The following is a 142,571-nucleotide window of genomic DNA, read 5'->3' on the forward strand; positions in this document are numbered from 1 at the left end:
ACTTCACGTATAGTATAGTTAACCAACATTATCCATGTATTGTTGTACATCATGAAAGATCATCTCAACTTTTTAAATAAAAAGAGAGTAATGCGAGACATTTTTCAAAAAGTGACTTGCTAGAAATATTTTGACAGCGTGAAAAAAAATTATTTTATTTGTGAGAAACACTTTCATTATGGAAAAAAAAAAATACATCATTAAACATATTTTTTATTTTTGTTTTATCCTTTTAAAAATTAAAACAGAACGCAGTAGAAGTACACATAAAGGTACTACGAAAGTATCACCATCTCTTACTAGTTTCTACAGAGTACGTAAACGACGTCGTTTGGTTCGAATATGTTGCTGCCAAAGTGCCAAGTTCCAACCCAAGTCACAATCTAAACTAGCGAAAACTACCGGTCAAAAGAGCAATACAAACCTACCATTCGCATTCTTCTCTCAGTAGACTACTTCATATTAGCTCTATCCCGTGTTTAATTCCCACGACAATGTACACAAGTTTCCTTTTTCTGAAATAAAATTGCGTACTTTCTCTCTCTAAAAGTCTCTCTCTCTCAACAGTTCACAGCCAATCGTCCTTGGATGGCAAAGCCAGGCAACAAGATTATACAAGCCAAGCTGGTGGGTATGTCTTACCCTTTTTCTTCAATCTCCTCACCAATATTTTTGCTCTCTCTCTCTCTATATATAAATGGTTGATTTCTTTATATTAATCTGAGAGTTTAGTGTTTCCTTTTCTTTTTGTATCAATCCTTATGCTGTTGTTGATGGGTTACCAAAATTAGATGATAGATGAGTATATTGATTGGGAAAAGAATGATTTTTTATAGATTTTTTTAAATCAGTCGGGGGATTTAAAGACAGAAGTATATGTTTTCTCATGAGATTATTTTTAAGGGCATACACATTTGATCGACAAATGTAATTGCTAGTTTTTCACGGGCAATTAGTAGTATATAGAAATAAGAAGAATATACTACATCAATGCTCTCTTCAATTGCTCTACTTAAAGTTGACTTTGTTGCTATGATCAATTTAGGGTGCATTATGGGAACCGTGAAAGTTGAATGTCTCCATGTTTTACATAATGTTTGAATCTACAAACACTTGTATAGAGTCAGACCAGTATTGAAATTCCGGGTTTTAATCCAAAGTTCATATACTACCAGTCCTAGGATGTCATGAAATGTTGCTGCTTCAAACGTTTTACTATCATGAAATGTGATCAATTGGTGATATTTGCTATTATAGTAGCCCTATTCACAATGAATTACATAAAAAAAAGTTCATATGAAGATGGGCACTCCATCTGCTATTGGGCATCCAAATGTGCCCTTAGTATGTAAGGTTCTTCATTACTATTTTTTAAATATATATTTTTTCATGGGCATTCGTATAATATTGGAATCTAAACCATCTGAGATGCTCCATCCAACCCCTGTTGAATGTTGATTTCCTCCAGAGAAAAACACTAATTAATTCTAATTGTGTAGCAGCACGATGATTCATGACTCAGCCATACATTCCTCCTGGGGATGTAATGATCTAAATTCTGAAGTTCAGTGTGTTTTGTTCAGATTTTAGATATTCGGGGATTGTGTTTTAGAAGAGCCTACTCTTTTGTGTTGAGATCCAATGAACTGACTGGCACTTATGCTTTAAGTATGCACTAAAGGTCTGTTGGCTAATCTCGGAGTTCCGAAGTTCATTTGGCTTTTTATGGCATTTAGAAAATGGGGATTGTGTCTTATAATAGCCTTCATTTTCGTTTTTGAGATCCCTTGAATTGGATGTGACATCTGCATTGAGTAAGCACCAAAGGTCTAGGAGCTAATTTTTTGTAGACCTTGCTTTTGCAATATGTGCATGCTTATTATTTTTGTATCTAAATACATGCTTTAAAGATGTTCTTGAATCTTTTTCTTTTTTCTTCATTTTTTTATTTTCTATGGTTAAGTCATAAGTTTGATGTTTGGAACTCCACACCAGAACATGGGTACTTGTTTCACACACTAAAGAAAAAGAAAGAAAAAACAACAGAAAATTTATTCTTCTGATCATTTAATTTTTGTTGTGTTCCTCTGTGGGAAGTTAATGACCATACAGCTTCTGTATTGTGACCTAACCTCTGCATTTGTACCCTGTTTCTTTTGGCTTTGAGGATGGTCTTAATTATTATGTAAGAATATAATGTTCCATAACTTTCAGTGTGGATGAACAATTTAGCATCAACTCTTTAGCGAATAATGTTCAAGAACTTTGATTCTTCTTAGCTCTTTTGTATTTTTCTGCAGGTGCTTCTGGGAGACATGGGAACAGGAAAAACCAGTTTGGTATTAAGATTTGTCAAAGGCCAATTTTTTGAGCACCAGGTTTGTTTTCATGTCTTGTTAATACTGGTTAAACTTAATTTCTTTAATTTATTATATAAATATGTCTACTGCCAAAGCCTTGATATATGTTTTGATGCAGGAACCAACTATAGGAGCAGCCTTTTTCACTCAGATATTATCGTTATCAGAAGCCACTGTGAAATTTGATATATGGGACACGGCAGGACAAGAACGGTACCATAGCTTGGCTCCCATGTACTATCGTGGTGCAGCAGCAGCTGTTGTTGTTTATGACATCTCAAGCATGGTAACTACTTATATTATTTGTGTGGTTATTTGTAGTTAATGCAGGTCTTGATAAATTCAGTTATATTAAAATTCATTTTGAGACCAATATAACTATGGATCATGCTCTATCTAATATGTTCTTTCATCTGATAACTCTATGAATCTATAATCCACTGAGTTATTTGAACTATTTAATAACAGCCTATGAAGCACACATTCTTCTACAAGTGGGATGTACTGCTATCGTGTTTGTATCGGACACCAACACTCCTTGGGTACTCGCAGATACATGTCTGATACTTCCTAAAAGTATCCAAATTTTGAAATTAACTTTTTCTTTTTTAATTTCTAACGCGTATCTATACTTCTCAGATAGTTCGGCCATGTATCCAATTTTTCTCATATACTTCAGAACACACATTTAACGAGTCTTCAACATTAAAATATAACTTTTTCAAGTATATATCAGAGTATAATTGTTAAGAAAAGTTTACAATTCCTTAAAACAAGAAGAGTATTAATATATATATATATATATATATATATATATATATATATATATATATATCATGACTAATATAGTTTAAAATTTAGTTCATGAAATATAATTCTCAACTCTCAATTGTTTGTCATGGTTCTTTTATAAGGAAATGTTAATAACAATATATATAACATAGCAAACAGTTGTTACTTTATACATAGAAATACATATTCTTTTAATTTTTTTATATATCCACATTAACACAATATACATGTATTGACCTGTCCTTACCGTATCCATGTCCTATTTTTTAAGATTATGCCGTATCGTGTCATGTCCATATACCGTATCCGTGTCCGTGCTTCATAGATCGCAACTTTTATGACAATTTGATTGGAATCTTCGCAAAATATGAATGAGTGATTTGTATTGACTCTGCACTCCTTATCCTTTTAAGAAGAATACAGTTGATAAATGAAATGCTTATTGACCATTTATGTCAATAAAAATTTTCGAATAATAGTGATACTTAAATGGTACCCCCATGATTTTCATAGAGGACTAACTAAGGTAATGGCCTTAAAGCGGAATGGTGAGACTCAATTCAGTTAGCCATCCCAAAATAGTTGCAAAAGAACATATCCAAGAATGGACATTTATGATTTTAAACAATATAGAATAGAGTCCCCTCTCTTTCAAAAGTATTTTCTTTCTCCGTTTGTCTCGTAATATTAAATGGACAAGTGGAATGTATATTGAAGATACAAAAGCAATACAGTTGGTGTCTGTCTGAAATATTTTCTGTAAAGTAATCACCAATATATGATATATTTTGGATCCAATCCTAGCTTAGTCTCCATGAATTACATTATTACGCTACACTAGTTCTGTAATGGAAGCTTTGTATTTTGAGCGGTGATGACATTTTAAGCATATTTAGGTGAATGTGATTGCAAAGTCATTTTTTTGTTCATCTCCAATTTTCGAGCAGTGATTTTAAAATGTTCGATTTGCTTATGGCTTTAAATCTTTCACAACAATTATTTTGAAGGGAGGCCATGTCTTAAATATTTCAATATAACACATCATGTCTTTTTTCTATTGTTCTGTCTTAAGTGTAATCTAGGTGAATAATAATATTGTGTTTTGGCTTCAGGATACATTCATTCGAGCAAAAAAATGGGTTCAAGAACTGAAGAAACAAGGTAACAACATGAATTAGAAAACTATTGCTCTTATTGGTTCTTCTTCCTTGACCTGAAATTCTTAATATCCAAAATAATTCACCTAATTTTATCATCATATCAAGACTTATGGTTTTCAATTGATCTATCCAAAAAAAAAAAATTATGGTTTTCAATTGCGCAATCTTACATTTCAAAGAATTTTATAAATTATCACCCCAAAGCTCTCAATGCTATTTTTTATTTTTTTTGGTTCACAATTCCTTTCTCCTTCTCATGCCTTTGTCCTTTCCCAACAATTAAATACTGGGTTCCTGCATGAATTGAAAATTTCAAACGTGTGATTTGTTTGTATTACCACTAGTCATATTTTCCACTTATTAGTAGTGACAGACTGGTTAGTGAAATTGTCATATGATGATGTCATATACATAAGAATAAAAGAGAGTTTGCATCTTCACTAGATCATCTTATTACGATCAAAAGACTTATCCTTAGCTTTCCCGGTAATTACCTCCCCTACAGATGTTAGCTCTCATCTTGTATCATTGTGAAGTAACACTTATGTGGCCCTTGTCCTGGTTTCTTGTAGAAACATGTGCAAGCCTCTTTTCTGTTCTTACAATACGAATTTCTTTAGTATGCTTAGATATATCATTTTAAGTTATTTCTCCTATTATTATTTCTAGGAAATCTACATTTGGTAATGGCATTGGTGGCAAACAAATCTGACTTGGAACCAAATAGAGAGGTGGAGACTGAGGTATGTGTGAGATTATTTATTTTTTATTTGAAGGTTGATGGAAAAAGATGATCATAACCACATTAAAACTATGCGGCATCCATATTAAGCTTAAGACGTAGATACGGGTTGATAAGAATTCACGATGCCTAATTTTAGACATGTATCTAACAGGTGAGCGTAGCAAAGGAGAAGAGAATACATTTGTTAATTATAAGTTTCTTTGGATACTTATTATTATTATTTTGTCTTGTTTTGGTAAGTAAGCAACACAGGCACACACGCGCACGCACACCAACACAACCCCATGTGGGGCTCGAAACACCGCTCACCTCTCCTTTGGGAAGGAGAGCTCATATTACCCAGACCAACGGCCTGAGGCAGTCTTGGACATTGCACTTAGTGAAATACACATGTTGGACATTTGAAGCTTGCGTGTAGTCCAAGGTTTTCACCAATCCTAAGATATTGAGATTAAGCAGTTTGGTCCACAGGCACACACCCATGGCGGACATTCCTGGAGTTAGAGTGTAATGTAGTTTACCTACATTATTGTCCACAAGTATCTGTGTGACTGTGTCATATATATGGTGTCAAAATGTTATCAACTGATCGTATGATTCTTGAATTTAACTTACTGCACTTGATTTTCTGCTCCATGAAGGGATTTCAGTTCACTGTCATATTATTAAATCTAGCGGTGGCAAAAAAATATTGTTCCTGTACAGGGGATTTGTTGTCCTAAGGCGCATCTGTAATTCTATGAATTTGTTCTGTGATGTAACCTCTCAGATCCTCTTTAACTCTTTCAGGAAGGGGAGCAATTCTCTCAAGAAAATGGCATGTTTTTCATAGAAACATCTGCAAGATCCTCCCAAAACATTAATGAGCTTTTCTATGAAATAGGTAAGTTGTATATATTTATTTTTTTAAATTAACAGATAGCTACTTTAGTTTGAGCTAGACAATGGAACAGCCTATCATTTGTGTATATGATGCAAGTTAGTCATGCCATAGTAGACTATATAGATCTATGCAAAATAGCAAGCCAATCAAGTAAATAAGTAACACACAAGTTTTTAGTAGTATCGTAAAATTGTTAGAAAAGTTCTGGTTTTCTTTTTCTTTTTTCTTTTTAAAATATTAAGCATAATGCCTAAATGATTCCTTTCCGACTTCTGCAGCAAAACGATTGGCAAAAGCCAACCCTTCAAAGCCTACTGGACTGAAACTGCGCCGTGAAACACAGAATAGAAGACGACTATTTTGTTGCTTGGGATAACATGCTTTTCTTTGTAAAGATTCTGAAGGTGAATAATTATCTCAAGCCTTTGTGACTTTCATGTGTAGATACTTGTTTCCAGAACAATACTGTATCAATTTAGTCCAAATTTCTCACTCATCCTATTTCTGAAATCAGACAATTGATTTGCATTCAACTATTTCCAGGCAAAAATTGGTGCTTCTAATATTTGTAAAGGTGGTCACACGAAATCCAAATGAAATATAAATACTTGTTGTTTATGAGTATAATGGTACTAAACAGATTTTTTGACTGAATGACTGCACATTCCAAGTCCCTGTTTTGGTTGATAACAAGTCACTGGGTCTTAATATTCAGCTCTAGATGTTTTGTAGAATTGATTCCGTTACTATACTAGAATTTGTACAGCAGAAACCATTCAGAAGAAGATGTATCCCTTTTTGGTCGATACAGGAAATACAGAAGAATATGAAAAGAAATTGTCAACAAACTTGATATATGGAAATCAATTTCATAATTGTAAATACATCAATCATATGCCAACAAAATCAAGTTCATAATTAACTGATACATATCATGTATTTTTGGATGTTATTTGGACCCAAAATAATATGAAACCAAAGGTTGTGCTCTCCATTATTCTCAGAAAAATAATAACTGGATTCAAGATATACCTGGACTGACTTTTGGCCTCTGTTACTCCATGGACTGACATTTTGAGTGAAAACAAACCTTTTCCTCGTGACACTTCCTAAATGTTATTTTGGAAATTAGGGATTTATCACAATCACATGACACAAACAACTGCAGTTCTTCCGAACCCGACAATGGCATTTTACAGAAGGGACATATCCTAGAAAAGGTGCCGTCACCTTCTCAAGCTGTTATGCTAACATATGAACTAGTAATATAACACACAGCAGCAGTGGCTCAATACAACAACTTTTAGTTAAACTCTAGGTTTTTATATGCCTATCAACATGTAGAGTATCAGAATGTGTATGATTTGGAGTGCTAGTACGCTTGAAATTTTTACTATCAAATGATCTTGAATGAAATATCTGAAGCTTGATAGAGAGAACTATCAGAAACTAGTAATGCTTTTCTACAGATAATGTTTGCAAGGTATCGAAGAATCCTGCGAGGGATTACAGATTTTAGCATCTGGTGGCAATATCAGTTTTACTTCTCTTTAAGAGCAGCAAACCGAGCTAGAAAGTCATCGTAGTCTAGTAGCTTAGGTTGTTCATGCCCCATATCCGGTTGAAAGGAAGAGGCTCGAGCATGTCCTTCTGTTTTCTCATGAGTTGGACTTGTTGGTTGTAGAGGGAGAGATGCTACTCTGCTGTGAGGACCATCTTTGCTCTTATTCCTTGTTGCAGCAGCAGCATAATGTGAAGGTGTCCGCTTAAGAGCTGCTTCCACCGCTCCATGTTCATAAGGAGACTGTTTTGCGCTGTATTGTTTCAAAAGATCATCCATCCTTCTTTCCTCTTCATCCTCATCCTCACTGAAGGTCTTTAACCCACCTTTTGCATCTTGTTTTGCTCCATTTGAATGTGTTTTCCCATCACCATCAACTTTGTCAGCATTCTCATGACCTGGTTGTGGTTTCAGGCCTGTACGTTGCCTCCTAACGGATCTTGGTTTTCGATTGGCTTTAACCAAATCATCCTTGTCAGGATTTTCTTTCCCATCAACATGTTGATTCAGTTTTTTGGGTTCCATCGCTTCCCTGCTAGGACTTGCAGCAGGAGGAGCCTCGGAAACAGTTTCATTTTTGTCATCTTTTTGTCTGCTGCGATAAGGAGGGGGTATTAATCTGTAATAGAAGGGCTGCTTCTCTTCAACTTTGTCCTCAGGAGCACCATTCACCAAATTTGAAGTAGTTTGTTGCTCACTTCGTTCCACGCTTGCCAATTGAATATCTTTACTGGGAGCGTTTTCCGGTCTTTCACGAGACGGATGACCATGATCCTCTCTTTTAGGCACAGCATTTTCCCTATGTTTATGCAATTCATATCCATCATGGTCCTCCATGTTCCTTCTTGGAGCAGTATGCTCCCTCCTACTCCTGTGTCTATTCCCAGCATCATGGTTGTCTATTTTCCAGTCAGATTCATCCCTGCTTTTGTGCAATTTGTGTTTGTCATCATCGGCATTCTTAGACAAGTCCTGCAAAAGTGTGACATGTGAAAGGGAAAAAATGACAAGTGATTAGACAAATCCGACTGTTTTATGTGAGTAGGGAGACGTCATCATTCACTAACATAAATGTAATCGGATGAATCCGACTCTTGGACAGGTATCATGACCGATATGAATATAGGGAAGCTTACTTGTTCAGAGGAAGGTGGTTTATACAGCTTCTGGTCCAAAGCCTTGGAATCCCATACTATGCCAGCCTCAAGTGCTACATCTTGCAACAGTTGAAGCTTCATCTCCTTTGTAGGAGGCACTGCCTTTAACTTCCCAACAAACTAGGCAATCGTAAACGATCACCCGGTCAGTAAGTACATACATGTTATATACACACACAATTGCACACTGTAAGAAACCTAAAGAATGGATAAGCAAGCACCTCTTGATTGGCATAACATTCAAGAGAATTCCCATATCTGTCAGTGAATATGCTTCTGAGGTCCCGTAATTCTGGCAAATCCGCGAATCTTGCTGCTGCAATTGTCAAAGAGGATACAGCTTCCCTACATTCCTCAGGGCATTCCCTGTATAGAGAAATCAGTCACTGTATGTTTTGTTACTATAATACAACACCCTAAATCACACACACACACACATGCTGCAACAATGAACAAAATGAACTTTAAATTTCATATACCTTTGGCTATCGATCATTGAAAGATGATTTGATATACACTCACGGAATTGCTCCACCAAGTCGTAAGAGCTAGACACATTCATCTCAACTAGCAAACCTTCAGCCTAAATCACCATAAAATGAGTTTGTTAAATATTTTCTTTCTTCATTAATTTGTTTCAAATCTTAACATATAGGAAAACAAAGAGGGGAATTTAGAAATTAAAATCATTTCACTTCCTTCTATTGGGTTATAAATTCATCCATTCCAAGAATCTAATCAGACTCAAACGAATCGCAAATAATAAATTAAAACCCAGAAAATCAATCTCTTTGCTTAATCATAGAAACCTCAGAAAGATTGTTGATTGTGACTTCATATAATTTCATTACAAATACAGATTAAAAGGCTAGCAATTAAATAAATAACTAACTAAACACGGGATCAACAGCTAGATATGCTAACATTTTGAACTGCCAATTAATATAAACAATTAAACTGAACCACATGATTCAAGTTCTTGAAAACCCAATTGGGAAAATGAATTGAAGATCAATATATCACTCCATTAACGTACAAAAAGTAAATATATATATATATATATATATATATATATATATATATATATAAACCCAAAATTACCCTGCCATATGCATTGATATCAAGACCATTTTTGAGAAGATCAGCAATGTCTTTTTTCAAATATTTCACCATTGAACTCCTTTTCTTCCTTATCATCTCCATTCGTGTCTTCGTCAATTTGATTGCTGTTTTGCTATATCACATAAAAAAAGAAAAAAGAAAAAGAAAAGAAGAACAAAATTAACAATCAAAATTAGATTACAATAACATAATTTATTCATCAAACAGAGACGATATAGGTGTTGGAATGCTAACCATTTTATGTAAAATTTGCTTTTTGTTAACGAGTCAAACATGTTGATCTTCGAGAGTCTTTGAATTGAATGGTGTGAAAAAGATTTAGATATTGATCAAGTTTGAAGAACTATTGTTGTTTGAATGTGAACCGTGTTACGCCAAGATTTGGCATTAGAGAAGTTGAAAAGAAAAGAAACGAAGCTGTAAGGTTTGAGCAAGAAATGAAACAAGAATGAAGAAGAATTCCAATGGTCATATAGAGTTAAAGAAGTCTTAATGATATTCAGAAATCTTAGAGAGAGAAAAATGCGTTTAGAGAGAGAAGGAAATGAATATACAGAGTATGATGTATCTACCCTCCAAAAAAGAAAAACAGAGAAAATACCGATTATCTAAATTGGAATTAAGGAAGCTCGATATAGAAAGAAATGGAGCAGCTTTAGAGAGAGAGAGAGAGCGATATATATATGCGTGTGTGTATCTATAGATATATAGAGAGAGAATTGAATGAACAATATGGATTGTGTAAACAGGTGGTGCAAGTTTACGTTGGATTCTCTCCCCCCTCTCTTTCTCTCTCTAAAATAAGGATGTGCATATATATATATATACAGTATAAAACTGTAATGACAGTATTTTTACGGTAATAGCCAGTGGATTAAGAATGACTTGAGGGATGATTTGGCGCGAAATATGGCATTTTAGGCACTGAAAAAGGATACTTATTGATTAGGAAGCCGGCGGTTGGATGACGAGAGACACAGAGTGTAAATCGCGGGAGAGACAAACAGTCAATGTACTGTTTTGAAGTGTTTAATTTGGTGAATTTTTATTTTCATATCGAGATTTTTAGTATGGATTTAATATATGGGCAATACTTTGCCTATTCACCTTGTGAGTAGTAATTTATACTTACCAGGTATAAGTTAAACTGACAAGTGATTTTATATTTAAAATAATTAAAAATAAACAATTTGATAGCTATTGGGTTGAATCCAAATAGATTCCAATCAAATTCTAATTCTCTCTCCTTTCCCTCTTTCTCTCGTTTCTATCACGTGGAAGTCCTAATCTCATTCATTTTGTTCCTCTCCGCTTCTCTCTCGCTCATATTTTTACAAAGTTGGAAGATATGCAAAATATGGAAATTGAAGTCCGGTAAATAGCAGTGGAATAACAAGAGATTGAATGATACCATCATCAGAAAATCGGACATGATACGCAATCAAGAGAAGATTATATTTATTTATAGAAGTATATACCCAACCATCAACATTCAGCCTTTCCATCCAAGTGCTAATATACATCATCCTCGTTGTCCTTTTTGACGAGCTGCCACTCCTCCATTGAATTCGTACTCCCGACTCTATAACAATAGAATTGAGTTTTGCGATCAGGCGGACTTTGATTTGTATCTTCAACTGAAATGAGAATACAGTCCTTGATGATCGCATAATCGAGGACAGTCATGGGTAATTTTTCCTCCCAACCTTGAAATTGATGAGGTAGTAAAGAAGATTCCCACTATTGAACATTATCATGATTAATAGTAGGGGAGAGGAGCATAACGGATGAGATTAGGGTTTCCACAAAATAGAAGCGTGAGAAACAGGAAGCGGAGAGAGATTTAGAATTTGATTCGGATCCATTTGAGTTTAACCTATATAACTATCAAATTATTTATTTTTAATTATTTTAAATATAAGAACACTTATCAGTTTAGCATTGCGCCACATACGTGGTGATTATAAATTTTTTACTCACCAGTAAATAGGCAAGTATTGTCCTTAAAATATTGCATATGCACATTGACACATGTATTTTACAAATCACAATAAGTAAATTATTATGGATAAGACTTAAGGTCATCCCATTTACTGTTAACGTGGTCCAATAACAAATGTAATCCGTAATTACAAAATCAAGAAAATAATAAATAATTATAATATTTTTTTAAAAAAAATAAATTCAGTCACTTCTCTAATTTCTTTATTTATCACTTTTTTTAATTTTATAATTTCGAACTATTTGTATATTTGTGATTGGACCCGGTTAGTAAGAATAACCTACTCACCTCTGAATATGCTTGAAAGAGTAACCTAGTCACAAAGACTTTTAGCTCACGTTGTTGAGAATTTAAATTCCTTTTAAATCATTTTATGAGAAATTTTTCAACAATTACTTGGTGGATTATAATTTTTTTTAAAAGGTCTGATACCGCCATTGAAAAAAAAAAAAAAAAAAAAAATCTTAATACTAATATAATATTTATTTCATTGTGGAGAGGGTCAATTGGTCAAACATATATATATATATACACACACACACACACAATACACACATATATAATCTAATAGTCAGACGACTTTGTATGCAATACAACAAATAAGTATGTGAAGGTGATTTGATTTCATAAATATACTTACATTATCCTTTGCCTCTTGTGTACATTAGGGAATTCGTTACAGTGTCATCTTAGTACATAAATGTTTATTTGCCTGATTTGTTTGTTTGTTTGTTTTGCAGCGAAACAAAAGATAAAAGAACAAATGTATCTTTAAAAACCTAACATAATTATCCACGTGTCATTATGGGGCTCTGCCGCCAAAGAGAGACCAAGTCATGAGGACCCGGTAAACAGTGTGTGTATATATATATATCTTATGCACACATACATACTCCATTACTCCTAGTTGTTTAGACTTTCTTTTATGTTTAAAAGAAGTGGTGCTAGTTGTGAATTTATTAGATCAGTGAGACAAAAATCATATACAGTATATTGTACTAATAATATACTGTGAATTATTCTATTTCCAGATTTTTTTTCTTTCTTGTTTTTGACATATTTAGATTTAACTAGTGCAAGCTCAATATATATAGTTTTCTTAAGCTATATTTGGTAGGAATGAAGGAAGTAGAAGTCCGGAGAGAAAATAGAAAGAAATGAACAAATTTTTTTTATTCGGTGGAGATGATACAAAAAAAAAAAAAGAAAAAAGGAGGAGAATAAAAAAGATCACTCATCTTTTACTCCGTTATAATTCTCATCGGCCCAAAAATAGGTAGAAGAAAGGAGAAAAAACAAGTGAATTATAATTATATAAGTTTTAAATTAAAGTAATATCATATTTATTTATTTATTATTATTATTTTTTGTCATTGGCAAAAAACTCAAACATCTACTTTGTTCTTTTGCAGACTCGAACTCTCACCATCCATTAAAAAGTAGAGGAGATATTACTGGACCACAAAGTTTATAATATAATACTATTATCTATAAATTACAATATTATAAATATTATTAAATATAATGATAAAAACAATTAATTTTTTCTCTTTCTTTTTCTCTTAACTAACATGGTAAATTATGAACTTATTCTCTTTTCTTCTCTTCTCTTCTATTCTATTTGTTTTATCAAATTGACCCATCAAATATAAATCTAATGTTTAATTAAATTATTGAATTGGCTTAAACTTGGTCCACTTAAATTATTTAATTAACCCAGCCTAGATGATTAAATAAAAAGATAATTATTCCGGTCTTGTCCGGTTATAATTATGTCCTTATCAGGAGATGATTCATGTTATCATCCTATTAATGAATCCTATAAATAGAGGCAAGAAGGAGGCATGATCTAGTTATAATTATGTCCTTATCATGAGAGGACATATGTCATCAACCTATTAATCTAAGAAGTCTATAAATAGAGGCATGAAGGAAAGTATACACAAATTGAGAATTCTAGAAATCCAGTATTTCTCTCTCATCTAATTCCCCTTCTTATTGGACAGAGAAATTTGAAAGCCTTGTGTTTTCAACAAATTAGAAAAGTGACGTAAAATTGGGTTATTTTTTTAAGGGTCCTACTATTTGAGCTGAATTTTGGTACAAAAATAACTATCCTTTGTTAAATATGTTTTCTTGTAAAAAATGTTAAAATCTTTCGATCAAACAAATCTATGATTTTTTTTCTATATTCTATGAGATGGAAAACAATTACTCCGTATAGTTGTTGACGAAGTCAAAGGAACTTCCAAGGTTTACATTGAAGAATATATTGTGGGTAAAAGCCACATTATGTGCTCTCAATGATCGATTAGATGCCTAAATTACGGGATTAGAAACCATGATTATGCATCATTGGGGGATGTATATATATATATATATATGAACAAGGTTACATTGCTTGAACTCCTTTTTACCATGAATTACTTCTTGAATAGAATAATGTGAATGAAAAGGTGAAGAAAAAGCAGGTAAAAAAGTTGAAACCAACAAATAATGCCAGTGAAAAAGTAAAGAAAAAGCAGGGAAAAAAGTTGAAACCAACCTACATTAATCATTATAATTTAGTGTTAAAATATAAAATTCTCAACTACTTTCAAAATCATGGATAAAACTCGATCTAAAAAAAATCTGAATTAACAAAACATATCGAAGTTATTCCTAAATCCATAATTGATTCGTTAAATATATTGTGAAATGTCAAATTTGATCTTTATATTTAATATTAAATTAAAAGTTACAATTATTACTCTTCTCAATTGATCGAATAAGGTAAAAAGGCTAGTAGACCACTTTTGAAAGTTTAGGCCTTTTAAAATTTAAAAAATGTTCCTTTATAATAATATTATTTAATGTTAGATGGGTTGTTATGTTATTGATGAATCATTTTTTTGTCCCCGAAATTATTTTTGTAATTTTTAAATAATAGTTAGAATTTTTAATTTAATATTTAACAGTAAAGTTAAATTTGACATTTCATAATCTGTTTAATATGTTGATTACGAATTTTAGAGTGACTTCATAAATTTTATTAGTTCAAGAATTTTTCAATTTTATTGAAAATTTTATATACAATTTTAAAAGTCAGAAGGAGTTTTATGATTTTAACCTATAATTTATTGAATTGTCTATCAGGTAAACATAATTCCAAACATATGATATCCTGCGTGCACACGCATTCCAACACCCATGGAATCTGGTGGTTGTTCCTTTTGCACCGTTGAAGCCGTGATTCATGACCCATGGGTCATGTGAACTTTGATGGTGTCAGTTGGTGTGGGGCCCATCAATCACGTGGTCCACCTTAAAGTTTATACCCTTTAATGGATGGTTAGGATCATGTATATTCCATTAGTAGTAAATCTAATGCAACTTTTTGCTGCTCTCTGTCTTCACGCAATTGTGCATTATTAACAATCAAATGACAAACGTTTTTTTGAAAAAGAAAAAAAAAGCCTCTTTTTGGATGGGCGAAAATAGCCCCAACAAATTATATTAATCATATTTTGATAGTAAAAAATGCAGATTGTCGATATGAATTATAATAGCCCCAACAAATTATATTAATCATATTTTGATAGTAAAAAATGCATATAATTCATATCGACAATCTGCATTTTTTACTATCAAAATATGATTAATATAATTTGTTGGGGCTATTTTCGCCCATCCATATATATACATGTGTGTATTATTATAATTTTTTTTCTAAAAAGTTCAAGCAAACTTGCATACCCATAATATTTTGCCCCATCAAAGTTTTGAATATTGCTCAACCCCTCTTTAGAAATGAAGGAGAGACTTTATATCATGAGAAGTGTAACGGGTGGATGCCAAATCATTTTTCTATTTAGATTCGATGTGAGACAAATGACTCTTATTACATTCTCGCAACGCTCTCGTTGTGGCTTGGGCTATCCTGCCTACTCGGGGTACTCGCCCGGACACAGTGACGAACCCATAAAATTTTGTGAGCGGGACAGATTTTTAATTTGTGGGGGCAAACTTATATAGTGGGTTTATTTTTATAATTTTAATCGAGTTTTTTCATAATTTTTCAAAAATGTAAAGTATAAAATGCAAAAAAGAAAATCAGTAGGGCTGAATTGTAATTTTTGTGGGGGAATTTTCATAATTTCTTAAAAATTTAAAGTACAGAATGCAAAAAAAAGGATTCAGTGGGGGTAAATTGTAATTTTAGTGGGGGCATCTTCATAAATTTTAAAAAATTAAGGTATAAAATAAAAACCTAAAAAATTTAGGGGGGCATCCTCCCCCACTGGTCCCACATTGGGTCTGTGCTTGCCCGGACGCCTTTCGAGTTGGGCGCTTGGCATGACACCGGATCCCGCTTGGCGTGACACCGGATTAAGGACTGAATCTGACTCTGATACCAACTGTAACGGGTGAACGCTTACCCATTTACCCAAAAGCTCAAATTGTTGGGTAGTACTACATACCCATCCATTTATACCCAATCACTTTCTCATTCGGATTCGATATGAGACAAATGACCCTTATTACAGCAAGTTAGATATGGTTTTGGAGAAAACAGCCAAGCCCAAACAAACTGGTCACATACATAATCAAGTGGGCTGGCTGAGTGATCCAATTTTCTGTTTGTATAGAATGATAGGCCCATCAACGCATATTACAGGCCCTTGGTTTCTCATTTGCATTGTTAAAGTGACCCATCAATTTACCCATTGCTGCTCACATTGGATGCAATCTACAAATATATCCTCAGCTTTTGAGGATTCCCAAAAATGTTGGGGTTTAGCAAGAAACCCAAAAATTACAATATAAAATTAGATTGTTTAGGGCAACTATTTTTATAGTATGTGGCTTGAATTTTTTAAAATAGGAAGAAATTTAGGCTCCTTAAGATATTTTCCTCAGATGTATTTGTCGTGACCTTCAAATAAACGGAGCCTAGTAAAGATAAATTACATTCCTGGACATTAACCTACTAGAGAAAGGATTATATTGTGTTTATTTAAAAAAAAAAAAAAAAAAAAAAAAAATTATTTATGGCCTTTTGCCCTTATACAAAACAAGTCAATCCCAAGTAATTAGAGGTGCTCGAGACTTATTGAATTGAGTTCAATATACAAATAATTATTAATATTTAACACCAGACCCTTCAAAATTTGGGTTGAAGTGTACAAGATCTGAATTATATTAAACTCCAGACTTTTTCCACATCATACGATGGCTACATCCGGGAGATTGGTCTAGAGAAAAAGAACTTCTAATAGAAAATAGAAAATAATGTCACGGTAAATGATGTATTGATTTGATTCATGGGAATAAAGTCTAAGGACATTTACGTTATTTTATTAAGAAAAACAAAAAAATTAAGAGTACAATTATCATTTATTTCTTCTTTAAAACCCCTATTCATCTCCTTTAACGAAAAAAAAAAAAAAACCCTATTCATCTTGTGGGATTACATTTAATACTATTTTATGTGGGATTATATTTAATAGTATTTTATATAGAAAGGGTATAGCGGTGAATATTTAAAGTAACAACTTTCCTTTCCTTTCCTTAACTTTCCCTAATTTTTTTTTTTTTTTTGGGTAATTTTAAATTTTTTGGATAATTCCTTTTTTTTTTTTTTTTTTTCTTTCCTTTCTAATAATGGAAGGTTTTCATTACTATTTTCAAAACCCCCAAAACCCTAAACCCGCTTTGATCAAACAAAGATGACATATAACCTTGTGTGCATGCAGTTTGTACCAGATCATAAGAAGAAATTGAGTACAAACCATCGATCAATGACTATAATTGCGTGAAATTGAGTATCAACCATATGATGGCAACAAAACTCTAGCACTAGCTAGCATCTCAAACTCGCAATCACAAAAACCCAAAAAAAAAAAAAAAGAAAGAATAAATTGAGTTTTTCTACCAAAAACATCTCAACATGTTGACGAGAAAATGAAACAAATAGTTGTGCGGATCAACCAATTCCTGTCTAAGTAGCAATCGCTCCGAGTTGAAGCTTCGAGGGAGGAGATCACTGTAGTACAACAATGTCGTGACGGTCGCCGCTGGACGCATCACCAGTGCCGTCATTACCCTCACTACTGACCGGAACATCATTGACATCAGAGACTGCAACAACAACAACAACAACAAAAACAATGCCCCATCGATCAAAACCTATACAAATATCTATAATTAACAAGACTACGTACATTAAACCTTCCCATACCTAGCCTTTTATATACAAACAACCCATTATATATAACATAGAATTAAACAACTTATCATTGTGCACTATATATGTCTACATAAGCATATATAATAATAAAAAAAAAAAACCCATTATATATGTTCATATATGTATTTATATAGATATACACTCCTAACATATATATATATATATATATATAAACACCTAAAATAGAGAGAGAGAGAGAGGGGTACTTACCATGACTTTAGTTGAGAAGATATGGCGAATGAAGAAGAATCATGTTTGATTGAGAAGATTGGTATTTTAGAGAGAGAGAGAGAGAGAGGTGGATTCAGTGGTTTTGCTTTGCTGGTTTTAATTTCTTCTTTTTGCTGTCAATCTTCCAGGATGATGTTCAGATTCACACATCCATATATCAATTTCTTGCCGTGTTAAAAAAAAAAAAAAGTGGTGACTGAGAAACCCAAGACACGACTGAAACTAGACTTCTCAACTCAGAGCAAACAATTGGGCCTCCTTGCTGCCAACTTTGGGCCTATCGCTAAACCATCTGTAATAATTCACTACAGACACACACACACACATATATATATATACACTTTGCTCATCTTTCTATAAAGCATACACACTATATTTAGTTTGTCATGATTCACTAGACATAGCTTTTTATACAAGCTATATTACTACTATAAATATTAGATATAAAGACGATGCATTAAAGGAAATTTCTTGCCTTGATGGTCAAGACACAATGAATAGACACCATCTAATAAATTTAAAATGTGAAATTCTGGTCAGTTTTCATGGCCGGGATTTTGGTTTGCGTGGATGATCTCAAATATATTATGGAAACTATTAGCTACAAAACTATTGGCTACAAAACATGGTATTGCCATTTGCCAAAGTTCTGAAAGTTTTTCCATTTATTTATTTATATAAACTATTTCCTTTTTATTTATTATTTTTACCTAAAAAATAAAAAAAAAGGAAAGAAAGAAAGAGATAATAGGAAGAAGCAAGTCCTCTACCTGTTTGGTTTTTTTTTTTTTTTTTTTTTTTTTTTTAACAATGATTTTTAATAACTCTATAAAAAGAAATAGTGGGTAGAACTTGGGGGCAAATATTTTGGTCCTCACTAGTAAAATTTTGAACTCTTTACTATTATACTTTTATCCAAAAATAATGTACAATATTGAAAAAACCAATGAATATATTTACAAACGGTATTCGTGATTTAATTCAAAAATTTAAATTGATCCTAATAGCAAGATGACCCGATAACGACCCATACGAATCTGAACCTGTTTGATGTGACATAACTTAAGAATTTGGTAACTGACTACCGCTTAAGCTTTATGAAACCATGTTGGAGCCCAAGATGATTTATCCATATTTCAAAGTAAATAATCGAAGATTCATGTTCCTATAGTGACAACATTAGTGTGCCAGTTTCTTGCTACAATTAAAAATAAATAAATAAACAGAAAGAGATAAAGAATTGGGGATTAGGCTCCACAAAGATATGCTAAGGTTTGAAACCTTTGTTCCAACTAATGAATCCATTTAAAAAGTCAACAAAAGCAAATCCATTTCTGTCAGATACATTCGGGTTGCCAATGGGCCGACCCATGAATAACAAGCGCCAATGGATCTGTATAACAACTTCACTTCTTGGCAACATTAAATACAGGGACGTGAGATTATAGAAACATTAAAATGTAAATCATACACAGTAAGGTGTTTAGGTCCCTATCCATCAATTCCTTGGAGTCATCTTCCGAGGTTGCCTCTTGACGTTGATCTTGGTATCACATTTTGGAATTATCGCAACAATTTGCCAAATTCTTTAAGGTGTCCATTTCATACTTTGTGATGTTTTAGTGTTTTACCATATATATATATAATTTGTCGTAAAAAATCACCTATGTACTTTCTCAGTGATCTTCCTTGAATGGTTCCAATGGTACTTAATTGTCTTTAAACAACAGAGTCGTTTCTTCATATTAAGTTATCTTTAATGGATAAAAATGACATCTTATTTCTTGTACTGCAAATAGGACAATAATGGGGATTAATTAAACTTTGTCCTCGACCAAGTAAAATTGAATTTTGTCCTCATTTCTGCATGTAATGCAAAGTTTAACACACAATCATCCCAAATATTACAATCATCCTGAAAAATATGTATGGTGTTCAATATGAGAACTTGTTAGTCAACAGTCTCAGATTGCAGTTTATGGCCTCCAACTCCAAGAAAGTCCATGATAGTTTGCTCTTTTTTCGTCACTTTGAACAGCATATGCATAAACCTAGTTCAAGCAACAGCACACATCAAGACAATTGCTACATCTCAGCAGGTGGCAAACTCTACTCTCCGCGGCCAGCAACGTCTTCAAATTTGGTTTTTTCAAACTCAACCAATCATCAGAAGCACGTTACTTTGGATTGCAGTCCATCAAAAATCGCCATAGGAAAGTAGTGAAGAACCCGGTTAATGGCTTATTGGGAGTTCTAATATTATCCCTTAGCAGTAAATTCAAAATAACAAGCAGTGCAGGAGAGCTACCTCTTTTAGGCTCCCATCATAGAACAAATGCTAGTAATCCAGGGGAAGTGAATCCTAATGGAACTGCAGCCTGGAATTTGAGGCAAATCGCTGAATATTGTTCAGGGCAAACAGTTTCTATGCCTCAAGAAGTGGACAATAATAGTAATACGAAGGCTGATGATCTTGCTGACAGTGAACCCCCTTCTTGCTGGAAAGACGGCTCGTATTTTGAGCAAAAAAGAGGTTTACTTAACTTCAGAAACTTGAGAAATATTTACACTGTATTCTATCATTGAGCCACACGGATTGTGAAGGCATGTGCATGGCTAATTGTGGTTGCGCTGTTTATACAACTGTATTCGCGGATGATACTGGGTGTGCATATTGGGTGGGAAAATTAGACTTCACTGAACGTGCTTCCGATGGCAAATACTACATATTAAATTCAGGTAACAACAGCACCAGTCCCAACAACACTGGAGGCAAGCAAATCTGTGTTCTGGGTTAGGGTTGTTTAGTCTCCAACAAATAGGAGAGCATAAAAAGATGACTTGAATATGGAAATATGCATGTATATAATATATAGTTACTTATGGAAAAAAGAAAAAATATATATGCATGTATGTAGACATAAGTACAAAACCTTATTTTTAACCTTGTTCATCTTTTCCTTCTATTTTATATCACAGGAAGCGATATAGGGCAATCTCCTGCTGCTCCGATTCCTACTCAGCCAAACAAAACTGAACCTGATGGAAATAAAACCAAACATGGTAAAGAAAGTAATATAAAAAGGTGGTGGTGGCCCTGGTGGGTATGGTTCCTCATTGCAATTGGACCTCCTCTAGCAGTGCTCCTCCTTGGCTCAATTCATTATTTAAGAGCAAAACGTCTTGAAGCACCTAAAGGGCAAGATGATTTTCAAAGTAAGTTCCATTACAAATTATAAAGATGCTAGTATATGAGTAATTACTTTGACTTCATGTGCATATGTGCCGCAGAGGAAAATGCAAGCAAAGAAATGTCATCACTTGAAATGGGAACTTGGATTAAATCTTCCCACAGACATATTAGTGCAGATAAGCTTGAAAAAGGTGAGAAATTAGGTGACTTTTATTCGTTCAGCTATGCAAGCATATTGGCTGCTACCGACAACTTTTCTCCCACAAACAAGCTTGGAGAAGGTGGGTTTGGATCTGTTTATAAGGTAAACTTACGCAGACTTGAACTAAGTGAATGCATTGAAATCCTTTTGTCTATTAGAGAAACAGAGCCTGAGAAATCTAATACAATCTATAGGGTATAGTGCACAATGGACAAGAAATAGCTGTGAAAAAACTTTCAACTCGTTCCAGTCAAGGACTAGTGGAGTTCAAGAACGAGATTATGCTTATTGCCAAACTCCAACATACAAACCTTGTTAAGCTTTTGGGTTTTTGCATGCAAGGCAAAGAGAAGTTGTTAGTCTATGAGTTTATGTCGAACAATAGCTTGGAGTCTTTTCTCTTTGGTATGTATGGCATCTAAATTATCTCCTTATTTGTGATTCTTTTACCTAGACTTACAAAATTTGAGTCTCTAACGACATTTATAAACAAATTTCGACAGATCCTACTAAAAGGAAAATCTTAGATTGGATGAAGCGTCGAGTTATCATTGAAGGGATTGCTCAAGGACTCGTCTATCTCACAAATATTCAAGATTAAAAGTGATCCATAGAGATTTAAAAGCCAGTAACATATTACTTGACAATCAGATGAACCCCAAAATATCGGACTTTGGAATTGCCAGAATGTTTGATCGAAATGAATCAGAAGCAAGTACAAAGAGAATTGTTGGGACATAGTAAGACTAACACCTTTTCTATGTGTTTCATTTCATTACCAAGCATCATTCATACTCACATTGTAATTACATTTAATGTTGTATCAAGAGGTTACATGCCTCCTGAGTATGCCATTGAGGGAATTTTCTCAGAAAAGTCTGATGTCTTCAGCTTTGGGGTCATACTTGCTGAGATCAGTAGTGGGAAGAGAAATATTAGTCGCTTCGAAGTTAGATCCTTGTTCTTATGTTTGTCTAATTTTGTTAATCGAGACTTCCCATGGAAAACTATTTGGTGGTCTTTGGCTCCAACTAGGGTGGCTTTCTTTGTTTGGACCGCTGTGTGGGGAAAGATTCTGACAATTGATAACTTGAGGAAAAGGGGCAATTGTATCGTTAATCGATGTTGTCTTTGCAAGGATGATGAGGAGTCCGTTGATCACCTCCTTTTGCATTATCCTGTGGCGAACGACTGCTGGAATCTTATTGTTGGGTTGTTTGGCATGTGTTGGGTTATGCCACGATCTACTAAGGAATTAATTCACGTTTGGAGAGGTTGTCGAGTGAGAAGATACATTCACGATTTCTGGAGAATTGTACCACATTGTGTATGGTGGTGCATTTGGAAGGAGAGAAATAGCAGAATGTTCGAAGGGAAAGGGTCGCCCACGGCAATGGTCAAACTTTACATTCTTCGTTCTCTTTTCAATTATGTGAAGGGGAGCTCTTGTTTTTCTTCTGATGATTTAATTACTTTCTTGGATTCTTTGGGGCCTTAGTCCCGGTTCCTCTTTTGTAATTGGGACGCGTTACCCTTTTGAACGCCTTTTTTAATGTTATTTTTACTTATCAAAAAAAAAAAAAAAGATGGATTGCCCACTCAACCTCATTGGATATGTAAGTTAAATAGTATAAATTGAATCCCTATCTTAATTTATCGATTACAAACAATTTAGAATTAGATTATGAGTAAAGGTTGAATTTTAACTAACCTTGTTGATGAAATTGTTGTAGGCATGGGGCTTGTGGAAAGAAGGTAAGAGTTCAGAGCTAATTGATCAAACAATGAGTGATTCATGCTCCAGAAATGAATTCCAGAGATGCATCCAAGTGGCCCTCCTGTGCGTACAAGATAGTCTAACAGATAGGCCTACCATGTCTGATGTTGTTTCTATGCTAACAAACGAGAACATTCCCCTCCCAACTCCGAACCAACCTGCATTTTGTTTTGGAAAAAGTGAGAGGCTTCAACAAACACAAGTCAGAAAAGTTTTCTCTGAATTTTGTAACAATTTCTACTTTAGAAGCTAGATAGAGTTACAGGTTCTATAATCTTTCATTTGATACATCTAATGTTTCTAACAGTGTAATATAGAAGGTCTTCTATGAGTAAAATCAGCCTGACAATATTGGGCATTATAAAGTGTGGGTTATCGCAAACTTGTTATCACAGACAGCTAAAAAGTACAGAGGAATAGAGGAAACTTTGTTAGAATTTTCACTATAGATATATTACCATGAAGCTATGACCACCCAAATATGCTGCCATTTCGAACACCATTACGGAATTAATGTTTGTTTTTTTACTATTGTTCTCTGTGTAAAACTTCACTGCCCTTCCCGTTTTAAGTAATCATATTGGAACAGTAATGAGCTTTCATTTAACAAATACTTTTTGGTGGACAATATGGATCATGAAGCTTCACCACCATCTGATGGGATGCACCCTAAGAAACACGGAAACGGATATGGGACACAGATGCGACACAACACAGACACGGCGACCCGACCAATCCTAAGAAGTTAGGACATAGATACGGCGGGAACACGTCAAATAATATATATATCGTGCAAGAGTTTGAAACTTTGAACTAAAATATAAGCATATATCTTATTATTTTAATATAAAATTGTTTTATATAGAACAATTTTTTTTAAGTAATTATGTAATGACCATCATATTATTGCGGGTAAATTACACTCAGACCTCCCGAGATTAGGTCATTTTTCACCTAGATGAAGATTTTGGTTTTAATTTTTACTCATATTTGAAAGAGTGATTTCGTATTTCACTGACACCCCAAATGTCAATTTGTAGTGATGTTAGAGTACTTTTTAGGTATAAAATGACTATGCTACTCTTTGACCTCCTATTGACTATTTTTGTAACCAAACTACCCCCAAGCACAATCACCACCGCCCCCGCCTCTCTGTTTTTCCACATGGCAATGATGGCATGGCCTTCTCTCTCCTCTCCTTTTCTTCAACTCCACCCATGAATCCTGCTCATCCATCACCCAAATCCCATCTCACCAATCTCCGAGGCCCTTCCGCCGGAGTACTCTGACTTACTTTGCTACATTGACGGCCACCACATATTGTTTCAGAACCATCAACGACCCTCCGACGATCTGCCTACGAATCCGCCAGTGATATCACGAACCCATCGTCGAACCACCACAGACGTCGTCGACGGCGGCATAATCGTAGCGGAGAGCTCATGAATGTAGGGGCTCATCGATGGTGGTTATGGAGATGGTCATGGATGTTCCAGTGGTCGGCGAAGCTATATTCGAAGTTGAAATGTTTCGAGTGGTTCGAGACGACCCGGGTTTAGGTCACCATCGCCGATGGCGGAGGAGATCGGGACGACAAGATTGGAACGGAACGACGAGCATACGGGAGGCGGAGGAGATTGGAACGACGAGCACACGGGACGAGGAGGAGATTGGAACGACGAGCACACGGGACGACAGCGGGCACTTTTGTGAGTAGTGATCAGTGTTCTCCGGCATGGAAAGCACATTTCGACTTCATCTTCCTCTGTTCAATTGGTGGACCACTTTGAACCAACCACACAAAGAAAGGCTAAGCATATTATGTCACCCCCATTTACATAAGGTTGACCAACCCAGTAAGAATAATGGTAGAAATGGAACTGCCCAAATCAATCGCTTATAGCTGCTGAATAAACCTCAATCCATCGAACCTGGGTGCGAAGTTGTTCTTGCAGAGGGTATAGATAATTTAGGGGTTGAGACTTCCATGGAAGAAGTGGAAACCAAACCCTAATTTCACAGATGAGCCATCGTGGTCTGTGTTTTATAATTTTAAGGGAATGAATTGCATCACCCCTCGACGACGGCTTGCAGATTCTGGTGATGATATTGGTGAGGGGTTAGGAAAGTTGTGGTGGCGGCGGCGATTGGTGATGTGTTGGGATTGACGGTGATGTACGACAGTCCAACCAGTAATTTAAGCGGCGACGGCGACAAATAGTACAACGGAATGAAACTTGGAATTAACTTCAAAATTGGGCATTTATGGTCACTCACTTCATGGATCAATTTCGAGGTACCTGCTTCAGGGTCTTTTACCTTTGGAGGAGACCCCAACGGTACAACTGTAGGGCTGCAAACGAGCCGAACCGAGCCGTTCACGAGCGGCTCGGGCTCGGCTCGTTAATTACTCGACTCGAGCTCGTTTATGAAATAAGTGAACCGAGCTCGAGCCGAATTATGAGGCTCGATTTATAAACGAGCCGAGTCTGAACATCAGTATACTCTACTCGTTTGTTCATGAACCGTTCACGAACTGGGCTCAATAATGCGTTCACGAATATACTCGATTATAATATATATATATATATATATATATATATATATATACACACACACACATACATACCCAATTATAATATATACAAAAGTTGGGGTCAAATTGTAATTGTATGTAGCACATTTATATGTAGATATATATTTATGTTGGGGTCATATTGTAATTGTATATAGAGTTTGTGGTTATTATGCAAATACACCTTTCTTGTCTTTGTATATAAACCCGTTTATGTTTAGGGTTGATAGAATTTGCGCCTCCATCTCAATTTGTTCTCTCTCTTTCATCATTAACCACCATCCCCAACCATCAACGAAAAACGGTCGCCGGGATCTCACTTCCTCATCTACCCTCTCTTCTACCTCTGGCATCCCTTCCATCTACCACCAGTGGCTTCACTGCCTTCGTCCATCACCACTCAACCCTCCTCTCCCCTCTTCTCTCTCTCCTTATATGTATATATATATATATATCTATATACCAACATCCACCAGTGCTACCATCAGCCCTCTCTTTTCCGGCTGTTCTATCTCCCGCTGTCTGCTCCCTCTCTTACCGTCTCTGTCTTTTTCGGTGACCAAGGCGATTCCTTGCCGATCATCATCGTTGTGTCGATTTCTGGCACTGAGAGTTATCGCCCACGAGCTATCGAGCTCCGGCTCGAAACTCGTCAAACATAGCCCGAGCCGAGCTCGAACTCAATTTTCTAGGCTCGACTCGAGCTCGAGCTAAGCTTGAGTAGCCTATTATCTGACCAAGCCGAGCTCAAGCAGAACATTACTCAGCTCGACTCGGCTCGTTTACAGCCCTGGGTACAAGTCAATTGATCATCTGGTGGTGAGGAAACATCTACTGGACTAGCAGGCTAGGGCACAATGGGCATTTCAACTTTGCATCTGAATTATCCTACCGTGACTATTATAATTTCAGCTACGTCTCAAATGAAGATGGGAAGTACTCATATATGCAGTGACTGAAAATAATAAATTATCAAGGTACACTATGGATCCAAAAAGGATAGTTGAAGAAAGAGGAGAGGTGGCACCTTTTGGTCTATGTTCCATTTCAAAGGCCCCTCTCGCCGGTTGTATTGAAGAGAAATTACCAAGTGCAGAAATAAGAACAACTAGTTTGATCAAAGACAAGGTTATATTTTTGGACGGATTCAGGTTTGATGAAAGTTGCAACTTGAATTTCTTTGATTGTCAGGGCAAATGTGTCAACAATTGCTCATGTGTGGCTTTTGCCTCAGCAAATGACAATAGAACAGGTGGTGAAATTTGGGGCAGACCTATGACGTTTCACCAAATGGAAATAAATGGAAGAGTGGTTTGTCTTCTTGTTTCACCAAAAGGTTAGTTCATATCAACTGTAGGTAGTTATATACTAAAATATGACATGTAAATTTGTGCACATATCCATCTCAAATGTGTAAGGCGGAGTAGTGCACATAATATAACAACTTTTAAATTCATATATATTAAAATTTACAAAGTAAGCATTGCAAGCATCCAGTGAAGAATTAATAATTATGAGAAACATAAAGGAACTATCCCAAATATTGCTGAATGCATTTTTCCCAAGTTCGATTTTGATGTTTGAAAAATTCAGACACAAGCCCTACATGCATTTTGAATCTTGGTAAATGCATGTGTAATATTTACAAAGGCTATTATGAGATATTAAATTTCGTCAGTGAATAAAGCAAAGATATGGTGGATATGGCTAATCATTGCAGTGGGAGCATTGGTTGTACTCTTCTCATGTTATTTAATACAAAGAAAGCTGACAATAAAAGGTAAGCTCTCACTATTTATTAGAAGCACAAAGTAAAATTTCTAATTATATTAAGATGACTAATCCATTTGAAGTTTTGCTTATCAAGTTTATCAATCTCGAAAGGTCAGAATAACCAAAAGGATGCTACTAGATGAGCTAGAAGGTAATACATAACCTTCCACCAAATACAGCAAATCCAACAATCATAAGGAGGACAGGAAGATGAGCCATGAGTTACAATTATTCAGCTTTGAGAGCATAGCTGTGGCTACAAACAAATTTTCAGTCACAAATAAGCTCGTAGAGTGTGGCTTTGGATCAGTTTATAAGGTAAGCTATGGAGACTCTTAATTAGAATGTTTAATAAGATCATTAATCGGACAAATTTTCAGGGTAAATTACTTGATGAGCAAGAAATAGCAATAAAGAGACTCTCGAGAAGTTCAGGGAAAGGACTGGTGCAGTTTAAAAAATGAAATTGTACTGATTTCCAAACTCCAACACAATAACCTTGTTAGGCTTCTACGGTGATGCATCCAAGGGGAAGAGAATATTTTAGTGTATGAGTACGTGCTCAACAAAAGCTTGGACTTCTTCCTCTTTGGTATGAATTCCTTAGTCTTCCAACCTTTAGTTTTATTAGTACATGATACTTTCTTTTGCTCATTCAATTAGCAATTTCTCCTACTTGTTGTATTCCAAAAATTGTAATATGAAGCAGATCCTAATAAAAAGGAAATGTTAAAATGGACAAATCCTCTCAACATCATTGAAGGGATTGATCAAGGACTTCTATATCTTCATAAATGTTCAAGATTGAGTGTGATTCATGGAGACTTGAAAGCCAGTAATATCTTACTTGATGGCAACATGAATACTAAAATATCAAATTTTGAGATGGCTAGAATTTTTGGGCTCAATAAATCATAGGCAAACACAAACAGAGTTGTTGGAACATAGTAAGTAAATTATTATCTAGAACAAACAATACTAAATCACTTGTTCTTTACCGGAAAAAAGTGTATTAAATCATTTCTGTCTGCCCACGAAATATAAATCACTAAAAACTTCGGTCAATTATTACTTCAGTGGCTCCATGTCTCTGGAGTATGCCATGAATGGCACTGTTTCAATGAAGATGAATGAATTCAGCTTCGGAGTTTCACTGCTATTGATTGGAAGCAGTAAGAAGAATAATAGTTACTGTCATTCAGAACAACCACTCAACCTTATTGGATATGTAAGTTTTTGAATCAAATCCCAAGTTGATTGCCAAGAAAATCTGACGTCATGTGATCAAATTTTATCTGTAAGTCCTCGAGTGCTAATAATTTCATCAACTATTAATGCAGTGGTTACATGTCTCCAGAGTATTTAATGCTAGGCATTTTTTCATTTAAATCTGATATGTTTAGCTTTGGAGTGTTGCTACTTGAGATTGTAAGTAGCAAGAAGAGCCATAGTTGCTATCATTATGAGCGCCCACTCAACCTTATAGAATATGTAAGTTGCTTATCTGAATCTTTATTCTCTCTCTAATTTTCTGGTAATCAAAACTATTTGATTCATACGACTCAAAGTTTTGTCATCCCCTGATTTCTTGTACAAATTGGATTTGTTTCAAGCATGGGAATTATGGAGAGAAAATAGAGGTTTAGAGCTTATAGACCCCACACTGGACAATTCATATCAAAGTGAGCTTATGTCAACAACACCAACGATCTCTCCATTGAAGAATTTGTAGTATAATTTTTTAATAGTAACAAAATCCCACATTCACGTGGGTCTCCTATGTGTACAAGATAATCCAATAAATAGACCTACCATGTCTAATGTTGTTTCTATGCTCACCAAGGAAACTACAACACTTTCTACACCGCAACAGCTGGCCTTTTTCATTGGTGGGAATGTCCCAGAGGCAGATACCTCCCAAGGCATGGCAAAAAAAAAAATTCTTTTAATAATGTATCAATTTCAGAGATGGAAGCTAGGTAAAAAGGTACCAATTATTTCCTGACCATGCATGTTTGTATTGTGAATTCATAATACTTTGTATTCAGTATTTCAATTTAACAACAAAGTTGGATGAATAAATTGAATTAATTATGTGTGACTTTGTTTATAAGATAGTTTAGATTAGTCTATCTTCTTTTATAGTATTCTTTCGTGATATGTTATTTGTCGATCACTACTAGTTTTTGTACATTTCAATGCTTCTGTCCAAGTTTTATACCTCTTTGCTAATATTAAATCATCAATTACAATTGGTAGCAAATCAGATTCATTTTACTCTACTTGAAGCTTTAATCCTCAATCTTTCTTTTGAAAAGGCAGGAGACCATAGTACATAGGCCCTGTGGTACAAGCGAATTATTGCTCACAAGGATTATTTATTTATTATTTTATTCATAAGGATATTGTATATAAGTTTTTTTTTTTATTTCAATAAAGTGTAAGCTTGATATTGTAAATGTTTAGAGTTTACAGACCCCATATTCGGTAATGCATATCAAAATAATTAAGGGTTGAGGTGCATTCATGAGGAAGATATTTTCGAAGTCATGTCAAAAACTTATTCCTTGAATAATGGTATCAATTACAGAGATGGAAGCTAGATCAGCATGGTTGTATAATGAATTCCTAACTCTTAATTCGGTACACGGTTGTATTATATATTCCTGATATGTTATTCAGAGTTGCATGAATGTAATAAATAATTATGTGGGTATTTTTTTTTTTTTTTCCTTCCACATGTTTACAAGATGGTTAATTTAGATCAGCACTAGCATTCATAGCTCTGCACATGCTATTATCCCAGCATTGCACTTTTATTTTCTAAAATTTATTCCATGAATCTCAGCCAGTCTCAAACATGGATGAGACCAGTGAACTTGTTGTGAATCATAGCTTAACATTCAAAAAAGATTAAGATGGATCAGTTCATATTAATTAGTCTCAGGACTTTTCAGAATCTCTATCTGCATAGCTAAAGTGAAGATTTGACAGGTACACTAGTTGTAGATTGATCTTGCATATATGCATATCAGTCCATGGCTTGACCTGCTAAGTGTAGTATTCATTAGATACTCTGCAATTTATGGGGACTAACCAGCACTAAATTCATATTGTATCTTTTGTTCATCTTATATCACCTTAACAAAAGCAAATAATGTTACATCTTATATCACCTTAGCAAAAGCAAATAATGTTACCTCTTGGTTAAGAATAGCAAGGATAGACTCATTTCCTAATAAACAAAATGACTGAAATCTTTACAAACTGGGCTGTGAAATAAAATAATCATAATACAAGAATGGGTCAGTTGAATAATATACCTAAGCCGGCTGATCAACAATTTAATTATGCATAAATCATCTCTGAGCTCTGCACTGACACTAATGGCAAGCAAAGGAAAAATCCTACTCATCCTCCATTTGTCATGTAACCTCTTTCTTATCAGCCTTCCTTCTCAGAGACAGAACAATCCTGCAGGGTCAACAGCTCAGGGATTGGGAGCACCTGATTCAGCAAACAAGATCTTTAGATTGCAATTCATCATCCCTGGCTCTACAAAAAACCATTATCTAGGAATATTTTACAACAACCAGTTAATGTCACACATTTTTAATCTGATCTACAGGCAGTGTGGGTTGCCAACTGAGACAACCCAATTCCTGATACATCAGGAGATCTTATGATCATCAACAATGGCACGTTGAAGATTTCATATGGTGGTGGCAATCATATTGAACTAAGTTCCGTTCCAGCGACAAGTAATACAAGTGTTAACTATTGGATTCTGGTAACCTTGTACTGAGGGAACTAAATTCAGATAGGTCTACAGGTCAAGTTTTGTGGCAAAGTTTTGATTATCCTACTGACACACTTCTACCCGGAATGAAACTTGGAATTAACTTCAAAACTAGGCATTTATGGTCACTCACTTCATGGATCAGTTTCGAGGTACCTGCCTCAGGCTATGGCACAATGGCATTTCGACTTTGCATCTGAATTATCCTACCGTGACTATTCAGCTATGTTTCAAATGAAGATGAGAAGTACATATATATGCAGTACTGAAAATAATAAATTATCCTGGTACACTATGGATCCAAAAGGGATAGTTGAAGAAAGAGGAGAGGTGGCACCTTTTGGTCTATGTTCCATTTCAAAGGCCCCTCTTGCTGGTTGTATTGAAGAGAAATTACCAGAGTGCAGAAATAAGAACAACTAGTTTGATCATCTTGTTAATTGGGATCAAGTCTGCCAACCGTTGAGGTTAGGCGGGTTAGGCATTCGAAAAATCATTCCTTTTAATCGTGCTCTCTTGGGAAAGTGGTTATGGAGATTTGGAAGGGAACGCCATCGTCAGTGGAGAAGAGTTGTCTCATGTCGTTTTGGTGAGGAGAGTGGGGGCTGGTCATCTCTTCCAATCACTATTACGGGAGGCATTGGTGTGTGCAAATTCATTCGGAAGGGCTGGGATGTTTTCTCCACACACATTAGATTCAAAGTTCGTGATGGCAGACATGTCCGTTTTTGGGAGGACCTTTGGTGCGGAGATCAGTTGCTGTTTCACTCATTTCCTAGACTTTACAGTATTGCAGCCAATAAGCATGTTTATGTGATTGATTGTTATCAACTTGATAACAATGGAGTTATGTGGGATGTGCGGTTTAGGCGCCCCTTTCAGGATTGGGAAATGGAGGAAGCTTGTATTTTTTTGGATACGTTGTAGAGGCAGAAGGATATTAGCAGAGGGTGTGATGGTATTTTGTGGGTTCCTTTAGCTCATGGTAGGTTTGGTGTCCGATCCATGTTCTTGTGTTTGTCCAATTTCGTTGGTCACGAGTTCCCTTGGAAGTCTGTTTGGCGTTCTAAAGCTCCTCTTCGAATCGCATTCTTCATTTGGACTGCCACATTGTGAAAGATTTTGACATTGGACAATTTGAGTAAGAGAGGCAACATCATTGTTAATTGGTGCTGTTTATGTAAAGCTGATAGTGAATCCGTGGATCACATTCTTTTGCATTGTCTAGTGGCGTATGATTGTTGGAGTTTTATTTTTTGCATGTTTGGCGTTTTTGGAGTAATGCCTAAGTACTCCTCACAATTGATTAACGCTTGGAGAAGTGTCCTGTTAAAGAACAAGCTCGTGATTATTGGAGGATTGTTCCACATTGTGTTTGGTGGTGTTTGTGGCGTGAGAGAAATAACAGATCCTTTGAAGGAAAAGAATCGTCTTTAGCTAATTTAAAAATTCATATTCTTCGTTCTTTGTTCTGTTATGTAAGAGGAAATGCATGCTCCTCGATTGATGATTTCTTTGATCTCTTGGATTCTATTGGTCCTTAGATCTTTTTTCTCCTTGTATTAGGGACGTGTTCCCCTTTTGAACGTTTTTCTAATATATTTTTACTTATCAAAAGAAAAAAAAAAAAAAAAAAAAAGAACAACTAGTTTGATCAAAGACAATGTTATATTTTTGGACATGGATTCAGGTTTGATGAAAGTTACAACTCGAATTTCTTTGATCGTCAGGGCAAGTGCGTCAACAATTGTTCATGTGTGGCTTTTGCCTCAGCAAATGACAATAAAACAGGTGGTGAAATTTGGGGCAGACCTATGAGATTTCACCAAATGGAAATAAATGGAAGAGTGGGTTTCTTCTTGTTTCACCAAACGGTTAGTTTATATCAACTGTAGGTAGTTATATACTAAAATATGACATGTAAATTTGTGCACATATCCATCTCAAATGTGTAAGGCGAAGTAGTGCACATAATATAACAACTTTTAAATTCATATATATTAAAATTTACAAAGTAAGCATCCAGTGAAGAATTAATAATTATGAGAAACATAAGAGAACTATACCAAATATTGCTGAATGCATTTTTCCCAAGTTAGATTTTGATACTTGAAAAATTCAGACACAAGCCCTACATGCATTTTGAGGGTCAAGGATCTTTGTCAGATTCCTTGAAGCTTAGGAGGGTGGAGTGTCAGGCGGAGTTTGCTGAGATTGCGGTCATGGAGGAAATTTCTTGGAGGCAAAAGTCTAGAGCTTTGTGGCTCAAGGAAGGTGACAACAACACGAAATTTTTTCATAGACTTGCTAATGCTCACAAACGAGGCAATCATATCGGGAGGATTCGGGTGGAAGGGGAGATGTTTTGCAAGGAAGATGAGATTTGTAAGAGTTTTACTGATTACTTTTCAGTTTTATTCTCTGAACCGGTTGAGTGGAGACCTTTACTAGCTGGGCTTCATTTTGACTCTATTTCGGATGAGGATTGTTCTCTTTTGGAGGTCCCTTTCTCTGGAGAGGAAGTTTTGTCTGCTTTGACGAACTGTAATGGGGATAAAGCCCCAGGTCCAGATGGCTTTTCTTTGCGTTTTCTTTTGGAGTGTTGGGAAGTGATCCGAGATGATGTGATGGGCTCTTTTCATGCTTTCCATGCTCATGGCTCTTTTGAAAAGAGCTTGAATGCCACTTTCATTGCCCTTGTTCCGAAAAAGGGAGGAGCGCTGGATGTTAGGGATTTTCGTCCTATTTGTTTGGTTGGTTGTTTTTACAAGATACTTGCCAAAGTCTTAGCCACTAGGCTAAGGAAGGTTCTGGATGGCGTCATTTCTGATTCTCAAAATGCTTTTGTGGGAGGTCGTCAGATTTTGGATTCGGTTCTTATTGCTAGTGAATGTGTGGACTCCAGGCTGAGTAGTGGGGTTCCGGGTGTTTTGTGTAAGTTGGACATTGAGAAGGCTTACGACCATGTGTGTTGGAGTTTCCTCACCTACTTGATGGATAGGATGGGTTTCGGGGAGCGTTGGAGGAGATGGATTCTGTTTTGTATCTCTAGTGCGCGTTTTTCTGTCCTTGTGAATGGAGCTCCGATGGGTTTTTTCTCTAGTTCGAGGGGCTTAAGATAGGGGGATCCGTTTTCTCCTTTCCTTTTTCTTTTTGTGATGGAGGCTCTTAGTAGGTTGTTGAAAAAGGCTGTTGATCTGGGATTGTTGAGAGGCTTTCGGGTGGGTAGAGATGTCGCTAGTCAGTTAGAGATCTCTCACTTGATGTTTGCTGATGATACCTTGGTTCTTTGTGATGCCGATGCGTCCCAGCTGAGACATTTGAGATGTGTTTTGATTTGGTTCCAAGTCGTCTCTGGGCTTAAAGTGAATGTTGGAAAGAGTGTTTTAGTGCCGGTCGGGGATGTTCCTGATATTGAGATGATTGCTCAGATCCTCGGATGTGGCACTGGCTCATTTCCTATTTCTTTTTTAGGTTTGCCTCTGGGTGCTCCTTCGAGATGTGTGGGGAGTTGGGATCCGGTGGTGGATAGATTTGAGAAGAGACTAGCAGGTTGGAAGAAGCAGTACCTTTCCAAAGGGGGGCGGGTCACTCTAATCAAGAGCACTCTCTCTTGCCTTCCCACCTATTTTATCTCTCTTTTTTAGATTCCTTCTTCGGTGGCGGAGAGAATTGAGAGTTTGCAGCGGAATTTTCTTTGGGGAGGGAGAGGAGAGGAGTTCAAATATCATCTAGTTCGTTGGGAGCAAGTGTGTCGTCCCCTTCGGAGTGGAGGATTAGGGATTCGAAGGTTGTTGCCTTTCAATAGGGCTCTTCTTGGGAAATGGCTTTGGAGATTTGGGGTTGAGAGACTTTGGCTTTAGAGGAAAGTTATTGCCAGCAAGTTTGGGGAAATCAGTGGTGGGTGGTGTTCTCTTGAGGGCCGTGGTCCTAGGGGTGTGGGGGTTTGGACTTGCATTCAAAAGGGATGGGACATTTTTCGTAATCATGTTCGCTTTGGGATCAGGGATGGTAGGAGGATCAGATTTTGGGAGGACCTTTGGTGTGGGGATCTTCCCCTTGCTCTTTCTTTCCCTTGGCTTTACAGGATTGCTTCTGACAGGCAGGCCTTGGTGGTTGACTGTTATCACCTTGATAACGGAAGACTAACTTGGGACGTTCAGTTTAGGAGGCATTTTCAGGATTGGGAAGTTGAGGAGGTCACTCGTTTTTTGGAGTTACTGTATCGTCAGGTGATCTCTCATGAGGAGGCTGATTGTTGGCTTTGGAGTCCACACTCTCAGGGTCGTTTTGAGGTGAGATCCTTTTTCAGGTGCCTTTCTGATGGGGAGGGTGGCACTTTCCCTTGGAAGGCTATTTGGCGTTCCAAGGCTCCCCTTAAGGTGGCCTTTTTTGCTTGGACATCTGTCTTGGGTAGGATTTTAACCCAGGATAATTTGAGGAGGAGAATGCAGGTGGTTATCAATTGCTGTTACTTGTGTCGTTGTGATGAGGAGACAATGGATCACCTTCTGTTGCATTGCAGTATGGCCAGAGATTGTTGGGATTTGATGATTGGGTTGTTTGGGGTTCCCTGGGTTATGCCTTGTTCCTCTAGAGGGTTGATTGAGGCTTGGAGAGGTGTCTCTGTTGGGGCGCTCATCCGGGATGCTTGGAGGGCTACCCCTCTCTGTGTTTGGTGGTGCATTTGGCTCGAGAGGAATCGAAGATACTTCGATGGCAAGGAGAAACCCATTTCTATGCTTAAGTTTTCTATTATTTCTACTCTCTTTTGTTGGGTCTCAGGGAGAGATTATCGTTCTGTTGAGGAAATTGTTATGTTTTTGGCCTCTTTGAAGGCTTGAGGCCTTTTTGGTTTTTTCTTCTTGTATCCTTGGGTTTCGCTTCCCTTTGAGCGCTTTTTTATAAAATTCTTACTTATCAAAAAAAATATATATTTACAAAGGCTACTATGAGATATTAAATTTTGTCAGTGAATAAAGAAAGATATGGTGGATATGGCTAATCATTGCAGTGGGAGCATTGGTTGTACTCTCCTCATGCTATTTAATACAAATAAAGCTGACAATAAAAGGTGAGCTCTCACTATTTATTAGAAGCATAAAGTAACATTTCTAATTATATTAAGATGACTAATCCATTTGAAGTTTTGCTTATTGTGTTTATCAATCTCGAAAGATCAGAATAACCAAAAGGATGCTACTAGATGAGCTAGAAGGTAATACAAAACTCTCCACCAAATACAGCAAATCCAACAATCATAAGGAGGACAGGAAGATGAGCCATGTGTTACAATTATTCAGCTTTGAAAGCATAGCTGCAGCTACAAACAATTTTTCAATCACAAATAAGCTCGGAAAGTGTGGCTTTGGAAAAGGTAAACTATGGAAACTCTTAATTAGAATGTTTAATAAGATCATTAATCGGACAAATTTTCAGGGTAAATTACTTGATGAGCAAGAAATAGCAATAAAGAGACTCTCGAGAAGTTCAGGGCAAGGACTGGTGGAGTTTAAAAAATGAAATTGTACTGATTTCCAAACTCCAACACAATAACCTTGTTTGGCTTCTACGGTGCTGCATCCAAGGGGAAGAGAATATTTTAGTGTATGAGTACATGCCCAACAAAAGCTTGGACTTCTTCCTCTTTGGTATGAATTCCTTAGTCTTCCAACCTTTAGTTTTATTAGTACATGATACTTTCTTTTGCTCATTCAATTAGCAATTTCTCCTACTTGTTGTATTCCAAAAATTGTCATATGAAGCAGATCCTAATAAAAAGGAAATGTTAAAATGGACAAATCCTCTCAACATCATTGAAGGGATTGATCAAGGACTTCTATATCTTCATAAATGTTCAAGATTGAGTGTGATTCATAGAGACTTGAAAGCCAGTAATATCTTGACGGCAACATGAATCCTAAAATATCAAATTTTGGGATGGCTAGAATTTTTGGGCTCAATAAATCAGAGGCAACCACAAACAGAGTTGTTGGAAAATAGTAAGTAAATTATTATCTAGAACAAACAATACTAAATCACTTGTTCTTTACCGGAAAAAAGTGTATTAAATCATTTATGTGGGCCCACGAAATATAAATCACTAAGAACTTCTGTCAATTATTACTTCAGTGGCTCCATGTCCATGAATGGCACTGTTTCAATGAACATGGATGAATTCAGCTTCGGAGTTTCACTGCTATTGATTGTAAGCAGTAAGAAGAATAATAGTTACTATCATTCAGAACACCCACTCAACCTTATTGGATATGTAAGTTTTTGAATCAAATCCCAAGTTGATTGCCAAGAAACTCTGATGCATATGAGGAATCAAAACTGACTACTACGTAGTATTGTGCGTGAAATCGGACTGGTCCCAGGCATGGGAACTGTGGAAAGAAGGTAAAGCATGGGAAATAATGGACCGAACACTGGATGGTTTATGCCCTCCTAGTGAATTGATTAGATGCATTCATGTGGGTCTCTTGTGCATACAAGACCATGCAATGGACAGACCTTCAATGTCAGATGTTGTCTCTATGTGCATAAATGAAATTATGCAATTGGTTGCACCAAAGCAACCGGTATTCTTCATTGAGAGGGGTGCACAAAAGGTGGAGAAAGATGATAAGTTAGAAAACTGTTCTGTAAATAAGCTATCAATTTCAGTGATGGAGGCCAGATAAAGGTATGACCAATCCTGTATACTGTGATCGAATCAAATACACAAACATTAACTAGAAAAGGTTGTTGATTTTTGTGAATGCAGATTCAAAATATTTTGTGTGAGATTGGCAGCTTATTTTATATATATGTTCAGTTCAACCTTTATTGATTTGGTTGTTTATCATATATTTATGTTCAACTTTTAATGATTGGCATATACGCGTGTTAAACTTTTTATGAATGTCATTTCATAGTTCAATCATGTATGCTAATATGCTAGTGCATGTTACATAATGCCTTGTCCTATGATGTTCAGTACTGAATATTGCAAATTCAAGGAACTTGAAATATGAGACGAGAACTATGAAATAAGAACAATGATAAAGCTTTAAAGATCAGAATTAGGCTAACTACCAAAAAGAAATCAGATTACAGTGAAGCTATGAAAGCAGATATTTAGACTGAATTTAAGAAAGAGTGAACTAGATATCAGAGCTTTAATTAGTCATCCTACCATTCAATGCCCGAAATACTTACCAATTAGAGTGAAACCCTGAAGCCCCTGTTTGGTTGCTGAGAAAAACCGAGAAAAAATTGATGAAAAAAAAAAAAAAAAAACGGAGTGGCATTTTGTGCCCTTCGAAAACTAGCAATGTGGGTAATTGGGATTGAGATGTTGCTTCACTTTAATTCGAATAAATATGGGAGTGGATGATGAGCATAGGAAGAAAGAGGTCAAAGTTGGAAAAAGTATCGTTTCAGCCACGATGTTAGGGAACGAGAAATGACCACTCTCATTCAGCTTTTTAGATTGGAAAATGATATTCAGGCCCAACCGAAGGAGCGTTGGGGCCACGTTTGCCCGATATAATCGGGTTGGGTGATTTGAATTGAGGTGTCAACCATTTTAAAATTAAATTTTCATTTATTTATAATTTTAGTTATATTAAATTTACTTATAATCATGGTCAACAGTTTTTTTTTTTTTTTCTTTAATTCTTGATTTAGGCTCCGTTTTGTTTTGACGTAAAATATTTTTCAAAAAACATTTTTTTATTTTCTGGTATTTGGTTGTTGTAAAATATTTATGAAGAAAAAAAATATTAAAATTTAACAAAAATAATTTATCCATTAATTTTCAATAAGTTATTTTACATGCCCCGTCCGATGGATTCGACCTCAACCTTGACATAAACTTTTGCTAAATACCGACAAAGTAAAAATAAAAGAATATTTTACCTAAAAAAGAAAAATATTTTTCAAAAATAATATTTTACGTTGAAACAAACGGAGCCTTATTGTATATTAATCTTTTGAAAATGAATTTCTTGATAATTTGTTTACGATTTTTAACTATTTACTTCCAGTTTTTTTGAATTTTTTATGCACACAAATTTCCGTATGATTTTTCTAACCAAACCTATATTTGAGATTAAAATTTTGACTTTGCCCAGCTTGAATGCCTACACAACTTTGAATTATAACGTGGCTATTAAAGCAAGGACCATCTCTAATGCTAAAAGCTATTTTTGCATGTTAAATTTATATTTTGGCAGGTGCTACAGTGTTCAAATATTACATTTTAGCAATTCCGCTCCAATGATGCATTTCATGCAAAATGCTATTTTTTTAATACATACATCATTTTTTTTCAACTACCATTCCCACCATTCATATTTGCATAGTAATATTAATATTAGGCATATTCCAAGTTAAGTTGTAGACATTAGAAGGAAACTAAAATTAAAAAGAAGCAAAAATCTAAAATATTTCGGCAAAAAAGGAAAAAAAAAAAAAAATGATATATATATTTTTAAATTTTTTTTTTTTGGGAATTTATATATAGAGTTGAGAACGAGAATATAGATGGAGGTGATTGGGGAGGCTGAAATAATTTGCCCTAAAAATATTTTGTTTTTTTAATAATAATATAATTAAATATAATATATATATTTAATTATATTATTATTAAAAAACAAAATATTTTATTTTTTATGATCATTTTGAGGTAATCACCGTAATATACATTTTATTTCATCAAAACAAAGATTTTTAATTTTTTTTTTAATTTCTGTGACTTCTATTTATTTATTTATTTATTTTTTCAATTATATCTACAAGAAAATTTGAATTTGGGCATGAAAAACAAAGAAAAATCTGATTTGGATTAGAAATCTGCATAAGGGAAATACAGAAAAATAATCCCCCCCCCCCCAACCCAAATTTGAAATAGTAGTAGCTATTTCTTGTGCTACAATTGACATCAGTTTTGGCAAAGTTAAAAATTGGCAGACAATATAACATTGTATAGGAGAGCCCATTTTTAAGCCCACTTGCTATATTTTAGAAATGGCATGCAATATAACACTGCATTGGATATGCTTTAAGCTTCGATTTGAGTAAGTTGAAGGTCAAGTCAAAATGAGCTTAGATTAAATAAACATTCTCGGCCTGTTTGAGTTGCACGAAATAATATAAAGTACCCAGTGATTGCTTGGTAGATAGGTTCCTCGGGGAAATTGGACCTCTTTTTATTAACGTATTTCCAAGATTTATTTATTTATTTATATTTATTTATTATTATTATTATTTTTACGAAACGCCTTAAAGCACCTAAAAGACAAAGAGTGATGCTATCATGAGAGCTCTCTTTTGATAAGCTCTTCTTATTTAACCAATGAATTAAAAGAATCATTAAAAAGCTCCTTTGACTTTTCATAAATCTCAATAAACTATTTTGATCTAGTGGCTAAATAAGAATAGCTTATACATCTTATCATGACTCATCCTAGCATTACTCAAAGAAAAAAAAGTAAAATGATTTTTGAAAGAATAATGATATGAACTCTGAATTTAAAATGTGAGATAGAGGTGGTTGGCTTTATTGTTGTTTATGATAGTGGCCCTAGTAACTCCTCCTCACATTCCAACTTCAAAGAACATTTCTCTTTTTAAAGATTTGTCTGATATCTTGTCTCACATGGAATCTAGATGGGAATGTCTTGGGTTAATAAGGATTGATATATAACACTACTGTGATGTTTTCAATTTTCGGCATTTTTCATTTTTTCTGGCCAGACGGTCTCGTGTGGGACCCGCTACCGGAGTTGTTGCATCCGGAGATTTTAGTTGGGTCCATTTGCATCATATTCATTTTATTTTATATGTTTTAAGTGATTGTGAATTAAATATGTATATGTATGTGGGTGGTCTAAAAAGAAATAAAGATAAAATAAAAAAAATTAAATTAAATTTTTAGTGGTGGGTCCCACTACCACCTTAAAGGGGCAAAGAGACCACAAATGGTCTCAAATCTCTCTTTCTCACGCAGCTCTCTCTCTCCTCTCATTTTCTTTTCATTTTTCTTTTTCTTGAGACTTCGATTTTCTCTTCCATTTTTCGGCTAATCGGTTGGAATTCCGGTCTTGGTTCCTTGATGAAAAATGTTCATCTCATCGTTCTTTATCACATAGTCAAAGGGTTTATTTTTCAGAGGAGCGATAATTATTTTATGAATTTTTGAAATTTGTGGATCTAAGGCTTTGGATGGGGTTTTGGGCCACTTAGAGTCGGATTCCGGAGCTTACCCTTTGGAACAGTAGAATCACCTCGTCGACGGCTACGTTTCCATTGAATAGTTTTCCGTTCCGTGGCCGTTGACCGGCGTTGACTTTTGTTGACCGACATTGACCGCGTTGACCCGCGTTGACTTTTCCAGCCGGAGATATATTTTGGCTACTTTTGAGGTAGGGATCTCTAATCCATACAATCTTGCACCTTAGTGAGTTAATTTTACTTGAATTATGTTCTAACATGCTAAATAGTGTTGATTGTATTTTGAAGTAACTTGATTTGTATAGATGAAATATATGAACATGTGAAATAATCAAAACTGTATGAAAAGCATGCTCTATTTAAATTGATTGCCTTGAGAATGACATGATTGTTGTGTTAGAAAATCTATGCCTATGTGTGTTGATGATATTATGAGAAGCATGTCTATGTGTAATGGAATTTGTATTTTGTATGCCTAATTAACTTGAATTTTTGCAAGTTGCTTATGTGTTGTATGTATGTTAAAGGGAAGCATGATTACCTATTTTAGAGATTTGAATTGCAAAGTACGTGTGAAAGTTGTATGGTTGAATTAACGAATTGAAGCATGACACATTTATGCATCCATTGGGAAAGGAAAATGGGAAAAATGTTTTGAAAGCAAATGAAATGATTTTGGGTAAAGGTTTTGAAAAGTGTTTGTGAAAACCGGATGCCTAGGAGGCGCCTAGTGGTCTGTGGTGTTAGTGTAGTCTAGAGGGGAGTATAGTTGAGCTAACTAGGCCGGATGCGACGCCTTGGAGGTGCCTTGTGGTCGTGGATAGTTAGCCAACCCACTCCTTGTGACGCCATAGAGGTGCTATGGGTCGGATAACACTAACGGTTTGGATGTTGAAACGGAAATGTTTCGAAAAATGGGGAGTGACATGAGCATGACATTGCACTTCATTGGCATACATGGCGTGATTGTGACTTGGATAGTATATGTGTTTATATTAGATGATGTGGTTATGGTATACATTCCCGGTATAGCATGATCCCGTTTTCTTATATTCTATTCTATATGTGGATTCATGGGGTCATAAGAAGTGTGTCATAGACACTTCCTACTGAGCTTATGCTCACCTCTTTATTATTAACATTTTTCAGGACACGGAAGGGAAGTGGCAGACAACGCTCCTCCACAGGGTTCGATGGGTCAGTGGACTGTTTTGACGTATTTCGTAACTATGATCTCTTATTATTATTATTGCTATTGCTATTTTTTTTAAAACCCTGTGACGACATGTATATTATATATATTGACGTAGGAAAGGACGGTAGTGTCCTTAATTGACCTCGGGTTCGGATAAGGACCCGGTTAGCGATTCAGACCCTCGGGTTTGGGTCGTTACAACTACATAATACTTATTACAAATAGTATTGGAGCTTACTCAATTTTTGATCTGAAGTCACCTAGATGGAAAAGTCTTGGACTAATAAGGATTGATATGTAACACTACATAATACTTATTACAAGTAATATTAGAGCTTATCCAATTCTTGATCTAATATTACCCCACACAATGGGCCAAATCTGCCTCCGCAAACAAAATCATGCTCAGGACTAAGATTGGAGTCATATGTACTGGTTCAGGATTTGATAGGTCAAATGTTTCGGAATTTGTTTTAGGTCAACATTTCCTGAAGTTATCTTCCTAGGCTGCCTCCTAACGTTTATTTTGGTATCACATTTATCGGAACAAGTTGCCAAATTATATATAAGGTGTGTTAATTCATACTTTGTGATTTTAAGCTATGTGCCTATGTGTGTGTGTTGTGTGTGTATGTGTGTGTGTATATATATATATATATAATTTGTCTTGGCATCATCTAAGTCACATAAGGAACATCATCTACGAACTTTTAAGTGATCTATGTTGAATGCTTCCAATAGTCTTTGGAATTGTCTTTAACAACTAATAAGACTCTGGTTTCTTCATATTAAAGAAGACGGCATCTGATTTCTTGTACTGCAAATAGGACAATATTGGGGATTAAATCAACTCTATCCTCGACTAAGTTGATACATAATCATCCAAATATCACAATCATCCTGAAAAATATGTGATGTTCACAACGAGAAGTTGTTTGTCAAGAGTCTCAAATTGCTCTTTATGGCCTCCAACTCCAGAGTCTGTGCTTGTTTCTTAGCATGATTACACTCTTGGGAGTGTTCCTTTACCACGTTTAATATGTTCTTCAATGGCCTCCAACTCCAAGAAAGTCCATGCTGGTTTGCTCTTTATTGTCACTTTGTACAGCTTGTGTAAAAGCCTGGTTTAAGCAACACACATCATGACAAGAAGCCGACATCTTAACAGCAACCAACGTCTTGTCTCCACGGCCAACAACATCTTTAAATTAGGTTTCTTCAAACTCAACCCCTCATCGAAAGCACTGTCTATCAAAAATCGCCCTAGGAAAGTAGTGAAGAACCCAGTTAATGGCTTATTGGGAGTTCTAATTTTAGCCCTTAGCAGTAAATTCAAAATAACAAACAGTGCAGGAGAGCTGCCTCTTTTAAGTTCCCATCACAGAAGAAATGCTAGTAATCCAAGTGTTACTCTATTAGATTCTGCGAATTTGGTTCCAGGGGAAGTGAATCTCAATGAAACTGCATTCCACAAATTACTGCAAAGCATGGGATATTGTAAATCATTCTTGGTTTATTTGCCTGAGGAAAAAGTGGACAGAAATAGTTACACAAATGCTGATGATCTTGGTAGCAAAACACTCTGTCCTTGCAAGACAGAGGACATGTCTTTCGTGCAAAAACGAGGTTTTCTCAACCTCATGCACTTGAAAGATCACACATTCTGTGATCCCTCAGTGAGCCACACAGATTGTGAAGGCATGTGCTGGGCAAATTGTGGTTGTGTTGCTTATGTAACTCTATTCAAAAATGATACTGGGTGTGTATATTGGGTGGGAAAAGTGGAGTTCACTGAAACCCCTTGTTCTTCTTCTCCTTCTGTTTTATCTCATAAGATGCAACATTTGGCAACCTCCTGTTGCTATTTTCCTCCTATATTGCCTAACACAGATGATCTGCGAGGAACTAAAACTGAATATGGTAAAGAAAGTAATTTAGATAGGTGGTGGTGGTTATGGTTCCTCATGACAATTGCAACTCTTCTAACAATGTTCATCCTTGGCTTATTTCATTATTTAAGAGCAAAAGGTCTTGAAGCACCTAAAGGACAAGACAGTTTTCAAAGTATGTTCCATTACGAATTATAATGATGTTAGTATATGAGTAATTACTTTGATTTCATGTACAAATATGCTGTAGAGAAAAATGTAAGCAAAGAAATGTCATCACTTGAAATGGGATCATAAATCTTATCTTCCCACAGAAATATTAGTGCAGATAAGCTTGAAAAAGGTGAGAAATTAAGTGAATTTTATTCGTTCAGCTATGCAAGCATATTGGCTGTTACCAACAACTTTTCTCCCTCAAACAAGCTTGGAGAAGGTGGGTTTGGACCTGTTTATAAGGTAAACTTACGCAGACTTGAACTAAGCGCATGACTTCAAATCCTTTTTTGTTAGAGAAGAAAAAGAACCTGAGAAACCCACAGTTAATATAGAGATATCGCAATCTATAGGGTGTAGTGCACAATGGACAAGAAATAGCTGTGAAAAAACTCTCACCCCGTTCCAGTCAAGGACTAGTGGAGTTCAAGAATGAGATTATGCTTATTGCCAAACTCCAACATACAAATCTTGATAAGCTTTTGGGTTTTTGTATTTAAGGCAAAGAGAAGCTGTTAGTCTATGAGTACATGTCGAACAATAGCTTGGATTCTTTTCTCTTTGGTATGTATGGCATCTAAAATTATCTCCTTATTTGTGATACTTCTATCTAGACTTCAAAAACTTATCTCTAATAACATTCATAAAGTACACTTAAACAGATCCTACCAAAAGGGAAATCTTAAATTGGAAGAAGCGTAGTGTTATCATTGAAGGGATTGCTCAAGGACTTCTCTATCTTCACAAATATTCGAGATTAAAAGTGATCCACAGAGATTTAAAAACCAGTAACATATTACTTGACAATGATACGATCCCCAAAATATCAGATTTTGGTATTGCCAGAACGTTTGATCGAAATGAATCTGAAGCAAGTACAAACAGAATTGTTGGGACATAGTAAGAAAACACCTTTTTTATGTGGTTCATTTCCTTACAAAGCATCATTCATACTCACATTGAAATTACATTTAATGTTGGATCCAGTGGTTACATGTCTCCCGAGTATGCCACGGAGGGAATTTTCTCAGAAAAGTCTGATGTCTTCAGCTTTGGAGTCATACTTGCTGAGATCATTAGTGGCAAGAGAAATACTAGTTTCTCTAACATGGATTGCCCACTCAACCTGGTCGGATATGTAAGTTAAATTCCTCTCAGAATATATCAATTACAAATCAGAATTAAATTATGAGTAAAGATTGAATGGTAACTAATTAACCTTGTTGATGAAATTGTTGTAGGCATGGGGCTTGTGGAAAGAAGGTAAGAGTTCAAAGCTAATTGATCAAACAATGATCGACTCATACTCCAGAAATGAATTGTAGAGATGCATCCAAGTGGCTCTGCTGTGCGTACAAGAATGTGCATCAGCTAGGCCTACCATGTCTGATGTTGTTTGGATGCTCACAAACAAGAACATGCCCCTCCCAACTCCGAACCAACTTGCATTTTGTTTTGGAAGAAGTGAGAGAGACTTCAACAAACACAAGTCAGAAAATTGTTCTCTGAATTTATTAACGATTTCTACATTAGAAGCTAGATAGTCGTAATCTTTCATTTCATACATCTAAAATGTTTCTGACAATGTAATATAGAAGGTATTCTATAATCAAACTCAGCCGGCTAAAATGTACAGAGGAATATAGGAAACTTCGCTAGAATTTCAATTGGCCAACATAAACTGTTCCCAATCCTCCTTTTCCAAGTAATTTCCGGAAGTTTTTGGTGATGCCAGAATAATTTAAACTGTTGGACTCTTTAGTTCCAATGCTCCATGTTCTTCTTTTGGCTTTAAAGCAAGCTCCTTACATAACTTGCACACTCAATTTGAGACTTGAACTCTCAGCCTCTACTTTGAGAGGTATCTATATCGTTGATCGAATTACGGTTCTTTGATGCAAAACCATCAGACTTAAAAGATCAGATGAAAATATTGTTTTATCACTTATAGACTATAGTACAGTATTTTTGTTTTAAATGGCCTCTTGCTAACTTGATCAAGGCAGGCATATATGCTCTAATGAGTATTATTTGGGACAAGAAATAGTGGAAAATATAAAGCCACGTTTCGCATCATGAAATTGATGTTTTCGAATTGAAATGAATTCGTGCGCCATAATGTCTTTGTGTTTTACGTCATATATATATATATATATATATATATATATATATATATATATATATATATTTTGTGAGGATAAGAAGCTATTGAACCTTCCAAAGTTCAAGACCTAACAAAACAAAAGAATTCAAGAAGTGAGCATTTGGGGGCCAGAAATAGTCACCATTTTAATTAAATCTTACCATTAGGTTTCGTAGTAAAATATTTTTTATTTTTTCATTTTTTGGTGTTTGATTGTCGTAAAATATTTATGAAAAAAAATATTAATTTTTGATAAGATATTTTTCACGTTCCTTCTAATAATAATAATAAATATTTACTGAATAAAAAGAAGAAATTTTATGGGACTTGTGAGACAATATGGCAATAATGATTTCTATTTTGCAAAGCTTGCAAAAAAAAATTATAATTTGATACTCGTATTCCAATGTGACCTTTGAGAGCAACTTTATAGAAAAAGTAAAAACAAAAAATGAAAATTTTATAATTTGATACGCGTATTCCGAGTATTGTAATCCCTGATGTGACTTTTGAGAGCAACTTTATAGAAAAAAAAGAAAAAAAAAAAAAAAAAAAAAAAAAAAAAATTGAAAAAAAAAAGGGGACTTACATTTTTCTAAATAGGCATGGCCCAGCTGATAGAAAAATCCCTTAAAGCAATTCTACATCGTCAAGACTTTGATTTTTCTACAATTAACGACCACATAACTTGTTTTTGTGGACTGGCTTTGAAAAAAAGTAGATGAAACAAACATCTCCGGAAGGGAAAAAAGGCTAAGGAAACAATATCATCATCCCATATATCCCAGAGCTTTTACATGCCCATTCATGGCTACCAGAGAAGGAAAGATACTCTTTCTTCTCGGTTTCTCATTTTGCATATTGATTTCCTTTTCTTACCAGCAAACAGACACTCTTCTACAAGGCCATTCGATCAGGGATTATGAGTGCTTGGCTTCAGCGAACGGGACCTTCAGTTTACAGTTCTTCACGATCAACACCCGCGTTTCAAAGGACCGTTACTTTGGAATATTGTTTCGCTACCGCTATGGACGTGTACAGAATTGCATTGAGGATTCCAGTGACAGGCGATATGTAGTGTGGGTTGCCAACCGAGACAACCCCATCCGTGACACATCTGGAAATCTCATGATGCACAGCAATGGCACGTTGAAGCTTTCATATAGTAACAACGGTCTTATTGAACTAAGTTCTGTTGTAACAATAAGCAACACAAGCGCTACACTATTAGATACCGGAAATTTTGTACTCAGGGAAGTGAATTTGGATGGGTCTACTGGAAAACTTTTGTGGCAAAGCTTTGATTATCCTACCCACATGCTTATAGCCGACATGAAGATTGGAGTCAACTTCAGAACCGGGCATAACTGGTCATTAACATCATGGTTGAGCGACGAGCTTCCTGCCTCGGGACCTTTTACCTTGGGAGTAGATCCCCATGGAGTAGATCAATTGATTATGTGGTTGCGAGGGAATGTTTATTGGACTAGCGGGCCTTGGAATGGCCAAGCATTTGAGTACATGGATCATTCATCATACCCTGAACAGAAGCTCCCCGATTTTAGATTTGTCTCAAACGAAAATGAAAAGTACTTCACATTTTCAACTACAGGTGCTCTTTATTATGACTTGTACTATATGGATTTACATGGTGAAGTTTCGGGTTTTTTGCCATCTTTAGGTGGATGTTACAGTATCAATACCTTCAGGGGTCCAAGCGAGAAGTTGCAATCCTGTAGGTGGAAGAAGTTGCCAGATTGCAGGAATGATAATTATTATTTTCACGGACATGCTTCTATGGATCCGTATGGTTCTAATGATGGATTGATGGTAGATGAAAGCCCCAATACAACTCTCTTTGATTGCGAGGACCAGTGTCTGAGGAATTGTTCTTGTGTTGCCTATGCTCCTATAAATGATAACGGAACCGGATGTCAGATTTGGCTCAAAGGAATGAAATTCGACTCATTTGATATTTCCGTTTATCCAATACCGATATATGCTCTCCATTCAAAAAAACGGTTAGGTAATCTTATTTCCTTTTTAATTAACACATGCATACTGTCGTATACTTCATTTTTAAAGAAGCATGTCGTGTGCTGAATACCAATTTCAGTAATCAAGTGGCGGAAATGGCTTGCCATCGCGATAGGAGGAGCTCTAGTTGTCATTTTATTCTGCTACTTGTGCTATGTAAGATTGAGAAGGGTAATTAAAGGTAATTTCTCGTGGACTAACTAATGAGATTTTTTCACTCTAAAATGATTTTTAATGAAATCAATGTGTATTTCTTTTTGGTAAATCATACAGAAAAGAAAGACGCACAGATTTTATTAGAGCTCGGAGTTCCTACGAAATATAAGGACAAGAAGAAGGGCCATGAGTTGCAAGTATTCAACTTCGAAAGCATAGTGGTTGCTACAAACAATTTCTCAGACACAAATAAGCTTGGAGAGGGTGGTTATGGACCTGTTTATAAGGTAAATTTAGAGACCCTTTTTATCAAAACGATTTTTCGATATCAAATTTTTTTTTTTTACCATGTCTCAGGGCAACTTTCCAGAGGGGCAAGTTATAGCAGTAAAAAGGCTTTCAAGGAGTTCAGGACAAGGATTAGTGGAGTTCAAGAATGAGATTTTACTCATTGCCAAGCTCCAACACAATAATCTTGTTAGGCTTCTGGGATGCTGCATTGAAGGAGAAGAAAAGATGCTAATCTATGAGTACATGCCCAACCACAGCCTCGATTTCTTCTTATTCGGTTAGCACTGATCAGTACTTTTAAGTTTTCCCATCACGTTGATTATCTATCAAAATTAAGCTCATTTATAAGTTAATCTACAAATTGCATGTACAGAACCTAGTAAAAAGTCATCCTTAAATTGGAATGAACGTATCACCATTATCGAAGGGATTGCTCAAGGACTTCTTTACCTTCACAAGTATTCAAGATTCAGAATAATTCATAGAGATTTAAAAGCCAGTAATATATTACTTGATGAAAAGATGAATCCAAAAATATCAGATTTCGGCATGGCTAAAATATTTGGGGAGAATGAATCTGAAGCAAACACAAAGAGGATTGTTGGGACACGGTGAGTAAATATATATTACATCTACACTGATGTCATGTGAACAAATTTTATCTGTACGTCCTCAAGTGCTAATAATTTCATCAACTATTAATGCAGTGGTTACATGTCTCCAGAGTATTTAATGCAAGGCATTTTTTCAATTAAATCTGATGTGTTTAGCTTTGGAGTGTTGCTGCTTGAGATTATAAGCGGCAAGAAGAGCCATAGTTGCTATCATTATGAGCGCCCACTCAACCTTATAGGATATGTAAGTTGCTTATCTGAATCTTTATTCTCTCTCTAATTTCCTGGTAATCAAAACTATTTTATTCATACGACTCAAAGTTTTGTCATCCCCTGTTTCTTGTACAAAATTGGATTTGTTTCAGGCATGGGAATTATGGAGAGAAAATAGAGGTTTAGAGCTTATAGACCCCACACTGGAAAATTCATATCAAACTGATGAAGTGTTGAGATGCATTCACGTGGGTCTCCTATGTGTACAAGATAATCCAATAAATAGACCTACCATGTCCGATGTTGTTTCTATGCTCACCAAGGAAACTACAACACTTTCTACACCGCAACAGCCGGCCTTTTTCATTGGTGGGAATGTCCTAGAGGCAGATACCTCCCAAGGCATGGCAAAAAAAATTTCTTTTAATAATGTATCAATTTCAGAGATGGAAGCTAGGTAAAGGTACCAATTATTTCCTGACCATACATGTTTGTATTGTGAATTCATAATACTTTGTATTCAGTATTTCAATTAACAACAAAGTTGGATGAATAAATTGAATTAATTATGTGTGACTTTGTTTATAAGACAGTTTAGATTAGTCTATCTTTTTTTATAGTATTCTTTCGTGATATGTTATTTGTCAATCACTACTAGTTTTTGTAGATTTCAATGCTTCTGTCCAAGTTTTATACGTCTTTGCTAATATTAAATCATCAATTACAATTGGTAGCAAATCAGATTCATTTTACTCTACTTGAAGCTTTCATCCTCAATCTTTCTTTTGAAAAGGCAGGAGACCATAGTACGTAGGCCCTGTGGTACAAACTTAATTATTGCTCACAAGGATTATTTATTTATTTATTATTTTATTGATAAGAATATTATATATAAGGTTTTTTTTTTTTTTTTTTCTTTTCAATAAAGTGTAAGCTTGATATTGTAAATGTTTAGAGTTTACAGACCCCATATTAGGTAATGCATATCAAAATAATAGTGTTGAGGTGCATTCACGAGGAAGATATTTTCGAAGTTATGTCAAAAACTCATTCCTTGGATAATGGATCAATTACAGATATGGAAGCTAGACCAGCATGGTTGTATAATGAATTCCTAACTCTTAATTCGGTACACGGTTGTATTATGTATTCCTGATATGTTATTCAGAGTTGAATGAATGTAATAAATAATAATGTGGGTTTTTTTATTTTTATTATTATTTTTTTTTCACATGTTTACAGATGGTTAATTTAGGTCAGCACTGGCATTCGTAGCTTTGCACATGCTACTATCCCAGCATTGCACTTTTATATCTTCTAAAATATATTCCATGAATCTCAGCCAGTCTCAAACATAGATGAGACCAGTGAACTTGTTGTGAATCATAGCTTAACACTCAAAAAAGACTAGGATGGATCAGTTCATATTAATTGGTCTCAGAATTTTTCAGAATCTCTATCTGCATAGCTAAAGTGAAGATTTGACAGGTACACTAGTTGTAGATTGATCTTGCAGATATGCATATCAGACCATGCATGGCTTGACCTGGTAAGTGTAGCATTCATTAGATACTCTGCAATTTATGAGCTCGATTTATTAGATCAGAACTGATAAAAATGACAGTAAAATCTGTGAATATGGGTTCAGGTTTTAGCGAATTCAACCATCCCTTTGCTGTAGTCAATTTGTACGATAAGATCCTTGAAAGGATCCCATAAAAGAAATTTGTGTTTAATAAGTTCATGTTTCAGACGAGGTGAACAGAAAATTAAATCCATTTATCCTGCATTTTTTAAAAATTCCACTTAAATTTTTAGAAAATAAAGTGGCATAATTACTCAACCCATAAGGAGATAATGCTATTGTTATATTTTATTGATTAAAAAATTAGAGTGCAAATATTATGTCCCTATTTATTAAGCATTATTTTCGTTACAAAATTCAAAAGAACAATGCTAGCCTCCTCACCACCAATGTGACATAATGATAGAGTGACATGTGCCTATTTTGAATTTAAAATATGAGAAAAAAACTAACAATTTTTAAAAAAAATTTCCTTTATCTATTTTAAATTCAAAATGGACAAGGTGACATTCTATCATTATGTCATATCAAATACTGAAGAGTAGGTTCCTCTTCACCCATACCAGTAAAAAGAGACAAGTACTGTGCAAATTAAAATTGGGTCAGTGGTGGGGCATGTGGCCACCCTCCTCTTTTGAAAATCCTAACAAGATCGAGGCAGTGGCCTCACATGACTGCTACCAAGTCATACAACATTTGCCATCCCTAAATTTTTGGGTTGCACTATATTCTAAAGAAGTTACATCAACCGGCCATACAGATAAATGGAGATTTGATTCTCTTATATATGTATTATTCTCAATCAAGTCACGACAAACATCATCAAGTGGTATTAGCATAGCTCATATATTGTCTACAAACTGAATAGACTAGTGATAGAAAAATCCCTTTTATTAAACAATTCTACATCGTCCAAGAGTAGTTTGATTTTTCTACAAACAACTTCAATTCAGGACCCCATCTTGTTTTTGAAGGAAAGTTGATGGAAAAAGGGCAAGGAAACATCCAAGACCCTTTCACATAATAATAATAATGCATATATTTTACACACAACCAAAGTCATTGATAATTAAAATAGCAGGCTAACTAGCAACTTTTAGCAACCCATCACTGACCTTTCACATGCCCATTCATGGCTACCAGAGAAAGGATGACACTCTTTCTACTCGGTTTCTCATTTTGTTTCTTGATTCCCCTTTCTTTTCAGGAAACAGACACTCTTCTACAAGGCCAGTCAATCAGGGATTGGGAGCGCTTGGTTTCAGCTGACGGCTACTTCATATTACAGTTCTTCAGCAGCAGCACTTCAAAGGACCGTTACTTTGGAATATCGCACAGCAGCCAACCTGATATGTATGATACAGTGTGGGTAGCCAACCGAGACAACCCAATCCCAGACGCATCTGGAAATTTTACAATCCAAAGCAATGGTCTTATTGACTAAGTTCTGTTCTAACAGCAAGCAACACACTTATCAAAAAATAAAAAATAAAAAAAACAGCAAGCAACACAAGTGCTACACTATTGGATACTGGAAATTTTGTACTAAGGGAAGTGAATTTGGATGGGTCTACTGGGAAACGATTGTGGCAAAGCTTTGATTATCCTACCCATATGCTTCTACCAGGCATGAGGATTGGAGTCAACTTGAGAACGGGGCATAAATGGTCATTAACTTCATGGCTAACAGAAAAGCTTCCAGCCTCGGGGTCTTTTACCTTGGGAGTAGACCCCAATGGTACAGATGATCAACTGACTATCTGGTGGCGAGGGAAAGTTTATTGGACTAGCGGGCCTTGGGATGGACGAGGTTTTGAGTCCATGGATTCATCATACCATCCAGACACCTTGGAGTTTAGATTTGTCTCAAATGAAAATGAAAACTGTTTCACATTTTCAACTACTAATCTTACTTTCTTACATTACTACATGGATTTAGATTGTGATGTTAGGTGGACATGTGACCCTGACGACAAGCATTTTGTATCCCGATTCACGTTTGCCAGGTTTAGGTAGCTGTTACATTACTAATATCAGTGACACCTTCCCATCAAAAAAAGGCAGCCAACAAATTAAAAGACCCCAGGTGTATGAAGGAGAAGTTGCCGGATTGCAGGAACGATAATTATGATCTTTACATCCCAGCTAGTCAGTATCAGTTCAAATTGTTTCGTAAGAATATTGGATTCGAGTTGGATGAAAGTCACAACACCAGTTTCTTTGATTGTCAGGACACGTGCTTGAGGAATTGTTCTTGTGTTGCCTATGCTTCTTTAAATGATAACGGAACTGGATGTAAGATTTGGCCCAAAGGAATGAAATTGGAATCATTTGATGCTTTTGATTTTTCAAGACAGATATATATACTTGAGTCAAAAAAAGGTTAGTTAATCTTATTTCCATTTAATTAACACCATGCATATTGTTGTATTCTTCATTTCTAAAGAAGCATGTAAATTAAGCACAACTGCCAATATTAGTATCAGTAATGAAGCGGTGGACATGGCTTGCTGTCGCGGTAGGAGGAACTCTGTTTACAATTTTGTTCTGCTACTTGTGCTCTGTAGGATTGAGATGGCAAATAAAAGGTAATTTCTCTTGAACTAATTAATGAGATTTTCTCACTCTAATGATTGTCAATGACATCAACGTGTATTCTTTTTTGAAAATCTGACAGAAAAGAAAAAAATAAAAAATTAATTTGAGCTCGTAGTTCCTACGAAATATAAGGGCAATAAGAAGGGCCATGAGTTGCAAGTATTCAACTTTGAAAGCATAGTGGTTGCTACAAACAATTTCTCAGATAAAAATAAGCTTGGAGAGGGTGGTTTTGGACCTGTTTATAAGGTAAACCTTGAGGACCCTTTTATCAAAATGATTTGGATCTCACAATTTTTTTACTGTCCCAGGGTAACTTTCCTGACGGGCAAGTTATAGCAGTAAAAAGGCTTTCAAGGAGGTCAGGACAAGGATTAGTGGAGTTCAAGAATGAGATTTTACACATTGCCAAGCTTCAACACAATAATCTTGTTAGGCTTTTGGGATGTTGTATTGAAAGAGAAGAAAAGATGCTTATCTATGAGTACATGCCCAACCAAAGCCTCGATATCTTCTTATTCGGTTAGTTTTCCCATCACATTAATTATCTATCAAAAGCTCATTTATATATATTCTACAAATTCCATGTACAGATCCCAGTAAGAAGTCATCCTTAGACTGGAAGAAGCGTATCACAATCATCGAAGGGATTGCTCAAGGAATACTTTACCTTCACAAGTATTCAAGATTCAGAATAATTCATAGAGATTTAAAAGTTAGTAATATATTACTTGATGGAAAGATGAATCCAAAAATATCAGATTTTGGTATGGCTAGAATATTTGGGGGGAACGAATCTGAAGCAAACACAAAAAGGGTTGTTGGGACATAGTGAGTAAATATATATCACATCTACAAGTGATGTCATGTGAACATATTTTATTTGTGTGACCTCAAATGCTAATAATTTCTTCAACTATTAATGCAGTGGTTACATGTCTCCCGAGTATGCAATGGAGGGAATTTTTTCAATTAAATCTGATGAGTTTAGTTTTGGAATGTTGTTGCTTGAGATTGTAAGTGGCAAGAAGAACCATAGTTGCTATCATTATGAACGTCCACTCAACCTTATAGGATATGTAAATTGCTTTATTGAATCTTAATTTTATCTCTAATTTTCTAGTGATCAAAACTATTTGATTCATACTCAAAGTTTGACATATCCTAATATCTTATGAGAAATTGGATTTTTTTCAGGCATGGGAATTATGGAGAGAAAATAGAGGTTTGGAGCTTATAGACCCAACGTTGGACAATTCATATCAAAGTAATGAAGTGCTGAGATGCATTCATGTGTGTCTCCTGTGTGTACAAGATAATCCAATACATAGCCCTAACATGTCCGTTGTTTATATGCTCACCAAGGAAATTACACCACTTTCTACACCGCAACAGCCGGCATTTTTCATTGGTGGGAATGTCGTAGAGGCAGATACCTCCCAAGGCATCGCAAAAAAATCATCTTTTAATAATGTATCAATTTCAGAGATGGAAGCTAGGTAGAGGTACCAATGATTTCCGGACCACACATGTTTTGTATTGTGGATTCATAATACTTTATATTCAGTATTCCAATTTAAAAACAGAGTCGCATGAATAAATTGAATTAATTATGTGTGACTCTGTTTATAAGATAGTTTAGATTAGTCATCTTTTTTTATAGTATTCTTTCATGGTTTGTTATTTCTCGATCACTATTAGCTTTTGTAGATTTCAGATGCTTCTGTCCAAGCCTTGTACCTCTTTGCTAATATTAAATCATCATTCGGTACCAAATCAATATGAAGTAATGTCATACTATTCGGGATGGTACCTTAATTTGAAGAAGTTAACACAAGCTTTAATCCTCAAATCTTTCTTTTAAAGAGGCATGAGACCATAGTACGGAGGCCCAGTGGTACACATTGTTCATAAGGATTTTTTATTTTATTTTTTATATGGATATGGTGTATAAGGTTTTTTTTTTCTTTTTTTTTTTTTTTTTTTTCAATTGAAGTGTAAGTTTGATATTGTAAATGTTAATAGATTTTACAGACCCCATATAAGGTAATGCATATCAAAATAATGCATGTCAAAACTTGTTCCTTGAATAATGGATCAATTACAGAGATGGAAGCTAAATCAGCATGGTTGTATAATGAATTCCTAACTTTTAATTCGGTACATGGTTGTATTATGGAATTTTTGTTCCACATGTTTACAAGATGGTAAATTTAGATCAGTATTAGCATTCATAGCTTTGCACATGCCAGTAAGGTTGCATTACATCTCAGACTGCTGTAAACTTGTTGCAAATTATAGCTTAAAATTTAAAAAAGTTAGGATGGATCAGTTCATATTAATTGGTCTCAAGATTTTTCAGAATCTCTATCTGCGTAGCTAAATTGAAGATTTGACAGGCACACTAGTTGTAGATTGATCTGCATTTATGCATATCAGACAATGGCTTGACCTACTAAGTGTAGTACTCATTAGATACTCTGCAATTTATAAGCTTGATTTATTAGATCAGAACTGATAAAATAATAGTAAAGCTGTGAATATGAGTTCAGATTATTGGATTTGATAAAATTATGAATTAGGAATCTGAGAGCTCTGTCCTACAAGATTAATGCATGGAGTGTTGGCACTTACTGTTTGATTGCTGAGAAGACGAAGAAAAACTGAGGGAATGGAAGTAAGCGGGTCTGATCTGCCATGTATATGTCAGTATGGTCCCAGGTTTTAGCCAATTCAATCACCCCTTCGCTCTAAAACCAAGTGTAGGCCAAAATGATCCACTGCAACGGGGAAGGATGAGGAAATTATTACTTACCTAACAAAATAATAATAATAATAATTAAGGGTTAGGTAATTAATGGCATCTGGATATCAATACAATGTCTGAAAATTGAATTTACTTTTGAGCAAGCAAAGAAAGATCAAGAAGTAGGAACTCTCTGATTTGGAAGATACAGCTTGAAATACCATGCAAGTTCTGGGTAAATGCTTGAAAAAATTTCCTCCTTTTTTTATTTTTTATTTTTTGATAAGTAAAATTGTATAAAAGCGCTCAAAAGGGGAGCGAAACCCAAGAGAAGGAATTGAGGAGGCAAAATATTTCAAATAAAAACAAATCTCATTATCCAGTTACCTCTTCTGTGTTAAATTAGAATATAGCAGGTCAAAGGGGAAATTCCGTTCTATAGTGCTTTACAAATGTTAAAAGTTAAGTACTAGGATGCCAGTCAAAATCATTTATTCATCAGTTCATCCTTTTCTGAAGTCCTCAGCACCATCTTTAATATCTAATCCATCCATAACGATCATTTTCAGTGGCCCTAAAGAAGAGGGCCGGATATTTTCTCCTTCACTCTGAAAAAAATTGTTCATAATTATAAAACAGCAAAAATCCTGAGAATTCTCTCTTTGAACCCAAGTATTTTCATCAAAAATAAAAATAATGTTGAATACTAACTAGTTCTCTGCCTCAATAAAACCCATATAAAAAAAAAAATTTGGATAAAAAAAGAAAATAAAATAAATGAACATGCCATATAAATCTCCTCTGAAAATTTTAGAGTTCTGTAGTGTACTACAATGGTAAGTCACGAACCATATGTAAATCTCCTCTGAAAATTTAATATGAACATGTCATATAACATCAATACATGAAAAACAGGCTTTGGAATAACTAGCAAAAGAGCACAATTTGCTCTATGCTGTTAAACGTAATTAGGAGTAACAAGCACAATGGAATAGACATCGTTATCACAATCAATAATCTCAGCTAATCCAGCTTACTTTCTACCAATCAAGCACAATTATCATTTCAGATTTCCGCAGATACCACTACAATGTTCTCTATTTCACAAACTTATGAAAAAGTTATAATTTGATTTAATAGTGCAAGTATTCCGAGATGAGACTTTTCTGAGCAACTTATAGAGAAAAAAATATATATAGTGACTGCTTACAACATTTAATATTTGACATTGTTACTAAAAAATGACTGTTGTTAAGATTTGAACGCATGTTCTTCCAATTGACAATTCGAGTATTGTAATACTGCCCCAAGCAATGACCACTAAACATGGTCGATAATAGCATATACTTTTCCGTGGACGATATGGATCATGATGTTTCACCACCATCTGACGGGATGCATCCTATAGTAGATTTTCTTTTTACACATTGATTTGAAATTACAATGTATTTCTCTGTTCTCCATCCCTTCGTTGGCTTCTGAAAGAAATGAAACAATACACACAGAATAATTTCTATTCCCAGCATACGATATGACAAAAATGGTGGAAAACTAGGACCATTGTTTTCTGCTTATTATGAAAGTCGTGGAAAACTGACTCACTGTTATCTTGAAAGGCCAAATATTATTCATTATAATAATTCTTCTACCACACAACTTAATGGACCGGAAAATATAGACCAATGGTAGCACAAAGTGGTACTATACTTCTTGGTCAATAATCATCTCATTTAATTTCCAAAAAAATAATAATGATAATAATTATCTCATGTAATTTTGGGGGGACTAACCTGCAGTATGTTCATATTAACGGACCTCTTGGTCAAGAATGGCATGGAAAGACTCATTTTCTAATAAAGATACGACTGAAATATTTAAAAAGCTGGGCTGTAAAACTAGAATAGTCATATACAAGAATGGGTCAGTTGAATTAATACGCCTTAAGTCACTATTCTACAAGGCCAGCCGATCAGGGATTGAGAGCGCTTGGTTTCAGCTAACGGGATCTTCAGATTACAATTCTTCAACGTCGGCACTCCGAAGGACCATTACATTGGAATATTGTTCGGCTATCAGGATTACATAAGGAATTGTTATTAGTCCTTTTCTACAGGAAGTAAGTAGACTATCATCATTATTGCAGTGAATTTCGTTGCAATAAGACCAACCCAGTGACGAGTCACGTGGGAGAGGATTGGAATACCCTACATGAAAAACAGTACTTTGACTAACTAGCACAATAGCTTCAAAATTTCTATGTTATTAAATGTAATTAGGAGTAACAAGCACAATGGAGTAGACATCATTATCACAATCAATAATCTGAACTAATCCACTTTACTCTACCAATCAAGCACAATAATCATTTCAGATTTTCGCAGATATGACTATAATGTTTTCTATTTCTCTGACTTATAATTTGATAGTGTGTTCTGAGATAGAGACTTTTTGGAGCAACTTATAGAAAGAAAATATATATATATATATATATATATATATATATATATATATATATATATATATATATATATATATGAAAATAGAAGGAAAGTTTGAATTTTCTAAAAAGGCATGGCCCAGTTGGTCAAAGGAAATCACAAGTAGAAGATTATTATGTAGATGTAGTAATCAAAGGTTTATATAATCTCAATACACTTGCAGTGATAAAAAAAATCCCTGAAAGAAATTCCACATCTTCAAGAGTTTGATTTTTCTACTTCCCAACTTCAAATTAGCACCGTACATCTTGTTTTTGTGGACTGACTTTAAAGGAAATTTGATGGAAAAAATATCTGCAGAAGCAAAAAGTCTAAGGAAACATCCAAGAACCTTGCACTTAATAATGCATTATACACCCAATCAAAGTAAAAAAAGCTAAGGACACATTCAAGACCCATCCACTTAATGAAAACAGCAAGCTAACTAGCAACTTTTTGCAACCCATCCCTGAGCTTTTACAGGCCCCATTCATGGCTACCAGAAGGAGTATCATACTCTTTTTTCTCGGTTTCTCATTTTGCTTCTTGATTACCCTTTCTTATCAAGAAACAGATACTATTCTACAAGGCCAGCCGATCAGAGATTGGGAGTGCTTGGTTTCAGCTAACGGGGTCTTCAGATTACAATTCTTCAACGTCGGCACTTCAAAGGACCGTTACTTTGGAATATTGTTTGGCTATGTGCAGGATGACATTAGCATGCGAGATGCAGCGTGGGTTGCCAACCGAAACAACCCAATCCCTGACACAACTGGATATCTGATGATGCACAACAATGGCACATTGAGCTTTCATATAGTAACAATGGTCTTATTGAACTATGTTCTCTTTCAACAAGAAGCAACACAAGTGCCACACTGTTGGATCCGGGAAATTTTGTACTAAGAGAAGTGAATTTGGATGGGTCTACTGGGAAAATTTTGTGGCAAAGCTTTGATTATCCTACCCACATGAATATCTAGCATGAGGATTGGAGTCAACTTCAGAACAGGGCATAAATGGTCACTAACATCATGATTGAGTGACAAGCTTCGTGCCTTGGGATCTTTTGCCTTGCGAATAGATCCCAATGGTACAGATCAATTGATTATGTGGTGGCGAGGGAATGTTTACTGGACTAGCGGGCCTTGGAATGGACGAGCTTTTGAGTCCATGTGTTCATCATACCCTGGAGAGAAGTTCGATATTAGATTTGTCTCAAATGAATATGAAAAGTACTCCACATTTTCAACTATACGTCTTAATACTGGATTGTTCTATATAGATTTATGTGGTAAAGTTTCGGAATTGATGCCATCTTTAGGTGGATGTTACAGCATCAATCATGATGACAGGTGTATGAAGGAGAAGTTGCCAGATTGTAGGAACGATAATTATCTTTTCAATCAAGCTTTTACATATTATTCCTCATATTCATGTTATGATTCGAATGAATTCAAGTTGGTTGAAAGCCACAACATAAGTCTCTTGGATGTAAGCCACAACACAAGTCTCTTTGATTGTGAGGACAAGTGCCTGAGGATTTGTTCTTGTGTTGCCTATGCTTATATAAACGATGAGGGAACCGGATGTCAGATTTGGCTCAAAGGAATTAAATTCTACTCATCTGATATTTCTAGTGAATATTCAAGACCGATATATATTCTCAATTCAAAAAAAGGTTAGTTAATCTTATTTCCTTTCTATTAACACATGAAAATTGTTCTATACTTCATTTTTAAAGAAGCATGTAAATTAAACACAACTGCCAGTATTGAATAACGATAATTGTTTGTCAATATTACTTGCAGTAACTGAGTGGTGGTAATGGCTTGCCATTGCAGTAGGAGGAGCTCTAGTTATAATTTTATTACGCTAGTTGTGCTGTTTACGATTGAGAAGGGCAATTAAAGGTAATTTCTCATGGACAAATTATTGAGATTTTCTCACTCTAAAATGATTCTAAATGAAATCAATGTGTATTTCTTTTTGTTAAATCTAAAAGAAAAGAAAGAAACAAAAATTTTATTTGAGCTTGGAGTTCCTACGAAATAGAAGGACAAGAAAAAGGGCCATGAGTTGCAAGTATTCAACTTTGAAAGCATAGTGGTTCCTACAAACAATTTCTCATACACAAATAAACTTGGAGAGGGTGGTTTTGGACCTGTTTATAAGGTAAATTCTAGAGACCTTTTTATCAAAATGATTTGAATATCACAATTCTTTTACCGTGTCTCAGGGCAACTTTCATGATGGGCAAGTTATAGCAATAAAAAGGCTCTCAAAGAGTTCAGGACAAGGATTAGTGGAGTTCAAGAATGAGATTTTACTAATTGCCAAACTCCAACACAATAATCTTGTTAGGCTTTTGGGATGTTGCATTGAAGGAGAAGAAAAGATGCTATTCTATGAGTACATTCCCAACGAAAGCCTCGATTTCTTCTTATTTGGTTAGCAATTTTCAATACTTTCAGTTTTCCCATAACGTTGATTGATTATCCATCAAAAGCTCATATATATGTGTATTCTACATATTCAATGTACAGATCCTAGTAAAAAGTCATCCTTACATTGGAAGAAACGTATCAACATCATCAAAGGGATTGCTCAAGGACTTCTTTACCTTCACAAGTATTCAAGATTCAGAATAATTCAAAGAGATTTAAAAGCTAGTAACATATTACTTGATGAAAAGATGAATCCAAAAATATCAGATTTTGGTATGGCTAGAATACTTGGGGAAAATGAATCTGAAGCAAACACAAAGAGGGTTGTCGGAACATTGTGAGAAAATATATATTGCATCTACAAGTGATGTCACGTGAACATATTTTATTAGTATATCCTCAAATGTTAACAATTTTCCTCAATCATTAATTCAGAAGTTACATTGTCTCCCGAGTACATAAAGGAGGGTAAATTTTCAATTAAGTCTTATGTGTTTAGCTTTGGAATGTTGTTGCTTGAGATCGTAAGCGGCAAGAAGAATCACAGTTGCTATCATCATGAATGCCCACTCAACCTTATAGGATATGTAAGTTCTTTAACTGAATTTTAATTTTGTCTCTAATTTACTGGAGGTCAAAACTATTTGATTCACACTCAAAATTTGACATACCCTGATTTCTTATGCGAAATTAAATTTGTTTCAGGCATGGGAATTGTGGAGAGAAAATAGAGGTTTGGAGCTTACAGACCCAACATTGGACAATTCATATCAAAGTAATGAAGTGTTGAGATGCATTCATGTGGGCCTCCTATGTGTACAAGATAATCCAATAGATAGACCTACCATGTCTGATGATGTTTTTATGCACACTAATGAATCTATGCAACTTTCCACACTGAGAACAGCCAGCGTTTTTCATTGGTGGGAATGAGCTAGAGGTAGAGACCTCCCAAGGCAGGGACCAAAAAAATTTCCTTTAATAATGTAACAATTTCAGAAATGGAAGCTCAGTAAAGGTACCAATGATTACCAGACCAAACATGTTTGCATTATGAATTCATAATTATTTATATTCAGTATTCCAATTTAACAGCATAGTTGCATGAATAAAGTGAATTAATTATGTACCTCTGACCTCAAACAATGCATAAAATCTACCAACAAAGTCCCCCAGTGCATAAAATCTAGAATCCTTAATTTTTATTTGATTTTTGGATTTATTTTAAAATTTCAACAACAAATTACAGATAAAAATTTCCATAGTATCACATAAAGGTTCATTCCTCTGCAAAGTAGGTTTTGTGAACTCAGCAGCACTGGTTGCAATTAAAAAGTAAAAATAAAATAATAATGAAATAAATTTTCAGTTAAGGCCTGCAATGTTGAAATATCATATCACAAGAAACAAAAAAACTAGCCGGTTCTTCAATTAGTTAGAAACAAATGCAAATCAGTTGGCATCGCAATCAAAGGGAGAGAGTATCAGAAAGTATATGAATAAATAGAAACGTACTTTTTGCAGCAACGCCCGGAACTTCTTGATTATGTTGTTGAGCTTGCCATTCTAATTGTTTAGGGCCGTCTTCTTGCTCGACCATAATCCTTGGGAAGTGACCCACTTCTCCATCTCCATTGGGAAACTCTTCCTAAACCAGCGGTTGAGTTGTTCCGTGTTCTTGTAAGTTCAGTTTTGAGTCTTTTTACTTACTAGCCCTGTTCAGCCTCATTTTCAACCATTATAACTTTTAATTTAACATTTAAAAAAAAAAAAATCAACTGTTTAAAATATTATATGATCGGAAATAATTGGAGCCTATCTCCATTTGACAAAAAAAATAATAATAATAAATAAAATAAACTTTATTATATAACACTGACCATTGATTCGACCAATCACATTTGACATTTATACTTATAAGGCTGTAAATCATTTGACCAAACAATTTTATTGTTCATAAGTACAAAATATAAGAAAGTAATTTGTCGGGAGTTTTAACTGTCTTGAAATTTTGTATTCATTATGTTTGGTTTCTTAGACAAGAAAAATAGAAAAGAACAAACAAACAAACAAAAAGTACTTTATAAAATTTTATTTCTTCAAAAATGAACAAGAAAGGCAAAACCGAAAAAATAATATAAAATTTTTAAATTATAATTTTATTCTTCATCATTATTAAATCAATTTAATATTAACATTCTTGGCTCTTATCTCTCTTAATAATGTTATTTTATTTCTTTACCTTTCATTTAATATTTAATCAAATAAAAAAAAACATCACTTCTTCTCCCAGTTGTATTTAATTTCTCCTATAAGCAAAAGTGATGATATCGTGTTTTTTTAGCCGTAAGATACTCCGTATAAGTATGGAGACGAAATAAAAGATGAGGGAGGACTAATGTTGGATTCATTATAGACTTCAACTTTGGAATTTTGAAGTTCCCAAATTAGTCCTACACCTGCAAGTAAACAAAGTTTGTAGGCAGGGTATAACAGTAAATTCAAGCTCCTGACTTTCTTGAACCTCCTCCCCTATATACTTAGATATATAGCCTCTATTTCGGTGGTTCTCGGGGCAATTAATAATTGTGTTAGGGTTGGGGCTCTCTGCGCTTTTTGACTCTTCGCGTTCAGACCAAACCCTAACCTTAGAAAATCAATCATGTCTTCCAAGCAAGGTATTGAATTTGTAATAATTTCTTTTCCTTTTCTTTTTCCTTCGTATTTGAACCTTAGATCTATTAAATTCTTAGTTGATTTCGTTGTAAATTAATGTATAGTCTAATAAATTTTGTGTTCTTGTAGGTGGGAAAGCAAAGCCTTTGAAGCAGCCTAAGGCTGACAAGAAGGAGTACGACGAGGTATAACTGTTCATTTTTTTCATCGTATAATTTTTATGGTTTTTAGTTTTACCGATTGATATATATATAATTGATTTATTTGTGGTAAGATCTCGTGATAATTTAAAGATAGGGATTTTGAACTTTTTTTTTTTCTTTTTTTATCTATTGGTTTGTTCATCTAGAAATATAAACAACAGGGTTAATTAATTTTTTTTTTTTTTTTTTTTCCTTTTGTTCTAATGCCCTCCATTTTTTATTTATTTATTTATTTTTTTTTTTTTGAAGAAAAAGAACGGCAATTTTGGGTTAACGTTTACTTTTATCTTTTTTACCAGAAACTTAAACTATAGCAATTGGGGTATTCTAACAAGTAGCCCATTATTCTCTTATAACCTAGTCGGTAACTTTTAAATTTAAGATTTCTTTGTATAAAGGAAGGGTTCAGGCTCTTCATGGTATTAGCTAATGTAGTATTGAAGTTGATTCGACATGGATGAATTTGGTTCTTCCTAATGAAGGAGAACTGCTGGGACCAGCCCATGGTCCCTAGATATGATTGTAACAATAAGAATGTTGGAATGGAAAGAAGAAGGATGTCTTCACAACATTCTTCTTCTTGTGATCAGGATCAGACCATGAGGGGATGGTTCCATCATGATAGGATGATGTATTTATGGGTTAATCTTGTCAAAAAAAATTCTGAAGAAAGTTTGAAACCAGTCTCCCTTTTTCACCCGTGGATCTACGGGTATATGTTTAATTTGTTAATGCTACCTAAGTCTACTCTTATGATTCGCTAATAGGTGTCACTCCTATTTCCTCCATTACATGTTGATTATTAGCCTTATATCTTCTACTATTTATTAATTTATTTTTGGTTGATAAGTTAGCCTTACATCTCCATAAACTACAGGCCCCCTGTCCCCAAACAGAGAGTGCATGCAAACAAAATTTCTGGATCATATTGGACTGTTAACTGGAAGAGACTTTACATTGTAGTTTGATTTGAAACCTAAATATTATTGCTGCTACTAGCATTTCTGAGATATTGCTTATTTATGATTCCAATTACACTTATTTTTTTATTATTATTATATATATATATATATATATATATATATATATATATATTGTGGAATATATGCTTCTTTGTTTTTTTGAGCTTTTGCATACTTCTTTGTAAAATTAAAATGAGATAAAAAATTTCATGCATGACTACAATTTTCAAATATGTTGAATTTGGAGCGGGTCAGAAGGCTGCTTTTGTTTTTTGACATTACTGATTAATTAAATTCATAAGCTCATCCAATGTAGGGTGACCTGCACTTAGGAAGTTTCATTAAAGGCTTTAATCTGTTTCTTACTATTTGACACATTCGCACTTACCTGCAGGATGATTTGGCTAAGATTCAGAAGAAGAAGGAAGAGGAAAAGGTGAGATTTTAGTATGGTAAATTCATATTGTGCTCGTTGTTCGTTCGGGAATACCTTACAAATTACTTATTTGATAATGATTCACCCTGTGGACAGGCACTCAAAGAACTGAGGGCCAAGGCTCAACAGAAGGGAGCGTTTGGAGGTTCTGGGCTCAAGAAAAGTGGGAAGAAATGAGGGTTTCCCGTGCCTGCAACTTATAATTCTTGTGCTATATTAATGAGAGGCTCCCTCTTAACTTCTATATTAGATGCAACTACTCCAATTCATGCTAAATTAGTTGCTAAACCTTTGTGGGTGTTTCTATGTAAAACTAAATAAAAGTGCTGGAACTTCTTGTGGTTTTGCATATATATGCTTTTTATTTTGAGGTTGATTTGTGAAACATAATCTCAATTATGTTGGTTTAATGTTTGTTTGCTCTTGCTAATTACATCGGAGTTCATATGGCCTTTTATTAGATTCAGTTCTCGAATTAATACTTATACTAGGCAGAGTTGGAGGTAGAGATGTCATACAATTGTTGAATGTTAATGATGATGAGTAACAAAAAGTATTTTGATCTTTAGTTTAGAGCAATAGATTGTTAATTCTGCAACTACATTGTTGGCAAACCTGTGACCTTTATAATGTTTCATATTCTCTTCAAGGTGGTTTGGCTTTTTGAAAAGGATCAAATACTTTCTTACTCATCATCATGAGCAACAGAAATATGATACAATTAAGGTGTGTTTGCAACTTGCTGCAATACCTTTGATAAGTTAGACGTTGGGATGCTATACAACTGTTATTATTTTGTAGCATTGCATCAAAGAGCAAACACGCCTTAATGGCATGAGTAACTAGATATTGTTGCAACAAATGGTGTTTGATCTCGTTTTGGGGTTTGGAAAAGCATCGAAGTGGTTCTCTTCATTTCAATAGCCAATTGATAAGAGTCCATCCTGGAGTGCTCTTACCTGAGTGGGGAGGAACCTTCAATTTTATCATGATAGTTTTTTTAATTACATTTAACTACAGTAAAATAGTTTTTTTTTTTTTTTTAATTGCTATTTGTTTTTTTTTGGTGTTCCATGATTATTATTTCCTTAGTCCCTAAATGAAATATGTGTGTGACATATCAAGTCTTAATGGAGGGTTTTTGGAAAATAGACATATCTTGATTTTACGTTTACAATATTATGGTAAAATGAAAGTATGTTTGCAGTCTCGGTAACGGACTTTTAAAAGAGAATAACGTAGACGATAAGACAAATTTCCAAGAGAGTCATGAAAAATATATAATTTCTAAAAAATATTAGATGAGTAATGGCTTATAGAGCCTATACTAAACAATGTGGGACAAAGAGACTAATATATTTTATTCACCATGGTTGCGATGTTATCTCAGGAATCTTGTGATGCCTCTAGTGTCACCTTCCATTGCATTGGTTTGTGTGCTTAGTTATTTGCTTAAAAAACATTTTCTATATTGCCCTAGATTGTGCAATGCTATTTTAGTCTCCATGTTCAACAACAAAGTGATTATCTTTGTCTAGTAGATCATTAAAAATTATACACGATTTACTCATTGTCGCAATGTGGTTTACCAATTTTATACAGCATGAGGTCAAAACGGACTAATTATTTTTAATATATATATGTATTTCTAATAAAACAGTATTTATGTTTGTAGGAGATAGTGATTTAATTGTGCATACAATTGATGTGTAAGAAAGTATATATTACAAAGTTGAAAAGAAATATTTTGTTGTACAATTATGAATTGTGGAGAGAAGAAAATTATAATAAGTTGAAAAGGTGTGACATTGTTTGGCAGGGATAAAATAAAAAAATAAAAATAAAAAACATTTTGGTTAAAAGAAATTTGTATTGATCAATAGAATAAAAGTTTTATTAATTTGATAATTAATACAATAAACAAAATATAATTAATATGTTAAAATATAAGTATATATAAGTAATATAATAAGACCATCTTTATTGGGCTTCTTCTCTCATTGGTCGCCCTAGACTATTAATTTAATTGTCCTAAGTAGAGGTGTGATATAGGACCACTACTTAATGCCATAAGGATCCTCTCTAGAAAAGGAGAGGTCCTACACACTCACCAACATTGTCCGAGTGTGATATACAACCACTACATAATGGGATCAGGATCCTCTCCGGAAAAAAAAAGGTCATGCACACCCACCAACCATTGAAATAAGACCATATTTATAGGGCTCTTCTCTCATTGGTAGCCTTAAGTGAAGTTAATTTTGGGTGTATTAAAAAAAGAACACAAAAAAAAAATTGTAGCGATTTACATTAAATCTTCCTTTAAAAAAATTCGCACAAAACCACTTCAATTAATCAAGGATTACTCTTAAAGAAACAATTACCAAAATATCCACCAAGGCACCAAGTTAAGGAAGGTTACATATTTTATTTTTTGCATTTTTCTTCTCCTATATATATATATATATCATTATTATATTATATATTTAATTTAGAGATGGATATTTAAGTTATTAGATTACTATGTTTGGTTGGAGGGAAGGATTAAGGAGGGATGGATGAGGCTTTTCGTGTTTGGTTGGAGGGTAGGGAAGAGATGGAGGAAGAGGGATGAAACAATCCAATTTTATCCGCCCAATTTTAGGGGGAAGGGAGGAGAGAGAAAATGAATAATTACCTACAATATAAAATTTTCAATTTTAACCTTAGAGAAAATGAATAACTACCTACAATATGAATAACTATCTACTTGTTATTATTTTATACAGTTAGGATATATTGGTAAAAAAAATATAAAAAATCTCTTTCTCTTCCTTCCAACCAAACAAAAAAAAGTATTACCGTATCCATCCTTTCTATTATCCATTCCATTCAACTAAACAAAAATTGGAGTATACACCTTCTGTTCCCTAGGGATTTCCCATCTATCCATCCCTCTATTTCTTCCATCCATTTTTCATCCCTTCAACCAAACGAAGCAAAGTTAGTCCTTTCTTGGTAAACTTCAATTTATTTAAATTATTTAATTCATTCACTGAAATTCTTTGAATCTAAACATAAATTTATCATTTCTTTATCATCATTACCATATTCCCCCATACGAGTTGTCCGTCTTTAGTACTATCCTCTCTCTCTCTCTCTCTCTCATATTAACCATTTTTCTTTTTTGGATGTCTAAAATTAATTATCCCATTTAAAAAGTTAAAAGCAAAATAAATGATATATTTTTATAATTACCTTTTTAAGTTTTTAAAAATTTCTCAACTTTGTAATATACTGAATTTAAACTTAAAAAGAATATACAATAAATTAATTGCATGTTTCGTTAAAATGTAATTACTGGGTTAACCCTTTAAATTTAAATATACATATTATCAAATTGAAAAGTTTTTTAAAACTTACAATCAAAATGGGTGATCAATAGTGGGTACCACAAATATGACAATGACACTGCCTAAGACAAACAGACAATAATTTAGAGTAAGAAATCCAACCCACTAATTATTAATAACTTAAGTGAAAACAATACGCAGGCAGCCCGTCTCTATGGAACCAACTCCTTTGGATCCTGATAGCTCTAAATCCATGATTGATCCAGCAGCCTACGGCTGGCGTCACCACCCACCACCACCACCACCACCACCACTGAAAACAATTCAGGTTGGGGGACTCAAAAAAGCTGGTTTGCCCACTAGACCCACCAGGACATGGGTCCGCGACGTGTGAACCGCTAATTGGTCCACGTGGCATCCTCCCTGTTCACCTTTGGAAAGAGCAGGTTGGCCGTTTCCTCTCGGTCCACAATCCCTACAAAATAGCATCGGTGGCTTTTGTCTTGGTGCCTTTTTGGAGAGAGACAAGATTGTGGGGGGTGTGGTCTCTAATCCAATTCAAGTCCTTGCATTTCTCCCCTCTCTCTCTCTATCTCTCTTGCTTGTAAGAACAAATAACATTTTGTTTGGAGGGTGAGAAAGATAATAATTGAAAATCCGTGAGAGCTCCTACCAGAAAGTGGAAACACTCTGTTTCTGAATTGGGCAAATCTTGGATACTTGATATATTCACACACACACACACACACACGTATATTCAAGAAAGGTAAGACAGTTAATAAGGACGTCGTGTAGATTACCTGCGTCTGAAATCCCCCTTTTTTTTCTCTTTTTCATAGAGAGATTTCTGATGGGTTGATTCATGTTGGTATAAGTAATAGAGAGAACAACTTTTGATAAGGTAGTTAGGTGCTGTCTATTATTACTATAAAAAAATAAAGAATTGTTGTTGTCTTTCTATATATAAAGGGTTTGAGTTGTTTGGGAATGCTAGTGAGAGCAAAATGGATTTCTGGCCAGAGTTTCTTGCTAGCAGTTGGGGAAAAGAATTTGTGGCTGGTGGGTTCGGCGGCATGGCCGGAGTCATGGCCGGCTATCCGCTTGATACACTCAGAATCCGGCAGCAATCGTCGAGCAGCGGTTCCGCCTGCAGCATCCTTCGCAACGTGGTTGCTAGTGAGGGACCCCTTGCCCTCTTCAGGGGCATGGGTGCACCCCTAGCCTCTGTTACCTTTCAGGTTCATTTGTTAGTCCATTCCATCTTTTAGTTTCTAAGTTCTTGTTTGTTTATAATCTTTGATGACCTAAACTTTTCTTTAAAGTTGCATATAAATTCCCATTTTGATACAAGTTATGACTATAAAGATCAAACAAAGGGTTCTCAACATTACTGCAGCTTCTGGACATTGATTGTTCATGAGAATATTATAGAATCATTATGTGGTTTGTCCTCCACTCCTTGTGGATGATCCTAGATTTGTTTTATGGTAGGGTCTCTTTCAATAATTTGTCCCGACTCTTATGGTCCAAGTCAAGTGCATGAACAAACTTTGGATCAATAATCAATTGATAAGCACAAGCTACCTATCTTTTCTAGAACTCCAGTAAGATCACCTACCGTAGAAAAGAGAGCCTACAAATAAAGTTTTTCCCAACATGGACACGACTTCACGCACTAGAGAACCAAGTGTCCTTGCCTCTATTAGCTAAAGAAGTCCCAAAAAGGCCACAACTTTACTTGGCCTATGGGTCATTAGAGTGGGGTATTAAGAAATACTACCTTCAGATTGTTGCAATGTCTTTTCTTGAGCAGAATCTGTTCTATAGGCTTGTTCCTGAGGAGACAGGAACCTCTCACACAGGCGTTATATATATATGTGTGTCTGTTAATTTTGTTCTTATTAGAAAGTATTTCCATGATAAACAACTATGTTTGCACTGCAGAATGCCATGGTTTTCCAGATTTATGCTGTCCTCTCACGGGCGTTTGACTCGACCGTTCCTGCTACGGACCCTCCATCCTACAAAGGGGTTGCTCTAGGAGGATTTGGAGCAGGGGCTATACAGAGCCTAATACTCAGCCCTATTGAACTGGTGAAAATCCGCCTCCAACTACAGAGCAAAAACCATAGGAGGCCCCAAGAAGCAGACTGTCATAGAGGTCCGGTAAGTGTTGCCAGAAGCATAGTTAGGACAGAAGGTTTGAGGGGAATTTTCCGAGGTTTAACTATCACCATGCTCAGAGATGCACCCGCCCATGGCTTGTATTTCTGGTCATACGAGCGTATGAGAGAGAAATTTCACCCAGGCTGCCGAAAAACTGGCCAAGAGAGCGTTGATACAATGCTTATTGCAGGTGGTCTTGCAGGAGTCGCCAGTTGGGTTTGCTGCTATCCTCTGGATGTAGTTAAAACCAGACTTCAAGCTCAGTCAGAATCTTCCCCATCAAAATACACAGGAATTGTTGATTGCTTTCACAGGAGTGTAAAAACGGAGGGATACAGTGTGCTATGGCGTGGATTAGGAACTGCAGTTGCCAGGGCTTTCGTAGTGAATGGAGCCATCTTTACTGCTTATGAAACAGCTTTGAGGTTCTTGTATAACAATAAGAATCATGAAAGCATTCAAGCAGACAATAGAATTTAGAAGAGATTGATCCCCTACCCATAGAAGATTCTATTTTACACAGCAAATGAAAAAGCTCCACAGTGGTAGTTCCAGAGCAAAAATCACAGGAACATTCAGAAAGAACGGCCTATGATCCCAGTATTTTGTAATTTATGCATCCAAGAGACATTTACGCAGTTGAGAACAGAATCAAGAAGGAAGCAATGGAAGGCAAGGTGTCGTGGGACTGATTAAAGCAGAATTGGTGTACCTATTAAGTTTTTAGGACACAATTGATTGAATCGACAAACTGGCAACATAAAAAAAATTAGCTTTGTCATGCCTAGTCTTTAATTATATCAAAGAAAATCAATTGAGTGAATGACTAATGAATGCTTTGGAATTGTTGCAGGCTCGTAGTTGGATTGACAAACTTAATTTATCTATTCGTTCTCATTTCTATATCTCAACATAAATTGATGCTAGGCAGATAACATTATATCACACTCATAAATGAGTCAAAAGAAAAGATCTAACATATCAACTCTACTCTATAAGAGACTGGAAAGAGTCCTGTAGGTTTAAGGACAGATGAGATGAAAAATACCAGCACGTTCAAATAGTTGCAACATCCTGTAAAACTGTCCCAACAATTGAAAATATTTGGACCCACCATCAGGACCCAGCTCAATCATGATCTTTGTAACGGTAGACTTAACAATGTCCATCCAAAGAGTGCAACACCAGAAGATCTGAACCACAATGTTCTTAATTGTTTTCCCAAAACTTCTTCAAATTGTTTTCTGGACACCACTTCTACATTTTTCAATCAGAACTTCTCAAAGATTGCTATTTCAGCCCTGATCCTAACTTGGCATAACTTCATAGAAAGTTAGAAACCTGACTAAATGCATCTACTGATACTTTTGAAAGTATTTTTGTTGCCCATGCACTAGGACCTGTTAAGATAGTAGCCAGCAGGGTTTGCTGCTGCCTGCTACCCTCTGGTTGTAGTAGGAACCAGGCTTCAAGGTCAGTCATAAATCACGATCTTTCCCGGGCAAGATACAGTGTGTTTGCTAATTGCTTCCACATACTTAAATGCACTTTGGCAAGGGTTAGGAATTGCAGTTGCAAAGGCTTCCTTAGTGAATAGGGCAATTTTTACACCTAATCAAACTGCTCTGAAAGCTTATTTAACAACAAAATCAAGCATTATCACTGTAGAAGGCCAAGAAAACATGGACATGGAAGTGTTTTGTGCTTTACTATATAAAGGTGACAAGTAGGGGGCGAGGTCATCATATCCATGGGCAGATCAAGGCATATTAGCTTGCAAAAGAATGCATGTTTACTAGATGGTTTGTAGTTGGTTAACAGGTGATTGGTTTGCAAAAACCACGAGCTTGATTTGAGGCAAGCTCGATTTGACTCTTTTTGTGGCCCTCCTGTGGAGGAGGATACAATTGATTTTCTCGAATAAATTGATCACAGCCCATCGAAGAACGTCTTCTAGACATCTAATTCAGATTTATATAGAAATATATCTGTATATGCATCAGAAATTAAGAGTATTAAGACATATTAATCCACATTACTTGTGAAAATAATGTATCTCAAGACGAACAATTTCTAATATATGCAGGCAAACTATGTATAAGAACGATAATTTATTCTCATTTCAGTACTCAAAGTCTCAACACAAACTGTGAGCGCCGGAAACATATTATTAGATCATATAAGATAATATTCACGGAAAACAAACACAAAATTGGGACATATATCATCTCTAAACTCTCTATACATTACTGTAAGACACACTCTATATGCTTAACAACACAGAAAACAAACACCTTCGATGATTTTTGGATCAATAGGTACCTCCAGTAACAAACTGTTCGACCCTGTCCTCGCTGAGATTGAATCCCGCCATAGCCTCATCCAACCCACTGCTCATCTCCACCAGCAACTGCGGATCATTGTAGTTCCTGACAGCCTGAACAATCGCCCGAACTCGCCTGTAAGGGTCCGAATAGCTAAAAATTTCGGGTCCCACGAACACGCCGTCACAGCCCAATTGCATCATCAGCGCCGCGTCCGCCGGCGTGACTATCCCACCGGCAGCAAAATGCACCACCGGAAGCCTACCCATTTGCTTGGTTTGTGCCACAATGTCATATGGCGCAGTTATCTTCTTCGAAAACGCAAACAGTTCGTCTTCATCCATGTTCGTCAAAACCCTAATATCACCCATCAATTTCCTCACATTGCGAACAGTATCAACAATGTCTCCAGACCCAGATAGATCCCCTTGAGTCCTTATCATCGCCGAGCCTTCTCTCACTCTCCTCAAGGCCTCGCCGAGATCTCGACACCCACAAACGAACGGTACACGGAAATTGTGTTTGTTGATGAAATTGTCTTCGTCAGCCACTGCAAGAAGCTCGCTCTCGTCGACGTAATCAACGCCGACGGATTCGAGGATTTGGGCTTCGACGAAATGACCGATGCGGACTTTGGCCATGACCGGAATTGAGACTGCTCGCTTGATTTCTTTGATGAGAGATGGGTCAGGCATGCGAGAAATGCCTCCTTGAAAGGGCTGCGTGACGATGACACAGCAAGCTCCGGCGGATTCGGCGATCTTGGCCTGGTCGGAGTTGGTGACTTCGAGAATTGCTCCGCCGCGAAGCATTTGGGCGAGTCCGACCTTGAGCGAGAACGTGTTCGTCTTGGTGTCGGTGATGGCGCTGCTGCTATAGAGTGTAACGGCACCGTCGTCAGCCATTGTCAAGTGTTTGTGAAAATGCCCAAATGAGAGACTAAGCCAAAACAAATCAAAACCAAGACTGTATCGATTGAGCTTCGTCTTCTAGGTAATATGTATATATAATTATATATGTATATAATGTAAGAAAGAGAATATTAAAGAGAATGAAGAGGAGACGGTGGTGTTGGGTTAGCTCGAGAAGCTTCGGTCAGGTCAGGTCAGTCAGTTGACTGTTTGGGTCATGCGGGGAAGATGTTAGAAAGTTCTATTGTATTCCAAAGAATCAAAATTTTTGACCCAGAGGCGTGTTTGGGTTTTATGCGCATATTCTTTTTTCCGGAAGAAAGCCTTCTACTTTAAAATTCTAAGAAATAATTGTATTAGACTACAATTAAAATTATTTTTAAAACATTAAATTTAACTTTGATGGGTTGAAAAAACATAATAAACATGTTGAAAAATTACTGTGTTAAGAAAGAGTAAATGTGTTAAAAATCAGTAGTAAATTTGATGAATGATGTTAAATTACAGTGGCATGCTCTTAGTTGTCCAAGTTATACACAAACATACTTCCTTTTGTTTTAAAAAATTAAGCACTTTTTTTTTTTTTTTTCACCAGTATAGAATCTACATTTCGAATTAAGTTTATTCTAATTAATCTTTTAAAATATAGATCCATATTTAATGCTAATTTACACAATATGATCTTAGCGACAAAAATTCTAGCTATGTTATTAACAGGCTAAGTTTGGGATGGAACACTACCATGCTAAATCATTTTCATGGAAGATTTATTTTCTGGACATGCATTGTCCCAACTCAACTCAAAGTTAAAATGTGTTTGAGTTGAACAATCAAATATTAAAAATAAAAAATAAAAAAATTGAGATAAATTTAGGAAACTACTAAATGCAAATAAATATTTAGCAATGATAATCATAAATTTTGTTAACTTTGCAATTGCATATATAGAAGATCAATAAAATAAAAATCTCAAAAAAGTGTATGTATATATATAAATTATTTTTAAAATTAATAAGAGGTAATTTAAAGGGTCGAGTTGCAACTCTCATTTCCAAACTCACCCCCTAATAGGAACTGAGTTACAAACATCAACCATGATTGAAATCAACTCCAACAACATTAAGGTTTCGTTTGTTTGGACATAAAATATTTTTAAAAATATATATATATATTTTTATTTTCTGATGTTTGGTTGTCGTAAAATATTTACGAAGGAAAAAAATATTAAAATTTAGCAAAAATAATTTATCTATAAATTTTTGACAAGTTATTTTACATGTCCCGCCCGATAAACTCGACCTCAATATCGACGTAAACCTTTACCAAATACAAATAGAGTAAAAATAAAATAAAAAAATATTTTTCAAAAAAAATATTTTATGTTGAAACAAACGGAGCCTAAGAGGCTGTTGAATTTTTTTTTCTTTTTTTTTTTAACACAAGAGGCTGCTGATTAACACTTATTACTTTCAAGTTGCTTTGGACTTTAAAGGGTTAATTACAATGACACCTCCTGAGGTTTGCCGTATTGACGGCCATATACAACTTAGTCATTTTTTGAACAAAGACACCGAGAAAATTTTGTTCCAAATAAGCCCTTAAAACATTGTAAAAGATGAGATTGCCCTTCAATGTTTAATTCATTTTTATGATAAAATATCAGAATTCATGAAAATCAACTTTGCTCTTATATATATACACTATTACATCTCGCCACCCACCAGCCCTACACCATCGTAAGTTCCACCCTTCCACAATCTCACTGCCTCCTTCCTCCCCATTCTTTAATCACCATCACCTAATCCAAGACAACCTAAGAAAAACACCCATTCGATTTCACCCACACCATTCATCACCCACTACTTAGGGTTTCCAATAAAAACCCTCTCCTTATCTTGTGGCGGTGAGCGACGACTGGTTGGAATTGACTATGGACAATTCACGGCAAAGAGCACGGAACAGCAGCGGACGAGTGGCGGGACAGTGATGGGCTCAGTACGGCTGTGGGGAAGTCGGCTGATTTGGCCATGAATGACTCGCGGCGGTGAGCTTGGGGCTTCGCTCAGAAGGTGAGGTCAGCTGAGATGGAGCGACAACAGTGAACTGTGTGTCACCTTCCCTACTCGTTCACTTCCCAGCGTCTTCTCTTTTCCAGCAAGCGCTTCCGTAGCCAACTCCGATGTCTCCAGCGCCGTTGATTTGACGAAGCTCCTACCCTCACAGCGCTCTCCTCATATGGACGTCACTCCATTCACCGCTCATTCACTTCACACCATCGCTCTTTCCGCGAGCGGTTCCAAAGCCAAATCCGACTCTCACCACCGCCATTGGCCTGACAAAACTCCTCCGCTCACATCTCTCACCTCCGATGATCACTCCCTTCGTTTCTTGTTCACTTTGCACAGACCCTGTTCGGAAAAGCAGTTCGGACTCCAATTCGGAGTCCCACGCCAGCCTTAGTTCCAAACAACAAAGTTGCATAAATATTCTCATACTATTCCTCTTCGAACCTGTATGATCTGTGTAAAATTATTACTATTTCCTTTACAATCTATAGACATAGATATATATTCATGTACAGTATATATATGTGTGTGTGTGATTGATTGTGTTAATTGATTTATGTAGGAGCAAGTGATGATGAGATTGGGCCGAGGCAGCCATACGAAATTAAACTGGTGAGAGAAGAGTTCTATTGGATCATGCTTGACCTGCCTGGTTTAGGATCAAAGGATTTGGATCTTTAGGTCGACAAGAAGAAAGATGTAGTATTTGCCAGAAAGTGCAAGAACGAACCCAAGCATGGTACGAAGGAGGCATCTACAATGGCACCATTCCTGGGTGTCCATTGCTGTGCTATATGGACCAAATCAAGGGCGGAGCTTAATCAAGGTGTGCTCTGGCTATCTCCTTTGCTCACGGAATGAGAGCTCGAATTTAAGTTGAAGAAAACAAAGCTTTGATCCATCCATCTTTGATTATTATTATTATTATTATTATTTTTTTTTTTTTTTTTGTGGGGGAGGTGGGATTTCATCAATTAATCCTTCGATTTTATTTGGTTCATTTTCCAGTTCTGTTAATGTGTTTTTTTTGGGATATATATATATATATATATATATATATATATTGAATGCATGAATGTATTTTAAAACTTGTTCTCAGTCTAATCCTTCGAATTCATGAAGTTTTGAGTAATTTATCCAAAGAGCTCGGATTGTGGCTAGCAAATTAAGACGGCCAGAGAGGAAGATCTGGTGGCGGCAGAACAGCGGTGCAGAGAAGAGTCCGATGAGGAGGAAGACGGGCTCGACTGTGGATGTTATGTCCGGTGAGCAAAGACGCCTAGAATCCTTGAACATTGGCAGTAGGTTCTGTGCATTGTGGGTGTGATAGGGTGGTGGTGGGTTCATTTAGGATTGGATGGTGGTGTCTTTGGTTTATAAGTAGGGCATTTTGGTCAATAAGAAAGAATTATATTTGATAAATTGGTAATTGAATGTATCAAGGGACAATAATGTCAATTCACCAGCATTGGCTGTCTTTGTTAGCTTTATCAAACCTAAGGGGGCGTCTTTGTTCAAAAAACGGCTAAGTTATATGACTGTCAATATGACAAACCTCAGAGGGTGTCGTTGTAATTAACCCTTAAAATTATTAGGCGGGTTTATTACTTATTCTTTGAAATAGGTAGAGTATGTGACTAATTGATACATTTTTGCAAGATTCAAGTACCGTCGCAAGGATTATTATAATCAACCCAATAGGCTAAGATTACCGGTAACTAGGCCAAACCGATTCAATTTGAATCGAATGAGGCTTTAATTCTATCTCATCCAATAAATTTATTAGTTATTTATATTGAATCCATATTTGAGGTAATTAATCGAATATACCATTTGAAAATAATATAATTTTTTAATAATAAAAAGTTTAATGTAAAAAAATTAGCACACGGGAAAAGAGAGAAAGGGCAGAGAAGAAAAATAAGATATAATAATAATAAAAAAAAGTTAGAAAATTAGGTAATCAACCTTTTATCAAATAAAATAATAAAGAGAGACAAAATAGATCAAGAAAGGGAGGAAGAAGAAGAAGAAAAATATATATTTTTTAGTAATATGTAAATATTATATATTATAACAATTAATAATTTATTTGTAACATATTAGTATATATTATATATTATATCATATTTTATCAAATTATTCTCAAATTCAAATCCACAACATAATATTAAATTAAATATTTTAATTTATATTTGACTTATATCATGATGAAAATCCATTTCATTGAGATAACAGGAGAATTTCCCTCCAATAACAAATCAACGGCCGTGATCAACCACAAGTATAAGAAATCACTAAAACACTATTGGAGGGCACTCTAGCCGCACCATCAAATTAGTTATTCAGATCTTAAACAGTACTAACAAACTTTCAGTTAGAAGGGCACTTTCGTCATTACGTACTTCTTTTTCCCGCTCTTTCTTGGTGTTTCCCCTTCCTCACACCTCATATGCCTACTGGTTAACTCTGCAACTCAGTTTTTAACTCTCAAAAGAACGAAACCTAGAGAAAGAGAGAGAGAGAGAAATGCTAATAGTGCTCCAACTGTTTCAGATGGATTTTGCAAGAAAACTAAGCTTTCTGGTGTTTGTACTGTGTGTATTGATCTCTCTGAAGAACCGAGGTGCTGAAACAAACAGGGTTTCATTGGATATGGATTTGATTTCCACAGTTTCATCTTCGTATGGGTCGATTTTCTTGTCGTCCAAGCTCGAAGAGTCTGGCAAGAACCGATCGCTTGAATATGATTTCTACCGCGAATCGTGTCCACACGCCGAGAAAATCATCCGATCAATGGTTCATATTCTCCACAAAGTACGGTCTGATGTCGCTCCTGCACTGTTGCGTCTGGTTTTCCATGATTGCTTCGTTGGGGTAACCTCTCTTCTTTCTTGTGAATCTTGATCTGTGTTTCTTGTTTCGTTCACAATTTGATCTGTGTTTTATCTGTTTTCTGTCAAATTTCCACAAAATTTCCTGTGAAATTTGTGATTTCTATCTGTTTGTGAAGTGACCCTTCCTGTTCTCTGTTGTTCAGTTTGATCTGTTTAAATAATTTCTAGTTTCGTACAATTTCTTGCATGTTCCAATTGATACATGATTGTGAAGTGATGATTTGTCTTGTTCTCTAAAATTGATTTTGATTTGGGATTTTCTCAATGTTCTTGTGAAATCTAATGTTATTCCAAACTGAGGGTTCATGATGTTTCTATCTGATGGGTTTGATTTTGAATCAAAATTGGTAAAAGGGATGTGATGCCTCTATTTTGTTGGACGCTGCTGATGGAGTAGACAGCGAGAAAGACTCTCCTCCTAACGAATCCCTGAAGGGTTTTGATCTGGTTGACATCATCAAATCAGAGGTCGAAAAAGCATGCCCTGGAATAGTTTCTTGTGCAGATATTATTGTTTTGGCTGCTAGAGAAGGTGTTGTTCTGGTAAATCTCTCTCTCTCTCTCTATACACACACACGCACACATATGGTTCACTGTCTAATTTACTTCTGAATCTTTTGAATGTGAGGGTGGTGGGCCATTCTACCCTCTCAATACTGGTAGGAGAGACAGCACTCGTTCTTTCTCAAAAATGGCAACGAAAGAGCTTCCTAGTCCCCATGATGATCTCTCCAGAATTATTGAATCATTTGCATCCAGGGGATTCCATGAGAGAGAGACTGTCAGTCTCTTAGGTATTGAATTTTCTCTCTTGTTTTTCTTCCCTTGTTCCTGGAATGAGAAATATCTGGTTTTCAGTTTTGTGATTGGTTGGAGTTCTCAGCTTATTATATTGTGTTATTGCAATTCAAAATTTATGTTCTTCACTCTGTATTAAGGTGTAGACTACTGTTGTCTAAAATTGATCTATTTGGATTCTATGAAAGCTCAGGAGATGTAAGAAACTGAAATTTTCATTTCTATTTAGACTACTAGTTTACCAAGGTTTGTTTCATTTCTTGTCAACCAAAAACAACATAAATTATGATATGACTGCAGTTAATGTTCATTTGAACCGGTTCTTTACAGTTCATTATATTCTTGTCAATGATCACTAACATGTGTTTGATTGATTGGACTTTCATTCATATCAGTTGAGTAATACTACTTCTATCCTCTTTTGCTCCAGTTGGATTGTATACTAGTATGCTATTGTTCTTCTTCTGTCCATTTCTCTTGCTTCTTTCTGAAGAAGCTTAGCTCATGGTAGTGGACTAAAATTGGGGTTGGTTTGTTTTGCTTTTGTTTCCTCTGCTGCACAGGTGCTCACAGTTTCGGGATGATTCACTGCAAATTCTTCCTCAACCGGCTCTACAACTTTAATGGGACTGGTAAACCCGACCCATCTGTAGATATTGAATTCCTCGAAGTCCTGAGGTCGAGATGCAACAATAGCCACATCCCATCATCACCATCAGCGTCACCATCATCAACACCATCAGCATTGCCATCATCAACACCATCAGCATCACCATCAGTGTCACCATCAGTATCGCCATCTTCTGTGAATGGCTCAACATTTTCCTCCAGCCTGGTGGACCAAGCAATGAATATGGACTATGAGGGACGAGGATCAGGTTTTGGCATGCTATACTACCGCAGTCTTTTGCAGGGTAGAGGAATCCTCTATGCTGACCAGCAACTAACAGCAGGGCAAGAAACTGAAACTTGGGTCAGAACATATGCCTCAGACCTTCCTTTGTTTCGACGGGACTTTGCTAAGGCAATGATGAAGCTCTCTGAACTCCAAGTACTGACTCCACCAATGGGCCAGGTTCGGCTCAATTGTTCGAAGGTGACCTGAGAAATGCAGTGGGGCTACACCACTTATTCAGCCCATCTCAAGTTAGATATGTGTGCCTTTTCAATGGCATATTCACTGCTCCCCTCTCTGTAATAAGCAAAAACATGTTGGCACTTGTTTTGTAGAGATACTTTTGGCTACCAGCTTACATATAAGCAATAGTATGCTCATACTTGTTCTTTAAATGGTATAAATGGTGGTAATTTCTGAAAAGCTTGTTTGTATGTACCTGTTACAGAAGCTTGAGGGCTTGCAACATTAACCCAAGCCTTAAGGTGGGTTCACTGAGCCTGAGGCTGAAATGGCTCACAATATCCCATGGTTTCTGATATCGCAACCATGCAATACAGATCTGTTCCATGTCGCACTTGAGAGTTGTCAAACTGGTCCTTGTGAAAGCTGATTTGATTTTTAACAGTAGAATTCCACAAAAAAGCTAGAGGACTAAGAAGATGTGAGGACCAATTAAGATCTGGCTCTTGGACTATAGACTACAACCGTTCATTTCAAGTCTTTTCATGATTAATTTTGAACGGAATGATTGTAAAGCATCATCTGTGGCTTCAGGATTGCTGACTACTGCCCGAATGAAAGCCAAATGTATGAATTCTTGAAGTGAGATCAATGCGCTTTTCACCTATGTTTGTTATAATTAACAGATTGCTGTGAACGTTTGTTTCAAACTCACAATTCTTTATTAAACACCCTAATTTAATTACATATGTGATCACACTGTTTATGTATTTGGATAACATTATTGTACTACAACATAAATGCAGCACATTTACCACTATTTTGTGTCCCTGTATATGTCTTTGTTTGTGTGTGTGTGTGTGTGAGAGAGAGAGAGAGTACAAAGCAGTTCTAAAATTATATGTGCTGCATTAATAGTAATACTTGCTGGTGTACAATGCCACAAAGCAGATCTAAAATTATATGTGCTGCATTAACAGTAATAGAGTCTATTCTTCATTACTGTACTGTTTAAATCAATGCCACAATTGCTTTGCAACTACATTATTTCGTTTTCCTTGAACTGCTGCTATCTTCCTAGAATTGCTCCAAGCAGACTTCAGTGTAGTGTTCGTTGATCTGTGACTGTATAATTACATTGAAATGATCCATTGAAGACACTCTATTAACCTCTCATTTTGTTGAAATTGAAGAATTGATGCAATAGCCAATGGACTTCTCCGTAGTATAATACATTGAAATGCTCCATTGAAGGCACTCTACTGACCTCTCATTTTGTTGAATTTGAAGAATTGATGCAGTAGCCGATGGACTTCTCCATAGTTCTTGGTCAAAGAAACGAGTTGACCTTTAATCCACTGGGGGAGTTTGTTGGTAGGGTGACAAAAGCTTCTTTTCGAGGAATCAGATGCATATCGTGCATCAACTAACAAGATTGCTGCATAATCATTTATATGTCGAATTGCTCTACCTACAACAGACAAGTCAAGGAAAAGCAAAAAATTCAAAGAAAAATCAATGCCAAAACCATGATGATATGATAAATGCTACCAATGAACAAAAAAGAAAAAAGAGAGGAACAAATACAGCTTTTATAGTTTGCAACAACAGAGGCTGGCCAATGCAAGAGGTCTGATCAGAGTTTGCATTGACATTATCTATAAAGAATGTTATATTGGTTGTGTTGAAGAATCTTATGTGGAAAGTTTTGGCCCAAAACTCCTGCACTGGTTCGGGTTACCTTTTGCTGTATTTTTGACAATGGTCAACAGAACTTATGATCTACCCTTTTTTTTTTTTTTCGAGTAATTCACCCAACTTATATATGGTCTTCAATGTAAAATCTATGGTAATTAGCACGTACCAATTGATTGGTTTACAGCTTTCATGCAAAGATTTTCATAATACTCTTTTCCTCGACGCTTGCAACTTCTTAGGATATGAAATCCAACTTGAAAATCTCCATTGTAAGATCCATTACTGCTCAAACATTTGGGGGTTTTACTTGATGTTGTATCTCCGAGACCATCAATATGCTTCACCCTCTCCATCAACTCAATGTCAGATGGGCTAGGGTATGGCAGTCCAACCATGACTATGCATCGACCCATCCCATCACTGAAGTTGATACCTTCTGATATCTTCCCACCCACCACAGCAAGGAGAATAGCACCATTGTGAGGTGCCGGATTTTTTAGATCCCCACTAGACAATGCATCAATCGTCTCCTTATATTCCTTGAGGACCCCTTCCACATCTGTGTTTCTTCTAGGCTCCCTGAGTACCTTCTTTTTCTTCATAATCCTCGCAAGGATACCTGAAGCCTTCCATGAATCATAGACCTGCCCTTCATAATCAAATGAAGAGAAGAACATGACAAGTCCTTCAGGAACCACTGTCACCAAATTGCAAATCAGAAGACCAAGCTCCTCTATCTGTTATTTCAAGCCCATTAACAAACTTTTGTCAACCTTCAATTTCTGGAAGTAAATACTAGAAGAAAATACAAGCATAATAACATTTCTATATACAAGATTAATACCAAAAGATCAATTTCCAGTTGGTTGAAACAATGCATGCCCTTTTCAGTAAAACGAGTATTAAAATGAAAAACTTGATGGTTCATACAGATAAAAAATTAAAAAATAAAAATCATTATAACCGCTTGAAATTAATAAACAATTGCCAGTCAAAATATTAGCACTGAGAGAAAATTTAGGCAGTAATTTCTAAGAGAGTAAAATCAAAGAAAAATGCGATGACTCACCATAATTAATGAGCTTCTGGAGCTGTAGCTAAAATCAAAGGACTGGCCAGAGGGCCCACAAGAAACAGCAACTGGCAAAACACTTTCAGGGGGGACTATATGACTACATGAAAAGAAATGCAATTGATCTGATGGTAGCCATGGAAAGAGGCGCTCCCTTGTTTCCTCTATGGGTTGTAGAGTTCCCCCAGCCAATATGACAGCATGAGCTTGATCAACAATCTATCAAAAGTACAAATAATTTTATGTTAGGGTGTGCAAATCCCATCTATAAACTCTGGGTTGGTTGAATCAGAAGTTTCTGGCAAACCTCAGAAAAGATCTTTTCCCCCGTGAGCATGACATACTTAAGGTATCCTCCTTGTTGTCCAGAACAAGATGGTTTTGTTCTTGAGATTATTATTCGACCATCACCATCATTATTTGTCAATGACAGCAACATATCAGCTAATGCTCGAAAACCAGATAAAGTGCTTCCTTCCTCACTGTTTTCCCCACAATCTCCTAGTGTTGAACGTTTTTGCAAGCTAGCAGCTTTATCTCCATACCCACTGACCTGAGGGACGACATATGTCAACCTTAAAAATGGAAATGTAAACAAAAGGATTGGGATGCACTTAGTGACACAAGGCAACATGAATAAAATAAACAATAAAAACAAGCATTCACCTTGTGGATGATATTGCTTTCCTTTAGATATTGTAACAATTTGACCAAGTTTATGTTGTCAATATTGAGAGAAAATAAGAATTCGTTGATGGCCATAGAATACTCATGGGGACCTTTTGCTCCTGAAGCTTCATCATCATCAAAGAAAGGATCAGCACAACTTGCTTTGCTTTCACTATTTAGAATTTGGAGAAAAGCCCGAGTGAGGACCATTAGAGTTTGAATATATCTTCTATTGCCAGATCCTAAGAGGTTGCGAAATCGTTCGAAGTATCTCCCTAAGTGGGAATACACATTCTCCAACTGAAGAGGAAACAGATCAGCAATTAAAAACTTTTGGAGAATTTAGTCAACCAAAAATCTCCAATAATCAATGTCAATTACTAAAACTTGCAAACTTACTGGGAGAAGAAAAAAAAAAAAAAAAAAAGATCTTAAACTTGCAAGTGAAGTGAAAGATTCAAACCGAAAATGTCATTTAAGTTGAGAATGAAATGACTTTCCAATAACTTTTTGGATCAACTAATTTGGCATAAACAGTTCTTAAAACATTACTCAAAAACAGTGCTTAAAACACAAAAACTATGAAGCACAAATACGAACATGGAATACAGGTAAGATACAATACGGACGCTGCAATATGACAAATCTTGAAAAAATAGACATAGACACAACAAGGATAGATCAATAAGATAATAATATAATATTAGATATGCAAAAAATTGATTTTTACTCACCTTTATCCACTATCATGAATGAAATCACAAATTTGGAGCTTAGAGCTAGATAAATATATAAATATATATATATATTGTTTTTCTAAAAGTTTATATTATTTTTCTATTAACCCATAATATGTTCTAAAATTGCAATGAAACCACTTCTTATAAAAAATAATTACAAAACTACCACTATCGTGTCTTGAAAGTGTCCTAAACATATTTCCGTCATGTCCCAGCCGTGTCCAACTAGGGAAAAAGTACTCACAACTCCAGGACACTTCAAGCACTGTCGGACACATTCTCAGCTGTGTACCAGGTGTGTCCGAGTCAGACACGTGCCTGACACTGCCACTGCACGATTGTCAGTGCTTTCCAGAATAAAAATGTATGGTCAACCAACTTCCAGGAAACCATAATGACAACTGCAGAAATTTATAAGTAAGACTTCTTTTATTTTCTTTTACCTGAGACAAATTAATTTTCGAGTCATACATGCTGATAAGAGAGTCAGCCAGATTGTGAGCCTCGTCTACTATAACAATGTTATCCTTTAGATTTAAACCAAGCGATTCACGTGATGATTTTGAAAGAAGAGACTGATAGGGAAGAACCACAAGGTCAGCTGCTGAGACTATGCTTCGGGAACCATAATAAGGACAAGTTCCTATCTTGCTTCCAAGGCCAACAAGGTCTTCAATATCCATGGCTTCCTGTTGATAAATCTTGCTCTTAAACTGTTTCTGCAGCTTATGTTTTTGAAGCATTGGGCATCCAGAAGCCTTAGTCCTTCGTATTCTCCTTCCAGAACCTAAATTCTGAATCCAACAGTACCAGTTTAGTGCCCCAAAGACTCAAAGAAAAGAGAAATAAGAAGACATCCAAGTCATACAATGGCTAGTCTACAAAACAAAGAAGATACAGTTCTGTTTAAACTGAAATGGACAATAACATTAAGTAAATATGACAGTTCTGATATGTGAATTTCAGGCTTGTCTTAAAACTAGACCAATAAAGATGCAATAAAATGTAATAATGACAATTTTTTTTTCCCCCTATCAATTCAACACTTCCAACTCAAGTTAAATGTGTCCACAGTCATCTTAAGGAAAATTTCTTAACATAAACCAATATTACAATTTTAGACATATATTGAGTACAATAGTAAACATAGATTGATCAAGATTTAGAAACAAGTTCCTTAATTGAGGAGTCAAACATCAACGATCTTAATGAAATTGATAAATCGCAGAAATGGAGATACGGATACATTGCTTAAGATTCCCTTTTTATGGAGTTAACACCAATAATCTTAATGAAAAACATAAATCTTGTGAAAGTTAGCAAGCAGCAGGACTCATTTCTTCTTATAATTGCTTGAGGAAAATTTGAAATTTTGGAGTCAATTCTATCAAAATGCCAACTTTGACGCACTGTTTACAAAAATTGACAAGGCTGAGATTTGTAAATAGTTTAGATCTTTTGTAGATAACGGGTAATTGGCTCCAAAAGTTGTCAAAATTGCAAATATTTAACCTCTATATCACTAATATCTTTGTGGTTGTGATTTTGAAATGATAATGTCCAATGAGTTTGCATATAAAATTCGCAGTACCAAAGAATAATGAAATTAGTAGATAAAATGATGAATGGAAAGCAAATGCAGTAAAGATGAGCCCTAAAATTGTATCAAATGCAAATCTACAAGAAAGACAAGGTTCAGGAAATCATTGGCCAAAATCCTATAAAAAAAGCTTCAAATTTGGATCAAAGGAAAGCAAAGGCACTTGACCTCCATTTTAGAAATGTTTTTTTTCTTGTTCTTTTGAAGCTCCAAGCACCGTTCATTGATGTGAATCGAGCTCCTAAGCTTCAAAACCTCTGAAACAAAATTACAAAATCTATTTGTAAACATAACAAACTCAAGCGTCATAACTTGCTAAATTTATTTGTATACCTTCATTGATGCACAAATTCTTCCTCGAGCCCAGACATAGAACCTTCAGCTCACTAGCAAAACCAGTCTTTCTCAACTCCTTTATGAACTGAGAAAGCTGTGAATGGGTCCGACTGCAGAAATAGATCTTCAAATTTGCCTCTTCCTCATCATCATCAAATTCATCTTCTTCCTCTTCCTCATCACTTGACGAACTAGTGGAAACTACACCAGCCTTCCTCTTAGATTGCACACCTCCATCACCACCTTCCTCCTCACTTTCATATTCCTCAATTAAAAAATCTTCATCATCCAACTCCCCTGCTTCAGTTTTAGTCCTTAAACTCCTGTTGTCAATCTTGTTATAGAACCCATCTTCTTTCCATATTCCAGAACATCCTTGATTTCTTTTCTTATCGAGTTTGTCCAACCCAAGCCCTGGTTTCTTCTTCTTCTTCTTCTTCACCTTCTTTTTCTCTTCTTGAATATCATTGTTTACAGCAAAGTTCCTCATCCAGTCAGGTTCATCTTCTGAACCAGATTGATGATTATGATTAGAAACATCTATCGTCTCGCAATTCTGTTGTCTCTTCTGATCAACAAGCCACTGTAAGGCACTGCAAATTATACTAAGGGTTTTGCCAGTCCCTATAGAAATGATAGCCCAATATTAAGCCCCCCACAAAAAAAAAAAAAAAAAAAAAAAAAAAAAAAAAAAATGTGTATTTGGAAGCAAAGAACCAACGTCTTGAACTTGGAATTAAAGAAAAATTAGTTTAAATTTTGGATTAATTTTCTTCAATTCCAATTCCAAGGAACCAATTTTATGCTCCAAAACATAACTGAAATCTCTGAAAATGAAGAGAGATAGACGGTCCCAATTCTTAAAGTTGAATGATGAAAACATATAGTTGCGGACTAATACAGTGTAAGGATAAGAATAGAACAAAATTCTAAATTGATTCAGTCGGAGCAAAATTATTATAAATATATTGGGCATAAACTGGTAAAAAAAATCTGACACTTTATATATAGATATATCGATATATACATGTGTAGAGAGAAACAGTTACCAGTAGGGCTTTCGAGCATGGCAATGCCTCCTTTATCGAGGGATTGATAGAGAGCGTTCATGAAATCGATCTGAATCGAGTAGGGTTTGAATGGGAATGCTGGGAATTTGGGTTCGCATTGTTCTTCTTCTCTGTTTTTCGTTCCTGTCTTTGCCTCCATCGACGGCTATAACAGTGCCCATATCACTGCAATTTCATACATTTATATGCATATACTGATATATATATATATATATATATATATATATAATATAGGTGTATATAAGCGCCTAAGCATTTTCCCGCGCTAAAGAGAATGAAGGACCAACGCGGGAGACCTAAATTGCAATTGGTCAAGCTGGGTCTCCCAAGTCCTACAGAAAGAAATGGCCCAGCTGCCTTGAGCCTACTTGAACCAATTTATAAACAAAGGTTTGGAGTGATTTTGTTTACAAAAATATATATAGGCAAATTTTTAACCCGACTTCGTTGTGTGATTGTTATTTTTGGGCTTCTTATATTTTAATGTGTTAAACTAACAATTTTTTTTATTTTTTTCCTGAATAATACATATTCACAAATGTTCATTATACACTCGAATACTTATTTTAGTAGTGTCTCTTGGCATTTTAAAATAAAGATAAGTAATGTTATTGAACAATCAAACAAATATGTATTGTCCATGTTTAGTGCAAAGAAAAAAATTTGGATCCAAAGTAAAACTAATGATTTTTAAGTTAGAATCATACTTTTGAAATTTTAAAAGTGAGTCAAATTTTACAGATCATATTTTGAAGGAACAATGTAATTTGCCAAACATCCCTACTTGCCTTGTTTGGCAAATTACATTTTTTTTTTGTTACTTCGATATCGTGTTGTTAATAACAATGTTATTTCATCAGTCTACCTTGAGACTGTAATGAGTCACAATTTTATCAATCTACCCTTAATTTTTTAACATTATTTTAATTGGCAAGTCACGACACAAAGTACAATGTCCACAAAAAAAATGCCATATATGTTAGGTATACCGTATACCATCTTTTCTATCGTGTCTTCTTATTATCTCTAGCATCCAAACAACTCCATACTCAACATACATACGTAAATATACATGAACAAATGAATATATACTACCCAAATATTCAAAATGCCAAACCTAACCACCATTTACGCAGCCGTCAAAGCTAACTTTTCCTCTAGAGGGTTCAAGATCGATCGGGCACAAACCGTTTCTCTTCAACGGCACAGTGATCCCATTTTGTTTAATCACATTACTCGTACTCTCTCTCCTGGGAGAGAGAAAAGGTTAATGGGCCAAACAGGTAAAGTCAGTGGGAGGGTAGTTACGTAATTTCACTATAAAAGAAAAAAAAAAAACAAAAATGGGAGAGGTAGAAACCGTTTCTTCATTGTTGTGGAAGACACCATTTTTTTTTTTTTTTTTTCCTGATTTCGTACTTTGATTCCATATGACCATAAAATGGAGACAATGGAGGTCCATGAATTCATAATTTTTTATAAATTAAAGCCAATCCAAACTAAAATGTAAACGAGGATCCTTTGTGATATATTATATATATATATGAATTTACCATATACCAATCGAAAGAATACTTGCACATAATTCCCTTAAATGCCCTATCAAATGTTAATTACAAATTGGTTCCATCAAATTAAAATAAAGTACCCCCTCCAAGAAGAAAAAAAAGAAAAGAACCGACAATCTGAAATTATCAACAAACCTAGAAAAAAATGTTGCAGGGTGTTGCAACACATATAAAAGAAAAATGAACTATATCTGCCTTTTTTCTAACAAAAAAAAAAAAAAAATTAATGGAACCTGTGTAGAATAATCACTTTGAATCTCTAAAAATTATCTTAGGAAGTAATATCCCAATTAATTTGGCTTATATACTCCAAATTTGTGCTTTTCTTCATGCAACTGCTTGAAGACATAATCCAGCTCCGGAAATGCTGACAAGAGCAGCAATTCAAGAAGGTCAAATGTCAGCTGCTTCAGACATACAGATGACTGCACAAGTAAAGAGTCACACCGATCTGTTAAACAAAACTCACAACCAGAAACACGTGCAAATGTTATTCACTAATTCAGCAATGATATTCAAAATTTTGTAAATGTTAGAATTAATTGGGTGTGTGTATTTGCTTTGAATATCTGCTTCATAAATGTTTTACACAAGAAAGAAGTAAAACAAACATATTCTACCCAACGGGACGGCAATCCGTGGGCTGTGTTAAGTTCTAAGGTTATAACACTATCAAGAAGCTCAATAATAGGAGGAACTTTGTCTGATCAGCAAAAATAAATGATAAATCAATTTGTGGATTATTAGAAATCAACTGCACTTGTTTTTTGGCATGGTAAATTTTCATGCGTTCATAGGTCCAACTTGTGAAAAACATAACCCACACGCAGAAATGAAGTGGTGGGAAGCCACTTTTTAGATTCACACACCCAAAATAATAATAATAATAATAATAATAATTAAAATGAAACACCCTGGCGATCATATGATGTTAAAGGTGACAATTAAAATAGAATAGCTTGTTTATGAGGATGAAAATCACCTGAAGAAAGTAATAGAGATCCTTGGCACATTGTTCATACTCCTTACGACCAACAAGACCTACAATAGGAGCTGGTGCATGATCTGCTTAAGCAAGGGGCATGTCAATACAATAAAATAGTGCCTTAAATGTGGATAATAAATAGTATAAAATGACACCTTAATGCAGATGACAAACTGGATATGCATAAGACTAGTAATATTACCAAACATTAGTTCGTATACAAATTTTGAACGACGTTCAGCTTCCTTCCGTTGCTCCTCATCCAGTTTCTGGATGACCTCATTCTTTGGTGAAGATAGCGGTGTGGAAGGTTGACCATGAGGTGAACATTGGGCTGATGGATTCCCGGAGAGGTTTGGCCGTTGACGTTTTGGATGCTTTGTTATGAATATTCCATCAGGCCAGAGTATCTATATGAAGCAAATGGGAATCAGACTGGACATAAAGGACGCACATCTAAAAATTCATAAAAAGATTTGCACAAGGCATAGATATCCCTCTATTCGAAAAAGCACTCACATTTACATCAGCTCTCTACAAATTTAATAATATAAAGTCAGTTACAAATTATTAAATCCTACTATATCATAAAACCAAATTAGCAACATCATGGTAAACCTTGTATAGAAATATGCTTCCCCATGAAAATATATTAAGTTTCTGTGCCGATGTGATGCAATGTCAAGGTTCTGACAGTTCTAATCAGGGAGTGAGAAATTTTTTTCTTGCTTTCCTTTTTCCTTATTCTTCAACACTCAACACTCTCCCCCCCAAAAGCAGGAACTTTATCCGAAAAGAGGAAGAATAGAAGACCAAGTGATTTCTGATGCCTCTTAATAATCCAATATAAGTCATAGATAAAAAGAACGGCAACAAAGAAAACCTGTTCAACACGTCTGATTCCCGAAGCAACCACTGATCCCTTGCGCAAATGTTGGATTTTCTCAATTAGCCAATCATCAAAGGCATCACCCATTCCAAGTTGTAATACCTGTTTGGCCACCCAGAAAGCCTTCCGCCTGTAGTGCAGGAACAGTTAGCATCAAGAAAAATCTAGCAAACTGATGAGCTCTGGATGTGAGTTTGTAGACTTCAAAACCCAGAATATTAACTGGGAAATAATTTGACAAATTAAATATTAGGTACCTGATCCATCCACCATCTTGAAGCTGGAAAATGACATCAATCAAATCTAGTATGGGGACACTTAAATTTGGCGGCACCCACTGCATTGAATAACACAAATTACAAGACCCGTGTAGAGCACAAACAGGCAAGAAAGTGACATACTATCAAGAAGAAAAAGAACAAAAAATCTCTAGAAAAAATGTCATATCAGTAACTAAAAAACTACACAACAATTATAAAAATAATGGTATCAATCCGTTTGAAAAGTTGCACATAAAATTATCAATAGAGAAAAATAAATAAAAAAATTAACAAGATTCGATAACATGCTCAGTGATTACCTCGGAAGGGAAGGTTGGATCGGTAGCAGAATCAATTAGTGACTCGGATGATACTATTAAACCATCACCATCACTTCCCTTTACCGTCTTCCCCAAGTTTCTGGTTGCAGTTTTATTCATTTGCACCAAATTATCAGAGTCACTACCTGAATCCTCAAATGGCTTCCCAAGATCTTTCAAAGGCTTTTTTGATGGAGAATGAACTACAAGTTTTGGGTCCAATCTTGACTCATCAGCCGCAACATTATGCTTCTGTATTGCAGATTCCTTGATTTCCGTACTTGAATATTCTCTTCTGGGGGATAAGAGCTCGGGTAAGCACCCAGCAATATTGTTAACCACTTTACTTTTTTCACGTGCTGTATCATCCAGATCAACTAGAAAATTTCATAGAAACATGAGACAGTAATTGAAGAAAGAAAAAATATTAATAGCAATAAGAAATGAATTAAGTAAATTCAAAACATTGCCAAGAAACAAAATTCACCTGAGAATGTTTCAATGATAGATATAGAATTTGAGAATACATATGTCTGCAGTATGCAACATGAAACAGTCATAAATTCTCCCTAAAGGACCAGCAAATAATTCACGAGAAGAAAATACCAAACCTGAGAATCAACACTAAGGAAGTCCCAAACTTCAATTGATCTTGAAATTGTTGGAAGCTGCAGAAGCTTCTGAGGAAGAGCAAAATATGAACTTGTCATTGAAGAATTGACAACAGAATAAATGATGACATATCAATGAACAAAATCAACTTCACAGCACGTTGATTACCAAAAGTAGACTTATTTCTAATAGGCAAGCCACACTAAAACCAGATGTCAAGTCTAAGCATACATATTTAAGCCAATGGCCCTAATATAGCAAAAACAAACATGAGTATTTTAATAAACCGAATGAAAAAATAAAAAGCTGATTTTCGCAGTACTTATTAAGTGCTGCATGCATTAAGAAACCATTAGCAGTTGAAGAACAAGCATTTCAGTAAAATAAGAAAATGAGCCATCATGTCATAATAAAATCAAGTCAAAAGTATTAAACTTGGAATTTGAGTTTCAAGCTATATGTTACTATTTAACCTAAAAAGCTACTACTTTGGTCCCATGATTAAGATTTATCTTCCAACAAAATTCCCCATTGTCTGCCCAAACTTATGACATACAATTTGATTGTATTGCCTAACAAAGGAGTATTGTGGTATTCACGTGCTAAATTTTTACAAGGACAAAAACATTCTGTGACATCCAAAAAAGGAAAGGAGAACAATCTCTGTGAGACCAGGGAGTCCGTCCATCCTACAGTTGAAATTTCAAGTGAAAGTATGACCTTCAAATACTTGTCAAGCAATTTACACCGCTCTCGAATGACAGGCACATCAAGACCTGTTGACAGAAAATGCTTAGGTGGCAAAAGAAGATTGTACTCTGGAAACTCTTTAAGACGCCGATGAAGTTCCTCAAAATGTCGAAACCTATAAGAAGCAGCAACGGAGTTCAGTTACAAGATCAGGCTTTTAAAAAAAGATTAAACATTGCACTATAGTCCATTAACAAATTACAGTATTAAAGTAAGGCATATAAAGGAGAACAAAAATTAAAGAAGAGATGAATGATGAAGCAAAAAAGCTTATTATACTATCATTAGTACCTTCTTTTGATAGACCAGCAATTATTATTTACATCCGTAACAGATATGGAATAAACGGCAAATGTTCTAGAGCCACTCTTCACAACATTGGCACCCAATACCTGCAACAGGAAATGAGATTGCATCCTTTACATGTTTCAGTGTATCAGAGCAAGATCAAGGATGCTAAAACACATGAAAAAAAACTAAACATTATGTTAAGTACCTCACATCTTAACTTCAAAAAGGAATCTCCCAACAATGAGTTTTTTGGGGCATTAGTAGCCAAAACATGCCTTTCAGGCACAGAAATCAAAGACGCAGAGGAAGAAGCAGTTGCTCCACTGTGAATTCTACCCAACATTTCCGTCTCAGAATCATCAGAAGAGTCCTCCGATTTCACCTTTCCTTTAGAGGAATTCAGAATATCCTGCCCATCCCCCGATAAGAAAGTTGTTCTCTCAACCTCTTGCCAGACGTGCACCTTCTGACTGCTTAATCTAGACCTCTTCCGCCCAGACTGTGTACTTGGCGTTCTTTGAGAATGAACAAGCCCTTTAACTGCCTTTCTTGTCTTATGGCCTTCAGAACTTTCAAGTGGATGATGAATGTGAGAAACAGAAATATTTCTATTACTTTTACCATCCCAAACTTTAGTACCAGGAGAATCAAGTCCTGTTACGGTGCTGGTTTCTTCATCTTCAGAAGTATAAGAACAACTGCTCCCTGAATCCTCCTCCTCCACACGCATGTGATTGTGATCGTCGTCTTCTAGATAAGAAGTAATTGAAGAATGACTTGATGTGTTCCAACTATGAACAGCACTGGTATCCTTTTCTTTCTGCCTAGACAATGCCTTCGAATGATCCATTGGTTTAGATATTTTTGCTGAAGAACTTTGTGAGACTGGATTGATAGACTGCTTTGCCTTGTCCTTTCTTCTGTAATCTCTCCCTTTTGTCCACATATTTTCAAAATGCTCCGGAGCAAGTGCTTCAGTCTTTCTACGGGACATCAAATCTAACATGTCCCCCCATTCTCCTCCAGAGTGATGTCGTTCAGTGCCCTTTCTACCAGCAGTCTGGGAGTCTGATGGCAAACAAGACCAAGAAAGAGTAGACCGAGCATCAACAGAAAGCAATGGATCCTTTGAGAGTGGTGTTCCATTCACATTGCCCGTCACAAGTTTCTCTGCTGCAGTTTTGGATTGATCCTTTTTTAACTGCACAAGTTCAACACCTTTAACAGAAGGATCCAGAAACCGAGAAAAATAATCAGATGATATTCTAGAAGACCCATTTGGTTTGGCCTGTGACGCCACTTGTGCTGTAGTAGCTCCTTTTTCAGCCTTGCTTAAAGAAAGAACTAGGGATTCAATCCTTTCATTAATAAACCTGACACCAAAATTGAAGAAAATAAAAAACAGTAACAGCACTTTAAACACAAAAAGCAAAACAAATGGAATAGTTACCTTGGGCTAGCTAGGTTTAACACTGGTCGCATTACTGCACAAGCAAGAAGCTCCCTAACAATATAATGGAACAATGAGCACTGCAGATCCTGAGGCTTGAAGGTGAGAGAAATAAGACCTTCCATCAAATGCTGCAGAACCTACGTATTCAGAACCAAAAGTATAGTAACCATGATCAACCCAGAAAAGTAACATTCACACTCTACAGAACTACTAAGTCAACATTATTTTCACGAATGAAGAAAATGACCTTGTGCTCAGCCTCAGCAGAAAACAAAGCAGGGTGCAATTTGTTCTCGGCATTCAGTACGATTTTGAGTTCCATATCTCGACGTTCAATGGTCAGCAACCCCAATTCCTGCTTCTCAATCTTTGCCTGACTTGCACGGAAAAGCTCCAGGTGTGTGCAAATAACATTAATAATATCCCTGCACCATCCAGGCAAATTGGTTTCCCAGTAAAAACATTTTTTAAAAAATAAAACCAAGTTTTCAGAGGAAAATAGTAAGGAAAAATTGAGTTAGAACCTTGTCAAAAGTTCTATGAGATTTATGTTCCTCATGCGACATGAAATTTCTCCAAGAACGCCATTTATGATCTGCGCCAACTCCTCTGGACCTTGTCTATCAGGTGTTATGCGATTGTACCAGAGATCTGTCACCCACTCAGAAACTAGATGCCTGGTAAACTGATCTATTGCATCCTCAACAGCAGGGGAATTCACTTTTCTTCTCCAGTCAGAATTCTCAATGATGACTTTGGGACCTTCAAAAGGTTTCTTCTGAGAGGAAATATTTGCTGATGCTGATTTGCTCTTGTACACTGCGGCTTTCCTCTGCATGTCAAAATCCAGAGACAAATACCGAAGGATGATAATTAGGAAGGCAGCAGCAGGCAAGTTGACCCAAACTGAGGAGCTTGTCACTGAAATAAGAATGCAGTGAATTTCATGTCATGAGAGGAGAACAAAAGAGGCACAATAAAAGATATACAAAGGCTAATCAGCAAGAAATACTAAGCAACACAGTTAACAGAGATAAGACATAAAGCCTGAATAAAACAACATTGATTCCTCAAAGCTGCATGTCAGAGAAATACACGCAAGGGTTCAGCAAGTTAACCATACAATAAAGCAAATTTTTTTCCTAAGGAAAATTCCCATAAGAATTTGTAGAAATACACAAACAAAACTCCTTTCCATCTCAAATGCAACCCTGTAAGCATAAACTTTGGACAGTCACTGCTTTTTATGAAGTACCATTTTCAATTTGTGGATCTCTCAGTAGATACCCAAAATGTGCGCCCCACGTGGCTCATGGCACATTCCTCGTCATCAATAACCTCAAATAGAAGACCGAAGACTTGAGTTGGGTGCGACTCGGTGATCTCTGGGATCTGAGGAGGTACTTGGTTTGGTGGCTGAAGTCCAAGGCTCGTGGAGCTAACCCTCAACCTAACTTGTAGAGAGAGAAAGACCATTCGACTCTCATTTATCCTACCCTCACCTTACCAGCCATATTGATATTATTTATCTCGTTAAATTATTACCCTTTACCTCATTAAATAATTTCCCTTATTACACTTAACAATTCTACACCCTATAATTGCCTCTTATTACTTTGTTTACATATATTAGTTATTTTCCTTGTTATATTAAACTCATATTATTGTCTCATCATGACATCACCTCATCCTCACTTTTGGCCTACAGAAGGACACTCTAGTAAGGAGGAAAAAACCAGATTCACTAACACCCTCTCACCTATGCATTCTCTAGTTCTCTCACCCCTCTCTTGTTACCCCTAAACCTTCGCCAAGGGAGTCAATGGTGCTTTCACACTGCCATCTTCTCTCTGAAGATTGTCAGGGCTTTCACCTCACTCAGTCCACTCTGGATCTCTACTATGTTACGGGCAACGCCTCATTATTACGTTTACGAAATCAACATCTACACTATCTTTCTTCCATGCTTTTTGTTGGTCAACAGCCAACATTAAGAGTATCTTGTTCTTTGAGAAGCAGTTCCATAAACCCCTATGCCTTCTTACTTTTAAGAGGACCAGGAGCACAAAAAATATTAATATACCATTAGACACTAGATCCCTTCATGTGAATAATGCTAAGGACTAGGTCTGTACTCAATCACAATCACAAGATTTGATATATAATACACTCCCATTAGGAATATTACTTTCATAATTTAAAACAAATCTCACTTATTTTTCTTAAAAGATACAAAAAAAATTACTAAAAATTAAAATTAAAATGCTTTCTATCAAAGGTAAGCAACACATTATAAAAGATCAATTAGTTCTGCAGTCTCGAGAAATCAATGTACAACTAAAAGATTATCAAATGTAAATCATAATATTGTGCCTATAAAGTATAAATTGTAGTTGAGCTTAGTAAGCACTTTTTCCTAAAGCATGTGGCAAACGAAATTCCCATTCTCAGACTGCATACCAATGACAATGTTTTTTATGAAACATTAGCAATCCATGGTCCAGATTGCAATGGATCTGGAAGTAAAAATAAGGGAGAAAAAAATACAAAAGGAATATATGGTAATTTTTTGGATTCCTAAAGGATGAAATAATAGAGAAGTTCCCAGAAATGGTCGTATAAGATAGATGATAGAGGTCAAGGCTTGCAACATGATTTCAATAATTTTCACGAATTGTCAATGTAGATTAATATTACAGGAGATGAGTCATGCAGCATATCGTTTCACTGCAAAACAAGGCGATAAAGATGGATTGCACACTTCCACACCAGTAATGAATGTTCATAACCAGCAGTCCACCCCTAAAAATTCACTGCATGAAAATTTCCGTTTGAACATTGTTAACAAATTATAATCAGGCTATACGGAGCCAGTGCCAAATATGTTGAAAATCATATAGTGCAACCAGCAAGGAAGCTGGTTGTATGTTTATCACACTATTTCAGGACATTTTGAAGGAACGTAAGCCATGTAAATTCAATAATTGAACCTTAACTAGGAAATGTTCCTTCAATTTCCCCTTCTCATTTTCCAATACCAACAAATGCAGAAATAATTTACAGAAAAATTATTAAATAATATTACCGATCTTTTTTAATCAAGAAAAATCAGTCTCCACAATCACAAAAATCATCATTCTCACAGGGTGACTGCGTAGATTACCTGTATATGGGTACGTTTCATAGGGTGCATATATGTATCAAAGCATCACACATATCAAATTCCCAAAAAGGACACATGAACACTAACTATTTTAGGGTGAATTACCCTGACCTCCCCCGGGGTTTGGACGTATTTCCTGTAGATGAAACTTTTGAAAAAATACCCCTCATACCCCGTCAAAGTTAACGTCTCAAACTATGATAACGTTTAATGTGCAATTACAAATTTACCCTCCATTTATTAAATCTTATTACAAGAAAAAGAGAGTATCTATATAAACAAAAGAAAAAAAATGCCCCCAATCTCTTTCTCTCCCTTTCTCACTCTGTTCACACTTCCATAGCTTGTCGCCTGTAGCGCCACCGCCAAAGGCCGCCTTCTCTCTCTCTCTCTCTCGCGTTATTTCTCTCTCTAAGTCATTGCCTCAACCACTGTAATCATTCAACAAGCACTCCACCTCCATCTCCACCTCATCTCTCTCTAATGTCACATTCTCTCTCTAAAGATGCAGTGGAATGCACTGCTTGATCTGATCTACCCACTTTTCTGCAAATCCAAAATTCTAAGCAGCATATCACCGAAAGGCATTCCAATTTATTATATGTCCTCTCCATGTCAATTTTGGTTTTAATTGTCATGTTTCCCTCTTCTTCATTGTATATGAATAATTTCCTGAACAGTAGTGCTGTTGTCCTATTAACCTTCCTGAAAGAGAAGTTGCCTACATCAGGGAAATAAGCTGGCTTATAGTTGACTGAAAATGTTAGATACCAATCATACCATTGAGAATAGGTTTGTTGGTTCCCATATGATTTCTATAATGAATTTGTTTCCTCAGATTTCCAGTTTTCACATTAATTTTGGGGATGCAAGGGAGTTTTCTAGCAACCTCTATGTGATCGTTTATCAATTAGGGGACTTGAGCATGAGTCTTGTGATTATTTTCTTGTTTTTACTGCTATATCTTTCCTCCCTAATTATATGAGACCTTTTTCTTTTAACTGTAATACCAGTGTTCATAAATGAACTCATAAATCAGTATTTTCTCAAGGAAAAAAGTTAAAGAGGGAAAATGATCTTAAAGTTTGGAATAAAGAGGTTTTCAGTACTCTGGTTTGGCGGAAGAATCGGGTTTTTTCAAAGATTGCTGATATTGACCAAATGGAGGGTCGGGGCTTTTTGTCGGATTCCTTGAGATTTAGGAGGGTGGAGTGTCAGGCGGAGTTTGCTGAGATTGCTGTCATGGAGGAGATTTCGTGGAGACAAAAGTCTAGAGCTTTATGGCTCAAGGAAGAGGAGAATAACACAAAAAAATTTCATCGACTTGCCAACGCGCATAGATGGGGCAATCACATTGGGAGGATCCGGGTGAACAGGGAGTTGCTTTGTAAGGAGGAGGATATTTGCAAGGGTATTGCAGATTACTATTCGTTGTTGTTCACAGAGTCTGCCGGTTGGAGACCTTTGCTTGCAGGGCTTCATTTTAATTCTATTTCCAGTGAGGAGTGCTCTGTTCTGGAGAAGCCTTTTTCTGAAGAGGAAGTCTTGACTGCGGTGAAGAGCTGTAACGAGGATAAAGCCCTAGGTCCAGATGGTTTTTCAATGAGATTTCTCTCGGAGTGCCCAGGTGGTTCGAGAGGAGGTGATGGGCACATTTCACGCGTTCTATGCTCAGGGTTCTTTTGAGAAGAGCCTAAATGCCACGTTTATTGCTCTCATTCCGAAAAAAGGAGGGGCGTTGGATGTTAGGGATTTTCGCCCTATTAGCTTGGTGGGGTGTTTCTATAAGTTGATTGCTAAAGTCTTGGCTTCTAGATTTAGGAAGGTTTTGGATGGCGTCATTTCTAACTCTCAAAATGCTTTTCTGGAAGGGCGTCAAATTTTGGATTCCATTCTTATTGCCAGTGAATGTGTGGACTCCAGATTAAGCAAGGAGACTCTGGGTGTTGCATGCAAGCTGGACATTGAGAAGGCATATGATCATGTGAGCTAGAGCTTCCTCCTCAACTTGATGGAGAGGATGGGTTTTAGGGAGGCATTGGATTCTTTTTTGTATCTCTAATGCCCGTTTCTCAGTTCTTGTGAATGGAGCTCCGACCAGTTTTTTCTCTAGTTCAAGGGGGTTAAGACAAGGGGATCCTTTGTCTCCGTTCTTGTTCCTCTTGGTTATGGAGGCCCTTAGTAGATTGATTAAGAGGGCGGTTGAGTTGGGCTTTTTGAGAGGCTTTAGGGTGGGCAGGGGTGCTACAAGTCAGTTGAAGATCTCCCACTTGATGTTTGATGATGACACTTTAGTGCTGTGTGATGCTGATGCGTCTCAGTTGAGATATCTGAGATGCGTTTTGGTCTGGTTCCAAGTTGTCTCTGGGTTAAAGGTTAATGTCGGTAAAAGTGTTCTTGTGCCGGTTAGGGAGGTTCCTAAGATTGAGAGGTTTGCCCAGATCCTTGGATGTCGCACTGGCTCCTTTCCCATTTCTTACTTAGGATTGCCCCTGGGTGCCTCTTCTAGATGTGTGGGGTGTTGGGATTCGGTTGTGGATAGATTCGAGAGGAGGCTGGCGGGTTAGAAGAAGCAATATTTGTCGGTCGGGTCACTCTGATCAAGAGCACCCTTTCTTGTCTCCCCACTTATTTCATCTCTCTCTTTCAGATCCCAGTTTCTGTGACTGAGAGGATTGAGAGACTGCGGCGCAATTTTCTTTGTTTAGGGGGGGAGGGGGGGGGGGGGGGAGAGGAATTAAAGTATCACTTGGTTCGTTGGGAGCAGGTTTGTTGTCCAATTCGGCGTGGTGGTTTAGGGATTAGGAGGTTGTTGCCTTTCAATAAGGCGCTCCTCGGGAAATGGCTTTGGAGGTTTGGGGTGGAAAGGCATTGGCTTTGGAGGAGGGTTGTTGCGCACAAATTTGGGAAAAGCAGTGGAGGGTGGTGTTCTCTTGGGGTGCGTGGTCCTAGGGGGGTGGGGGTTTGGAGTGGCATTCGGAAGGGGTGGGTTGATTTTTGTAAGCATGTTCGTTTTCAGATCAAAGATGCTAGGAGGATCAGATTTTGGGAGGACCTTTGGTGCGGGGATTTTCCTCTTGCAATTGCTTTCTCTCGGCTTTTCAGGATTGCTTCCAATAGGCAGGCCTTGGTGGTGGACTGTTATCATCTTGATAACGGGGATTGACTTGGGATGTTCAATTTAGGAGTCACTTTCAGGATTGGGAAATTGAGGAGGTCACCCGCTTTTGGAGTTATTGTACCGTCAGACGATTACAGCTGGGGACTCTGATTGTTGGCCTTGGATTCCTAACCCTCTGGGTCACTTTAAGGTGAGGTCCTTTTTCAGGTGTCTTATGGTTGGCTCTGGAGACTTTTTTCCTTGGAAGTCTATTTGGCGCTCCAAGGTTCCCCTCAAGGACTTCTGTCTTGGGTAGGATCTTAACCCAGGATAATTTGAGGAGGAGGAATCAGGTGGTGGTCAATCGTTGTTATATGTGCTTGCGTGATGAGGATACCGTTGATCACTTGATCACCCTCTGCTTCATTGCAGTTTGTCTAGGGGCTGTTGGGATTTGATGCTTGGGTTGTTTGGGATCCTGTGGGTCATGCATAGATCCGCTACAGGAATGATTGAGGCTTGGAGAGGCTTTTCAGTGGGGGCTCTCATTCGGGATGCTTGGGGGGCTCTCATTCGGGATGCTTGGGGGGCTCTCATTCGGTTTGAGAGAAATCGGAGATATTTCGATGGAAAGGAAAAGCCTATCTATGCTTAAGTTCTCTATTATTTCCACTCTTTTTTGTTGGGTTTCAAGGAGGGATTTTAGATCTATTGAAGAGATTGTTGTTTTTTTGGCATCTTTGAAAGTTTGAGGCTTTTTTGGCCTTGTGTTTGTCCTTGGGATGCGCTCCTTGTGTTTGTCCTTGGGATGCGCTCCCCTTTTGAGCGCTTCTTTAATAAATTTTACTTATCAAATATATATATATATATATACACACATATTACCCAACTTAATAGTTTTATCTTAAATAGCCCTCATTTCATTGAGAGGGATGGCAAGAGAGAGAACAAGAGAAGCAGTGGAGGAGAGAGGAGAGAGGGGAAGAGAATCAACAGGTGGGGTATAGTGCTGGTTAAATATCTCCTTCCGTTATGCTATCATATAATACACACACACACACACACACACACACACACACACACATATATATATTCTGAGTGTATATATATGTAATATGTATATTAACTTAATATGTTTCAATAGAATAAATTATAATACACTTTTTACATAATTTGTTATTATTATTTTTTTTATATAAATAAAACACTTTAGCTTAAATTTTACCCATAAATTATATGAATAAATAATTCGTATATTTCACAAAATCTTGAGTTTACAAGTTATTTATTATATACATATATTAAATAAGTATCTTTAACTTTTAATTATATGTTGAATAGAATAAATTATATTTATATAATCAAATGATAAATTTTTTTTTTTTTTATAAGTAATAATAACATAAAAAGGCGTTCAAAAGGGGAACGCATCCCTTATACAAAAATGGAACCGGGGCTAAGGCCCCAAAGAATCCAAAAAAATAATTAAATCATCAAATGATAAATATATTAAATGTCAATTTCCTTTCAAAATTTTTGTATAAATGGTAAATACATAATTTTAAAAGAATGAATAAGGTTATTAAAGTCTTTGAAGGGATGAAGGGCAAAATAGGCATTTTATAAAAATTCTTTCGCAGACTTGAGCATCGGTTGACGGTAGAGGAGGTATGAGAATGTCAATGAAACCTCAAGAAAGATTGACTACCATTTTTCAAAAGGTTTCATCAACAGGTAATAAGCCCAAACCTCAGGGGAGGTCAAGGTAATTCACCTAATATTTTATAGAGTAAAATAATTTGTTTAAGGTAAATAGTGGTTAATAAAAGCATTTCATTGGTTTTGAAGTAATAATATTGTAAAATTGAATAATCGGATATGTTTTCTAGATGCATGTCCAACTAAAAATGTCGAACACATAAACCATACACTTATCTAAGTATCGTGTGTCCTATATGGGTACTTCACCTAATTTTGAATAGTGCATGTAACAGAGGGCCGCTAACAACTTTTGGTATAGAAGCCCAATTAATTGAGCAAATATAACACTCTACTTCTAACCAAAAGCATTCATGTAGTATAACTTATCAATGATTTGAAAATGCATTCAGATGTCATTTCCAATATGTGAGTCACATCATGCATTTCTGAAAATATAGTCTGTATATATGATAGATACTAAATTACTAACATATTGAATACTGTAGACCAGTAAAAATGAATCATTTTCCTTATTCTACTCAATTACTAAAACACAAATACAAAATAAGAAGGAATAAAGCATACATACCAACTACCCAAGACTCCAAAACATGCATGCCAAAACGGCAAGAAATGGACCATATTCTCATTTTTTAATGCACTACTCAGATATGCAAAGAATGCCACAGAGGCAGCAAAATTAAGTGGTCCTCCATTTTTACATCCATCTATTAGCACAATAGATGCTTTTATAAACATAAAGAATGCCCTAACATATAGAAGATATGAGTTCACTATTAACAGAGAAAAAGTAAAATACCTCAGTAAGTAAAAAGCCTGTGCAATGGACTCCCCATTTCTCTTTGTTTTCGGTTTTTGTACAGCTCTTGGGACGCGTTCCCCTTTTGAATACTTTCTAATACATTTTTACTTATTAAAAAAAAAAACCCGCGCAATGGATAATGCTCCTTAATGCATAAGATTATCACTTCTCTTTTTCCTTTTGTTCAATGGATGGATTCATTTATTCACACCATCCCCGCCCACCATTTGCTTTTATGTTAAAAGTTCATACCCTAAAAGGAGTAAAACAAATAACCTTTCAACTACTGCACAGTTAACATAAGATAAATAAGAAATTTATCTTATCAGGAGGGAGTGTTATGCATTTAATAAGATCCCACTAAGCTTCTTGAGGCGTAAACACAGAGGTTCAAATTATACTGGCATCCCAGGCATGAATATAAATCTCAACCCAGACATGACCTTTAATTCAAAATTGGCTTCAACTGATCATATAATGCATCTTCTAGTCTTCAGCTAGAAAGCAGCACGTATTGTCAAATCCTGCATAAAATTAAGCCAGTTCTCTATACCATGTAGAAGAAATTCAACCCCATTCAGGTCTTTGCAACATCAGAACAAACACTTCAGAATTCGGAATTTAGAATTTGAAAAAGCACAATAGGTCTTCTTTAAAAATTTCAATAAAAATATGGTTACAACAAAACTCGGTCAAGCTGAAAAAAACATATATGGAGAAGTTAAATTCACATGGAACGTTCAACTATCCAGCACAAGTAGAAACCCTCCAAGTAAAGTAACCAATCAAAAGAGATAAAACCTTAACTCATTCCACATTTCAAACATATATAAATGAACATGTATATACATGTATGCATATGTAGGAACTCAATTGAAAGCATAATTTGTTTACGAAAAATTGAGAAAAAAAAAAATCCAAAACTTACAAGACATGAGATACGACAATCCAACCACGCATATGATCAGAAAAACAATTCGCTTCTTTCCTTCCTCGGCAAGGTCCCGAACCGTCACCGACTGCTTCTCGGTTCTCATTTTGGACCTAAGATCAATCTTCACACAATAACACTCATCGAATATATATATACACACACACACAAACAATCAATGTCTCAATCCAAGCACTTCCTTTCTGTAATTCTCATGTCCCTTTCAGACATCAGGCTCCGTACATTATCCTGTGTGTATGATCGAACCAAACACTTCCACTAACTACAAGAAACGCAATCAATGAATGTGCATGAAAAAATTAGGGCAAAATTGATAAAATCGAGAAGATGAGTATCAGGAATCGGAGACTTTCTGAATGCAATCAATCGTCTTTGACGGCAAAGACTATTAGGTTTTATGAGTGTATATATGTGTTTGTCTCCTTGGCTTTCTCTCTCTAACTTTCTCGCTCAAAATTCAACTGCCCAGTACTGGTAGGTCTTGTTTGGGCTTTAATAAGCTACCACTCTGTAGATAAAATAATGTGGCGTTCGAAGACATGGTCGGCTTGGCCTTTAAATTTGGGAGAAAACGAACATAAACCCCAATTTGTAATTTCACCTTTTTCTACCCAATATATATGTGCCTTTACCTTTTGCTTACAATATATACGCTTTTTTTATTTTTTTTGACAGTTACAAACTTACAATATATTTATTTTAGTACAAGGAACATGTAATTAGGATTCACTATGAACTTTAATGTGGCGATGAGAACTGCATTTAATGAGTGTTTGTCTCAATTCTTTTCCTAATAATTTTTAGAGCATGTTTGACATTGTGGTTAAAATGATTAACAATGTTTTTTATTTTAGAATTCTTTAAAAAAAAACAGAAAGAGCTCTTTAATTATGTTTGGTGGCAAAAACGTATTTTTTGACCTTGCTTTCACATATGTGGCCAATGGGTATGGTGCTGGCTGAATTAACAACTTTATATTATCTTTTATATCTATATAAATATAAAGAAATAATATTTAATTTGATATGTCAGAGTAAATTTATACAAAAATTTTGTATCAACTATTTTTAACTCCAGCGATTGTTTTATACTTTTGTGTAAAAAAATATCTCCGAATAACAACTAACCACGTGTCATACCTAATACCTTACATAACTTCAGTTTACTTTTTGACGATTAAACCTCACATCCCAATCCTCCTCAATTATAAAAAAAATAATAATATCCCCCTATATTACGCTTTTCCATCCCGCCAATAACAAACCTTTCACGCCATCGCCACCGAAAACTTTTAACAAATAATAAAAATAAGATTCAAGTATGTAGACACTACGTGATTAAAATATATATCTAATCTTTGGTAAGTACATATTTATCTCATTAGAATAGAATGTAAAAGGATAAAAAATCTAAAAAAATCCTAGAATCTACTATAGTATGATTGCAGAAGATAAAGATCAAACGAAAGTGATGAATCAAACTATGTTTATTAAAAATATATATAAATAAATAAAAGATGGTCAAGCAGTTCTTACTTTATCGCTAGTTATAGATTCTTCTATATTGCACTCTAGAAAAGTGGGAAACAAAGAGGCCTAAAAAAATGAGAGAGAAGAAAGAAAATCGTGGGTGGGAAAGGGAGAAGAGAGAGAAAATATGCTTATATGGCAGTGTAAAAGTACTAAGTACTGTGTAAAATACATAACCTTTTTATACATTGGTAATGTAGCAGTGTATCTTAACATATTGTTAGAAATAAAAAAAAAAACTTACAAATTATATGTGGCAATGTATATTTTACAAAAAAAAAAAAAAAAAAAAAAAAAATTTAAGTGGCCGGCCAAAACGCATGAGACTATGTCATGGGTTTTGACCAGCTTTGTGAGCTCCTAAGCCAATCTCACACTGCTGTCATTTTTATCCAATAATTGTCCTGTCCAAAGAGGGTCATCTAATTTTTTTTATCTCAGTAAAACTTTTTAGTTGGAGTTCAAATAAGAATTTTCTGAATTGTGTGGACAAAGTATAGGTAAAACTTTATGGTCTGAGTTGATGGAAAGACAATATTATAAAAAGTGTTGAATATATACTGGATTCAAAAATGTTATTTTATCTTCGACATACAGCACATTTTTGACGACTTAGTACAAACTACACGAATGCTAATTAAGCCCACAAATATTCGATGTACAGGAATGGAATTGATTCAAAAACTTTATACAGCACATTTTATCTAGTGGTATGGAATAAGAAGTTTGCTTTAAAAGAATGGGGTCATTGGTTACAATACTTTAGGTAATAATTTCATGTCGCGTTTTGTACGCAGGAATGAAATGGAATGAAATGCATATTTCAACTATTTTTTTGTTTGGTATGTGATTTGAACTGAAAATGGTCATTCTATTGGAATGAAAATTCATTTCACAACTAAATCCATAGAATAGTCATTTCATTCCAAAATAAATTTTTTTTTTTAATTTTTAAATTCAACTTTTCAAAAAACTCTCGTGCTCCAAGTTTAAAAACCACCACTATTTTTCACAACAACCACCACTGCCTTTCACCACCAATACCACTGACTTCCACCACTACCATCGATGTCATTGACTTTCACCATTGCCAACCTTTTTCCACTGCCGCCGCCCGCCACCGCCATCACCTTTCACCACCGCCACCACCTTCCACTATTACTTTTCACCACAACCACCACCTTCCACTACCACATTCACTGCCATTACATTCCATTGCCACCGCCACCTCCATCGACACTGTCTTTCATAACTATCACTACCATCATTACCGCTTTCCACTATGGCCATTACCATCGCCTATTCCACCACTGCCACCTTATTACTTTCCACCACCGTCAAAAATGTATGTGGCCAACGGGTATGGTGCTACGTAAAAGCTCGTTAATTATGTTTGGTGGCAAAAACGTATTTTAGTGAGGTATGGTGTGATAACCTAGTTGGTAAGGGCGCTGTGCTTGTGGCCAAATGGCCCAGGTTCGATTTTCCATCCTATATACGTCAGTTGCTTTAACTTTTTTTTTTTTTAACCAGCTTTCACATATGTGGCCAACGGGTATGGTGCTGGTTGAATTAACTACTTTGTATTATTATTTATATATATAAATATAAAGAAATAATATTTAATGAGATGGGATCTTACATTTTTTAATGAGATGAGACCCTCAGTGGCTGGCCAAAACGCATGACAACTATGTCATGGGCTTTGACTAGCTGTGTGACGTCCTTTCTTGGCCAATCTCACACTAGTCATTTTTTTTTTGTCAAACATTTGTCCAGGCCAAATGGGGTCATATAAATTTTTCTTCTCTCAATGAAGCTTTTTAGTTGGACCAATGCGTCAGTGACATAGTGATATTAGATTCTTTATTTTTCAAAAAGAGGTAAAGGGTTTAAGCCTATACAGGGAACATGTGTGTGTGAGAGTATCAAAAAAAAAAAAAAAAAAAAAAAAAAGGGCTTTTTAGTTGGAGTTCAAATAAAAACTCTCTGAATTGTGTTGGCAAGTATAGGTAAAACTTTATAGTGTGAGTTAGTTGATGGAAAGGCAATACTTATAAAAAGTGTTGAATATATACTGGATTCAAAAATGTTACTACGTATTTTATCTTCCACATACAACACTTTTTGACGACTTATTACAAACTACACGAATGCTAATTAAACAAACAAAATATGGTACTCCGTACTATTTAGGGCTTGAGGTATTAATACTAAATTATTATTCTCTCACTTAAAAGGGGCGGTTATAATCACGCCCCTTTTACAAATGTTATTTTCACTTCTTTTCATTTTCCTGCCCGCGTGTTTTCAATTTGAGTATGTGTTGATTGATGAAGCAGTAAATGAAATTGCCTCTGTTGACAATGATGAGCACATGCTTCATTCAATCCCAAATATGCATTGTGATCACAGGGACAAGTAGTCAACATCAAAGTGTATAGATGGATTCAATGAAAACTTGGTTACATGTATGTAGGCTAAGGAATGTAAATTTGTAATGGCTTAGAGTTATATATTTATTATTATTATTATTTAACAAAGAACTCTCACTATACTTTTAGATATTCAAATCCTCAATCTTTCATTATCTTGGATTTTAAATATGGTCTTTATTGATTAGATAACTTTTTTTTTTTTATTTCTCTAATTTTTTATAATATTGTTAGGGATATTAACTTTCTTTAATTTACTAATAAAAGTACCATTACATCACATCATTAATGGAGAGAGATATTTCACTATTATTATTAATCAAATAAGAGAATATATAATAATTAGATATCAGAACTCTACTCACTCATTCATTATCTTTTTTGAAGCTACATTTCTATGTTCTGGAATTACACATAATTATACATACTTTTCCATCTCTTCACAACATTCACCTTAAAACTCTTTACATTTTTTCCTCTCTCTAGGTGTATCTCACATCCTCTTCAAACTTAATCTTTTGTTAGACAAGAATTTCACATGCATACAAAGTGTTACCGTAACAATTACAACTCTAAAATAGAAACCTATTATACAGCAAACAAATTTTTTTTTGCTTATTTTCATTCTTCAACAAGTTAGACCGGTCAAATAAGTTCCTAAATAACTTCCTTTAACGTACGAGCTTTACTTAATCCAAATAACACAATATACACACACCAAATTCGAGCCACAAAAACTAACATATTACAATAAGAATCAATTCTCTAACCTCACCTTTTGGCGGCTCAATGACACTTAAGCCTGAAGCAAAAATATTTTTGATGGTTGATATATTAATTTAAATAACAATAATTAACTCTAACGTTGTTGTCACTTTAAAAGATTTTTAAAAAGTGTTAGAAGATAAATTATGGAACGAGCATTCAGTGTGGTAAAAAATTATTCATTATGGCCAATGAAAGCTGATGGTGTGGGGGCGCCAAATTCGAGCCCCACACACTGGCTGGCCAAAGCACTTAATGGGGCTCACATTTATATTTTATTGCAACGAGCCTCAACAGCTCTTTTGATAGGCTAGTCAATGGGCCCCCCCCACCCCCCACCCACTTTTTCTCTCTATTCGTGTGCGTGCGTATATTATATGATCAAAATTCCTTCCACCCTCTCTCTAGTAATGAATAATTTGCACAAACTATTTATGATTTGTCATAATTAAATTTTTTTTTTTATTTTAAAAATTAATAAAAATAATTTATATAGACCTTATTTATATGTGACGGATTGTTAAATAAATTAACGGATATGTTAAAACTCTTGAAATACCCTTACATTGCCACTGAAATTACTAGAATACCCATCTGAAACTCTGGACTCTCTGCAACTCTGCAACCCGACGTTTGCTTCAAGTACCAGTTACACGGAGAAGATCTTGACGCGTTGGTATTGGGCGAGGCTGAGGTTGGCTCCTCCAAAGCTCACAACTTTTGGGATTCAAGTTCCGATCCAAATCTTTCTTTCAATTTGGTTCAGCCACTTCTTCCCCTTCTGCAACTTTTCCGTCAGCATACTTTGCTTCGCTCGTCAACCCAGATCAATATTCAATCAAAGAGCTTGGTGAGATATATGGGGACCAACTAGACCAAGATACTCACGTTTGTATCGAACTACAGCCCCATGGGAACTCATATTTAATGGATCCAAAACCACCCTACTCAACCTAAAGACAGAACAGAAGATGCAAGGCCTAGATTCCCAGCAGTTCATGATCAAAACCCTTCAAAATGACTCACTATTTTATCAACCTAACACCACCTCACCATCACACAATCAAACAGCATAATCACTGGAGCCACTAATCCCAAGGACCCTTCATCTCCAAAATTCATCACATTTTGTTTCTTTACAATGTGAGCCCATCAACATATCTATATCTATCTATATATATATATATTTATATATATATATATATATTATTCTAAAATTAATATTTTTTATTTTAAAAATGTAAGGAATTTTTTGATTTCCAAACATTTTTTTACATTTATTAAAATAAAAAATTAAGTTTTTGCTTTGATTTAAAGTATACTAATTTTTTCTAATACAATTATTATTTCAATAGCTATTAATTACAATTTTTTTTTTTTTTTTTTTTATCATATTAATTGCAGTACAATTGTTATTAATTTCAATTCTATATTCATGCCTTTTTCTTTTCAACTGAAAAATGATAATATACCATTTTCATTTATCTTCTTTCTATTCACATCTTTTGTTCTCCCTCAAAAAATTCCAATCAAAGATTACTTTATATCTTCCGAGTATATATCTTTTTAGTTACACATACATATACATACATACATATATAAATATATATATATGCATTTATGTATATATTTAATTCACATATTCTAATAGTCAAATTTACAAGAGTTAAACCACTACCATCATACCTGCTCTATAAAAAACTCAACATCACCTTCACGGACAAAAATAAAATACTCATATTTATTATGTGACATAAATTTAAATCATAATGTCATGTACCCAATTGTTTAAATGGTGGTTTCACTATCTTATTAAAATGAGTGTGTGGACTACTACAAAATTATTCCTAGAGTACCCATGCACATTTGGTAACCACTCAAATGCCAAAGCTTTTGGGCCTAAAGAGGGAAGCAAGCTATGCACGCCGTGTTTGTCACGTCCTCTTCCCTCACACAAATTTGCATGCCGAGAAGTGAGAGCATGATTATTGATTAGCCTTACTGGCCATGTCGAATGCCAACCCCGCTTAGTTGGAGACACGAATGGGGGTATTATATAATAGTTTAAGCCCCACATTCTATTTCATTTCTGGGTTTCTCCACTTTCCAGCACCCAAACGACCACAATATTGCCACGTCCAGCCCAAGAAAATGGGACGTCATTATCTAGTGTGTGACATACAAACATTGTGGGGTTGCCAAACCCAATGGTACTCAAGAAATTAAATTCTCTCTATTTCTGAATATATATATATATATATTTCTGAAATGAAATATTTGAACATTGTGGGGTTGGTAAAATTAAGTCACAATTAACGAGTAAAGACCATAGTCAATAAATTAAACTCTCTCACTCTCTCTCTCAAATAAACATAAGTACAGGAAAAATGGAATAGTTGAGAAATTAAATTGCAGTTTATATTTTAAATCACAGGGGAGGTTTCGTTATTTAAGCATTCTACTGGGGAGCCAATGTAATTTGTCATGGGTAAGAAACTCGGACACACACACTTTACTCATTTGGAAACTTAATCCCTCACTATCCAACAGAAATTCTTTTTTGAGTGACAAACTGAAAAAATATTTTTTGTTTTGCTTGGAACCGTTTTATAAAAACTGTGTTTCCAAAACTGAGATCTGTCTAATTGTTCATCCAAGCCACATGGTTGTCAGCCCAACCTCAAATAGTCCACTTTTGGGTTCTTTGGACTCACCTATGGAGTCATGGGCCTATGCAGAGTCCATTCTCACATTGTGCTTTCTTTCATTTTAGGTCAAGGCCCACAAATATATATTATTTTTCTCTGGACTTGTTCTAAGAAGTCATCTAGTCCTTCTATGGACTTGGGATGTATGTCCATAATTTTTTATTTGTACATAAAAAAATTGTTAGAATAAATTCATGTTGGGTTGGAGTATTCCTTTCAACATTGCACCCATAATATACTCTACTGCATATAGAGGAGTATGTGTTTTTATTAGGGCAAATTGCATTACACTTCCACTCTATTTTCAATTTTTTTGAGTGAACAATTAGACAGATCTCAGTTTTGAAAACACAGTTTTTATAAAACGTTTCCAAGCAAAACATTTTATTTTTATTTGTATCTAATAAATCATAAATGATCAGACTAGACGAATTGATAAGAGTACCAACCATATAACTATAAATTTGGACAGTTGCGCCAAACATTTCTCTTCATCAGCATATATACGAAGACTTGCAGACCAGCCAGAGACTTCAATTTTCTCCTAATTGCACTTTTAAGGCCGCCAACAACCAAATTTAAAGATACATGAGAGATCTAAAATACTTGTCCCACTTCCATTTCATGTGAAAACAATTCTATCAACTTCCTAAAAATATAAAGTAATTAAACATTGCAAGAACTGCATTTCATGTCAATATAATTCCAATTTTTTTTTTTTAGCTGTGACTTTCCATTTCAGTCGGTTTCTTCTACACTGTCTATATTGCCGGCAACAAATAAATACAACCGGAGTGGGATCCGGTCATGGCGTCAGCCTTGTTACCGAATCCGGAACCGGTGATGTTCTCACCGCCATGGCCCCCTCTCCAGGCACCATCACGGGCATGGGGCGAAAGCTCGCCTCCATGGCCCCCGCTCCAGGCACCAACACCGGCATGGGGCGAAAGCTCACCGCTCCAGGCACCACAACCGGCGGTGAGGGGCAAAAGGTCGCCATTATTGACTCCGCTCCGGGCACTGCCACCGGTGTGGGGCGAAAGCTGGCCGTCGGCATCGACTAAGAATAATGCTAAATGGGTTGCTGCGCTTAGTACTGTTGGGATTGGAATTCCAGTTATACTGATTGCTGTGGGCATTTTGATCTGGTACAAGAGGAAGAGACGCCATGCATTGGCTGCTTCCATTACAGGACTCCAAAGTGAGATCTTTATCTTCCACCCATCCACTATATATATGTGAATGTTTACTAGCAATCCTACCTATACAGTTCAAAATTATTAGGTGATTGCAAAAAAAGATGTATAGATACGTGATATAATCATATAATAGAGCTTAGATCCTTGTAATAGATATTGGGGGAGTCACATACCACATATTACATATATGTCTACCAAATAAAAATATACTATAGCTAAGTTATATAATAGGACACACTAACGTGGAATGTTCAATTTTTATTTGGTGAAGATATGAATGACATGGTATGTGGAGCTCCTTTAGCTCTCGTAGGGATCATATACTCCACCCCCTAAAGTGATGATTGACACTCTTTAGCCTTGGAGTGGATCCAAGTCCATCACACACACACACACACACACACACTATATTGTCAAGTACTAATGTTTAAAAAAATTAAAGAAGATTTTACAGAGCCTGTTTGGTTTTTCAAGAATTCAAAAAATATATCATTTTTAAACTGATTTTCAAAATATAGTTTTCATAAATTGTCAAGTACGAGTGTTTAAAAAAATCAAAGAAGATTTTACGGAGGCTGTTTGGTTTTGCACGAATTCAGAAAATATATCCTTTTAAAACTGATTTTCAAAATATAGTTTTAATAAATTGTCAACCAAACACATTTATGTACTTTCGTTTTTTTTTTTTTTTTTTTTTTTTTTCTCAAGAAATAGATACCATCCAGGAGAAAGCAATTCTAATTGTTATCTTCCTAACCAGAAAAATAAATCGATTTAACATCTAAAGATTGTAAAGTTATATGTCCTAGGAAAAAGTTTAACATTACAACATAAGATGGGAAAAGGATAATATAAATTCAAAAATTAGGTCAGAGAACTTAATAGGATATAAATTAAGATAAATGATAAAAGAAGTCAATAGAATAATTGAATATATGTCACAGTAAATGAGTAATCAAAATAAGTCCATGAGAATCAAAGGGAAAAAAAAAAAAAGGGTACTAATAAACTAACTGGAAAAAGACTACTGCAATTTATCATGGAGTAAGTTTGTTGATTCCAATGGTGTTGCAGGCCAACAATGGCAGCAAGATGTATCTCCGCCAACACGCGACACAATTGCAATGCTGCAAAGACCCAGTATTCCTCCCCCACCACCATCTTCAGTTGACAACAGTGTTGGCCTCGACAAGCAAAGCTCTGGCAGTAGATTGGGTTACTCAAAGACTATATTTACATATGAAGAATTAGCAAAGGCAACAAGTGATTTCTCTGAAGCCAATTTTCTTGGTCAAGGAGGCTTTGGTAACGTCCTCAAAGGAGTCTTTCCAAATGGGGAAGAGGTTGCAATCAAGCAGCTCAAAGTTGGAAGTGAACAGGGGGATCGTGAGTTTCAGGCTGAGATCGACATTATTAGTCGTGTTCACCACAAACATCTTGTTTCTCTGGCTGGCTACTGCATTTATGGGGCTCAGAGATTGTTGGTCTATGAGTTCGTCCCAAACAAAACATTGGAGTTCCATTTACATGGTGAGCCCTTTTCGCACTTTTATCACTTGCTAGACAAGATATGTACGCTCAATAATTCTGGAGTAGATTAGAAATAAATATTTAGAGTGTATCTCAATAGGGTTTTGTTTATTTGTTAAACTTGGGATTGATTTGCTTGTATGGGAGAGCCTTGTTAATTCGTAATGCGAATAATCTTTGTGGGGCATTTTCCCTATGAGTTCTTTTAATGTTGTGTGCTTGTGGGAAATTTGTTTCCCTGTTCAGGTTACAAACAATCTCATAGTGTTTGTTACTTTAATGAGTTTAGCATATAGTATTTGTCATCACAATCATAGATACATCCCTCATTAATTTAGTGGCAATACTGCACTTCTTTTCTGATTCTTACTTCACCAGAGCCATCTAACATTTTATATCACTGCTAATTATTACTGTATAGGACTTATATTGTAGTAGTTATAATATTGAATGAGTAGTGATATATTTATTTCTTATTCTTTTTTCCTTGTAGGGTTTGAATTATTAGGACAACAGGTTTCAATATCTGTTCTCCTAGCTAGTGTTCCATTTCTTAGGAACTATATGCCTTTTGGAATTATTATGGTTTGTAGGTGTTTGTTTCAATCCCTACCTGCATTAATGCTATCTTATCATAGAAAAATTGATTGACATTGCAGAAAAGGAGGGACCTCCTTTAAGCTGGGGAATTAGGATGAAAATTGCTTTAGGCTCTGCAAAGGGATTGGCATATTTGCACGAGGACTGTGAGAGATTCAAATTTTTTGTTTGACAAAAAATATTTTAGTTTTGGCTAAGAGATAGTATTCAAATTGTCTTGAAATGTACTATATCTGCAGGTCATCCCAAAATCATACATCGCGACATCAAGTCGGCAAATATTCTTCTTGATTACAGTTTTGAGGCAAAGGTAGGATCGGCAGAAAAGACACTATGAATTTTGGTTATATTTATACTTTGACACATGTTTAAGCTATTCACTGGAAATAAACAGATTACGAAGAGTCACTGCTCTATGCAAGTTTTAGATCCTGTGTTATAGAACTTGTGAATTATTCCTGATCAATGTGGTGCTCAAACTGTCTCTTCTGTTTTGCTCAAAACAATTGATATGTCTAATTGAACCCTGTTTTGCAGGTAGCAGATTTTGGTCTTGCTAGGTTCAATTCTGATACTGTTACTCATATCTCCACCCGTGTAATGGGAACTTTCGGGTGAGACCCTATTTCTTATTTGTTCACCAAAAGCAGCTTTAGTAGTGCCGTACATATAAAGTCCTGGAGTGGCTTAAAATGAAGTGTAGATGATCTTGTACTATGTATGACTTCTCTCATTCACACCCACACTAACTGGTTGCAGTTATTTAGCTCCAGAGTATGCTCTTACCGGGAAACTTACTGAAAAGTCAGATGTCTTCTCCTTTGGGGTTGTGCTTCTAGAGTTGATCACTGGTCGCCAGCCTATTGGTAAAGCTCAAGTCTTCTTGGATGAAAATATAGTTGACTGGGTGAGTTTTCTACGAGTTTCCTATTTCATCAATGGAACAATAATCTGACATTTTAACAAATGTTGGTCCTGTTACTATGGGGTGTGCTTTTAGAGGACACTCACTTGTTGAACCTATTTTATGGCTATATAACCACAATGTGGCCATCCTTGAACTCTAGCTTGCACTCTCATTCTAGACCATTCGACCTTTTCTTCATGGATTCTATATATCGAAGGAAAGTAAAAGAGAGCACAAAAACAATATCAAATGCCAACACTTCACAACATTGTCTTACACAGAAAAATACATTGAATGGCCTTCTTTATCTAGGTCTTAGCATGCACTGTTTAATGTAATACTACTTTTATTTTTGGATTGCAAAGCTCAAGTGGCATTAACTTTTTTGTTCCTATGACAAATAACACACTTCCCCATTTTGCCCTTTCGGGGACTTAAACTCTCAACCTTCGATTCTGTGAGATAGAGAAAATACAACTGGTTATAACACTTGGTCAACTGGAATGAATAAGAATAACACATTTTCTAATTAAAATTTTAGGCGAGGCCTTTACTCACAAAAGCTTTGGAAGACAACAATTTTGATACTCTTGCTGATCCAAGGTTGCAAAAGGATTATGATTCATTTGAGATGGCTCGGATGGTTATTTGTGCTGCTACCTGTGTACGTCATTTGGCAAGACGCCGCCCACGAATGAGCCAGGTACATCTCTCCATTCAGTGCGATAAAGCCCCCTTTAAAAGTTCAAAGTATAAACTAGAGGCTCTAAAATTTTTGTCTCTCCATTATGGTCAGAGTAATTGAAACTACAATTCCATCATCTAGAATGGGGCCATCAGAGAAATGGGATACATATATATCACCATTTTTTAAATGCAGATCAGTTTTAGGATTTCCCGAATCCCTTGATTTTCCAACTTTACGTATCATTTGGGAGGAGATTTCCCAAATCCCATTTATGATGATGGACTTTTGCATAATGTTATACATAAAACTTAATGAGACGCTTTGGTCCCTTTTTGAGATGCTCAAATGCACATTTAACAGTTGATGGATTTGGGATACTAGAGTTTGACTCACTACGATCACCTTGATAACTAGAATGAAATCTAAGAATTTGTATGTTGGCACTCCTACCATTTTTGATTCAGATTGTCCGAGCTTTGGAAGGAAACATGTCTCTAGATGAGTTAAGTGAAGGTAGTAGACCCGGACATAGCACAGTGTATTACAATTCGCATGAAAATTCGGATTATGATAAAGCCCAGTACAAGGAAGATTTGAAGAAATTCAAGAAGATGGCACTAGGAATTAGCCAGGAACATGGTGCTAGTGAATGCAGTGGAACCAGTGAGTTCGGTGTGAAGTCATCTGTCTCCAGCACTAGTGAAGGTCAACAAACTACTCAAGAGATGAGCTCTGGCAGTGATATCCAACAAAGTATCCGAGGTGGCACTGCAAACCAATGAATTGAAGAAAAAATGCCGCGAAAAACTCCTGAAATCAAGATACGCGAAGGTTAAAGAAAATGTTCAGAGAAATGGACTTGTAATCGACAGTTGAAAATTGTTCTGCTTGATGCATGGTTTAATAAATCAGAAGAATCAGGTAGATAGATGACCATGGTCCTTCATATTCACTCCAAGTTTTCAAGAGATGCTGAAATAAATTATGGTTTATGCATAGAATTTGATTGAAAATCAATTGTTCTATTATGTTATAGTTCAGTTATACTCTTTTAACTTTTATAATTGATATGCTGAATTGGACCTCTCAACTTGGTGAATTTGTGCTGCGCGCATGTATTATTATTAAGCAGTTCTTGTACACATTAGGATTCATTGAAACATTCGTCTTCCCCGTGTTGTCAATTGCTGCTACACTTTTTTTATTGGTCTGAAACAGAATATCAATCTATATTCATTGGCTATTTTAATATATACACGCGGGTACACAACTGGTTGAAAAATAGAGTGTGTGAGAAAGGAGAAGAGGAGTGTGAGGTTTCCAATTTTATTTATTTATTTAATTTCTTGTGGTAATTAATTATTTTATATGTTATTTACCAATTATGTGGGGATAGGATAGTCTTTTGTCATTGCCATGGCCTAATGGTGGTTTAGTAACCTTGGAGGGGTAATGTGGTCTTTTCATGTGGTCAACACTTTGACCATGCATGTGTGATGACACATGTACTCTTGTGTGGCAGAATTTTGCTAGTTTCTACAAACCCACTTCGGCAGTCACACACAGCCTTCTCCTCCTTTGTTCTTCTTTCTCTTTTCATCTTCATTCCTCCATTTTCGTCCTCCATGAAAGCTTCCTTTTGAAGCTTGACTTTGAAGGCTTTCTAGGAAAATTTTGGGATTCCATAAGAACATAAAATGTTCCTTAGAGAGAGGGCTTTCCATTGATGTAAAAATCCACACCATTCCTTCATTGCTGAATTGCAAAATTTGCCTTGGAAGTGGGCTGTTGGTTGGTGCTTCAAAGAGGAAGTTACTACTCTTTCTTTCTCCTTTTCATTGGTGGTTCTAGTTGATCAATTGGAGGCTGTTTTGTGGGTTTTAGCTTGAATTGAGGTAGGGGTTGTTCTAACCCTCACACCCTTTGTTTCCTTGTGAATTAAATTCTCTAATTTGAACCATTATATGACTAAAATTGAATTTTCTTTGCAAGCATGTTATGTAGTTAAAAAAATCTAAAATTTGCAGTTGTATATTAATGATGTATGATATAGTCTAGAAACTGAAATTTAGGCTTCCTAAACGTGGTTGTTGTATGTGTTGAAAACCGGAGATTTTGTTTCAATTGTGTTATGTAAATTAGGTAAATTACATCCTTTAAATTGAAACCAAAATGTGACTAGTTCCTAGAAACTGATTTTTTAGCTCCTTTAATGTTGGTTATGTCTTGGGATGAAATTTATACAATTACATGACTGTTCTTGAAATTTCCTTATGTTTTCTATGTCCAATGTATTTGTATGATTGTGTGGATTAAATGACAACATGCCTAAGTTGATTTCATAAATGCTGTGGTCTTATGTTATTATGAAGCATGTTGCCCTGTTAACTTCTTGTTAAAGTGTGGTTTATGGAATAAAATTTAGAAATGAAGAATGCTTTAATTTTATTAGAAAGCATGTGTACTCATGCATGTGCATTGGGTGATACTGCATGGGAAGAAAAACTGAAATTTTGGAGAAGGAAACAAAATTGAAATGCTTGGGAAATGTTTTGAACTAAAGTTTGCGAAAACCGAACAACAAGCAGTTACCTTGTATCCGTGTCGTTAATGGGACCTAGAGGGGACGTAGGGAGTTGCCTTGCGCGTGGTTGAGTTACTAGGCCCCAAATGACGCTTAAGAGTTACCTTAGGTCATGGATAGTTAGCCAATCCTCCTCTCGTGGTGCTGGGGAGTTACCTCGGTCGGGTTACATTAACGTTTTTAGTTATTTTTTCCGGGCAAGCATGACCCCTTTACTTAGCTATTCTTTGTGTAGATTCACGGAAGTTGTAAGGAGTGCGTTTTAAACAACTTTTATTGAGCCGTTGTGCTCACTTCATCATTATTATTATTATTATTTTTTTCAGGATACGGAAAAGCAGACCTCCCTCCACAAGTCTAGATTGACTTGGACTAGCTTTCGTGACATTTTTTGTTTTGTATGAATGTTTATGTTGTAATCATGTAAAAGTCATGTAAAATATAAACTTGTATCTTTAGTACACTTTCCTCTACGGCATGTAATTAATGGACTCTAAGGACTTATGTTTTGAGATGTATATATATTTGAGGAAAATTATGAACGTTGGTTTATATTTCAGTGTCATTATTCATCCTGTTGGTTTTCCTCTATGGCATGTAATTAATGGACTCTAAGGACTTATGTTTTGAGATGTATATATATTTGAGGAAAATTATGAACGTTGGTTTATATTTCAGTGTCATTATTCATCCTATTGGATGTACAATGTGATTACATGAAGGTAGGCTGTGAAATGTATGTTGGGACAGGTGTGGAAGACTCGGGATAGCCTAGTAGCCAATGGGATATATTAGCCTTTCCTATTCATTGGTATATTCGCAGCAGGGACTCAGTTTAGGGGCGTTACAAGGAGCTGCAGGAGCTGCAGGAATTAGAGAGTTCTTGGGACAGAGCATTATACTACATAATGGGGATGTGGAATCACTGCACATGAAATGTACGTCCCAACTAAGTGCAACCAGTTTTTGGAATTTAAATAAAAATTTATTAATTATTATAAAGGTAAAATACTATATTGCTTTGTATTCAATTAGTCAAATCAGTAAAAAAAAATACCTACTAAAATTAGTTTAATGCGTAATAGATGTTTAACAGTGTAGGGGTGCACAATTAGATTAGTAAGAGAACGGAGACGCCAATTGGTTTACCGTTTCAAATGGGAAAACAACATTCCACCGGTGCAATAAAATATACATCTTTATAATATTGATGGTGGGCTTTTGTGTACATTATTGTAAAGTATAGGTAATATTTTGATTTAATATAAACTAAATATTTGAGGTGTGCATAATAGCTATGTGTGTGAATAATTCTTGGGTGTAACAGTAAAGTCAAACATAACAAGTCAAACATAAAACTGATGATAAAGGGCCCGTAATGGACAAAAGTGATCAATGACTTATCTAGGGGAGGACTGGTCCAGCCCACCCAAAAAAAAAAAATTAATTATGGGTAATTTTAACCAAGTTCAAAAAAAAAAAAAAACAATTATTATTATTATTATTAGTATTAGTCCATCTAAACAAACTTAAGCGACAATATTAAAATAAAGGTCCAAGTCAAACAAGCCCTAATAAAAAAATTTGCTTAATAAATTGTGTTATTAAATTTATGTTTAATTTTAACTCACTCCATTGACAATTTCTGAATTTGCCCTTGAAAGTGATAGTCATGCATGAGTCATGTCTCTTATGCTTGTATTATGTTTCTTTTTTAAATGAATCCATCAGCATACGTTATACTTACTTTGTCCCAATTTAGATGTTGCTTTTAAGGAATATGAATTTTTAAGGAGACATGTGGGATATGTCTTGTCTCCTTGAAAAGTTACTAATTTGCCCTTATATTCAAGTTTAAAATTTTAAACTCCAAGATATATATATTTTTAAATAGAGGGAGTAATAATTAGTATTAATTACATTATACATACACACACACACACACACACACATTTAAACAGAAAAAAAGAAAAAAGAAAAAGGTGGGGGTGTTGATCCCTATATGACTATGTCTATGTTTCCAAACACAAAGGAAAGTCAAGGCAAGAAATGAATTTCATGACAATATAATTGTTTGTTTTTTGAGTCCTTTCCTGTAAATTTTTTTTTTTTTGGTGACTTTGCATTCCACTCTCTAAATCATGGTTATCAAAATCGCGATTCTGAGTCATAGAATCGCACGATTCTACGACTCAGAACTCGAAATCGAGTCAAATCGCAGCAGAATCGCTCAATTAGTAGAATCGTAGAATCGGAGGTAGAATCGTACGATTCTGCACGATTCTACCGATTCTAAAAAATTGTTTGTTTGGGCCTTTAATTTTGGTCTTTTTTTTTTTTTTTTTGGTTGGTTTGGCTACAAAATAAAAGAGGCCTAGCCCAAGTATAGTATACAAAGTTAAATATTTATTCTATAAAATATAAATTATTTTTCATTAGTGGCAGAAAAAGATATATATATATATGAGGAGGCCCCGGATGACATGGGCCAGATCCGACTCGCAAACATAGCATTCAGTCCGTACAGCTGGGCCAGCCCATAGAAGGACACTGCCATATGGGCCGAACGAGAGTAAGCCCATCAAAGGTGACCAAGGCTTACGAAGGAATAGGCCCAGATCCAGCAATTAGTAAATATCTTGTAAATATCTTGTAAATATCTATAAATAGGAGATGGAATGAAATGAAGGGGGATCTTTTGGGGGTTGAGGTGTAAGAATTCTAGAGAGAGAAAGTGGAGAAGGAATTTCTTGCATCTTCAATTGGCGCCGTCTGTGGGAAACGCATGGAAGTTTGGTTGATCAATGAGGAATATCGAATGGATTCAAACCAATTCGGTTGATCGAGACTCGATCTTTGGGATTTGAATCCAGAGCTGAGCGATTGTGACCTGCTCTGGAGGAATTACAATTCTTGAAGCTTTGGAGTGACTTCAGATCTACGAGTTGTTTGATTGTGGCAGGATCTGACGGATTTAGAGTTCAGACAATTCAGATCTCGTAAACAGTGAGCATAATTCGGAGAATTAGAAGCCAGATCTAAAAAATTCCTACTCACGAAGCTCAGATCTACTCGCGAGCTTGAGATTAATGCCTTTACTCCGTTCGGGAATAATGATAGGTGAAAGCTCCAATCCGATGGAGGCTGTCCAGCAAACAAAGCTTGAAGAGTTGATGAACTTGATTGAAGCTCTCAGAAAAGAAAATGCAGAATTGAAAGCTGGACTGCAACATCGGCAAATACCTGCGGTTTCGCATCCACCTCCGGTCGGAGAAGGAGGTGTTCAATCCAATATCGCGCATCAAGGCGATCAGAACGAGAACAATCAGTCAGCTCACCACCGTGATGAAAGGATGATGGACAATTTGCCGCCAAATGTTCGTCGAGTTGAAGATCACGAAGGATCGACTCACGTTGATCCGCAGCGGGAAAGGTTTGACCGAGAGGAAGTGATGGAGGTTGATCGCCGTCGAGTAGCGTCGCCTTGGCAAAGAGAGTTCATAGAGGAACGGTCGTTCGATCCGTCTTACCGGCCCTCCATGGTTACTGTCACTCATCACGGTTCGGAGGGCAGAACCGTAACTCACAGAGCTACCGCTGGACTCCAGAGAGAGAATGAAGCTCTCCGATCCGCAGCTCGGACGGTGGATTCACCATTCACCGACGAGATCTTGAATGCGCCGCATCCAAGGAAGTTTGCTATGCCAGTCTTTATTCTGTTTGACGGAATGACCGATCCGATCGATCATGTGTATCATATCCAGTTGAAAATGGCCCTGAATACGGAAAACGACTCTTTAATGTGCAAATGTTTCCCTACAAGCCTGGCCGGACCGGCGCTCAGCTTGTTCAAAAACTTGCCTAGGAGCTCCATTGGCAGTTTCAGGGACCTGTGCGATCGGTTCATAAGCCAGTACTATGGGAACAAACGCCCGCCGAAGGACATCTCGAGCCTGTTCACGATGCGGCAGCACAAGGATGAACGTCTCCAGGCCTTTCTTACCAGGTTTAATCTCACTAAGAGTATGGTGATCGAATGCCACCCTTCTACGGCAGTTCAAGCCTTCAAGTTAGCCATGACACGCGGAACTCCGTTTCACACCAGTCTGGTAGTGAACACGCCGGCTACTATGGATGAACTCAATGAGAGAGCCGATGGCTTTGTGCGCCTCGAAGAAGAGGAGGCAGCTAATGCTTGGACAACGTCGCTTGTGTCGACCGAGGAAAAGTCCAAGGCAAAGATCAGGCAGAAGCAGGCTCAGCCGCAACGTCAGACCACTTGGAAGGCCGAAAAAAGGTCCAGGGAGGAAGAGTTGATTACTCCGCTGAAGGTCACTCTGGCGAGGCTGTATCAGGAGAACAAGGACAAGTTTCATCCACCACTGCCAATTAGACAACCCCTCGAACAGAGGGATCAAACTAAACATTGTGCTTTTCATTCTGATTTCGGACATCAGACTAACGAATGCAGGAACCTGAGGAGGCAAGTGGAGATGTTGATAGCTAGAGGGGAGTTTGCGAGTTATGTTCAAGGCTCGGCGATGGAGCAGAATCGACCGGTGGAACAAATAAAAAGGAGTCATAAACAAAGCTCCCACAATTCGCAACCAGTTCGTATAATCAATGCTATCCATGGTCGACCCGAGCCTAGTGAAGAGTCAGATGAGCTGCTCCGGGTGCGCCTGCGGCAGGCGCAGATGAAGAAAAGGGTCGGCAATGTGACCACTCTACACCAGCAGAGCCCGTCAATGCAGATAAAGTTCGACTGGACAGACCTGCAGCGTGTTCAACTGCCTCATGACGACCCGTTGGTAGTCAGTTTGACAGTGGCAGATTGCTTGGTGCGCAGAGTTCTGATCGATCCTGGGAGCAGTGCGAATGTTATGCCGAGGGACACATTTGACAGGCTCGACATTAAACCAGAGAGGCTCAAGCCCACCGGAAATCCCTTATTAGGGTTCGATGGGAAGAGGGTGGAACCCGTCGGGATGGTGGAAGTAGAAGTTCAAGCTGCAGAACGAGCTCTTATGGAAACTTTTGTGGTTGTGGAAATTCACCCCTCGTATAATCTCCTGATGGGAAGAGGATGGATTCACAGAGTCCGAGGTGTACCCTCAACTCTGCATCAGGTCATGAGGTGCCTCGGGCCCGATGGAGATAAAGTAATAGACATTCGGGGGGATCAGGTCGCAGCCAAAGAGTGTTATTCCGTCACACTAAAGCATGCTGGGAAAGGAAAGGCGCCCGTCCGTTCGACAAGCCCCAGATAGCAATTACAGGAACCTCCGCTCGAGCAGAATAGGGTGGAGGAGTCAGCCGACTTGACCGAGGAGCCCCTTCTGGATGTGCAGATCGATCAGTCCAGGCCAGAACGAACTACCAGAGTAGGTATAAGACTGACCAGAGAAGAGCAGCAAGAGCTAGTGGATTTCTTGTCCCACAATGTCGACGTATTTGCATGGAGTCACCTAGACATGCCTGGAATTAGTCCTTCCGTATCCTGTCATTCCCTGAATGTCAATCCTAATTTCAAACCAGTGAAACAGAAGCAGCGAAGATTTGCTCCAGAACGTAATCAGATCATAGCGGAAGAAGTCGATAGGCTGCTTGATGCGGGATTTATCAGAGAAGTGCACTACCCTGAGTGGTTGTCCAACGTCGTTGTGGTGCAGAAGAAAAATGGGAAATGGCGAGTATGCATTGATTTCACCAATTTGAACAAAGCCTGTCCGAAGGACAGCTTCCCGTTGCCTAAGATTGATCAAATGGTGGATGCCACCACTGGGTATGAGCGTTTAACCTTTCTGGACGCATATTCAGGTTATAATCAGATTCCTATGGACCCCGCAGATGAAGAAACAACTTCTTTTGTCACCGAGCGAGGAACATACTGCTACAAAGTTATGCCTTTCGGGCTAAAGAATGCGGGAGCAACTTATCAACGACTTGTTAGCAAAGTTTTTAAGAATCAAATGGGTAAGATTGTCGAAGCCTATATTGATGATATGGTGGTAAAGAGTAGGAAAAAGGATGACCATCTGAAGCATCTGCAAGAGGTATTTGATGTACTAAAGCGATATGGGATGAGGCTCAATCCGACCAAGTGCTCGTTCGGTGTGAGTTCCGGGCAGTTTCTGGGACACGTGGTCAACCGCAGGGGCATCGAAGTTAGCCCCGCTCAAGCAGAGGCTTTGATTAAGAATGCCTAGCCAAAGACGATCAGAGAGGTGCAAGCCCTAACAGGACGAATAGCTGCATTAAGTCGATTTATTTCAAAATTGTCAGACCACTGCAAACCATTCTTTGACACGATTCGGAGCCATGGAAGGCAGGTCTGGGGGGATGAGCAACGACAGGCATTGACTCATTTGAAGCAATATATGCAGAATCCACCAGTCCTGTCAGCCCCAGAACCGGAAGAAAAGTTATTTCTATATCTTGGAGTATCTGGTGTCGCGACGAGTGCCGTTCTGATTCGTTGCAAGGAAGGGGTGCAATACCCGGTATTTTATGTAAGCAAAACACTGATGGAGGCAGAAAAAAGATACTCAAAGGCCGAACGGGTGGTACTTGCACTTGTAAATGCAAAAAGAAAGTTGAGGCATTATTTCGAATCCCACCCCATAGCTGTTCTAACAACTTTCCCAATCAGAACGCTCATGCACAAGCCAGAGCTCTCGGGCAGAATGACAAAGTGGGCCATAGAGTTGAGTTCATTTGACATAACGTATGAGCCGAGAACAGCTGTTAAAGGGCAAGCGGTAGCCGATTTCCTACTAGAATGTGATGCCGAAGATACGGAAGAGGACCTTAGAAGCGGCTCTTGGAAACTTTTTGTGGATGGCTCCTCTAACCAGATGGGGGCTGGGATTGGGATCAAACTGCAAACCCCAGAGGGTACTTCCTTGAGCCAAGCACTCAGACTTGAGTTCCGAGCCACCAATAATGAAGCGGAATACGAGGCGTTGCTAAATGGATTAAAGTTGGCCAGAGAGCTACAGATCAAAAGTTTGACAGTGTATAGTGACTCGCAGCTGATTGTTCGGCAGGTAAATGGTGAGTACGCAACCAAGGATGACATGATGGGGGCATATCGTTCTGCCGTTCTGCGTAGAGCCAAGGACTTTGCAAAGATTGAATTCATACAGTTGCCGAGGGAACAGAATGCAGATGCAGACCGTTTAGCATGCAGTGCTTCGAGTTGCGGTGAAACATTGGCGAGGGTGATTCCAGTAGGAATAGTGACCTAGCCATCCATTTCCGAAGAACCGATGGACTCTGACCCTTGGCAAGTCAACGTCATACCGTATGAACCGAGTTGGATTGACCCAATCATTACCTATATTCGAGATGGCGTTTTGCCTATGCAAAGGGATGAAGCTAGGAAACTCAAAAAGAATGCTGCCAAGTATGCCATCGTGCGAAACCAGCTGTACAGAAGGTCCTATTCTGGCCCGTACTTGAAATGTGTCACCCCCGCGGAGTCGCAGCAGGTATTGCGAGCTATTCATGAGGGTGTGTGTGGCAATCATTCTGGGGGAAGATCGTTAGCGCATAAAGCAATGACACAAGGGTATTTCTGGCCAAACATGTCAAGAGATGCGGAGGAGTTCTCTCGAAGGTGCGATAAGTGCCAACGATATGGACCATTGATCCACCAACCACCTGAGGAATTGCACGTAATGGCCTCGCCGTGGCCTTTCGCGCAATGGGGGATGGATGTGGTCGGTCCTCTGCCAACTGCAAGAGCTCAGAACAAGTATGTGTTACTGGCCACGGATTATTTCACTAAATGGGTGGAGGCAGAACCGTATCCTAGCGTGACTCAGACTCAGGTGAGACGATTTATCTGGAACAACATTATCTGCCGCTTCGGTGTTCCCAGAACAATAGTCATGGACAATGGCACAAACCTCGACAGCAGGCAAGTAAGAAAGCTGCTGGAGGAGTATGGAATCAACCAGAAGTTGGCTGCAGTAAGTCATCCTCAGGCCAACGGACAAGCAGAAATCACAAACAGAACCATTTTCGCCTGCATTAAGAAGAAGCTGGAAGATCATAAGGGGAAGTGGTTGGATGAACTCCCGAACGTTCTATGGGCTTACAGAACCACCCCAAGGCGGCCGACTGGGGAGAGCCCGTTCGCAATGGCGTATGGTACCGAAGCAGTTATACCGGTTGAGCATTTAGTCCCCACTATCAGAAGCTTAGCATGGAGTCGGGATCAGAACGACAAGATGTTAAGATTGAACCTCGACATGATAGACGAAAGGAGAGACGCAGCGGCTATAAGGCTAGCATCGTATCAGCAAGTGCTGGCGAATAGTCACAACAAGAGAGTAAAACACAGGGATTTTGCCCCTGGCGATCTGGTTCTGAAAAGAAAGGTGGGGATGGTAAAAAAAATGATGCCACCCTGGGAAGGCCCATACAGAATTGCGGAAGTCATTGGCAAGGGGGCATATACGTTGGAAACCATGGCGGGAAGGTTGGTCAGCAAGCCCTGGAACGCCACGTCTCTGAAGAGGTACTACCAATAAAAGCTAAGTTCTGGCTTTAATTGGATGTTATTTGTTGTCAATCAAATACGTGTGAATGAGCAAGTTACTGGAATTTACAAAAAAAGAATTTTCTTTTCCAACGGTCTACTATAAAAACTTAAAGCCAAGTGGCAAGTGGCATTCTAGCCGAGCGCCAGGCACTTAAGCAAGATAAGTGGCAGCTGGCACTATAAGCCGAACGCCAGACACTTGCTAAAAATTTAAAGCCAAGTGGCAAGTGGCACTCTAGCCGAGCGCCGGGCACTTAAGCAAGATAAGTGGCAGCTGGCACTATAAGCCGAACGCCAGACACTTGCTAAAAATTTAAAGCCAAGTGGCAAGTGGCACTCTAGCCGAGCGCCAGGCACTTAAGCAAGATAAGTGGCAGCTGGCACTATAAGCCGAACGCCAGACACTTGCTAAAAATTTAAAGCCAAGTGGCAAGTGGCATTCTAGCCGAGCGCCAGGCACTTAAGCAAGATAAGTGGCAGCTGGCACTATAAGCCGAACGCCAGACACTTGCTAAAAATTTAAAGCCAAGTGGCAAGTGGCATTCTAGCCGAGCGCCAGGCACTTAAGCAAGATAAGTGGCAGCTGGCACTATAAGCCGAACGCCAGACACTTGCTAGAAATTTAAAGCCAAGTGGCAAGTGGCATTCTAGCCGAGCGCCAGGCACTTGCCGTAAACAAACACACGGCAAAGCTAATATAAAAGAAAAAGAGAGAAAAGATATGTATATACTGAAGATAAGTTGAATAGAGCACAACACATAGGGAAAAAGAGTTCTGTCATTTCATTAATATTGAACATTGAGTTTACAAAAGTGAGATGTCCATCATTACAAGAAGATATGAAATAGAAGAATTCGAAGGAGCCCTAGCTAGACGCCTCAGTACCAACAGCATCCTGGTCGTGCCGACTCGCCTCCTCGGCCCCATCAGCCGCCTCACCTTCATGAGGTGGGGAATCAAGGTGAATGACTGAATCGTTCGGCTGGGGTTCAGCGTCAGCAGTGGCTATAGAAGGAACCACGGTTGACGATTGGGGAGCGGTCAGTGGCAGAGCGGTAGGAGGAGCTGTGATGATCCTTGAGGATGCGATGTCCTGGCACTCATCAAATATACGTTCCGCTTCGGTGGGTTCTGGGTCGACATAGACCCCCAGAGGTTCGATCCCCAGATCCTTGTCTACCTCATCCGGAGTGGAGCTGGTCTGTCCCTCATCCGGAACCCGGTCGGCGAAACCTTCCCGGAATCCTTGAGCATACCGAAGAGCACCGACCCTGGAGAACCGAGCGTGAAGGGCCAGCATCCCACCACCCACTCTGCTGATCGCGTCGATCAGAGCGGTACGCTCGTCCAGAGCTCTTTTTTCAAAAGCCATCCGAGCAGACTGTTCATCAGCTAGAAGGCGCTGGAGTTCTGCCTTCTCTTCTCTAATTGATTCCCGCTCAGTCTGCCAGACGCTCTTCTCAAGCTGGAGGGCGTCCTTCTCGTCCTGAAGGGAGTCATTCTCCTTCTTCAGGACATCTCTCTCTTGCTCGGCTTTGTCAAGCCGAACCAGCACGTCGGTATTCTTCATGGCAAGAAGGTCGTTTTCTTTATTAGCCACCTCCAGGCTGTCAGAATACTTTCGGGCCCTGGCGTTCCCCATCTCCACCTGCTTCTGCATGGCCATCATCCCGAACAATGTCTGCATAGGTGCACAATAAAAACGGTTAAACCAATAGTCAGAACGGGCAAAGGCAAGACCAAGTAATATAAGAGAATTCATGAGTTAGAAAATAAAAGTCACCTCCATAGCAGATTGGGGAAAGCGACTGAACACGTCCTTCTGGGAAAGGCCCTTTGCCGCCTCAAGATCCTTCGGAGTCCACATGCTCCTATAGTAGGCCATAGCGGTCTGGCCATCCTTCAGCATGGTCTCGTTCGGTTTCACGAACGTCCCATCCGTTCGGGTGTACCGAGGGGCCCATGGCGGTAAGCTGGGGATAGAAGGGGGGCCTGAAGCAGAAGCAGAGCCACCAGCTGCAGGAGGCCCAGAGGGAGAAGGAGCTCTGATCGCTCGGTGCAAGAGAGTACCCGGCCCAGAGACCCGGGTCCTTCTAATGAGAGGCTCCTCCTCAGGATCGATTTCACTGTCAGGATGAGGCCTTTTGCCTCGTTCTTTGTCCCGACCGCCCCCCGCAGCAGCAGGAGTTATGGTAGCTGGGGAGGGCGCGTTCTGGTTGGCAGCAGGGGCGCTGGCAACAGGGTTAGTAGCCACTGCGCTCGGGACAGTGTCAGATATGGTGGCTGAAGAAGAAGCTGACGCTGGAGAGGAGGTCGCCCCAGCAGCAGGAGTGGCTGGGGGAGTATTTTTCCTCCTGCCAAAAGAGGGAATCTGAAGTCTGCTCATGTTGTAGCCGAGTGATGAGAGCGCTAAGAGGTTGTCTGAAGTGAGGAGATCTGAGCAGGAAGGAATATCGTTCAGAACGTATCTCTTCAAGTAGTTACTCCTATCCCTGCAAACACTATAGCTCAAGTCATCACAAGGTATTCCCAAGGAGCGGCATAAGTAAGTGCAAAAACGAGGAACGCATGTTTCACAGGGGCAGTCATGTTTGTGGGATTTGAATTTTTTATAGGAGGAGACAGAGCAGACGCCAAAGGCGCTCGGGATTGGGTAACCCTCTGCAGCCGGCGAAGACCAAGCCCCACTAATGCCCACTATGCTATCCCTCCAACCCTTTTCAGATTTTATTGTGTCAGTACATATGGACATCTTCTCGAACGGGTAGAGGTGGTAGAAGGGCTCGTTAATACGGATCTTACTCAGCTTATAGCACAGAAGGAGGTCTATGAGGTCGAGGTCCAGATTTCTGTCACGCATCAACAAGAGCATAACAGATATGATTCTAAAGAAGTTGGGGTTGACCTGCAGAGGGGATATCCCCAATCTATTGAAGACATAACTAAAGAAAGGGTGCAGAGGGAACCTAACAACATTCAATTGAAGGTTCGTGAATAAGACTTCGCCGGGCAGGAGGCCGGCGCCGGTCGTAATGTTAACGTCTTGGGGGCAAACCCTAACTTCGATGTTGTCAGGAAGTCTAAGTCTCATACGAAGAACATCCAGATCTACAACCATGGTGGAAGTGATAGAAGAATCTACAAGAGGGTAAATGGAAGCCTGCCGAAAGTAAAAAGAACGAAACTAACCTCGGAGGACTGCAAGATCGCTGGAAGAATGACTCTTGAAGAATTTCACCAAGGAAAGCTTAGCACTGTTCTAGAAAAGAGAGAGACTTGGCTGATGATGGAGACGGTAAAGGGAAGTGAAGTGGAATTCTAGAACATTATAAAGGCGAGGGGGCCCGAGGGCCGAAGCGTCGGGAAGGCCAGAAATCCCTCGAGCCCCGGAACATTGATGCTGGATCTGACCGTCCACTCCCCCACGTGGTTATCTCGAGCCGTCAACATCATGATGAGACGCCATCAATAATTACCCCTTATTAAATAAGGGGCAATTATGGGGGCAGTTGAGGAGGCCCCGGATGACATGGGCCAGATCCGACTCGCAAACATAGCATTCCGTCCGTACAGCTGGGCCAGCCCATAGAAGGACACTGCCATATGGGCCGAACGAGAGTAAGCCTATCAAAGGTGACCAAGGCTTACGAAGGAATAGGCCCAGATCCAGCAATTAGTAAATATCTTGTAAATATCTTGTAAATATCTATAAATTAGAGATGGAATGAAATGAAGGGGGATCTTTTGGGGGTTGAGGTGTAAGAATTCTAGAGAGAGAAAGTGGAGAAGGAATTTCTTGCATCTTCAATATATATATATATATATATATAAATAAATTATTTTTACCATGCATGTGGGTGTTCCATAATATATTTTTGTGTTTAATTATAAAAAATTAAAATGATCAATTATATTTCAAGGATGCATACTCGTGACTAACAGGTTTAGGCAAATTTTATGTGATGTCTGTGTATTTATTGTGTGTGTGTAGTGTAATATAAAAGTAAAAGAAAAATAATTTAATGGTGGGGCCCACAAGGCACTTTAGAAAAGGGTCAAGACCATAAAGTTGGTCTCATTTTCCTGATTCCCTTTCTCTCTCTTCGTGCATCTCTCTCTCAACCCGTAAGCTCATTTTTCTCTTATTTTTGGTTTCAACTTTGAGGTTAGATTTCTCACTCATTTCTTGTTGGAATTAGGTTCCGTTTGAGGCAAAACGAAGCTCGTGTCAAGCTCTATACATCCATACCATCAATTTCCAGTTTTGAGTCTTCCTTGGAGCTCGAATTTGAGGACCCATTTTCTAGGGTTTTGGTGCAATTTTGAGGTAGGGGCATCTTAATCCACCCTCTTCTTGTTCCATTGTGACTTATGCTCTTTTGTTATGCTAGACATGCTAAATTTGAGAATTAATTGCTTCAATGAGGTGTAAGTGATGTTTAGAAAAAATTCATGTCTTAGGGTTATGACTTGTCTATGTGAAAAACATGTATAGATGATGGCTTTGTGGTGTTTTTTGTGAATTACACTTCTTTTATGTGCTAACATGCTTTACTTGGGGATTAATTGTGTTAATGATTATTTTAATGTTGTCTAGAGAAATGTATGTTTATGCACATGTGATGTATTATGTGAAAAGCTTGCCTATGTGTTGAGTTTATGTTTACTATGTGTAAACTTGCTGAAAGTGATGTATGAGACCATGCTTAATTGTATTGTGCCAAAATTTCACATTGGATGATATTGATATTATATGTACATTCTTGGACATGTCATTGGGATGCATGAAATGGGAGAATTTGTCTTGAAATGAAAATGAGGAATTTTTGGGAGATGATAGTTTTTGTGAAATGATTTTGATAAACCCGGTCGCTGCGGGGTTACCAACGGGCCGGAGGTTAATATAGCCTAGAGGGGACTAGGGAGTCGCCCTAGTGTGGTTGAGCTAGCTGGGCCCCATAATGACGCCGCGGGGTTACCAAGGGTCAGGGACACTAGCCAATCATCCTCTCGTGTCGCGGCGGGGTTTCCAAAGGGCGGGCTGTATTAACGTTTGAAAGTGATGGTTTTGAGAATGAAAATGGGGAGTGTCATTGACATGCATTGCATTTCATTGCATTGCATTGCATTGTTTATAATTGGAATTGAATTGTATGTTGTATTTGATCCCCTACGTTGTATGATCCCTATCTCCCATTGGCCTATGCTTTGCTTGAATTCACAAGGACATAAGATTTGTGTCTTAAGTGTCTCTGCTGAGCTATATGCTCACCCCTATATCTATATATTTTTTTTCAGGTCTTGGAAAAGAACCGGTGGACGACAATCCACCCCAACTTTGAAAGTTGCTAGAGGAGCATTTTCCTTGTTATTTTGTAATAGACTACTCCTTTGTTCATCCCTTATTTTTTGTAAAATTCCAAAGGTGTAATGATGTAAATTTTTTTTGAAGAACCATGATCATGTAATACACTTATGATACTTGATGACATATGGGATGCGAACTTGATGATATGTAACTTGTTGATGAATGGAAGGATAATCCTAGTTTGAAGCATTGTCTAGATTAGTAGGTTGTATCATTATCTTTTGTTGCCGTGAATTCGGAAATTAGTTGCATGACAGGTTAATTATGAATTTAAACAGGTTGCGGTAGGTCCATTTTTAAGGGAGGTTATGCCGAATTTTTTTTTAAAAAAAAAAAAAAAATTCTTGGCATTAGTTTTGGGATCGTTACAAATTTGGTATCAGAGCAAAGGTTCGAAAACCTTTAGGACGACGGGTAGAGGCCTACATAGAGTTGCATGGGATGTTGTTTGTATTGTTTACTTAACTACTTGCTACGTGGTATCTTATTTAAATGAGCATGCTTAATTGCCTATGTGCTTACTTGCTTACTTATTTATGTTAAAATGTTTCTTGCATAGTCTTGCATGCTAAGTGTTGTACGGTATTAATTCTTGTTGAGTCGTCCACAGTGGACCTTAGTGTCATGTTTCTGAATTGTTTTCTCATTTTATAGCACGATGTCACGGCGTGAGGAACCTAGAGAAGTTGGCCCTAGGCCAACAAGGGGGGATGTTGGTGAGAGCTCTAGCTCCAATCCGGTGGAGCCAGTTAATGAGAACATGCTTCTTAGGGACTTGATTCCCCCAAGAGCTGTTCCCCCAAGAAGAGAGAATGTTGAAACACCTGTACCCGTAGAAGTGGGTGAAGGTTCTGTGGCACTAGAGTTGAATTGATTGTTGTAAAATGCCGTGAGAGCAACTATTGTTGCTCAGCCGCAGTTGGTACCACAACCTACAGTTCGAGTTGAGGAGACTCCAGCTCAGAAGCGTCTCAAGATCATTAAGGGGTTTTCTCAGCTGATGCTGGTTATGTTTGAGGGCGGTGCGGACCCAATGGTAGCCGACAACTACATGGATCAAGTCGAAACTCAGTTGACCTCAATGGATGTGACAGAGGATCACTTGAAGACCATCCTAGCGACTTACAAGTTTGCTATGGATGCCAAGGTGTGGTGGAAGTCGATCACCAACCAGTACAAGATTGAAGAGATGAGTTGGGACAGGTTCAAGGAGCTGTTTTATGAGAAGTATTTTTCGCTTTCCAAAAGATGGGAGTTACAAGACCAGTTTCATAACCTTATTCAAGGGAGCATGTCAGTGGCGGAATACGAGAACAAGTTCACCTCACTCTCCCGTTTTGCTCCAGAAGTGGTGAGAGATGAAACTAACAAGACTCGGAAGTTTGTCTCGGGTCTTAATGATCGAATGAGGTCGTTGATCACGACACAGTTTATTAAGGTTTACTCTGAAGCAGTGGAAAGGGCTTTGATGCTGAAGGCTGACAATAGAGAGAAGGATGCAAGAAGAGAGCAATTGAAGCAAAAGAGGGGTGCAGGGCCATCCTCAGAGGGATCTTTTTGGAAAAGGAACAGGGGCAGTCCATCTCAATTTCAGGGGCAACAATCTACAAGATCTGCTCCTACCACTCCTATGCCAGCTGGACCTGACAGGAGTGCAATTGTTTGTTATCAGTGTCAGCAGCCCGGACATTACAAGTCCAGTTGTCCGATGAGATCGTCTTCAGTTTCGTCAGCTCCGAAGGCTTGTTATGGGTGTGGCCAGCAGGGTCACTTGATTCATGATTGTCCGAGTCAGAGAGCAGGCACCATTAGTGGCAGAGGGTCACAGTAGAGGCCGTCACAATCGGCTACAGTTCAGTCAGGTTTCAGACCACCACCACCACAGCCTACTATGTCTTCACAGGGTTCATGATCAGTTAGGAGGGATACTCCTACTATGTCAGTGCAGCAGTCAGGTGTTCAGGTTGGCAGTCCTCAGGCATAGGTACCACAGGGACGTGTTTTTGCACTGGCACAGATCGATGCATCTTCTGGACCGTCAGTTCTTCGAGGTATATTTCCAGTGTTTGGTTGTTGGGCCCGTGTTTTGTTTGACTCTGGTGCATCTCATTCTTTCATTTCATCATCATTTGCACTTGCATCGGGGTTGGAAGTTAGTCTCTTGGAACGGGCGTTGAGTGTTGATACGCCAGTTGGGGTTTCAGTGTCTTTGAGCCGAATTGTGCGGGAGTGTCCCATTGTGATAGTCGGGCGGACTTTCGTGTTTGACCTTATCCTCTTGGAGATGACTAGCTTTGATGTCATTCTCGGGATTGATTGGTTGGTTTCATTTCATGCCACAATCGACTGTTACAGAGGAAGGGTTACAGTTTGCACTTCCGAGGGAGACTATTTCTTTTTCGTGGGAGATCGGAGTGATTCCCACATTTCATCGTTTTATGGAGTTCGTGGACGAAGTCATGGTGATTATTTCTTAGCTAGTCTTCTAGCCGAAGAAGATGATGTCGTGGGAGAAGTTTATCCGGTGATTGTTTGTGACTTCTTGGATGTTTTTCCAAAAGATTTGACAGAGTTGCCTCCACACCGAGAAGTGGAGTTCACTATTGATTTGATGCATGGTACTGCGCCAATTTCTATGGCACCGTATTGTATGGCCCCAGTTGAATTGGAAGAATTGAAGAGGCAGCTTGGTGATTTGAGGATGAAAGGTTTCATCCAACCGAGTATGTCACCGTGGGGCGCACCGGTCTTGTTTGCTAAGAAGAAAGATGGTTCGTTGAGGTTGTGCATTGATTATCGGAAGTTGAATCATGCCACCATCAAGAACAAGTATCCTTTGCCAAGGATAGATGATTTATTTGATCAGTTGAGGGGAGCCAGTTGTTTCTCGAAGATTGACTTGAGGTCTGGCTATTATCAGTTGCGGGTTAGGGATGAGGATATCCCGAAGACAGCATTCCGTACACGGTATGGACACTATGAGTTCCTTGTTATGCCTTTTGGCTTGACTAATGTGCCAGCGGCATTCATGGACTTGATGAACCGCGTCTTTCACAATTACTTGGACCAGTTTGTGGTAGTTTTCGTGGATGACATTCTTGTGTACTCACGGACTCGGGAAGATCACGAGGTCCATTTGAGTATTGTTTTACAGATTTTGCGGGAGCACCGATTGTATGCTAAATACGAGAAATGTGAGTTTTGGCTACAGGAGGTGAAGTTTTTGGGGCATGTTGTTTCAGAAGGTGGAGTATCAGTTGATCCATCAAAGGTTGAAGCAGTTTTGACTTGGGAGCGACCCAAGAATGTGTTTGAGATCCGCAGTTTCCTTGGTTTAGCGGGTTACTATCGGAGATTTGTGAAGGATTTCTCCCGTTTGGCAGCTCCTATGACCCGTTTGACCCGGAAAGGGGTCAAGTTTGTCTGGAATGAGGCCTGTGATTCATCTTTTCAGGAGTTGAAGACGAGATTGACTACAGCTCCAGTGTTGGTGATACCTGAGCGTGGCTTGGGTTATATGATCTATTGTGATGCTTCACGTGACGGGTTGGGATGTGTGTTGATGCAGGATGGTAAAGTAGTGGCTTATGGGTCTCGACAGTTGAAGACTCACGAGTACAACTACCCTACTCATAACCTGGAGTTAGCGGCAGTTGTATTTGCCTTGAAGTGTTGGAGACACTATTTGTATGGTGAGAGATTCGAGGTATTTTCAGATCACAAAAGTCTCAAGTACCTTTTCTCCCAAAAGGACTTGAACAACAGACAGAGGCGATGGGTCGAATTCTTGGAGGACCACAATTTTGACTTGCAGTATCATCCGGGCAAGGCGAATGTGGTAGCGGATGCCTTAAGCCAGAAATCTCGTGGAACTTTGGCCAGTTTAGCTATTCGGAAGTGGAAGATGCTTGAAGATCTGGCAAAGATGGGATTACAGTGTTGTGATGATGATGCTTGCAGTGAGTCGGCATTCTTATTTAGTCTTGTGGCTCAGCCTACTCTTGTTGTACGAGTGATTGAGTCACAGAGACAGGACCCGGACTTAAATGCCATCCACGCTTTGATCTCTAGTGGTGAGACAGTGAAAGATTGGGCCTTGCATGCAGATGGGGGTCTACGGTTCAGGGGTTTGTTGGTGGTTCCCACAGTATGTTGTGAGGATGTCCTACGGGAGTGTCACACTTCCCGTTTTGCAGTTCATCCAGGTGGTACTAAAATGTATCACAATTTGAGACGTCAGTATTGGTGGAGCGGGATGAAGAATGATGTTGCACAGTTTGTGGCTAGATGCCTTACCTGTTAGTAGGTGAAGGCCGAGCATCAGAGGCCAGCAGGTTTGTTGCAACCATTACCTGTAGCGCAATGGAAATGGGAGCATATCGCTATGGATTTTGTGACAGGTTTTCCAAGGTCACGAAGGGGCAATGAGTCCGTATGGGTCATCATTGACAGATTGACCAAGACGGCTCACTTTTTGCCTATTAAGGCAACAGACGATGCAGAGAAGCTTGGTGTATTTTATGTGAAAGAGATTGTAAGGTTACATGGAGTCCCTGTAACCATTGTGTCAGATAGGGATGCTAAGTTCACTTCAAAGTTCTGGGAAGGACTTCAAGCAGCGTTTGGTTCAGCGTTGCATCTTAGTACGGCATTCCATCCACAGACAGACGGTCAGTCAGAGCGTACTATCCAGATTTTGGAGGATATGCTTCGGGCATGTGTACTTGATTTGGGAGGTAGTTGGGAGGATCACCTTCCACTTATTGAGTTTGCCTACAACAACAGTTATCAAGCGAGTATCCAGATGGCTCCATTTGAGGCGTTGTATGGTAGACCTTGTAGGTCTCCTGTTTGTTGGACTGAGGTAGGTGAAACAGCCGCCTTAGGACCCGACATTGTACTCGAGACTACTGAGAAGATTAAGTTGATAAGACAGAGGTTACTTACAGCTCAGAGCCTACAGAAGAGCTATGTAGATAAGCGGAGACGACCGTTATCCTTTGAGGTGGGAGACCACGTTTTTCTACGGGTTTCTCCACGGAAGGGATTGATGAGATTCGGAAAAAGTGGCAAGTTGTCGCCACGATTTATTGGACCGTTTGAGATTTTGGACCGAGTAGGAGAGGTTGCCTACAGGCTTGCTTTGCCACCACAGTTGGATAGGGTCCACAATATTTTCCATGTATCGATGTTACGGAAGTACGAACCGGATCCATCTCACATTTTGAGTTGGGTAGATATGGATATTGATGAGGATGTTTCCTACGAGGAAGGACCAGTTCAGATTCTTGACACACAACAGAAGGTGTTGAGGAACAAGACGATACCAATGGTGAAAGTCCTTTGGAGACACCACGGAGTAGAGGAAGCTACTTGGGAGCTCGAACAGGAGGTTCGGTCCAAGTACCCAGCGTTGTTTTCTTCCTCAGGTATGTCTTGATTTCGGGGACGAAATCCTTATAAGTTGGGGAGAATGTGATGTCTGTGTATTTATTGTGTGTGTGCAGTGTAATATAAAAGTAAAAGAAAAATAATTTAATGGTGGGGCCCACAAGGCACTTTAGAAAAGGGTCAAGACCATAAAGTTGGTCTCATTTTCCTGATTCCCTTTCTCTCTCTTCGTGCATCTCTCTCTCAACCCGTAAGCTCATTTTTCTCTTATTTTTGGTTTCAACTTTGAGGTTAGATTTCTCACTCATTTCTTGTTGGAATTAGGTTCCGTTTGAAGCAAAACGAAGCTCGTGTCAAGCTCTATACATCCATACCATCAATTTCCAGTTTTGAGTCTTCCTTGGAGCTCGAATTTGAGGACCCATTTTCTAGGGTTTTGGTGCAATTTTGAGGTAGGGGCATCTTAATCCACTCTCTTCTTGTTCCATTGTGAGTTATGCTCTTTTGTTGTGCTAGACATGCTAAATTTGAGAATTAATTGCTTCAATGAGGTGTAAGTGATGTTTAGAAAAAATTCATGTCTTAGGGTTATGACTTGTCTATGTGAAAAGCATGTATAGATGATGGCTTTGTGGTGTTTTTTTGTGAATTATACTTCTTTTATGTGCTAACATGCTTTACTTGGGGATTAATTGTGTTAATGATTATTTTAATGTTGTCTAGAGAAATGTATGTTTATGCACATTTGATGTATTATGTGAAAAGCTTGCCTATGTGTTGAGTTTATGTCTACTATGTGTAAACTTGCTGAAAGTGATGTATGAGACCATGCTTAATTGTATTGTGCCAAAATTTCACATTGGATGATATTGAGATTATATGTACATTCTTGGACATGTCATTGGGATGCATGAAATGGGAGAATTTGTCTTGAAATGAAAATGAGGAATTTTTGGGAGATGATAGTTTTTGTGAAATGGTTTTGATAAACCCGGTCGCTGCGGGGTTACCAACGGGCCGGAGGTTAATATAGCCTAGAGGGGACTAGGGAGTCGCCCTAGTGTGGTTGAGCTAGCTGGGCCCCATAATGACGCCGCGGGGTTACCAAGGGTCAGGGACACTAGCCAATCCTCTTCTCGTGTCGCGGCGGGGTTACTAAAGGGCGGGCTGTATTAACGTTTGAAAGTGATGGTTTTGAGAATGAAAATGGGGAGTGTCATTGACATGCATTACATTTCATTGCATTGCATTGCATTGTTTATAATTGGAATTGAATTGTATGTTGTATTTGATCCCCTACGTTGTATGATCCCTATCTCCCATTGGCCTATGCTTTGCTTGAATTCACAAGAACACAAGATTTGTATCTTAAGTGTCTCTGCTGAGCTATATGCTCACCCCTATATCTATATATTTTTTTTCAGGTCTTGGAAAAGAACCGGTGGACGACAATCCACCCCAACTTTGAAAGTTGCTAGAGGAGCATTTTCCTTGTTATTTTGTAATAGATTACTCCTTTATTCATCCCTCATTTTTTTTAAAATTCCAAAGGTGTAATGATGTAAATTTCTTTTGAAGAACCATGATCATGTAATACACTTATGATACTTGATGACATATGGGATGCGAACTTGATGATATGTAACTTGTTGATGAATGGAAGGATAATCCTAGCTTGAAGCATTGTCTAGATTAGTAGGTTGTATCATTATCTTTTGTTGCCGTGAATTCGAAAATTAGTTGCATGACAGGTTAATTATGCATTTAAACAGGTTGCGGTAGGTCCATTTTTAGGGGAGGTTATGCCGAATTTTTAAAAAAAAAAAAAAAAAAAAAATTCTTGGCATTAGTTTTGGGATCGTTACATTTTAGTTTCATAATCAATATTTTCATTTGACTAAATTTTTTTTTTTTTTGAAGGCTTATCATATATATTAAAAATTAAAAATAATTTTAAAACTTAAAAGACTTGCCGGATATATCAGCCAAGGTATAATCTTGTAGTCTAAACTGATAATATAATGAGAT

General features: G+C 36.9%; 10 protein-coding genes and 4 pseudogenes across 12 annotated transcripts; 10 read left to right on the forward strand and 4 right to left on the reverse strand.

Moving 5' to 3' along the window:
• The first annotated feature begins 467 nt into the window (after positions 1-467).
• On the forward strand, positions 468-6,558 carry LOC132283455 (ras-related protein RHN1-like). Of its 2 annotated transcripts, none has more exons than XM_059785398.1 (7): positions 468-627; positions 2,301-2,378; positions 2,479-2,646; positions 4,265-4,313; positions 4,982-5,055; positions 5,847-5,940; positions 6,219-6,558. In XM_059785398.1, the coding sequence occupies exons 1-7, from the start codon at positions 589-591 to the stop codon at positions 6,314-6,316; spliced, it is 600 nt and encodes a 199-aa protein (XP_059641381.1). In that variant the 5' UTR covers positions 468-588; the 3' UTR covers positions 6,317-6,558. The 2 variants fall into 2 exon arrangements, with proteins under 2 accessions (XP_059641381.1, XP_059641382.1); XM_059785399.1 differs by lacking the exon at positions 468-627 and adding an exon at positions 1,584-1,681.
• Positions 6,559-6,803: 245 nt separating this feature from the next.
• LOC132283454 (uncharacterized) lies at positions 6,804-10,560 on the reverse strand. The gene is made up of 6 exons (XM_059785397.1): positions 10,015-10,560; positions 9,760-9,892; positions 9,138-9,241; positions 8,880-9,024; positions 8,638-8,778; positions 6,804-8,473 (listed from the first exon to the last, which is right to left on the reverse strand). Exons 1-6 carry the CDS (start codon positions 10,053-10,055, stop codon positions 7,481-7,483), a joined length of 1,557 nt encoding a protein of 518 aa, XP_059641380.1. The 5' UTR covers positions 10,056-10,560; the 3' UTR covers positions 6,804-7,480.
• A 9,069-nt stretch (positions 10,561-19,629) lies between these two features.
• LOC132281641 (G-type lectin S-receptor-like serine/threonine-protein kinase At1g11330) lies at positions 19,630-24,860 on the forward strand (annotated as a pseudogene).
• A 22,449-nt stretch (positions 24,861-47,309) lies between these two features.
• LOC132287065 (G-type lectin S-receptor-like serine/threonine-protein kinase CES101) lies at positions 47,310-51,100 on the forward strand. The gene is made up of 7 exons (XM_059789545.1): positions 47,310-49,248; positions 49,339-49,440; positions 49,533-49,702; positions 49,773-49,983; positions 50,080-50,317; positions 50,414-50,564; positions 50,686-51,100. The coding sequence occupies exons 1-7, from the start codon at positions 48,030-48,032 to the stop codon at positions 50,992-50,994; spliced, it is 2,400 nt and encodes a 799-aa protein (XP_059645528.1). The 5' UTR covers positions 47,310-48,029; the 3' UTR covers positions 50,995-51,100.
• Positions 51,101-53,170: 2,070 nt separating this feature from the next.
• On the forward strand, positions 53,171-55,078 carry LOC132287069 (G-type lectin S-receptor-like serine/threonine-protein kinase CES101; annotated as a pseudogene).
• Positions 54,209-62,869, forward strand: LOC132281642 (uncharacterized). The gene is made up of 10 exons (XM_059783330.1): positions 54,209-54,500; positions 54,686-54,706; positions 54,978-55,238; positions 55,310-55,547; positions 55,645-55,795; positions 55,914-55,983; positions 60,514-60,819; positions 61,225-61,320; positions 62,159-62,389; positions 62,486-62,869. The coding sequence occupies exons 1-10, from the start codon at positions 54,209-54,211 to the stop codon at positions 62,725-62,727; spliced, it is 1,908 nt and encodes a 635-aa protein (XP_059639313.1). The 3' UTR covers positions 62,728-62,869.
• LOC132287068 (G-type lectin S-receptor-like serine/threonine-protein kinase CES101) lies at positions 60,297-62,119 on the forward strand (annotated as a pseudogene).
• On the forward strand, positions 62,809-63,463 carry LOC132287070 (G-type lectin S-receptor-like serine/threonine-protein kinase CES101; annotated as a pseudogene).
• A 6,864-nt stretch (positions 63,464-70,327) lies between these two features.
• On the forward strand, positions 70,328-73,007 carry LOC132283764 (mitochondrial arginine transporter BAC2). The gene is made up of 2 exons (XM_059785773.1): positions 70,328-71,233; positions 71,940-73,007. The coding sequence occupies exons 1-2, from the start codon at positions 71,000-71,002 to the stop codon at positions 72,639-72,641; spliced, it is 936 nt and encodes a 311-aa protein (XP_059641756.1). The 5' UTR covers positions 70,328-70,999; the 3' UTR covers positions 72,642-73,007.
• A 1,252-nt stretch (positions 73,008-74,259) lies between these two features.
• Positions 74,260-75,685, reverse strand: LOC132285516 (pyridoxal 5'-phosphate synthase-like subunit PDX1.2). The gene has a single exon (XM_059787706.1). The coding sequence runs from the start codon at positions 75,388-75,390 to the stop codon at positions 74,473-74,475; it is 918 nt and encodes a 305-aa protein (XP_059643689.1). The 5' UTR covers positions 75,391-75,685; the 3' UTR covers positions 74,260-74,472.
• A 4,299-nt stretch (positions 75,686-79,984) lies between these two features.
• LOC132287148 (putative Peroxidase 48) lies at positions 79,985-82,380 on the forward strand. Its single transcript, XM_059789666.1, has 4 exons — positions 79,985-80,339; positions 80,714-80,902; positions 80,988-81,153; positions 81,721-82,380. Exons 1-4 carry the CDS (start codon positions 79,992-79,994, stop codon positions 82,260-82,262), a joined length of 1,245 nt encoding a protein of 414 aa, XP_059645649.1. The 5' UTR covers positions 79,985-79,991; the 3' UTR covers positions 82,263-82,380.
• Positions 82,381-83,145: 765 nt separating this feature from the next.
• Positions 83,146-90,024, reverse strand: LOC132286308 (uncharacterized). Its single transcript, XM_059788625.1, has 9 exons — positions 89,400-90,024; positions 88,348-88,974; positions 88,183-88,271; positions 86,858-87,208; positions 85,672-85,974; positions 85,313-85,558; positions 85,003-85,224; positions 84,100-84,670; positions 83,146-83,706 (listed from the first exon to the last, which is right to left on the reverse strand). The coding sequence occupies exons 1-9, from the start codon at positions 89,557-89,559 to the stop codon at positions 83,495-83,497; spliced, it is 2,781 nt and encodes a 926-aa protein (XP_059644608.1). The 5' UTR covers positions 89,560-90,024; the 3' UTR covers positions 83,146-83,494.
• Positions 90,025-90,983: 959 nt separating this feature from the next.
• LOC132287124 (uncharacterized) lies at positions 90,984-106,818 on the reverse strand. Of its 2 annotated transcripts, none has more exons than XM_059789631.1 (15): positions 106,264-106,818; positions 97,073-97,469; positions 96,796-96,973; positions 96,546-96,676; positions 95,301-96,468; positions 95,096-95,196; positions 94,775-94,919; positions 94,054-94,122; positions 93,930-93,975; positions 93,443-93,819; positions 93,120-93,199; positions 92,857-92,992; positions 92,176-92,383; positions 91,971-92,053; positions 90,984-91,413 (listed from the first exon to the last, which is right to left on the reverse strand). In XM_059789631.1, the coding sequence occupies exons 1-15, from the start codon at positions 106,370-106,372 to the stop codon at positions 91,279-91,281; spliced, it is 3,363 nt and encodes a 1,120-aa protein (XP_059645614.1). In that variant the 5' UTR covers positions 106,373-106,818; the 3' UTR covers positions 90,984-91,278. The 2 variants fall into 2 exon arrangements, with proteins under 2 accessions (XP_059645614.1, XP_059645612.1); XM_059789629.1 differs by having other exon boundaries at positions 96,546-96,685; positions 106,264-106,817.
• Positions 106,819-114,531: 7,713 nt separating this feature from the next.
• On the forward strand, positions 114,532-119,609 carry LOC132281643 (proline-rich receptor-like protein kinase PERK15). The gene is made up of 8 exons (XM_059783331.1): positions 114,532-114,925; positions 115,998-116,453; positions 117,113-117,199; positions 117,293-117,363; positions 117,591-117,667; positions 117,813-117,960; positions 118,502-118,663; positions 119,113-119,609. Exons 1-8 carry the CDS (start codon positions 114,532-114,534, stop codon positions 119,428-119,430), a joined length of 1,713 nt encoding a protein of 570 aa, XP_059639314.1. The 3' UTR covers positions 119,431-119,609.
• Positions 119,610-142,571: the final 22,962 nt, after the last annotated feature.

The sequence above is a fragment of the Cornus florida genome, unplaced genomic scaffold (assembly GCF_030987335.1).
Source record: "Cornus florida cultivar Cherokee Brave unplaced genomic scaffold, ASM3098733v1 CherokeeBrave_3.0.0_Hap2_Chr11, whole genome shotgun sequence".
In the NCBI taxonomy this organism is placed as follows: domain Eukaryota; kingdom Viridiplantae; phylum Streptophyta; class Magnoliopsida; order Cornales; family Cornaceae; genus Cornus; species Cornus florida.

Bases quoted from the DNA above. Each gene is read 5' to 3' on its own strand.
- LOC132283455 (XM_059785398.1), top strand. From the start codon at position 589: ATGGCAAAGCCAGGCAACAAGATTATACAAGCCAAGCTG. The intron at 628-2,300 runs GTGGGTATGTCT...ATTTTTCTGCAG, and splicing joins AGATTATACAAGCCAAGCTG to GTGCTTCTGGGAGACATGGG. The intron at 4,314-4,981 runs GTAACAACATGA...TATTATTTCTAG, and splicing joins TCAAGAACTGAAGAAACAAG to GAAATCTACATTTGGTAATG.
- LOC132283454 (XM_059785397.1), bottom strand. From the start codon at position 10,055: ATGTTTGACTCGTTAACAAAAAGCAAATTTTACATAAAATG. The intron at 9,025-9,137 runs GTATATGAAATT...TTCTCTATACAG, and splicing joins TCAATGATCGATAGCCAAAG to GGAATGCCCTGAGGAATGTA. The intron at 8,779-8,879 runs GTGCTTGCTTAT...ACGATTGCCTAG, and splicing joins AATGTTATGCCAATCAAGAG to TTTGTTGGGAAGTTAAAGGC.
- LOC132287065 (XM_059789545.1), top strand. From the start codon at position 48,030: ATGGCTACCAGAGAAGGAAAGATACTCTTTCTTCTCGGTTTCTCATTT. The intron at 49,441-49,532 runs GTAATTTCTCGT...TAAATCATACAG, and splicing joins ATTGAGAAGGGTAATTAAAG to AAAAGAAAGACGCACAGATT. The intron at 50,565-50,685 runs GTAAGTTGCTTA...GATTTGTTTCAG, and splicing joins CACTCAACCTTATAGGATAT to GCATGGGAATTATGGAGAGA.
- LOC132281642 (XM_059783330.1), top strand. From the start codon at position 54,209: ATGAAGGAGAAGTTGCCGGATTGCAGGAACGATAATTATGATCTTTAC. The intron at 55,239-55,309 runs GTTAGTTTTCCC...TTCCATGTACAG, and splicing joins CCTCGATATCTTCTTATTCG to ATCCCAGTAAGAAGTCATCC. The intron at 61,321-62,158 runs GTAGGAACGATA...TTGAATATCACA, and splicing joins GAAGGAGAAGTTGCCAGATT to ATTCTTTTACCGTGTCTCAG.
- LOC132283764 (XM_059785773.1), top strand. From the start codon at position 71,000: ATGGATTTCTGGCCAGAGTTTCTTGCTAGCAGTTGGGGAAAAGAATTT. The intron at 71,234-71,939 runs GTTCATTTGTTA...TTTGCACTGCAG, and splicing joins TAGCCTCTGTTACCTTTCAG to AATGCCATGGTTTTCCAGAT.
- LOC132285516 (XM_059787706.1), bottom strand. From the start codon at position 75,390: ATGGCTGACGACGGTGCCGTTACACTCTATAGCAGCAGCGCCATCACC.
- LOC132287148 (XM_059789666.1), top strand. From the start codon at position 79,992: ATGCTAATAGTGCTCCAACTGTTTCAGATGGATTTTGCAAGAAAACTA. The intron at 80,340-80,713 runs GTAACCTCTCTT...AATTGGTAAAAG, and splicing joins TCCATGATTGCTTCGTTGGG to GGATGTGATGCCTCTATTTT. The intron at 81,154-81,720 runs GTATTGAATTTT...TCTGCTGCACAG, and splicing joins AGAGACTGTCAGTCTCTTAG to GTGCTCACAGTTTCGGGATG.
- LOC132286308 (XM_059788625.1), bottom strand. From the start codon at position 89,559: ATGGAGGCAAAGACAGGAACGAAAAACAGAGAAGAAGAACAATGCGAA. The intron at 88,975-89,399 runs GTAACTGTTTCT...TCATTTCTATAG, and splicing joins CATGCTCGAAAGCCCTACTG to GGACTGGCAAAACCCTTAGT. The intron at 85,225-85,312 runs GTTTGCCAGAAA...TACTTTTGATAG, and splicing joins GGGAAAAGATCTTTTCTGAG to ATTGTTGATCAAGCTCATGC.
- LOC132287124 (XM_059789629.1), bottom strand. From the start codon at position 106,372: ATGAGAACCGAGAAGCAGTCGGTGACGGTTCGGGACCTTGCCGAGGAA. The intron at 97,470-106,263 runs GTAAGTTTTGGA...TTCTTATTTCAG, and splicing joins ATTGTCGTATCTCATGTCTT to TGACAAGCTCCTCAGTTTGG. The intron at 96,686-96,795 runs GTCATTTTCTTC...CTGAATACGTAG, and splicing joins CTGCTGAGGCTGAGCACAAG to GTTCTGCAGCATTTGATGGA.
- LOC132281643 (XM_059783331.1), top strand. From the start codon at position 114,532: ATGGCGTCAGCCTTGTTACCGAATCCGGAACCGGTGATGTTCTCACCG. The intron at 116,454-117,112 runs GTGAGCCCTTTT...TTGACATTGCAG, and splicing joins ATTGGAGTTCCATTTACATG to AAAAGGAGGGACCTCCTTTA. The intron at 117,668-117,812 runs GTGAGACCCTAT...AACTGGTTGCAG, and splicing joins CGTGTAATGGGAACTTTCGG to TTATTTAGCTCCAGAGTATG.